Source organism: Anomaloglossus baeobatrachus, chromosome 12 (genome assembly GCF_048569485.1).
Source record: "Anomaloglossus baeobatrachus isolate aAnoBae1 chromosome 12, aAnoBae1.hap1, whole genome shotgun sequence".
In the NCBI taxonomy this organism is placed as follows: Eukaryota; Metazoa; Chordata; class Amphibia; order Anura; family Aromobatidae; genus Anomaloglossus; species Anomaloglossus baeobatrachus.
This window is the reverse complement of record NC_134364.1, coordinates 63,023,762-63,167,940: the sequence shown is the minus strand read 5'-3', so window position 1 is coordinate 63,167,940 and position 144,179 is coordinate 63,023,762. Positions and strand designations below refer to the sequence as shown.

The 144,179-nt window shown below is 50.6% G+C and overlaps 1 protein-coding gene and 1 non-coding gene across 2 annotated transcripts; both read left to right on the top strand.

Moving 5' to 3' along the window:
• The first annotated feature begins 43,442 nt into the window (after window positions 1–43,442).
• On the top strand, window positions 43,443–96,318 carry EIF5 (eukaryotic translation initiation factor 5). The gene is made up of 12 exons (XM_075329620.1): window positions 43,443–43,542; window positions 43,762–43,948; window positions 90,884–91,163; window positions 91,258–91,339; window positions 91,815–91,987; window positions 92,672–92,783; window positions 93,092–93,213; window positions 93,857–94,024; window positions 94,103–94,264; window positions 94,424–94,588; window positions 94,745–94,879; window positions 95,949–96,318. Exons 3-12 carry the CDS (start codon window positions 91,092–91,094, stop codon window positions 96,039–96,041), a joined length of 1,284 nt encoding a protein of 427 aa, XP_075185735.1. The 5' UTR covers window positions 43,443–43,542; window positions 43,762–43,948; window positions 90,884–91,091; the 3' UTR covers window positions 96,042–96,318.
• Window positions 92,881–93,006, top strand: LOC142258656 (small nucleolar RNA SNORA28). Its single transcript, XR_012727833.1, has one exon. It is a non-coding gene; the product is annotated as a small nucleolar RNA SNORA28 (small nucleolar RNA).
• Window positions 96,319–144,179: the final 47,861 nt, after the last annotated feature.

Here is a 144,179-nt window from a genome sequence, read left to right as displayed (position 1 = left end):
GGACTGGTCACCTGCGGCCGACGCCGCGTTTGGCTCTCTGAAGCGGGCATTTGCCTCCTCTCCTGTACTCCACCGTCCGGAGTTAAACCGACAGTTCACCTTGGAGGTGGATGCCTCCTCCTCGGGAGCCGGAGCAGTGCTCATGCAGAAGTCCTCCTCCGGGAAGATGGTGACTTGCGGGTTCTTCTCCAAGAGCTTCTCAGCGCCTGAACGCAACTACACCATCGGTGACCGAGAGCTATTGGCAGTCAAACTAGCTCTGGGGGAATGGCGCTACCTTCTGGAAGGAGCAGTGTACCCCGTTATCATTTACACGGACCACAAGAACCTGGAATACCTGCGGTCCGCTCAGCGACTGAACCCACGTCAAGCCAGGTGGTCCTTATTCTTTGCCAGGTTCGATTTCCAGCTCCATTTCCGACCCGCGGACAAGAATGTACGCGCTGATGCCTTGTCAGGGCATTCATGCCCATGGAGCAGGAGGAGGAGACATCCCAACCCATCATCTGTCCTAGTAAAATCATTCCGGTGGCCCCTGTCACCCTGGCCCAGATACCACCCGGGAAGACCTATGTCTCTGAGACCGACAGGGAAAAAGTGTTACACTGCGGTCATGCCTCGAAAACAGCCGGTCATGCTGGTCAGAAGAGAACATGGAGCACCATTGTACGTCACTACTGGTGGCCATCCCTTCGCACGGACGTCGCTGCTTTTGTCTCTGCCTGCTCCTCTTGTGCCAGGAACAAGACGCCCAAACACCTACCATATGGCCGTCTTCTGCCTCTGCCCATACCCTCAGTTCCGTGGCAACACATAGCGATGGACTTCCTTACGGACTTGCCATTGTCCTCCGGACACACTGTCATATGGGTCGTGGTGGATCGGTTCTCCAAAATGGCTCATTTCGTCCCTATGGCTGGACTGCCCTCTGCCCAGGAACTCGCGGACGCCTATATACATCACATCTTCCGCTTGCATGGCTTTCCATCACACATCGTGTCCGACAGAGGAACTCAGTTCACCTCCCGCTTCTGGAGGGCTCTCTGCAAACATCTGGGAGTGACTCTGGACTTTTCTTCTGCCTACCATCCTCAGTCTAATGGCCAAGTGGAAAGGGTTAATCAAATCTTGACCTCCTTCTTACGTCACTATGTCAACGCCCATCACGACGACTGGTCCACGCTTCTTCCTTGGGCTGAATTCTCCCATAATCACCACATCAGTGAGTCCTCCTCCAGCTCTCCCTTCCATGTCGTTTACGGACTTCAGCCCTCCGTCCCATTGCCTGTGTCCCCTTCTTCGGACGTCCCTGCTGCTGATGCTGTAGCCCGTGACTTTGCAACCATTTGGGACTCTGTCAAGGCGTCCCTTGGGCGTGCTTCCCTGCGGATGAAGAAACACGCAGACAAGAGACGACTGGACCCTCCATGTTTCTCTCCTGGAGATCTAGTCTGGCTTGCTTCCAAGTACGTCCGATTGAAGATACCATCCTACAAGCTGGGTCCTCGCTACATCGGGCCGTTTAAAGTCCTCAACAAGATCAATGAGGTCTCCTACAAGCTACAGCTCCCGGCCACGATGAGGATACCCAACTCATTCCATGTCTCCCTGCTCAAGCCGGTTGTCCTTGGTCCCTTCTCCGCTGCTGCCAGTTTGGCTCCTCCTCCTATTGCCGATGACGACGTCTATGCGGTAAGAGATATCGTGGCCATGAAAACCGTACGGGGTCGACAGTTCTTCCTGGTGGACTGGGCAGGGTATGGTCCTGAGGATAGGTCCTGGGAGCCCCGGGAGAATGTGGGTACTCCGCTGATCCGTGCCTTCCTGTCCCGGTTGCGGGGAGGGGGGCGTGGGGGGGGGTACTGTCACGCTCCCCGGGTCCCCTGCGCTGCTCCCCGGCTCACCTGTCACGCTCTCCGGCTCCCCTGCCTCGCATCCCGGTTCCTCGGTCCGGTCACCGCCGCTCCCCGCTCTCCAGCGTCCATTGCCGGCGCGTCCCCGGCGTCCTGGTCCCCGCTCCCGGCGCCCGTCGGCTTCTCAGCCCCAGGCCGGCTCTGCTGCTTCCTCCTCTCAGCTTCCTGCTCTGGCTTCTGGCACTCGGGCCGCGCGCATGCGCATTAGGGCGCGCGCGCGGTCATTGACCCTTTCTTAAAGGGCCAGCGTCCATTAACAGGAAATGATGCACACAGGTACAGGGTATAAAGGGGTTTAATGTCCAAGTGGGCGGGGCCTGATCTTCGTGTTTCTTAAGCTAGGAGTCAGGTCTCCTTGTGTCTCTGTGATATACTCACCTATCTCTCTTGTAGAGCCGAGCCTGCCTCGCCATCCGGTCCTGCCGAATCCCGAACCCCGAACGCTGCCTATCTGCCATCCTGACAGTCCGTACCATCTCGGATCCCTGCGGTGACCCGTCATCTCGCTCCAAAGGTTCTGGACCCCGCCTGACATCTTCTCGGCTTCCGAACCTGAGCTCCGTCACCCGGACTACCATCAGTGACTCCGTGGTCCCAGGGACTTCTCCGTTATACTCGTGTGCACGGACTGTTCTGCTGCCTATAGTGCTCCAGCTACCGGACCCCTTACCACCATCAAGGAGTTCGGCCCAGTGGATCCACCTCCTGGGTCTGCCCGTCCACCTGGCCCTGACAGTAGGCGGGAGAACACTGAAGCCCGAGCCTGAGAAAGTGGAGGCCATCGCATCCTGGCCCACCCCCAGGACCAAGAAGCAGGTGATGTCCTTCTTGGGGACCGCTGGGTACTATAGGTTTGTTCCATGCTATAGTAGCCTGGCAAAGCCCTTGACGGACCTCACCAAGAAGAAGCTGCCCTCTGCAGTCGATTGGACAATGGACTGCGAGACAGCCTTCCGGGCCCTAAAGGACGCCCTGTCCAGCCCGCCCGTGCTACAGGCAGCCGACTTCACGCGGCCGTTTGTAGTACAGACCGACGCCAGTGACTTTGGCCTCGGTGCGGTGCTCAGCCAGGTGGACTCTGCGAGCCAAGAGCACCCAGTCTTGTACCTGAGCAGGAAGCTGTTACCGAGGGAGGTGGCCTATTCCACGATGGAAAAGGAATGCCTGGCCATAGTGTGGGGCCTGCAGCGTCTGCAACCCTATCTATACGGGTGCCACTTCATCGTGGAGACGGACCACAATCCCCTCAGCTGGTTGCATACCGTCTCTGGGACGAATGGACGGTTGTTGCGATGGAGCCTTGCGCTCCAGCAATACAACTTCACCATTCGCCACAAAAGGGGCCGGGACCACGGTAACGCGGACAGGCTGTCCCGACAAGGAGAGGTCGCGGACGGGCGCACGGGGGAACACCGGAGTGTGCAGCCCCCTAGCGCCCTCAAAAGGGGGGAGGTGTGAGGAAAATCCTGGGATATGAAGAGGAATTATGATTTCCAGTCATAATCGCTCTCATCACTCCCTGGCAGTGCCCCTCCCTTCATGTTCTCAATGTCAAACATCTGGAAAGGTGTCACATCCTAGCAACACATCCCATGGCCATCTCCTGTGATATGGAGATTAGATGACCTGGGAACAGTGGAGACAGGATGCCTCCCTGCCGTGACCCTGTAACAAGAGTTTGTATCTCATTATAAGGCTATGGAAGTATCCAGACAGAACGACTCCAGTAAAAAATGGTTCATATCTCGCAAGCCATATTTCCGATAAAAATGGCAACCATAAAAATGGTGTTTCCGCATGCGGAGGATGCTGGCACACCTTTTTTATGGGAGTGGGAGCTTGGGAAGTACCCCAGGCGTGATATCAGCCAATGGGGAACTAGTAGACAAGTCATGAGTCCTCTCGTTCTGTAGCTAAATTCATAACTGTCACAATGAGAGCGTTGGCGTCCGCCTACGACGCTCCCAGGCAAAGTTATGGCCCATATTCCCTGTTGTGGATATTGTCCATAACTCCAGCCAGGGGTGGAGCAGTGCTCCCTCTGAGGTCAGTAAGGTAGGAGGGGACCCGGATTTGCCCAGGTTGATAACCCCAATTCGACCATTTTCCAGTGTTCTTTTGCTCGGGGGTCTGGTCAGGGAAGACCTGTGAGAGAGATCCTGGAAACCTGGTCCACGGCGCCCCCCTGTGGCCAGACGCACAAGGTAACTGCTGGAACTGTGTATGCCTGTTTGTAAACCATGCTTTAATTGTAACTGTACTCTGACCTATGTATATTCTGTAGATCTCCTATTGTATATATTGTAGTTTCTAGTGTGGCTTCGGCCGATTAAAATATATAATTAATCTTGGGTTGTTCTTTTATCTCGATCTTGAATCCCATGTCTGTGTGTTCAGCTAATAGTTACCGTGAAGCGGTTGGTGGCAGCGAGTTGTGCCAAGGATTATTGTGGGGAGGCCAGTGAGATTCGGGAAGATTTTATATATTCCGCCCGCGGAGGTCGGGGGAATATATACCCTACTCTCACCGGGAACCCTTCAATAATCGGCATAAGTAGTATAGCGGCCTCCTTGCTTATTGTCGGGCAATTCCATAATTGGCCTGACTATAAGAGGGGCGCTAGAGAGCGCGTCACGTGCTCTGTCTGTCGGTCGGGAGGTATAAAGGAGGGTTGACCCCACTTGTTACCCCCCGATTGTGATGTACTGGTAGCCAGTGCGGGGGATTTCTGAGTGACCCCCCCGGTGGTTCGTGACAACACCAATGAGCGATTTTGAATCGTTGCAAAAACGTTAAAATCGCTAATCGGTGACATCCCCCCCTAAGCTCAATTATTGTTGCTGCTGCAGGTACAATGTTGTTCGTCGTTCCTGCGGCACCACACATCGCTATGTGTGACACCGCAGGAACGAGAAACCTCTCCTTACCTGCGTCCATCCGCAATGAGGAAGGAAGGGGGTGAGCAGGATGTTCGTCCCACTCATCTCCACCCCCTCCGCGTTGATTGGGCGGCCGCTTAGTGACGTCACTGTGACGCCGAACGAACCGCCCCCTTAGAAAGGAGGCGGTTCGCCGGCCACAGCAACGTCGCAGGGAAGGTAAGTCCGTGTGACGGGTCCAAGCGATGTTGTGCGCCACGGGCAGCAATATGCCTGTGTCGCACAACCGATGGGGGCGGGTACGCACACTAGCGATATCGGTAACGATATCGCAGCGCGTAAAGCGGCCTTTACTCTACATCTGCAAGTAAATAGCAGTTTCTGAGGTAACAAGTTCTCTTTTGGCTCTGACAGCCCATCATGGCTGCAGCAGATAATAAATCCAAAACCGGAAATAGAGATCCATGTTATATCCATAAATGCAAAGCTACCAGACCAGACTTTTTAACCTACATTAAACTTGCATCTTAATACTTATTTATCAAGGAGACAAAAAAAGTTCAAAAATATACATTTTTATTAGCATAATACAAAACAATTTATTTAACACATGATTGAGATGGGAGTCAAAACACACAGTCTAAAAATTACCCCTTAAAAACACAGACGAAAAACCTGGAGCAGTGTCGTTGATAGAGTATTACATAGGAGTGGTCAAAAGAAAAGGTTTACAATCAATACATATATAGTACAAAATTCTCAAAAATGGTAAGCCAACTCACAGTCTCCAAAAAAGCCTATATAAAACCAATGGGGGTGTTTCAAATTTAAAGTGACAGTGCCATTAAAGTGCATATATTCCATAGGAGGCAACATTCAGTTGCTCAGATACTTTAGATATCATATGAAGGAGCATCACTGCAGCCTAATCTGTAGTCACACAGAGTAACACTAATCCATGGTACAGTATTATTCAAAATTCCCCATGTATTGCAGTACCCATGGTTAGAACAATTTAACCCCAGTCACCATTAGTGTTACCATACTGAGGGTGGGAGGGGAGAAAGGTCAGGGGACCTCCTGATGAAGCGAGTATGAAACGCGCGTTGAGGTGCTGGGCAGTGTGGTTCCACAGGTAGTGGTCATTATTTTTCTGTCTCCTGTCAGTCTGGCGCCCTTGGTCCCCCCCCCTTCCTCAGTATGGTAACACTAATGGTGACTGGGGTTAAATTGTTCTAACCATGGGTACTGCAATACATGGGGATTTCTGAATAATACTGTGCCATGTTTTAGTGTTATCTTGTGTGACTACATGTTAGGCTGCAGTGATGCTCCTTCATATGATATCTAAAGTGTCTGAACAACTCAATGTCGCCTCTTAGGCAGTATATGCACTTTAATGGCACTGTCACTTTAAATTTGAAAACCCCATTGGTCTTATACTGTATAGGCTTTTTTGGAGACTGTGAGTTTGCTTACCGTTTTTGAGAATATTGTACTATATATTTATTGATTGTAAACCTTTTCTTTTGACCACTATAATGTAATCCTCTATCAACCACACTGCTCCAGGTTTTGTAATTTTTAGACTGTGTGTTTTGACTCCCATCTCAATCATGTGTTAAATAAATTGGTGTTTTGTATTATGCTAATAAAAATGTATATTTTTGAACTTTTTTGTCTCTTTGATGGCTGCAGCAGTTACCTGATCCCTGTCTGGAAGCTAAGAGGTCAGTTGAGTATCTGTTTTCTTCTACTTTTTGACTATTCTGGGCCCTTTGATAAAATATTTTATAGCAAAGAATGACCCCTTTAAAGGGAATCTGTCATCACTTTGACCTTTTTAAACTGTTAATATGTGAATACGGGTAATAGGATGCTGAAACTATTCCTACCTGTATGCCTCATAGCAGATGCCTTGTTGTTGAAATACCATCTTTCATTGTTTTATGTTAATGAGTTCTTCCAGGCTATGGGGCGTATGCTGCCTAGAAGAAAGCCCTGCCTCCTTGCTTCATTAGCATCCTTTTTGACTCCTTATATCGTCACAGTCTGCCTGTGACATGTAGTTCCTGCTATGAAATCGTGCGTCTACGCACTAAAACTTTGCGACGTTAGCCTGTATTGTTCCGCCCTCCTACGGGCATTGACTTCATTCCCTGCTCTGCGCAGGCGCCGGAGAGTCCCTGTTACCTCCGCTCCTGTGATCCCCAGCACGCTGTGGAAAGGTGCTCCCTCTACTTCCTTTCTCCCTGCCTGTATAGCGATTTCATAGTTGAATAACATCCAGAAATCTTGCCACACAGCTAGCTTTAAAAATCGGAATGTAACCGGCTAATGTCGCAACTTTTAGTGTGCAGGCAAGGGATTTCAGAGCAGGAACTACAAGTCACAGGCAGACTTTGATGATAATCGGCAGCAAAAACAATGCTAATGAAGCAAAGAGGCAGGGCTATCTTCCAGGCAGCATACACCCCATAGCCTGGAAGAACTCGTTAACATAAAGCGATAAAAGATGGTATTTCAAGAACAAGGCATCTGCAGATGCCTTGTTGTTGAAATATCATCTTTTATCGCTTTATGTTAACAACTTCTTCCAGGCTATGGGGTGTATGCTGCCTGGAAGATAGCCCTGCCTCTTTGCTTCATTATGAGGCATACAGGTAAGACTACATTCAGCATCCTATTACCTGTATGCCCATATTAACAGTTTTAAAAAGACAAAAGTGGTGACAGATTCCCTTTAAGACCCACTTAGACGAGCTAATAATTGGCAAATAGGCATGTTCCCGATCACTGCACGAACAAGAGCCTAGCTTGTTTGCTGGGATGTTTATACATGTGCATAACCAGGAATGAGAGCTCTAAGGCTGCTTTCCCACATCCGGTTTTTCCTGTGCGGCACAATCCAGCGCTTTGCAGAAAAAACGCAACTGTTTTTTTTTGCCGCCGGTTGCGGGTTTTTTTTTGCATAGACTTACATTAGTGCCGTATTGTGCCGCATGGGATTGCGTTCCGTCCGGTTTTTGCCGCATGCGGCAGATTTAGCCAATGCGGCGGCCGGATGGAACGTTGCCTGGCACGTTTTTTTGTCCGGCAAAAAAAAAACACATGCCGGATGCGGCGCGATTTGCAATGCATGTCTATGGATTCCGCATGCGGCGTCCTGCGGCAAAAAACGCATCCGGCCGCCGCATGCGTTTTTTTCCATTGCGCATGCTCAGTAGCCTGCAGCAAGCGGCAAAAAACGGACGGGCCGCATGTAAAAAACTTATGCAAAGGATGCGGTTTTGTCGCCGCATCCGTTGCATAGGTTTTAGAGACGGATTGGCCGGCTCTGCTAAAACCAGAGGTGTGAAAGCAGCCTTATGAAGGTAATCACATCTTATATATGCAGGTATATAAATTCCGTTAATGGCAACGCATTGGCAACGTGTGAACATAAGTTGTGCTGCCAACAACATGTAAGAGGACAGAACGTTCATCTTAACTAATTGTTTTGTTCCGAACTGTTTTTATTAGCCCATATACACAAGTGAGCAAATGAGCACCCATCAGCCAATGTGAATGAGCCTTTACACTTCCTCAGGCAATATCAGCTGATCAGCAGAATTCCAGGAGCCAGACCAAAGCAATCACCGGGGTGCCAGTCATTGGAACTGCAAATATCTTCATCAATTATGTTACTAATCAATAATCGAGATAAATAGTTGGAATTGTATGCACATACAATTATCAATATCTATGGATAAGGACAAATATGTTGCTTTTCTATACAATAAGACTGTATTATTTTTTCCACCTAGGATTGATGGATAGTGCTCTTACAGTTCTGAAGCTAGTGATCAACGATGCAGTCTTTCTTTGTATTCACGTCTGGGTGTGTTTTTTTCAGTTGATCTCATTACACCTCCAGGTACAAAGAATATTTTCCCAGTGGACCAGACGAGAGATAATAGTCACAATTATACCACAGAAGGAGCCAGTTGTTGATTTTTCATAGATTGCTAACAATAATTATTTCAAAGAGTAGCGGTCAAATAAAAATGCACCTCAACTCCTATCTTTATAGTGTAGGAAATGCAGGTTTAAAAAGAATTTCCACCTTTAAGGACTTTATCACCAAATTATTAATGATGAACTGGACACAGGATGTAATAGTGGCTACAGAGCAGAAAAGACATCCCCCCCCCTCAATTTCACCTCTCAGTTGTAAAAATATTAGAAATAAAAGTATTTTGCCTTTAAGAAGTTAATTTTCATAAAGCTAAGTGGGTGTTATCAGTTTTCACTGGGGGCGTGTACTTCTTCTCCCTGTATAATGCTGGCCAATCATAAGCCAGCAGCAACACTTAGGGGAGAAAAGGACACGCCCCACAATAGCTTAGAGCAGGTTTTTGTGAGCAGTCGCCCCAGGCCGCTGAGCTGGAGGGGCTCACCTGGAGCTACTGCTACACCTAACTGTATCAGCAGCATGCCGATAAAATATAACTCTGCAGCAGAGCAGCCATGCTTCTGCTCTCCGTTCTGTAGGCCACAGGTCGCTTTAGGACTAGGCCTACAGAAAGGCAGGTCCAGGGCAGAGTGATTTGATGACGTCAGCTCACCACGAACAGGACGTCAGAGTCCTGGTGCAAGGATGCCACCACTTAGTACTATCTGTGACCTTTCACTGTCTGCTGGAATCAACGGCGTTAGGGGTGTATATGAAGTTTATTTTTTTATTTTAATATTTTGTGAGGGTCATTATGTGTGGGGGCTACTAAGTAGACCCTCAAACATAATGGGAGCTACTAAGAGGGCCATCATACATAGTGAGGGCTACTAAACGCACCCTCATACTAAGGGGGGCATTAGACAGTGTAGGGGCTTACTAATGGAGCCATAATATAGAGTGGGAGCTATTGAGGGGGCTATCAAAAATAGTGGGGTCTACTATGGGGGCCATCATACAAAGTGGACTATCATACATAGTGGGGGCTACTAAGGGCCACTCCTACAGAGTTAGGGCTACTAATAAGGCCCTCCAACAGAGTGGGCTCTACTAATGTGGCCATCATACAGAGTGAGGGATATAAAGGAGGCCATTATAAAGAGTGGAGTGTACTATTGAAGCTAATATACTGTGTGGACTTCTGTGGAGGCCATCATACAGTTTTGGGACTACTGTAGGGGCCATTATAAAAGTGCATGGGCCTATGTAAGGCCATCATACAGAGTGGGGCATGATACAATGTGGGGGCTAGTGTAGCGACCATTATACAGTGTTGTGGCTACAGTGGGGCTATTGTACAGTGTGGCGGCTACCAAGGGGTCATTATATAGTGTGGGGACTACTGTGGGGCCCAGCATACAGTGTGGTGACTAATGCTAGGCATCATACATTTTTGGGGGCATTATACTGTGTTTACTGGAGGTGTAGGGACATCATAACATATAGATAGGAGCTATTGGGACATCATATAGGTGTATAGGGGAGAGGTGGTGAAGTCACACTGTGTATAGAGAGCTGTGCAAGAGTTATACTTTGTATAGGGGAGCTATGTGGACAACATGCTTTGTAGACAACAGCTGTGGGGACATCATATTGTGCATAGGGGAGTTCTGGGACAATTATACTGTGTATAGAGGAGCTGTGTCGGCATTATACTGTGCAAAGGGGAGCTCTAGTGACATCATACAGTGCAGAGAAGCGCTGTGGGAACATCATAGAGTGTAGAGGGGAGCTTAGGGACATCATATTGTGTATAGGGGAGCTGTGCGAACATCAAACTGTGTAGAGGGGACCTGTGGAAACATTATAATGTTTAGAGGGGAGCAGTATAAGGAAAGTCTCAGAGGTTGTTATTATTAAATGTTAAATGGGCACTTAATTGTTGTAGGGCACTTAGGGTATTGTGACTGTGAAAGAGGTACACAGGGGGCATTATTACTTTCTAGGGGAAATAATATATTCTAGAGGTCTTTTTTACCACCTAGAGCACACAAATATAGTGGTAATATTGGTGATGATCTTTGTATAGAGAGTTACATTCAGCAACAGCACGGTCATTTGCTGACGTTCTTTTCTACCCACTATTAGGCTGCATCACCGTAGTTATAATCAGGGATACTTACCGTAATTAGGGGCCCATTCAGGAGTTTCAACAACCGCTGAGCTGAAGCCCTAGCTACTCCGCTGGATACAGCTCTGATCTCCTGATCTAAAATTACAATAAGAGAGACAGTTTGCATTCTGAAATGCTAAAACATGAAAACCATGAATGTATGAATATAGATATGCATTACTGTTAAGGAATATCTAAGAAAAATGAGATATTTAGCATACAAAAATGGCTATTTTTAGATATGCCCATTTGCCACGTCACGGCATGTTTCGTAACTAGGTATGCAGATTAGGTACCCAGTTACGAGATATGCAGTGAAGTGGCGACTGGGCAGATATAAAAATGGCCGTTTTTGTATGCTAAATATCTCATTTTTCTTAGATATTCCTTAGCACTAATGCATATCCGTATTCATACATTCATGGTTTTCATGCTTTAGCATTTCAGAGTGCAAACTGTCTCTTTTTTGTAATTTTATGTCCTGTTCAGTTAAGCACCTGTTCACATTGCAGTTTGGTGAATGCAGTCAGTCTTTTTGTCTGGTCTCCTGATCTAACCTCAGTGTGGAAGATGGGGGCAGTGCAGCTGAGTGTAGCTGTGTTGCATTACAAACCTTTTTGTCGACTCTGCTCCTTTTATAGCACTATCATCTTTGCTGTACTGCCCCTTCCCCTATGTGTGTAGAATGAGTTAACTGAGGATCAGTCAGTGAGCTCATTTTAACATTCCAACAATAGAGTTTTTAATTGTTTTATTCATCTTTCCTTTTAGCTCCTATTACCTAATTTATGACCAGACACCACATCAAAGTTGAATGTGCAGGATAATAAAGAACCTGTATTGCAAGGAGCCATTAATGGCCTTTAAACAGCAGGACTCCCAACTTTTCAGGGAAACTGAAGACATGATACCTGATTCCAACAAACATATAGAGGATTTTGAGGGTCTCAGCAGCAGTTATCTATGGGGTGGTCTTATCAGTAAATATGAAGCAAACTACAGCAATAAAACATGACGCAATATTGACATCTTTTGCTTTTTAGTCTTATCTGAAAACATATTTGCACTGCTGCGCTATTTTTATATAATTACCAATAGCTGCCACCTGGAGCAATTCTCAAGTTACGACTGCAATCTCATGTGGATTTGTCACCTGGCACTCTTACCATATTATAAACACAATCACGCCATATGTTTTCTCAGACAATGTGAAAATAGTAAATAAGTAAAACCGTAAAGGTAAATTCCGAGTAAAAGAAAAGTCATGTAAAAAAAAATAAATGACAATATAAAACTAAAATGTAAGTTTGAGCAGATCACACACATTAGATTCCCTTGTATTACTTCCTACCCATGTGTATAGGGAGAGATTTCTCACTGAAGAAAAGCGGGCAGGGAGAAGCCGCCGGTGACCGGACACTTGAACTAGTCACCAGAGCGACATGGTCCTTAATAATTTTTTTTAAAGGGGTTGTCCACTACGAGGACAACCCCTTCTCATTCCCCATGTTTACAAATCAGAGTGAAGAGGGGGTTAATGCCGCGCATCAGCCAAAATGAAGATGTAGCACGTTGATGTTATAAACGTATTCTTTTATTCCATCGGTCTACGCGTTTCGAGGATATACCTCTTCTTCAGGACCAGTGCATCAACATAGTAAACTATGTTGATGCACTGGTACTGAAGAAGAGGTATATCCTCGAAACGCGTAGACCAATGGAATAAAAGAATACGTTTATAACATCAACGTGCTACATCTTCATTTTGGCTGATGCGCGGCATTAACCCACTCTTCACTCTGATTTGTATGCACATCCACGTGGGGCTGCAGCAGACGCCTTCATCCTATGCTCTATCAGTGGTTGTGACTATCACAACCTTTTCAGGTGAGTGTATTTTTCCTGATCTACCTCACTGATCTGTTGGTATTACACTATCAGCGCTCCTTATTTTTCAGTTTATACATTCCCCATGTTTGGCTCCATTAAAATAAAAAACCCTATTCTCTCCTCCTGTGCCAGCACGGCTCTAGTGGTTTTGTTACCGAGGCTTGCATGCGGTGGTGACATGAGCACTGAAACCGTGCTGGCACGGGAGGTGAGAATAAGATTTTTTTATTTCAAAGGGGACAAACATGGGGAATGAGAAGGGGTTGTTCAAATAGTGGACAACCCCTTTAATGCATATAAAACATACCCATGAAATGATCAAGCCGGACTCTGAATCATGCTACCCGTGATTCAGTCAATCTCACTTTAAGGAATTGTCCTTGACGCTTTCTGCAGCAATTCTGCTACATGTGAACATATTCTATAATTTATGACCAAACTTTAGGATTAGCCACCAAAGTCGATGGCTGTCGTACTCCCGGCAGCTGCAGTAATCAGCTAACTGAAGGGTTCACAGAGTTTCAGTTTCATACCCTAAAGTTGAATAAACAATAGTAGGCTATGTGCAAATTGAGTTTTTTTTCATAGAGCTTCCTTGAATTGGGTTTCAAAAAACATCTGATAAAATTCCTTAAACACTTTAATACTCTTTCTATGTATTTCTAAAACCACTTTCAAACACTTCAAATTTTGAATAACACCTGGTAGGAAAAAAAGAAGGTACATTTCAGTTCATTGAATCGGTTCCTATTGGAAAATGCTCCAAACTAGGTAGTGTTTAATGAAAAGGCAGCAAAAAATGCACTTCAGGTAAAGAAAACTCTCCTAAAATGCTTCAAGAACTATTCAAAACTGCTTCAGAAAGCAAAATACTCCTCCAAAAACCTTCCAAATAAATAGCGTTTTGTAAAGCAGTTTCCATCTAAGCAAAAAAGAAATCTCTTTGTGCAAAAAGCATTAAGGCCCCATACGCATTAGGCCATGTGCTCACGTTGCGTTTTTACCTGCGTTTCCACAGCATTTTCAACTGCAGCGTTTTAATGCCAAAATGCATGCGTTTTGATTTCCAAGCAAAGTCTATGAGAAATGGGGATTTCTTGTGCACACCATGCTGTTCAAAAGGCTGCTTTTAATTTGCATATTTTTGGGCAAAAACTCAGCATTCAAAGAAGCAGCATGTCAATTGTTTTTGCCATTTGAGCTGCGTTTTGATAACATTAGAGTCAATGAGAAGATGCAAAACGCATTCTAAATCAAAATCCTAGCGTTTTACATGCTTTTTGGATGCAGAAAACAAGCGTTTTTGACAATTTAATTGCCTGCGTTTTTGACATTATATTAAAGGCATGATATGTCCCTTTACACACACACATAGTCCGACAATTAAAATTAAGAAAAACATTAATTTAATATTATTTTATATATAACTATTAACAAACATTTATCATTTTAATAAAATCAGCTATTTTGTTTATGATTATAATCTTATTTGTAATCATTGTTTTTCCATTTTTTCATAGTGTTTGAATGTTAAAACTTTATTTAGCAGTGTATTTGTCATCAAAACGCATCTGACTTTAAGCAATGAAAAAGCATGTAAATCGCGGTAAAAATGCGGCCAAAACGTGGTAAAAATGCAAGCGTATTTATAGCGTTTTTGTGGTCAAAATCAATTTTGGTAAATACCATTTCTGCCAAAGGGTGCGTTTAGAACTGCAACTACCATGACGCAACGTGGGCACATAGCCTTAAGGTCCTGTCACACACAGAGATACATTTTTGCCAGATCTGTGGTTGCAGTGAAATCATGGACATATTGTTCCATTTGTACACAGCCACAAACCTGGCACTGATTGTCCACAATCTTACTGCAACCACAGATCTGCCGCAGATTTATCTCTGTGTGTGACAGGGCCTTTAGACTTAAGCTGGGTTCACACTAAGCGACAGCGACAACGACGTCGCTGTTACGTCACCATTTTCTGTGACGTAACAGCGACCTTGTAAGTCGCTGTTATGATCGCTGCTTAGCTGTCAAACACAGCGACGCAGCAGCGATCATAACGTCGCTACATGTGCAGAGAGCAGGGAGCCGCGCTTAGCGCTGGCTCCTTGCTCTCCTAGGTACAGTACACATCGGGTTAATTAACCCGATGTGTACTGCAGCTACATGTCACAGTGCAGAGAGCAGGGAGCCACGCACACTGCTTAGCGCTGGCTCCTTGCTCTCCTAGGTACAGTACACATCGGGTTAATTAACCCGATGTGTACTGCAGCTACATGTCACAGTGCAGAGAGCAGGGAGCCGCGCACACTGCTTAGCGCTGGCTCCTTGCTCTCCTTGCTACAGTATACATCGGGTTAATTACCCGATGTGTACTGCAGCCACATGTGCACAGAGCAGGAGCCGGCACTGGCAGCAAGGGCGGAGGCTGGTAACGAAGGTAAATATCGGGTAACCAGGGAAAGGTCTTCCCTTGGTTACCCGATGTTTACCTTGGTTACAGCTTACCGCAGCTGCCAGACGCCGGCTCCTGCTCCCTGCTCGCTTCATTTGGTCGCTTTCTCGCTGTCACACACAGCGATGTGTGTGTCACAGCGGGAGAGTGACGACCAAAAAATGAAGCTGGACATTCAGCAACGACCGGCGACCTCACAGCAGGGGCCAGGTCGTTGCTGGATGTCACACACAGCGACAGCGACGGGACGTCGCTGCAACGTCACAGAAAATGGTGACGTAGCAGCGACGTCGTTGTCGCTGTGTGTGACACCAGCTTAACATGAACCAAACCTGCTGATATTGATGGGTTTGGAAAAAAGTCTAGTGTGCATGGGGTCCTCCGACAGGTGACGTCAGGGGAGATAAGGATCTGGCATGTCTGATTACAGACTGCTGCTCCTTTTGTTCTCTAAGGGTACGATTCCACTTGTGAATGACTCGTGCGAGTTTCACATGGCATCACCTGGCACGGCCGCATACTCTCCTGACAGGAGCGGGTTGACTGCATGTATTTCTACGCAGCTGCACGCTCATGTCCAGAGAGCGTCAGGCCGTGTTGGGTGATTCCGATGCGAGACACGCAGGAGTCTTACATAAGTGGAACTGCGGCCTAAAGGCCGCTTTATACACTGCGATATCGGTCCCGATATCGCTAGCATGGGTACCCGCCCCCATCTGTTGTGCGACACGGGCAAATCGCTGCCCGTGCCGCACAACATCGCCCAGACCCGTCACACATACTTACCTGCCCGGCGACGTCGCTGTGACCGGCGAACCGCCTCCTTTCTAAGGGGGCGGTTTGTTAAGCGTCACAGCGACGTCACAGTAGCGTCACTGAACCGCCGCCCAATAGAAGCGGAGGGGCGGAGATGAGCGGGACAAACATCCCGCCCACCTCCTTCCTTCGCATTGCGGCCGGGAGGCAGGTAAGGAGAGCTTCCTCGTTCCTGCGGCATCACACGGAGCGATGTGTGCTGCCGCAGGAACGAGGAACAACTTCGTTACTGCTGCAGTAACGATTTTTGAGAATGGACCCCCATGTCACCGATAAGCGATTTTGCACGTTTTTGCGACGATGCAAAATCGCTCATAGGTGTCACACGCAACGGCATCGCTAATGCGGCCGGATGTGCGTCACCAATTCTGTGACCCCAACAAGTTCGCATTAGCGATGTCGTAGCGTGTAAAGCCCCCTTTAGGCTGCTTTCACACTTGCATTTTTTTGAATCCGTCACAATCAGTTGTGTGACTGATGCAACGGATGCGTTGCAGATAGTGGCACAACTGATGTAACTGATGCTACAAAAAAAGTTCAGTTTTTTGTTTCTTTTTACTGTTTTACCGGCGGCCGGCTTTTCTGATCGATCAGGTGATCGCCCGGCGGACGCCTTTTGTGCCGTGCGATCAGCTAATCGCTCACAAAAGCCGGCTGCCGGCCGATCAGCTGATCGTTCCTGCTGCTGAAACTGAATTTACAGTCATGTTTTTTGACTGTGCGCATGCTCACAGTAAAAAAACGATCCGCCGCACACAAAAAACGTTACAGCGTGCGTTCCTACCGCCTGACTGTCAGTCAGTAAACGACTGATCCGTCATGCGGCAGATGCAACACAGGGCCATGAGTCACAATCCATCGCTAATAGAAGTCTATGGGGAAAAAACGGATCCTGCAAAATATATTGCAGGATACCGTAATTCCTCAAGGCGACGGATTGTGACTGATGCAAAATAACGCAAGTGTGAAAGCAGCCATACAGATAAGCCGTTGCCGGAGATGTATAGCAGCGGTTCTCTCATAGAGAACACATGAGCACTACTGTGATAACAGGACGATTCAGGAAAATAGCCGCCGGCTGAATGATCGGTTGGACCATCATTCGTCTGACAGCCATCTAATGTATATGGCGGGCTTTAGACTAGTAAAGCTGGTGTCACACTAAGCGACAGCGACAACGACGTCGCTGTTACGTCACCATTTTCGGTGACGTAACAGCGACCTTGTAAGTCGCTGTTATGATCGCTGCTTAGCTGTCAAACACAGCAGAAGCAGCGATCATAACGTCGCTGTGCTACATGTGCAGAGAGCAGGGAGCCGCGCTTAGCGCTGGCTCCTTGCTCTCCTAGGTACAGTACACATCGGGTTAATTAACCCGATGTGTGCTGCAGCTACATGTCACAGTGCAGAGAGCAAGGAGCCGCGCGCACTGCTTAGCGCTGGCTCCTTGCTCTCCTTGCTACAGTATACATCGGGTTAATTACCCGATGCATACTGCAGCCACATGTCACAGTGCAGGAGCCGGCACTGGCAGCAAGAGCGGAGGATGGTAACCAGCGTAAACATCGGGTAACCAGGGAAAGGTCTTCCCTTGGTTACCCGATGTTTACGCTGGTTACAGCTTACCGCAGCTTCCAGTGCCGGCTCCTGATCGCTTCATTTCGTCGCTCTCTCGCTGTCACACACAGCGATGTGTGTGTCACAGCGGGAGAGTGACGACCAAAAAATGAAGCTGGACATTCAGCAACGACCGGCGACCTCACAGCAGGGGCCAGGTCGTTGCTGGATGTCACACACAGCGACAGCGACGGGACGTCGCTGCAACGTCACAGAAAATGGTGACGTAGCAGCGACGTCGTTGTCGTCGTCGTTATGTGTGACACCAGCTTAAGTCTGTTGAATGCCATACAGCAAGAAGTAGTAATAGCAGACACTATATAAGCATTTAGAAAACATCTAGATGCTTTTCTCATAACAAAAAGCATTGCGGGTTATAAATAATGTAGCGATAGAGAATATATAATTGGTGGAGAAAAGCTGACCTTCTTGGACCTATGTCTTTTTAACAACATATGTAACCCTGTTACTATATAGTCCAATGCAGTCACAAAACTGAAACCTGGAGGGCTGTAGCTCTATGGAGGTGTTGTGTACCAGTTACATACTGTATGTACTGCCAGGCTATGAACAGGCTACATGCACTAATATGTAGCTATGATTGGACGAGCATTAATATAAATATTATCAGCTCCTTGATCCAGCTGCATACAGTATTAATTATGTTTCCTAATATATTTTGCAGAACTTCAATATCTCCAGAAAAAAGAAAGGATAAGCCAGGAGCGATTTGAATAGGAAGATCACGCAGAATGAACATATGTTTGAAATGTATCTAAGTCAATTGATGCGCAATCCTAATCTCAGCCCTGCACCCACATGTCATTTACTGTACCTGTAATTGTAATGCCCATTACAGTGAGTGAAAATGTAGAGTCTTCCACCTACGTACTTATACAACACTTCAGCCAGTGTTTGGGGAACAGACTCGTCCTGTATTTGCCACTCTGTGAATAAAAACATCATAGAGTCATAAAATGAGTATGTGTGCTGCCATTGAGATGCGGCTTTAATAAACTGTTTACTCAAGTCTCCTGATTTCTATAGTTTATTCATCACTTTAGACGCTGCTGACACAAAGCGACCGCAGAGAACATTAGTATAGGTGGACATTATACTTGTAATACTCGCATAATATCTCACCATATGACAGAACTGAACAGCAATGCATTTTGACAACCATGGGAATTTCTTCTTGATAAGAAAACCTTATTTTTCTTATATTTCAGTAGGGTGACGTTGTATTTTTCTTGATTGGTGTAGCTTTGTATTTGCATTTTATCTTCTGCTGTATTTTCTGTTCTCTAATATGGCTGATGTGTGCTTCCACGCTTAGGCTCCCGTCCGTCTGTCCACAATTCCAATAATGACTCTATACCAGTGACACTATAAAGACAGGTTCACATAAGTTTATTTCATGGATCAAATATGGTCCGCAAAAGCCAAAACTGACTGCTGCTCTCCAGACCCAATATTAGAAGCTGATAGACACATGAGGCTACAAGTTGAGGTCGATAGACCCACCACCTGGCCGGTTATCGCGCACCAAAAATGTGACAAAAATTTAGCTCAGTTTTGGTGCATTTTTCTCCCAGAAGTTGCAAATATGGTGCAGAAAATTTCTGCACCAAATACTGAAGGTTCACATATACCATTATACTTTCCAATATATTGTCAGTGCACCAACTATCTATAAACAATATAAGTGGATTTTGGGTGCCCCTGTAATTTCACATTCTAGTTGTGAACATGACTGCATTGTACCTTGGATCCTTGACCCCTGTCTGCAGAACCACAGGCCAAGGGTGATAAGGGCCACGTGATTATATCATGTGACCGCCCGTGCTAACAAGCTCATGATGACAAATCCTTTCTGTGATGTTTGCTGCTGATACAGGTTATGTAATGCTTAGTAATTAGCTGTAATCACCGGGGGGAGCTGTTTTTGGCCGTATATATAATTTCAGAGCAATTTACTGATAACAATGTTACAAATTTTTTTATATCAAGAGACTGTTTAACAAGATTTTCTTGTGATTTTCCATTAGTTGATATGAAAGTAGTTTTTGCATGTGACTTTCATGCTGCTTCCTGTAATGAAACTGCATTAAGTTTCATAATATGACTAGGACGAGTGCAACAGTTTTGTTCATGTCATGGTGGATATGTTGTAAAGCTTGAGCCAATAATGGAAGCAAATTGAGAACGTGACCGACCCCTGCTCATCCACAGAGACATGGCTCCGTGTGCTCATCCACAGGGTGGACAGGACTGGCACTCTATAGGGTACTTTACACGCTGCGATATCGCTAACACCCGTCACACGGACTACCTTCCCTGCGACGTCGCTCTGGCCGGCGATCCGCCTCCTTTCTAAGGGGGCGGTTCGTGCGGCATAACAGCGACGTCACACAGCAGCCGTCCAATAGCAGAGGAGGGGCGGAGATGAGCGGCCGGAACATGCCGCCCACGTCCTTCCTTACTCATTGCCGGTGGATGCAGGTAAGGAGATGTGCATCATTCCTGCGGTGTCACACATAGCGATGTGTGCTGCCACAGGAACGATGAACAACATCGTACCTGCAGCAGCAACGATATTAAGGAAATGAACGACGTGTCAACGAGCAACGATTTTTCACGTTTTTGCGCTCGTTGATCGTCGCTCATTGGTGTTACATGCTGCGATGTCGTTAACGGCGTCGGATGTGCGTCACAAACACCGTGACCCTGACGATATATCATTAGCGATGTCGCAGCGTGTAAAGCACCCTTATGTGCTCATCCAGAGGGTGGACAGGACTGGCACTCTATATGCTCATCCAGAGGGTAGACAGGACTGGCACTCTATATGCTCATCCAGAGGGTGGACAGGACTGGCACTCTATATGCTCATCCAGAGGGTAGACAGGACTGGCACTCTATATGCTCATCCAGAGGGTGGACAGGACTGGCACTCTATGTGCTCATCCAGAGGGTGGACAGGACTGGCACTCTATGTGCTCATCCAGAGGGTGGACAGGACCGGCACTCTATGTGCGCATCCACAGGGTGGACAGGACCGGCACTCTATGTGCGCATCCACTGGGTGGACAGGACTGGCACTCTTATGTGCTCATCCACAGGGTGGACAGGACCGGCACTTTATGTGCTCATCCACAGGGAGGACAGGACTGGCATTTAATGTGCTCATCCACAGGGTGGACAGGACCTGCACTCTATGTGCTTATCCACAAGGTGGACAGGACTGGCTACGTGTGCTCATCCAGAGGGTGGACAGGACTGGCACTCTATGTGCTCATCCAGAGGGTGGACAGGACTGGCACTCTATGTGCTCATCCACAGGGAGGACTAGACCGGCATTCAATGTGCTCATCCACAGGGTGGACAGGACCTGCACTCTATGTGCTTATAAACAAGGTGGACAGGACTGGCTCCGTGTGCTCATCCACAGGGTGGACAGGACTGACACTCTATGTGCTCATCCACAGGGTGGACAGGACTGGCTCTGTGTGCTCATCCACAGGGTGGACAGGACAGGCGCTCTATGTGCTTATCCACAGGGTGAGCAGGACTGGCTCCGTGTACTCATCCACAAGGTGGACAGGACCGGCGCTCCATGTTCTTATCAAAAGGGTGGACAGGACCTACTATGTGCACTCATCCACAAGATGGACAAGACCGGCTCAGTGTGCTTATCCACAGGGTGGACAGAACCGACAACGTGTGCTCATCCACAACGTGGACAGGACCAGCGCTCTGTGTGTTTAATCACAGGGTGGACAGGACCGGCTCCGTGTGCTTATTCACAGGATGGACAGGACCAGGTCCGTGTGCTTATTCACAGGGTGGACAGGACCAGCGCTCCGTGTCCTTATTCACAAGGTAGACAGGACCGGCTCTGTGTGCTCAACCATAGGGTGGACAGGATCAGCTTCGTATGCTCATCCACAGGATGGACAGAATCGGCGCTCCATGTGCTCATCCACAGAGTCACAGGGTGTACAGGACCGGCTCAGTGTTCTCATCCACAGGGTGTACAGGACCGGCTCAGTGTGCTCATACATAGGGTGGACAGGAACGGCTCTGTGTGACCAGCCACAGGGTGTCACTCTAGGTACGGGGGAGTACCAAGCCAGCGGCAAAAGATAAGGGATGTGGGAGACCCCTGCATCTAGGGAAGGGGGAGATGGTGACTCCTGACCAAGTCTACGCTGGTCCCTGGGGTTCCTCACCCCCCTAGATAGGTTCTGCACCTTTGCGCGGAGACGGATAACTGAAATAGGGAACGGTTGGGATGATGTCTTCATCAACCGTGCTAAACGCTAAAGGAAAACACAAGGAGGACATATAGGGGAAAATGCATGAACTACGTATCCACAGATGACTCAGGCATAACTTCAGCAAAGCTTCAGCAATGATACCACAGATAAGTACAAACCACCTACTTGCAACCAGCGCTAGAATGAACTGAAAAATATCACCAGCACAAGTCAAGGGAAGATGGGAGTATTTAAAGGGAACCTGTCAGCAGAAATTTTGCACTAAACCTAAAAGATTCCCCTTCTGCAGCTCGTGGGCTGCATTCTAGCAAGGTTCCTATTGTTATTGTGCCCCCTTTTAGTCCAAAATAAATACCTTATAAAGTGGTACCTTTTCGCATGCAAATCTTGTTAATCGTACACGAGGGCGGGCTGTCTAGTGTCCGTTATTCTGCCTCCTGCTGCTTTACGCCGTCCCCCATCGCTCAATTTCATCCCTCAGGACACCGCCCAGTGCGCCCGAGGTCTCGCGCATGCGCTGTGCCACTCTAGTGGGACTGTGCACAGTGTGACCGCTGGTGACGTGTTGCGCAGGAGTGAGATTATGGGCGGCGCTGTGATTTTCATCAGCAAGTACCCGCCCATAATCTCGTGCCCGCGCTTTCCCCTCTGCCTCCACCGTTCTGCGCAAGCGCTGGCCAGATTAACCCACGTCACCTCTTTCCCATCTTGGTGAAAATCACAGCGCCGCCCATAATCTCACGCCTGCGCAACACGTCACCAGCGGTCACACTGTGCACAGTCCCGCTAGAGTGGCACGGCACATGCGCGAGACCTCGGGCACACTGGGCGGTGTCCTGAGGTATGAAATTGAGCGATGGGGGACAGGACTGGCTCCGTGTGCTCATCCACAAGATAGACAGGACTGTTGAGGAGAGCCATAAAATGAAGTAATTAACCTCTGGACATAGAGCATTGTGAGAAGTGTGTTTGTGGAGGTGGCACTAAGCTATAGCTTGTTTGTTCAAACGTAATGAGAATATCTGTGTATATAAACAATCAAAATGTAGATGTAGATGCATAATTATCTGTCTGTCTATGTAGCCATCGCATGGACCCATAGTATAATTCTAAGCTGTATATTGAAAAAAGTTAGCCAAAGTATAAATGAACAAAGGAGATATTCATTAAGTTAATTGGGAGCCTTATTAGTAAAATTCACATGAGAAGGAATGTAGTATTCGTAGGATGAGGCGGGTGATCCCATACTCCCATGTATCATTTCTACAGAATCTCATTGTCGCTTACCGTCTTCAAAGTGTACTATTTGGGATGATGTATGATCTCATGCATTCTCCCAATGCTGCCCATACGCACTCCCCCCTAATTATTCTTTATCAAAATGTGTGAGCAAATGGAGACGTTTTTGTAAATATCTTTCAGGCTGAAGTGATGTGTTTAATGCTTGCACAATAGAATTCACGAGTCAGTTGATGACGGTGGCTGAAAGAAAGAGCACGTCTGTGTGTTCATTGTCTTATATACATTGATATATTGGCACTGATATACAGCTAATACGGCACCATCTCTGGATATCCCAAACGAAGACTCCGTTAGCAGTCTTCAACCAAATTCCTCCCTTGACATGTTCAATTAAATCAATTCTCTATACATAAGTAAGTCACTCTTCAGAGGAACCCAAAATGGCCCCCGATGACATCACAGACCCTACCATCAGCATGGATCCACCAGATGACATCCCTCCCATCACCATGGATCCATCCAATGATGTCATAGACCCACCTACAATACAATAAAGTATATCCGGCACACCACAATGTAATAAAAGAATCCTTGATTTGGCTTGAAAAAAATGTGTTTTATTGTGTATATACAAAAATTAGTCCGTCCAACGTTTCGATCCAACTGGATCTTTTACAGGGACACTAGGACTAGTGACAGAAGAAAGAGAAAAATATATATAGAAAGAAGGGAATTTTGTTTACTTACCGTAAATTCCTTTTCTTCTAGCTCCAATTGGGAGACCCAGACAATTGGGTGTATAGCTTCTGCCTCCGGAGGCCACACAAAGTATTACACTAAAAGTGTAAAGCCCCTCCCCTTCTGCCTATACACCCCCCGTGCATCACGGGCTCCTCAGTTTTGGTGCAAAAGCAAGAAGGAGGAAAAATTATAAATTGGTTTAAAGTAAATTCAATCCGAAGGAATTTCGGAGAACTGAAACCATTCAACATGAACAACATGTGTACACAAAGAACAACAGCCCGAAGGGAACAGGGGCGGGTGCTGGGTCTCCCAATTGGAGCTAGAAGAAAAGGAATTTACGGTAAGTAAACAAAATTCCCTTCTTCTTTGTCGCTCCATTGGGAGACCCAGACAATTGGGACGTCCAAAAGCAGTCCCTGGGTGGGTAAAATAATACCTCGTAATAGAGCCGTAAAACGGCCCTTTCCTACAGGTGGGCAACCGCCGCCTGAAGGACTCGCCTACCTAGGCTGGCATCCGCCGAAGCATAGGTATGCACCTGATAGTGTTTCGTGAAAGTGTGCAGGCTCGACCAGGTAGCAGCCTGACACACCTGCTGAGCCGTAGCCTGGTGCCGCAAAGCCCAGGACGCACCCACGGCTCTGGTAGAATGGGCTTTCAGCCCTGAGGGAACCGGAAGCCCAGAAGATCGGTAAGCTTCGAGAATTGGTTCCTTGATCCACCGAGCCAGGGTTGATTTGGAAGCTTGTGACCCTTTACGCTGGCCAGCGACAAGGACAAAGAGTGCATCCGAGCGGCGCAGGGGCGCCGTACGGGAAATGTAGAGTCTGAGTGCTCTCACTAGATCTAACAAGTGCAAATCCTTTTCACACTGGTGAACAGGATGAGGACAAAAAGAGGGTAAGGAGATATCCTGATTGAGATGAAAGGGGGATACCACCTTAGGGAGAAATTCCGGAACCGGACGCAGAACCACCTTGTCCTGGTGAAACACCAGGAAAGGGGCTTTGCATGACAGCGCTGCTAGCTCAGACACTCTCCGAAGTGATGTGACTGCTACTAGGAAGACCACTTTCTGTGAAAGGCGTGAGAGAGAAATATCCTTCATTGGCTCGAAAGGTGGTTTCTGAAGAGCCATCAGCACCCTGTTCAGATCCCAGGGTTCTAACGGCCGCTTGTAAGGAGGGACTATGTGACAAACCCCCTGCAGGAACGTGCGTACCTGTGGAAGTCTAGCCAGGCGCTTCTGAAAAAACACAGAGAGCGCTGAGACTTGTCCCTTAAGAGAGCCGAGCGACAACCCTTTTTCCAATCCGGATTGAAGGAAGGAAAGAAAAGTGGGCAAGGCAAATGGCCAGGGAGAAAACCCCTGATCAGAGCACCAAGATAGGAATATCCTCCACGTCCTGTGGTAGATCTTGGCGGACGTTGGTTTCCTAGCCTGTCTCATAGTGGCAATGACCTCTTGAGATAACCCTGAAGACGCTAGGATCCAGGACTCAATGGCCACACAGTCAGGTTGAGGGCCGCAGAATTCAGATGGAAAAACGGCCCTTGAGACAGCAAGTCTGGTCGGTCTGGTAGTGCCCACGGTTGACCCACCGTGAGATGCCACAGATCTGGGTACCACGACCTCCTTGGCCAGTCTGGAGCGACGAGGATGGCGCGGCGGCAGTCGGACCTGATCTTGCGTAACACTCTGGGCAACAGTGCCAGAGGAGGAAACACATAAGGGAGTTGAAACTGCGACCAATCCTGAACTAAGGCGTCTGCCGCCAGAGCTCTGTGATCTTGAGACCGTGCCATGAATGTCGGGACCTTGTTGTTGTGCCGTGACGCCATTAGGTCGACGTCCGGCATCCCCCAGCGGCAACAGATCTCCTGAAACACGTCCGGGTGAAGGGACCATTCCCCTGCGTCCATGCCCTGACGACTGAGAAAGTCTGCTTCCCAGTTTTCTACGCCCGGGATGTGAACTGCGGATATGGTGGAGGCCGTGGCTTCCACCCACATCAGAATCCGCCGGACTTCCTGGAAGGCTTGCCGACTGCGTGTTCCTCCCTGGTGGTTGATGTATGCAACCGCTGTGGAGTTGTCCGACTGAATTCGGATCTGCTTGCCTTCCAGCCACGGCTGGAACGCCTTTAGGGCAAGATACACTGCCCTTATCTCCAGAACATTGATCTGAAGGGAGGACTCTGTCGGAGTCCAGGTTCCCTGAGCCCTGTGGTGGAGAAAGACCGCTCCCCACCCTGACAGGCTCGCGTCCGTCGTGACCACAGCCCATGACGGGGGAAGGAAGGATTTCCCCTTCGACAGAGAAGTGGGGAGAAGCCACCACTGAAGGGAAGCCTTGGCTGCCCGTGAAAGGGAGACGTTCCTGTCGAGGGACGTCGACTTCCTGTCCCATTTGCGGAGAATGTCCCATTGAAGAGGACGCAGATGAAACTGCGCAAAAGGAACTGCCTTCATTGCTGCTACCATCTTCCCTAGGAAGTGCATGAGGCGCCTCAGGGGGTGTGACTGTCCTTGAAGGAGAGATTGCACCCCTGTCTGTAGTGAACGCTGTTTGTCCAGCGGAAGCTTCACTATCGCTGAGAGAGTATGAAACTCCATGCCAAGATATGTCAGTGATTGGGCCGGTGTCAGATTTGACTTTGGAAAATTGATGATCCACCCGAAACTCTGGAGAGTCTCCAGAGCAATGTTCAGGCTGTGTTGGCATGCCACTTGAGAGGGTGCCTTGACAAGCAGATCGTCTAAGTAAGGGATCACCGAGTGTCCCTGAGAGTGTAGGACTGCTACCACTGCTGCCATGACCTTGGTGAAGACCCGTGGGGCTGTCGCCAGGCCGAAAGGCAGTGCCACGAACTGAAGGTGTTCGTCCCCTATGGCGAAGCGCAGGAAGCGCTGATGCTCTGGTGCAATCGGTACGTGGAGATAAGCATCTTTGATGTCGATTGATGCCAGGAAGTCTCCTTGGGACATTGAGGCGATGACGGAGCGGAGCGATTCCATCCGGAACCGCCTGGTTTTTACGTGTTTGTTGAGCAGTTTTAGGTCCAGAACAGGACGGAAGGATCCGTCCTTTTTCGGCACCACAAACAGGTTGGAGTAAAAACCGTGACCCTGTTGCTGAAGAGGAACAGGGATCACCACTCCTTCCGCCTTCAGAGTGCACACCGCCTGAAGAAGAGCATCGGCTCTCTCGGGGGGCGGAGATGTTCTGAAAAATCGAGTCGGAGGACGAGAGCTGAACTCTATCCTGTAACCGTGGGATAGAATGTCTCTCACCCATCGGTCTTTTACCTGTGGCAGCCAGGCGTCGCAAAAGCGGGAAAGCCTGCCACCGACCGAGGATGCGGTGTGCGGAGGCCGAAAGTCATGAGGAGGCCGCTTTGGGAGCGGTTCCTCCGGCGGTCTTTTTAGGACGTGACTTAGACCGCCATGAATCGGAGTTCCTCTGATCCTTCTGAGGCCTTTTGGACGAGGAGAACTGAGACCTGCCCGCGGGCCGAAAGGACCGAAACCTCGATTGTACCTTCCGTGGTTGAGGTCTGTTAGGTTTGGACTGGGGTAAGGATGAGTCCTTTCCCTTGGATTGTTTAATGATTCATCCAATCGCTCACCAAACAGGCGGTCGCCAGAAAATGGCAAACCGGTTAAAAACTTTTTGGAAGCAGAGTCTGCCTTCCATTCACGTAGCCACATGGCCCTGCGGACTACCACCGAATTGGCGGATGCTACCGCCGTACGGCTCGCAGAGTCCAGGACAGCATTAATGGCGTAGGACGCAAACGCCGACGCCTGAGAGGTTAAGGACACCACTTGCGGAGCAGATGTACGTGTGACTGCATTAATCTGTGCATGACAAGCTGAGATAGCTTGGAGTGCCCATACGGCTGCGAATGCTGGAGCAAAAGACGCGCCGATAGCTTCATAGATGGATTTCAACCAGAGCTCCATCTGTCTGTCAGTGGCATCTTTGAGTGAAGCCCCATCTTCCACTGCAACTATGGATCTAGCCGCCAGTCTGGAGACAGGAGGATCCACCTTAGGACACTGAGCCCAGCCCTTGACAACGTCAGGGGGAAGGGATAACGTGTATCCTTAAGGCGCTTGGAAAAACGCTTATCTGGACAAGCTCGGTGTTTCTGGACTGCCTCTCTGAAGTCAGAGTGATCCAGAAACATACTCAATGCACGCTTGGGAGACCTGAAACGGAATTTCTCCTGCTGAGAAGCTGACTCCTCAATTGTAGGAGCTGGTGGAGAAATATCCAACACCTGATTGATGGTCGCTATAAGGTCATTCACTATGGCGTCACCATCAGGTGTATCTAGGTTGAGAGCGGCCTCAGGATCAGAATCCTGATCTGCTACCTCCGCTTCATCTTCCAGAGAGTCCTCCTGCTGAGACCCTGAACAGTGTGATGAAGTTGAGGGAATTTCCCAGCGAGCCCGCTTAGGCGGCCTGGGACTGCGGTCTGTGTCAGAGACCTCACCCTGGGACCTATGGGTCACTCCAGGAGCACTTTGCTGCTCCAATTTAGGGGGGCCTGGGGTCCATGATTGAACAGTGCCCGGGGCCTGAGTCACCGGTCTGGACTGTAAGGCTTCTAGTATCCTAGCAGACCATTTATCCATACTCTCAGACAGTTTGTCAGCAAATACTGCAAACTCCGTCCCTGTCACCTGGACAGTGGTAGCAGGTGGTTCCACCTGGGCCACCAGTAGCAGAGGCTCCGGCTGAGTAAGTGCCACAGGGGCCGAGCATTGCACACAATGAGGGTCAGTGGAACCTGCCGGTAGTATAGCCGCACATGAGGTACAGGTTGCAAAGTAAGCCTGTGCTTTGGCACCCTTGCTTTTTGCGGACGACATGCTGTTGTCTCCTCTGAGTACAATCCAGGAGGGTATATAGCCAAAAATCAACAGTGCGACCGTACAGTGTAAATGTATAGCATATAAGCATATATATATATATATGTACACTTCGGCACTCAGTGGGGCCAGCACCACAGGTGCTGCTTACCGACCGCTCAAAGCGGTTGTGTGATCACCAGATTCCCTGCCTGGGCCTCCCAGAGCCTGTTGTCTCTCCTCTCCAGCGTCAGAAGTGCTGACAGGAATGGCTGCCGGCGTTCTGTGGGGAGGAGGGGGCCGTGGGCGTGCCCTAGAAAGTGCGGGAATCTGGAGCCCCACTGTGCTGAATGAGGGGGGAGGAGGATACAAAGTATGCTCCAGCCCTCAGCGCTGACGTCCTGTGCAGCGTCCCGCCCTTCCCCTGACTGGCAGGCCCGGGGGCGGGAGTATGCGATACTAGGCCGCAGAAGCCGAGGACTAAAGTTATAAGCGCGGCCGGCATATAAGCGCGGCCGGCGCGGTAGTCCCCGGCGCACTAACACACCCAGCAGAGCTGCAGTGTATATGGCACAAGCGCTCCATGCGCGGTCCCCACGGGGACACAGAGTACCTCACAGTAGCAGGGCCTTGTCCCTGATGATACCCGGCTCCTGTCCAGCAGATTCCCCAGGGGTTGCGGAGGGAGCACGGTCCCAGTGCCTGGAGACCGATTAGGATTCCACTTCACCCAGAGCCCATTAAGGGATGGGGAAGGAAAACAGCATGTGGCTCCTGCCTATGTACCCGCAATGGGTACCTCAACCTTAACAGCACCGCCGACCAGAGTGGGGTGAGAAGGGAGCATGCTGGGGGCCCTGTTATGGGCCCTCTTTTCTTCCATCCGACCTAGTCAGCAGCTGCTGCTGACTAAGATGTGGAGCTATGCGTGGATGTCAGCCTCCTTCGCACAAAGCATGAAAACTGAGGAGCCCGTGATGCACGGGGGGTGTATAGGCAGAAGGGGAGGGGCTTTACACTTTTAGTGTAATACTTTGTGTGGCCTCCGGAGGCAGAAGCTATACACCCAATTGTCTGGGTCTCCCAATGGAGCGACAAAGAAATTAGAATACAAATGAAAAAACAGTAAAACACTGTTATGCTTTCAAATAATACAATACATAAAAATTTAGGGGAAATGGCGGAGACCGCAAGGACAAAAGAACATCATATACATAGATTTCATAGGCACCAATAGGAGGAACATAAAAAAATTCTCCATTAGGCTAAGTGACAATCTGTTGAGACATGAAGACAGTCATTAGAGAAGTGACAATACTTAATATTTGGACACGTACCTATATGTCAAGAGAGCTGTCAAATTACATCAGTGTGAATAGGAGACAGAACTGATCGTCAAAACAAATGGAAAGACTGCGCACGTGGTCTATGGTGGAAGGAGATAAGAAAGACAATTATCCATGGATTATATGAATAGAACAGAATTTAGTAAAAGGTCTGATTATCCAAGTCCAAGCAAGGGAGAAAGGAAAAAGAAGGGAGAAGGGGAGGCGTACCTTGCAGGTAAACCTGTGTATATAATGCTATGCGAAGTGCCCATCAATAACGTGCTGTGATTTGGTATGTGCCAGAGTAAGTATCCTACAGGAGTCAATGGTGAAAAACATGAGAAAGAGAATTATGATATAATCCGTGCTCATATAGGGAGCTGATGTATGTAGGTAATTAGATTAATAGATGTATTAGGTACCGGCCAAGCCCCCTATATATATGAACGTACCACAGCAGGAAAACTGATTAGTGATGGTAAGTCAAAATCGGATAGAGTGTCCGATCACGTGGAAGAAAGGTCACGTCACGAAGTAACTTCAGGTTATCTGTTGATGGCATATATGTCAATAAAAAAAAAAAAAGGAGGACAACTTATCATATGTACCTGGTCTATGCGTATTGCTGAATTTGACTAGGTCTGTATGTTAGAGTGTACCACTGTAAATAGATTGTGGTGCGGGGTGATAAACTTCACCTGATGTATCTTGTTAGGTCAGGGGAATTTAAAGCAGGGAAAAGCGAAAGTCCTGTGTGGATAGAACAGGTATATGTCAATCACAGCAACACGTAAGGTGGATGTGGGGGAATCCAGAAAAACGGCCGCACATAAAAAGAGCTCACAGCCACCTATGCACACCGCTGACGCCACTACAGGGGACCCACTTACCAACTAACGCAGGTATGACCTAAATGGCATTTTTACCTCTTCTCATCCAGGCCCAGCCACTTCTTAAATCCCTTGCATTTTAATTACAGGCTTCCTTGCATTATATCATTCGGCTGCTCTGCCATCTCCTCCTCACTGGAAGGTATATCTCTGTATTTCCTGGTCTGCTTATCTCCTCCTACATTTATCCTCATATACTGTTGTGATTGATGTATACCATTATACTAGGGAATCTCTTTATTCACACAGCATTCCTGCGTCAATTGGATTAACATACATTAAGCAGGATACCTCATCTGCAGACCCACCACGTACTCTTCTGATGCTCTCTGATACACTTCTATGTATAAATCAGCTCTTTCAGTGATTTCCCCTTCATTGGAAGGTATATTGGTATATTATATCCTTATAACTTGTATAGTTTTCTGGATTCCCCCACATCCACCTTACGTGTTGCTGTGATTGACATATACCTGTTCTATCCACACAGGACTTTCGCTTTTCCCTGCTTTAAATTCCCCTGACCTAACAAGATACATCAGGTGAAGTTTATCACCCCGCACCACAATCTATTTACAGTGGTACACTCTAACATACAGACCTAGTCAAATTCAGCAATACGCATAGACCAGGTACATATGATAAGTTGTCCTCCTTTTTTTTTTTTTTTTGACATATATGCCATCAACAGATAACCTGAAGTTACTTCGTGACGTGACCTTTCTTCCACGTGATCGGACACTCTATCCGATTTTGACTTACCATCACTAATCAGTTTTCCTGCTGTGGTACGTTCATATATATAGGGGGCTTGGCCGGTACCTAATACATCTATTAATCTAATCTAATTACCTACATACATCAGCTCCCTATATGAGCACGGATTATATCATAATTCTCTTTCTCATGTTTTTCACCATTGACTCCTGTAGGATACTTACTCTGGCACATACCAAATCACAGCACGTTATTGATGGGCACTTCGCATAGCATTATATACACAGGTTTACCTGCAAGGTACGCCTCCCCTTCTCCCTTCTTTTTCCTTTCTCCCTTGCTTGGACTTGGATAATCAGACCTTTTACTAAATTCTGTTCTATTCATATAATCCATGGATAATTGTCTTTCTTATCTCCTTCCACCATAGACCGCGTGCGCAGTCTTTCCATTTGTTTTGACGATCAGTTCTGTCTCCTATTCACACTGATGTAATTTGACAGCTCTCTTGACATATAGGTACGTGTCCAAATATTAAGTATTGTCACTTCTCTAATGACTGTCTTCATGTCTCAACAGATTGTCACTTAGCCTAATGGAGAATTTTTTTATGTTCCTCCTATTGGTGCCTATGAAATCTATGTATATGATGTTCTTTTGTCCTTGCGGTCTCCGCCATTTCCCCTAAATTTTTATGTATTGTATTATTTGAAAGCATAACAGTGTTTTATTGTTTTTTCATTTGTATTCTAATTTTCTATATATATTTTTCTCTTTCTTCTGTCACTAGTCCTAGTGTCCCTGTAAAAGATCCAGTTGGATCGAAACGTTGGACGGACTAATTTTTGTATATACACAATAAAACACATTATTTTCAAGCCAAATCAAGGATTCTTTTATTACATTGTGGTGTGCCGGATATACTTTATTGTATTGCTGGACTTATTATTCCAGAGCACCCCCCCCTCCGCAGTGAGCCAGGTCTATTCTATTGAATAGACCCACCTACAATGACGCCCACCAATCAGCTCATGGACTAACACATTGTTCGACCTACTGACCAATGAACACATCCGGACATGCCCCTTTGCAAGGTTATATCAGGGCAAGCTCAGTTGTAATAAGGGCAGAGCCCGGGCTGACTTTTGTCGAGGAAAGATGAATATCCGACTGTGTCTGATCTCATTTTTCAAGCATGCTCTCGATCCACACCAATTAGACCAGGCAGTAGGCAACTAGTGATCTCTGATTAAGAGTTCACCCTAACATTATTGGCGCCCAACGTGGGGCACATTATTTCTGTATGGAGGGCTATGTGGGACCCATTATTCTGAATGGAGGGCTATGTGGGGCCCATTATTCTGTATGGAGGGCTATGTGGGGCACATTATTCTGTATGGAGGGCTATGTGGGGCACATTATTCTGTATGGAGGGCTATGTGGGACCCATTATTCTGTATGGAGGGCTATGCGGGGACCATTATTCTGTGTGGAGGGCTATGTGGGGCCCATTATTCTGTATGGAGGGCTATGTGGGGCCCATTATTCTGTATGGAGGGCTATGTGGGGCCCATTATTCTGTATGGAGGGCTATGTGGGGCACATTATTCTGTATGGAGGACTATGTGGAGCACATTATTCTGTATGGAGGGCTATGTGGGGTCCATTATTCTGTATGGAGGACTATGTGGGGCACATTATTCTGTATGGAGGGCTATGTGGTGTCCATTATTCTGTATGGAGGACTATGTGGGCCCATTCTGTATGGAGGGCTATGTGGGCCCATTATTCTGTATGGAGGGCTATGTAGGGCCCATTATTCTGTATGGAGGGCTATGTAGGGCCCATTATTCTGTATGGAGGACTATGTGAGGCCCATTATTCTGTATGGAGGACTATCTAGGGTCCATTATTCTGTATGGAGGACTATGTGGGGCACATTATTCTGTATGGAGGGCTATGTGGGGTCCATTATTCTTTATGGAGGACTATGTGGGCTCATTCTGTATGGAAGGCTATGTGGGCCCATTATTCTGTATGGAGGGCTATGTAGGGCCCATTATTCTGTATGGAGGGCTATGTAGGGCCCATTATTCTGTATGGAGGACTATGTGAGGACCATTATTCTGTATGGAGGACTATGTAGGGTCCATTATTCTGTATGGAGGACTATGTAGGGTCCATTATTCTGTATTGAGGACTATGTAGGGTCCATTATTCTGTATGGAGGGCTATGTGGGGCCCATTATTCTGTATGGAGAGCTATGTAGGGCCCATTATTCTGTATGGAGGGCTATGTGGGGCCCATTATTCTGTATGGAGGGTTATGTGGGGCCCATTATTCTGTATAGAGGACTATGTGGGACCCATTATTCTGTATGGTGGACTATGTAGGGTCCATTATTCTGTATGGAGGATTATGTAGGGTCCATTATTCTGTATGGAGGACTATGTAGGGTCCATTATTCTGTATGGAGGGATATGTGGGGCACATTATTCTGTATGGAGAGCTATGTGGGGCCCATTATTCTGTATGGAGGGCTATGTGGGACCCATTATTCTGTATGGAGGGCTATGTGTGTTGTGATCCTCATTCTACTGGTACGATGGACTCTTTACAGCAGTTGTTGTCTCCAGATGGGTTTTCCCTCAAGCTTCATGGAAGTTGCTGTGGTTGGGGAAAGCTGGATCGGCCCATCTGATTCTGACTCATGGCTCTTTCTAACTTGTCTTTTTAGGATCACCCAGTCTCCTTGCTTGAGACCACGTGCTCCTGACACTGATTTAGGATCTGTAATTGGAAGATACACATGTTTAACACACTATACAGGCAGTTGTATAAGGCTCGTACATCACTGGTCAGGATATCACACTGCATCTGAAGTATCTGTGAGAAATATAATCACGTTCTAGGTGCTAAACCAAAAATATCTTATCTAAAAGATCTAATTATTAAGAAAAAGGAAAACGAACATTTGTTACATGATTTGCAGCGTCCACCATTATCTTGTGGCTTCTTACATTTTTATGTTATAATCATTAAAATTCCAAACAACATACACCCATGTGAGTAACTCTAGACACAATTAAATATTCCAATAAAGGAGGGGGCAGGGATTGGGGCAGTAGCCTTAAACTCTCCCTACCTCATAGCGGAGGTCGGCACCCTATAAGGTAAATTGGCGCCCCCGCTCACCCTCCCTATCCCTACACTGCTAAGCTAATATGTGCTGCTAATGTCAATGAGGCAATATAGAAACCGTGAGATACAGGGGATAAAGAGGCGTCAATATGCAATTATATATATCCAATTCCTTCCAAAAGATTAAATATTCAAACTCTGTATTTTACATAGCTGTTTGTTAGCTTAAATCAATATGATACCGCAAATTCAAAGACCAAACCCTAAAAGAAATTAAATATCACACATGTATAACATGTACCCACTGTATAAATATAATAATAAGGCCAGGTAAAGTCATGAGGAGATCTTGTCTAATCACAGACCCTCCACTGTCCAATTCACACTCAGGCTAATAAAATAAACGCATATTTGTCAGACACTTAGCTTGAAAAAAAAACAACGTGTTTCTCCCCTCTTCACAATGGCAGACAGGGGTTCATCAGGAGCATACCAAAATACTGATCTCTATAATGACCTCTGCTATAGAATATGTACTTTTACCACTTTTAGGAACTCCATTTTTACATACCACCAGCATCATGAGTTTTTCAGCAGTAACGTTTTCCATACTGGATATGTTTCAGAGCAGCCCTGAAAAGAAATTCACACAACACACACAAAACTCACATAAACCTACTCATGGTAGATGTATATGACTAATCTGCAATCACCGGAGCAGTAGAGCGGATGAGGGGGGTGTTTCTGTGAGGTCTTTACAGTTTTTCTAACTTAATAGGCACACGTCTTACATGACTGGACGTGTCTGGCCACTTGGGTACTGAAGCAGTGGTGGCGCCCATATCTTGTCCATCCCAACACCTTTGTCACATGTGTTACCTGGGCCATTATTGAGTAGAGCGCTCATGGCAGAGAAAGCTTACCGCCCTTTATCCACAGACCTTCCTCAGTCAGCTGGCTCCCTCGTCTCACACTCCGTTCCTTGCTAAATCACTTGTTTCTGAAGGGATTTAAAAACACAAGAAGTGACCAATGTCACGGACGTGACAGGAGCCACCGATGTACTGGTACTGGTCTGCATTGCTAAAGAACTCTCAACTCTAGGCCCATTCACTGCTTCTTTGTTGTCTGCACCTGTGCGAACAGCTCCATCAGTAACCGGCTCCATCAGTCACCGGCTCCTTTGATAACAGGAGCCTCCACCGGCGCTCACACCCACTCTACGGTCTTTATAGGTTTATCACGTCACAATCCACATTTGACTATCTTACCCCACTCCGCTCTACGAACCACAGTGATTGCAAATCTTCATCTCGTTCTCCTATTCCGATGGGAGAGGAGTTAGTGGTTCGATTTTTATTACCTCATGTTGCGTAACCTCAGCATATCCAGTTGTAGAATCAACCAGCATCTTGGTATGTGGATCCCTCTACGGAAAAACTCAAAATCTGCATTAGCAATGGGCTCATCTGAGACATGTTCAAAACCTGACAATTCTTGTTACATCAGATCAATCATGAGATATATGTAATCGGATCCATGCGTAAGGGAATTATTGTTAAAGGCCTCTTGGTGATAGATTATGTACCCGAGACAAGAAGAGATCCATTAGAGTTATAATACAATTAGGTGTATTCAGGTAGAAAAGTCTCGAAGACGCGGACAGCACTCAGATGTTGACTGAGAATCAGTCTTTCAGAAAAAGTAATGATAAAAGCTGCAGCATAACAGTAAGAAGCTTATTCTTACAATTGCCTTACTCCTTCTAATCAATTAATCTCAAAATCTGGGTGAGCTCTTTGGCATTAAATAGTCTGTTCTAAGGACTGGGACATTACCTGTGCATCTGTGCACTGTGTGCGCGGGATGTGATCAACTCTCTGATAAACAGTCTGTACTAGTGGGGGCAAAGGCTTAGCATTGCTTGTTTAGCGATTAGCAAAATGAAAAAAAAGTTGCAGTTAAAGCATTAGAGCTGATGTGTTAGACGGTAGGGTCAGAAGGTTAATAAAGTATTTAGGGGGGACTGTTGAGGAGAGCCATAAAATTAAATACTTAATTAACCTCTGGACATAGAGCATTGTGAGAAGTGTGTGCAATTAAATCAATTCTCTAGACATAAGTAAGTCACTCTTCAGAGGAACCCAAAATGGCCCCCGATGACATCACAGACCCTACCATCAGCATGGATCCACCAGATGACATCCCTCCCATCACCATCACCATGGATCCATCCAATGATGTCATAGACCCGCCTACAATGACACCCACCAATCAGCTCATGGACTAACACATTGTTCGACCCACTGACCAATGAACACATCCGGACATGCCCCTTTGCAAGGTTATATCAGGGCAAGCTCAGTTGTAATAAGGGCAGAGCCCGGGTTGACTTTTGTCAAGCAAAGATGAATATCCAACTGTGTCTGATCTCATTTTTCAAGCATGCACTCGATCCACACCAATTAGACCAGGCAGTAGGCAACTAGTGATCTCTGATTAAGAGTTCACCCTAACAAGGACTGGCTCTGTGTGCTCATCCATAGGGTGGTGAACAGGAGTGCTTCCATGTGCTCATCCACAGAATTGACAGGACTGGCTGTGTGCTCATCCTCTGCCTCTATGTTCAGCCTCTCCACTGGCTCTATGTTCTCATCGACAGAGTGGACAGTACCGACCCCCTGTGCTCATCCACAGGGTGGACAGGAATGGCTCCTTGTGCTCACCCACAGAGTGGACAGGACTAGCAACTTGTGCTCATCTACAGAATTGACAGAACTGGCTCTGTGTACTCATCCAAAGGGTGGACAAGTCCGCCCCCTGTGCTCATCCACAGGGTGGACAGAAGCGACTTTGTGTGCTCATCCACAGGGTGGACAGAACTGGCTTTCTGTGCTCATCCACAGAGTGCACAGGACTGGCTCTGTGTGTTCATCCACAGGGTGGATAGGACTGGCTCTATGTGCTCCTCTAAAGGGTGCACAGGACTGGCTCTGTGTGTTCATCCACAGGGTGGATAGGACTGGCTCCATGTGCTCCTCTAAAGGGTTGGCAGGACTGGCTCTGTGTGCTCACCCACAGAGTGGACAGGACTGGCTCCTTGTGCTCATCCACAGAATTGACAGGAGTGGTTCTGTGTGCTCATCCACGAGTGGACAGGACTGGCTGTACCGGCCCCACATCTCATCCACAGAATCGACAGGAGTGGTTCTGTGTGCTCATCCACAGGGTGAACAGGACCAGTTACGTGTGCTCATCCACAGGGTGGACAGGACTGGCTCAGTGTGCTCATCCACAGGGTGGATGGGACTGGCTCAGTGTGCTCATCCACAGGGAGGACAGGATTGGCTCTGTCTGCTTAGCCACAGGGTGGACATGACCGACGAGCCGTGTGTTCATCCACAGGGTGGACAGGACTAGATCTGTGTGCGCATCTACAGGTTGGACAGGACTGGCCCTGCGTGCTCAACCACAGAGTGGATAGGACTGGCCCCATGTGCTCATACACAGGATAGACAGGACTGTCTCTGTGTGATCATCCACAGGGTGGACAAGACAGTCTCTGTGTGCCTGCTATTTACATGGACTAGTTTACACTGTAAATAAGACCACATTAGCGCATGCTGAGATATTATTTCACATGGATCTTGGGTTCTTGTGTAAAATAGTCCATGGGCACTAGCACAGGGGTTTAACGTCCGTGGTTACAGAGGATGTGATTGCAACAGGAGGGGCTCGCAAACATCAGTGGCTATTTCAGCTGGATGTGCGTCCTTGGACATTTCAGCTGAAGTCAGCTTCCGGCTTTGGAAGAGAACACCGCATGTTGTGGGAGCTGAGGAAGGTGAGTAGAATTATTTTTTTAAAATTTTCTGGAGAAGAGCAGCAAAACAGGGATATTACTACTGGAAGGGGCCCAAGATGGGGTGGCATTATACCAGGATGAGGAACATAAAAGGGTGCTTTACACGCTGCGACATCGCTAGCGATTGCTAGCGATGTCGCGAGCGTTAGCACCCGCCCCCGTCGTTGGTGCGATATGTGGTGATCGCTGCCATAGCGAACATTATCGCTACTGCAGCGTCACTAGCACATACCTGCTGTGCAACGTCGCTGGAGACACCAAACAATCCCTCCTTCAAGGGGGAGGTGCGTTTGGCATCACAGCGGCGTCACTAAGCGGCCGGCCAATAGCAGAGGAGGGGCGGAGATGAGCGGCCGGAACATGCCGCCCACCTCCTTCCTTCCTAATTGCTGGTGGACGCAGGTAAGGAGATGTTTGTCGTTCCTGCAGTGTCACACACAGATGTGTGCTGCCGCAGGAACGATGAACAACATCGTACCTGCAGCAGCAGCGATATTAAGGAAAGGAGCGACGTGTCAACGAGCAACGATTTTTCACGTTTTTGCGCTCGTTGATCGTCGTTCATTGGTGTCACACGCTGCGATGTCACTAACGGCGCCAGATGTGCGTCATATATCGTTAGCGATGTCGCAGCATGTAAAGCAACCTATACAGATGTAGCCAGAACTTTACATACACTATCTAAAAAGACACATCTGCATGTTTTTCTCATTATCTGACATGAAGTCAAAATAAACCTTTCCCATTTTAGGTCAAATAGGATTACCAAAATAATTTACATTTGCCAAATGCCTGAATAATGAGAGTGAGAGATTGTTCAAGGCCAGTGTCACATTGTTCAACATACGTTCGGTGGTCCCGTCGGAGCTTCCGTCCGAACACCCCTGCAAAACGTGTTTTGGACGCATGTGCCGACGGGGCAGTTGACTGTAATGGAGCAGACTGAGTTAGCATGTGCTCTCTCTTGCACCATTTTCAGATGTATACGCTTTCTGGAAGCAGACACCAGACAGCGGACACTGGCATTTTAGAATAAGCATACTTTGAAGAGCTGGCCGTGGTCTATGGGTCTTGGATGATTAATCTGAGGTGGGTCCTTTGCCAGACCCACCTATGTCCCTTAGACATACATAGGGAAAGATCTGTCGATCAACAGGAGCAGGGTAGGAACATCCAGTCAGGAACGTGGGGTGGACTAGTCATCCAAGTATGTTTACTATCAAATGTCACAATGAAGTAAAATATACCTGGCCATAATCACAAAGCCAATGTCTGATTCATGCTGCTGGTGGTTTGGGCAGCATAAATCTGATAACTAGAGCTGGGCGGATTCGCAAAAAAACGGGACCGGCGGATCCCTGCTCTTTTTTTTTCTTTCAAATCCAGTTCCGGTCCAGAATCCGGTACCCATATAAGCCTATGGGAACCAGAATCCAGAGATTAAAAATGATGGTGGAAGGAATAGGGGGATAGGTGCGCACACGGTGTACTCACCGAACTTCCGTGTCATGGCGGCAAGCTGCTTTCAGGTCGCACATTCACTTCTGGAGCTGCGTGCGTCTAGATCGTGCACTAAAAGTAAAGGTAGATGCTAGAGTGTACGGGCTCCTTTCAGGTATGACGCAATTTGTCACGTGATGGGGGAGGTGTTTAAAATGCAGCTCGGTTTAGAATAAAAAAAAATTTCTAAGTCCATGTAAGCATGGAGTTGTTCATAATAGAAATGGAGGTCTGGGGGGGTAAGACCCCTAGATGGGTGGGGGGAAAGAGGGATGGGCAGATCTTTGCGCCCGCAATATGTCCTCCTCTATTCAGCCTGAGCAGACTGCTTTATTTCCTGGCCGCGATGTGTCCTCCTCTGCTCAGCCTGAGCGGCCTGCTTCATGAGCTGGCTGTGATGTGTCCTCCTCTGCTCAGCCTAAGCGGTCTGCTTCATGAAGCAGGCGGCTCAGGTTGAGCTGCGCCCGCGATGTGTCCTCTGCTCAGCCTGAACGGCCTGCTTCATGATTCAGACAGCGCCTGTGATTAGTTGCAGGGAGACGCTGTCACAGAGGCTGAGGGCACATATGACTGCAACCAATCACAGAGGCCAGGACGGCCGGTGAGCGGGGAAAGCAGTGCATATGTATGAGCAATAATGAGCGGAGGCCGCAGGAGCAGTGTACAGCTGTGACGGAGCCTTGGTAAGTATGAAGCACTCGCTACAGTCTTATTTTTCCTTTATTTTTTTAATTTCTCAAGTGTCGGATCCAGATCAAACACCTGGGATCCTGGGCCTGACAGCCGGGCAACTTGAAACTGTGTGGATCCGAACTTTTACAGTTCGGGACCTCCCATCACTACTGAAAACATGTTCCTCTTGAAGTTTTCTTTTGTTACATTCAGACTGGGTTTGCGGCCACAATCAACGCATATGCTCAGGCATTATATGCCCGACAGTGGCCAGAGTCTGGGTTGATGCATATACATCTATCCACCATATAGATTCATTGAAAACAACGTATACTGTGTAAGGTATCATGGGAAAGCACAGCTGCTGCAGCGCTTTCCAATACAGTGAAATAAACAAAACAGTATTGAGATGCAAACCTACCAGAGGCCAAAAGAACATGCTGTAGGCCGTTGTCTGGTAAATGACAATCTATGGGAACCTTTGGGTCCAGGAAAAGCTACTTACTGTGCACTTAGATGGGGAGAGAGCTGGAGAATGTGCACTCTTAAGAATGCCTATAGGTACCGTCACACTAGGCAACAGCGCTAGCAACATTGCTGCTGAGGCACAACTTGCTAGCGATGTTGCTGTGTGTGACATCCAACAACAACCTGGCCCCTGCTGTGAGGTCGTTGGTTGTTGCTTAATGTCCTGGACCATTTTTTAGTTGTTGCTCTCCCGCTGTGAAGCACACATCGCTGTGTGTGACAGCGACAGAGCAACAACTAAATGTGCAGTGAGCAGGGAGCCGGCTTCTGCAGACGCTGGTAACCACGGTAAACATCGGGTAACCAAGAAGCCCTTACCTTGGTTACCCGATATTTACCTTCGTTACCAGCGTCCGCCGCTCTCAGCTGTCAGTGCCGGCTGCTGCTCCCTGCACACGTAGCTGGAGTACACATTGGGTAATTAACCCGATGTGTACTGTGGCTAGGAGTGCAGGGAACAGGAGCCGGCACTGACAGCTGAGAGCGGCGGACGCTGATAACGAAGGTAAATATCGGGTAACCAAGGTAAGCGCTTCTTGGTTACCCGATGTTTACCGTGGTTACCAGCGTCCGCAGAAGCCGGCTCCCTGCTCACTGCACATTTAGTTGTTGCTCTGTCGCTGTCACACACAGCGATGTGTGCTTCACAGCGGGAGAGCAACAACTAAAAAATGGTCCAGGACATTCAGCAACAACCAACGACCTCACAGCAGGGGCGAGTGTTAGCGATCAAAAATACTCATCTAATCGCTGATTGTTGACACATCGTTCATTTTCAAAAAATCGTTGCTGGATGCAGGTTGTTCGTCGTTCCTGAGGCAGCACAGATCGCTACGTGTGACACCCCGGGAACGATGAACAACAGCGTATCTGTGTCCTCCGGCAACGAGGTGGGCGTGTTGTTAATGCGGCTGGTCTTCGCCCCTCCGCTTCTATTAGTGGGCCGCTGTGTGACGTCGCTGTGACAGCGCACAAACCTCCCCCTTAAAAAAGTGGTTGTTCGCCGCCCACAGCGATGTCGCTAGGAAGGTATGTGTTACGCGTCCTAGCGATATTGTGCGCCACGGGCAACGGTTTGCCCGTAACGCACAAACGACGGGGATGGTTGCTTTCACCAGCGACATCGCTAATGATGTCACTGCATGTAAAGCAGCCTTTACAGTCTGAGGAAATACGTGAGGCACAAAAAGGTGAAGAGGGGGGGGGGCTAGAAGCTTGTAATGTATGGTCCATTCTATGAAGCACCTTGGTTGTATCTATTTTTTAACAGCTTTTGAAAGTGAATACATTTGATTCATGTATTTGGACCTTGTATCACCTTTTTTCAATCATTATTGTGGTTTATTTCATGGGTTACAAAAGTGAATCAATTTGTGCGGTCTGTGACATGTTTGACCAATTTTTGGACTTGGTGTTGATGCTCTTTTATGCATTTTTCAGCTAAGTGCGTTTTCTGCCAGAGTGCGTTTTTCGCTGAAGAAGCAAAACTGCAGCGTGTGCACATACCCTACGGGAAGTTTTGTTTGTTTTTTTTTTAATGCGCAATTTAAATCAAATCTGCTCCAAAATCCAGATAAAACGAAAGTGCCTTAAATTCACACCCAGTTTTTGTAGGTTGTTTTTTTTTTTTTTTAAGGTATAGGCGTTTTCTCATTACCACGAAGCTTATTTTTCAAGTGTCAGTGTGAACTTTGTCTGAAATCACCTCACACTCGACACAGCCGCCATTGTGGGCCCTCCTGCGCCTCAGACCGCCATCACCCTGCCCTCTCCGCGTGACTCCCGCACATAGGAAGGTTAGTCCTGTCACATGCGGCTTGGCACTCGTCAACAACTTTCCCGCGCGGCTCTCGCGACACTTCTGCCCCCTCACAGAAGTGGAAACCGCGCTCATTGGGCCGCCAACGAATGAAACCTTTCCCGATTGGCTGGAGCAGTGGACCAATAGGGATGCAACAGAGAACCCCCTGCGTCGTCCAATGGCCGTTGAGAATTCGAGGAGGCGGTGCCCGCCCACAGGTAGGCTGGTCTCTGGCTGAGAGGCTTCGCTCACAAGCGCCTCCGTACTAGAGCACTAGACGCTTCGTGAGGTGAGTGTGCGGCGCGACGTGGGTGCGACCCTCGCGGCCAATTACCGCCTGTTATCCACTGATTAATCACCCCCTAATTAGCCGCCCGCTGTTTGTTTCCCCTCAACTGCCCGCCCACTTGTGTTATTAAACCGTCAAGTGTTTCTGAGTTTTTTTCATTTTTTTGTTTCTCGTCCCCACCCGCCATGGAAGTAATGATGTTCCCGGTTTGTGCCGCAGGTTCCCCGCTCGGAGGGTGTCTCCCGCTCGGTGTGTAATCTCCTCCGGCCTGTGTCCAGTGTCGTGGCCAGCGGTGCGCTGTGCCGTCCACTACTCCGCGGTTGTATCCGTTCCTTCTTGCCCTTCTCCGGTTCATCGCACCCAAGGGCGAGCAGCGTTGTGTTTATGTCTTTATTGGACGAAAACGGTGAGTGGTGAGCGAGCGCGGGATGGCGGGGACGGCGGAGGTAAAATGGCGGCCGCGCCTCATGACTGGAGGGAGGACGTGACGCAGGTTGCTCGGGAGCGGATACGGGGTTTCTCTGGCACTCTGGTAGGGGGGCAGCAGAGGTGACGAGGAGCGGTGAGGACCCCCAGTCTGGGAGGGGGGCCGGGGGGCCCGTGTGTGCAGGGGCTGAGAGGAGTGTGAGGGCTGCTGCGCATGCGCGACCTGACAGGGCTGACTCAGTGCTGCAGATGTGAGTCATCAGCGCGCAACTCCCGAGCGGCTGCCCTCGCCGGCCACCAGGGGGCGCTGCCGTGTAACGTGTGATACTGGGTTATATCCGGGGGGCGCTGCCGTGTAATATCGGGCTATAGCCGGGTGGGGCGCTGCTACGTATATAGTTAATACTGGGCTATATCCGGGGGAGGGGTGCTGCCTTATATATAGTTTAATACTAGGCTAAATCTGGGGGAGGGGGTGCTGCTGTGCAATACTGGGCTGTATTTGGGAGGGGGGGGGGTGCTGGTATGTATTTCTGATCTTGATATGGTGGTAAGAGGCTGCTGTAATACTGTACTGAGCTATGTATGGGATATGCTGCATTTGTGGTTGCCTCCAGTGCTGTATTCATGATTCATTTCAAAGGGACCTTGTCACCAGTTTTGCGGCCACCACCAGTGGGCTCTTATTCAGCATGTTAGAATGCCGTATATAAGAGCCCAGGCCGCTGTGTAGAACGTTAAGAATTTATAATACTTAACGGTCGTGCTGCGTTGGCTTCTAGTCAGATGGGCGTCTCCGGTGCCGGCGTCGCCTCTTTTGGTCATCTTCGTTGTCCTTCTGCAGCGTGTGTGCATGATGCATCCTACGTCATACACTCGCTGGTCCCGTGCAGGCACACTACAATACTTTGATCTGCCCTGCTTAGGGCAGATCAAAGTGCTCATGACCTTAATGTCGGCGTGTGTGGATGACGTACGCGCGTCATGCACCACGGTTTCAGAGGATGGAGGACAAAGATGGCTGAAAGAGGAGGCGCCGGAGAACTGAGACTCCCATCTGACGTGTGTGTGTGTGTGCTTTATTTTTTTTTTTTTCTCCTTTTACACAGCGGCCTGGGCTCTCATATACAGCATTCTTAGGCTACTTGCACACATCCGCCTGTAGCAGTGCAGCACAATCCGGCGCTCTGCTGAAAAAACGAAACAGTTTTTTTTTTTTTTTTTTTTTGTTGCCGCCGGTTTCGTTTTTTCCAGCATTGGCGTCGCATGGCCTTGCGTTCCGTCCGTTTTTTGCCGCATGCGGCAGATTTAGCCGATGCGGCGGCCGGATGAAACGTTCTCTGGCACGTTTTTTGCTCCGACAAAAAAACTGCATCGCGCCGCATCTAGCTGCTGCGGCGCATTTTTCATTGCTTGCCTATGGACGCCGGGTGTGATGCGGCAAAAAACGCATCCGGCCGCCGCATGCGTTTTCTTTCACTGCTCATGCTCAGTAGCGTGCCGCAACCGGAAAAAAAATGAACGTGCCACATGTAAAAACTTATGCGGTGTTTCTTCGGCGCTCCATTGGGAGACCCAGACGATTGGGGTGTATAGCTACTGCCTCCGGAGGCCACACAAAGCATTACACTAAAAAGTGTAAGGCCCCTCCCCTTCTGGCTATACACCCCCCGTGGGATCACGGGCTGCTCAGTTTTCAAGCTTTGTGCGAAGGAGGTCAGACATCCACGCATAGCTCCACTGTTTAGTCAGCAGTAGCTGCTGACTATATCGGATGGAAGAAAAGAGGGCCCATACTAAAGGGCCCCCAGCATGCTCCCTTCTCACCCCACTCTTGTCGGGTGTTTAAGGTTGAGGTACCCATTGCGGGTACGGAGGCTGGAGCCCACATGCTGTTTTCCTTCCCCATCCCCCTGAGGGCTCTGGTGAAGTGGGATCTTACCGGCCTCCAGGCCCTGAGGCCGGGCTCCATCCACAGACCCGGAGATCCTGCTGGATACGGAGCTGGGTACCATCAGGGACAAGGCCCTGCAACATTCAGGTACTCTGTGTCCCCGTACAGACAGGCACAGAACACTCCAGCGTTGCTGGGTGTTCTAGTGCGCCGGGGACAGTAGCGCTGCGCGCTGGGCCATATTCACTGCAGCTTAGCTGAGTGGGTTGATGTTTGGGGAACTGCCGCGCCGGCCGCCAATACCGGAGACTGCGGCGCGGCTGTGACTTGTGGTGCGCCGGGGACTTCGCGCTGACCGTGCTTTTACGACGGCAGCGCTTATAAATCTAGTCCCCGGCTTCTGCGGCCTAGTTACGGTTCATTCCCGCCCCCAGCCCTGTCAGTCAGGGAAGGGGAGAGACGCTGTACAATAGTCAGCGCCGAGGGCTGGAGTCTTATTTACATACTCCAGCCCTCTCACTGGGCACAGTGGGACGCCAGTTCCCGCTCTTTGTCTGCACACGCCCACGGCCCGCCCCTCTTCACAGGATGCTGGCAGCCATTCCTGCATGCAGTCTGAGCTGGAGAGCGGACATAGCCCTGGGAGACCCAGACAGGGGATTCTGGCGACCACACACCCGCTGCTAAGCGGGCGGTAAGCAGCACATAGGTGCTGACCCCACTAGTGCCACAGTGTTGTTTTGTGTACTTTGTTTGTACCTATATATATTGCACTGTACGGTCGCTTCTTGGCTTATACCCCTATATTGCTCTGAGGAGACAACAGCATGTCATCCGCAAAAAGCAAGGGTGCCAAGGCACAGGCTTTATATCATGCATGTACCGCATGTGGGGCTGATCTACCGGCAGGTTCCACTGACCCCCATTGTGTGCAATGTTCGGTCCCTGTGCCACTTCGTCAGCCGGAGTCTATGCTAGTAGTGGCCCAGGCAGAGACGCCTGTGAACCCTGCCCCGGTGACGGGGACAGACTTTGCAGTTTTTGCTGATAAGATGTCTGTGACTATGACAAAAATTCTAGAAACTTTGCAGTCCAGGCCGGTCACTCAGACCATGGGCACTGTTGATTCAATGTTTCCCGGTCCCCCTCAGTTGGAACTAATCCGTGCTCCAAGGGGGTCCCAGGCATCACAGGCTGAAGACTCGGACGACAGTCCCAGGCAGCCTAAGCGAGCTCGCTGGGAGAGACCCTCGGCGTCATCACGCTGCTCAGGGTCTCAGCGAGAGGATTCTCTGTATGATGAGACAGAGCTAGGAGATCAGGAGTCTAATCCTGAGACCGCTCTCAACCTGGATACCCCTGATGGTGACGCCATGGTGAATGATCTTATAGCGGCCATCAATAGACTGCTGGATATTTCTCCTCCAGCGGAGGAGGCAGCAGCACAGCAGGAGAAATTCCATTTCAGGTATCCCAAGCGTAAATTGAGTACTTTTCTGGACCACTCTGACTTCAGAGAAGCAGTCCAGAAACACCATGCTTATCCAGATAAGCGTTTCTCCAAACGTCTTAAGGATGCACGTTATCCCTTTCCCCCTGACGTGGTCAAACGCTGGACCCAGTGTCCAAAGGTGGACCCCCCAATCTCCAGGCTTGCGGCTAGATCCATAGTTGCAGTGGAAGATGGGGCTTCACTTAAAGATGCCAATGACAGACAGATGGACCTTTGGTTGAAATCTGTCTATGAAGCTATCGGCGCGTCGTTTGCTCCGGCATTCGCATTCGTGTGGGCACTCCAAGCTATTTCAGCTGGTCTGGCGCAGGTGGACTCTGTCATACGTCCATCAGTGCCGCACGTGGCGTCCTTGACCTCGCAAATGTTTGCGACTTACGCTATCAATGCGATCTTGGACTCTACTAGCCGTACGTCAATAGCGTCCGCCAACTCGGTGGTTTTACGCAGAGCCTTATGGTTAAGGGAATGGAAGGCAGATTCTGCTTCCAAAAAATGCTTAACCAGTTTGCCATTATCCCAAGACAGACTGTTTGGTGAGCAATTGGCTGAAATCATTAAGCAGTCCAAGGGTAAGGACTCTTCCTTACCCCAGCCCAGATCGAGCAAACCTCAACAGTGGAGGGGACAGTCGAGGTTTCGGTCCTTTCGAGGCTCGGGCAGGGCCCAATTCTCCTCGTCCAAAAGGACTCAGAAGGAGCAGAGGAGCTCAGATTCCTGGCGGGCTCACTCACGCCCAAAGAAGGCAGCCGGAGGAACCGCTTCCAAGCCGGCTGCCTCATGACTTTCGGCCTCCTCCCTCCGCATCCTCGGTCGGTGGCATTCTCTCCCGCTTTTGCGACATTTGGCTGCCACAGGTCAAAGACCGGTGGGTAGTAGACATTTTGTCTCACGGGTACCGGATAGAGTTCAGTTCTCGTCCTCCGCCTCAGTTCTTCAGAACTGCCCCACATCCCGACCGAGCCGATGCTCTTCTGCAGGCGGTGTGCTCTCTAAGGGCAGAAGGAGTGGTGATCCCTGTTCCTCTTCAGGACCGAGGTCAGGGTTTTTACTCCAATCTATTTGTGGTGCCAAAAAAGGACGGCTCTTTCCGTCCTGTTCTGGACCTAAAGCTGCTCAACAAGCACGTGAAAACCAGGCGGTTCCGGATGGAATCCCTCCGTTCCGTCATTGCCTCGATGTCTCAAGGAGATTTCCTAGCATCAATAGACATCAAAGATGCTTATCTCCACGTGCCGATTGCTCCAGAGCACCAGCGTTTTCTACGCTTCGCTATAGGAGACGAACACCTTCAGTTCGTAGCCCTGCCATTTGGTCTGGCGACAGCCCCACGGGTTTTCACCAAGGTCATGGCAGCAGTGGTAGCAGTTTTGCACTCTCAGGGACACTCGGTGATCCCTTACTTGGACGATCTACTTGTCAAGGCACCCTCTCAAGAGGCATGCCAACTCAGCCTGAACGTTGCGCTGGAGACTCTCCAGACTTTCGGGTGGATCATCAACTTTTCAAAGTCAAATCTGTCACCGACCCAATCACTGACATATCTTGGCATGGAGTTTCATACTCTCTCAGCGATAGTGAAGCTTCCGATGGACAAGCAGCGGTCACTACAGACAGGGGTGCACTCTCTCCTTCAAGGCCAGTCACACCCCTTAAGACGCCTCATGCACTTCCTGGGGAAGATGGTGGCAGCAATGGAGGCAGTCCCGTTTGCGCAGTTTCATCTGCGCCCTCTTCAATGGGACATTCTCCGCCAATGGGACGGGAAGTCGAAGTCCTTAGACAGGAAAGTCTCCCTTTCCCAGACGGCCAAGGACTCTCTTCAATGGTGGCTTCTTCCCACCTCATTGTCACAAGGGAGGTCCTTCCTACCCCCATCCTGGGCGGTGGTCACGACAGACGCGAGTCTGTCGGGGTGGGGAGCAGTGTTTCTCCACCACAGGGCTCAGGGTACGTGGACTCAGCAGGAGTCCACCCTTCAGATCAATGTTCTGGAAATCAGGGCAGTGTATCTGGCCCTACAAGCCTTCCAGCAGTGGCTGGCAGGAAAGCAGATCCGAATTCAGTCGGACAACTCCACTGCGGTGGCATACATCAACCACCAAGGCGGGACACGCAGTCGGCAAGCCTTCCAGGAAGTCCGGCGGATTCTGATGTGGGTAGAAGCCACGGCCTCCACCATATCCGCAGTTCACATCCCCGGCGTAGAAAACTGGGAAGCAGACTTCCTCAGTCGCCAGGGTATGGACGCAGGGGAATGGTCCTTTCACCCGGAAGTGTTTCAGGAAATCTGTCGCCGCTGGGGAAGGCCGGACGTCGACCTGATGGCGTCCCGGCACAACAACAAAGTTCCAACTTTCATGGCACGGTCTCGCGATCACAGAGCTCTGGCGGCAGACGCCTTAGTGCAAGATTGGTCGCAGTTTCACCTGCCCTATGTGTTTCCCCCTCTGGCACTCTTGCCCAGAGTGCTACGCAAGATCAGATCCGATTGCCGCCGCGTCTTGCTCGTCGCCCCAGACTGGCCGAGGAGGTCGTGGTATCCGGATCTGTGGCATCTCACGGTCGGCCAACCGTGGGCGCTACCAGACCGGCCAGACTTACTGTCCCAAGGGCCGTTTTTCCATCTGAATTCTACGGCCCTGAACCTGACTGTGTGGCCATTGAGTCCTGGATACTAGCATCTTCAGGATTATCTCAAAAGGTCGTGGCCACCATGAGACAGGCTAGGAAGCCCTCGTCCGCTAAGATCTACCACAGAACGTGGAAGATTTTCTTAGCCTGGTGCTCGGCACAGGGGGTGTCCCCCTGGCCATTTGCATTGCCCACTTTTCTTTCCTTCCTTCAATCTGGTTTGGAAAAGGGCTTATCGCTCGGCTCCCTTAAAGGGCAAGTCTCAGCGCTTTCGGTATTTTTTCAAAAGCGTTTAGCACGACTTCCTCAGGTACGCACGTTCCTGCAGGGGGTTTGTCACATCGTCCCTCCGTACAAACGGCCGTTAGATCCATGGGATCTGAACAGGGTACTAGTTGCTCTCCAGAAACCGCCCTTCGAGCCTCTGAAGGATGTTTCACTTTCTCGACTTTCACAGAAAGTGGCTTTTCTGGTAGCGGTCACGTCTCTTCGGAGGGTATCCGAGCTGGCAGCGCTGTCATCCAAAGCCCCCTTCCTGGTTTTTCACCAGGACAAGGTAGTGCTGCGCCCGGTTCAGGAGTTTCTCCCTAAGGTGGTATCCTCTTTTCATCTCAATCAGGATATCTCCTTACCGTCCTTTTATCCTCATTCAGTTCATCGGTACGAAAAGGATTTGCATTTGTTGGATCTGGTGAGAGCACTCAGAATCTACATTTCCCGCACGGCGCCCCTGCGCCGCTCGGATGCACTCTTTGTCCTTGTCGCTGGTAAGCGCAAAGGATCACAGGCTTCCAAATCCACTCTGGCTCGATGGATCAAGGAACCAATTCTTGAAGCCTACCGTTCTGCTGGGCTTCCGGTTCCATCAGGGCTGAAGGCCCATTCTACCAGAGCCGTGGGTGCGTCCTGGGCATTACGACACCAGGCTACGGCTCAACAGGTGTGCCAGGCGGCTACCTGGTCGAGTCTGCACACTTTCACCAAACATTATCAGGTGCATACCTACGCTTCGGCGGACGCCAGCCTAGGTAGAAGAGTCCTGCAGGCGGCGGTTGCCTCCTCGTAGGGAAGGGCTGTTTTGCAGCCCTAACTTGAGGTATTAATTTACCCACCCAGGGACTGCTTTTGGACGTCCCAATCGTCTGGGTCTCCCAATGGAGCGCCGAAGAAGGGAATTTTGTTACTTACCGTAAATTCCTTTTCTTCTAGCTCCAATTGGGAGACCCAGCACCCGCCCTGTTTCCTTCGGGATTTTTGGTTTTTTCGGGTACACATGTTGTTCATGTTGAACGGTTTCAGTTCTCCGATGTTCCTTCTGATTGAATTTGTTTAAACCAGTTATTGGCTTTCCTCCTTCTTGCTTTAGCACTAAAACTGAGCAGCCCGTGATCCCACGGGGGGTGTATAGCCAGAAGGGGAGGGGCCTTACACTTTTTAGTGTAATGCTTTGTGTGGCCTCCGGAGGCAGTAGCTATACACCCCAATCGTCTGGGTCTCCCAATTGGAGCTAGAAGAAAAGGAATTTACGGTAAGTAACAAAATTCCCTTCTTTCGCTGCATCCGTTGCATAGGTTTCACAGCCGGATTGAGCCGCAGTGCTCAAACCGGATGTGTGAAAGTAGCCTAACATGCTGAATAGAGCCCACTGGTGGTGGCTGCGGCTTATAGGCAGAAAAACTAGTGACAGGTTCCATTTAACCCACACACTTAATGACTTGGATTAAAAGGGTATATCCAGGACTCTTAACAAAGTACCTAAGCTATAACAGGCAGCTTCTCCCTGCCTGTTGTGCCTGGTGCTGTTCTTCCTGGCACAGCAGTCACAGACCACTTCTGTCAGCGATACAGTGGCTTCATCAAGAGGGGAGGCTTCTGTTCTGTGGATAGCTAGCTATCCACATCAGCTTTGTCAGCTGTTCTGCACAATCTACAAAGCAGAGTGGATGAGAAGCTGTCGCTCTGTTGATGAAGCCACTGTATCACTGGCAGGGGCGATCTTCTGTCGGTGAAGAACAACGCTGGGCTTTCTGTAAGCAGGTAAGTAGCAACTTGCGTAAATGTAACAAAAAAAAAGGTCCTGGATATACCTTTCAGTTGCAGAATTACTTTGTGTTTGAGCAGATGATGCTTTCCTTCATCATGGCTCTGGGGTTTGGGTATTTTTTTGATAGACCCATGCCTGTGCAGATTTATTATCCTTGAAGGGACCCTGCCACCAGGTTTTTCCCCTTATAAACTTCAGCCACCACCAGTGGGCTCTTGTATACAGAATTCTGTATATAAGAGCCCATGCTGCTTTGTAGAACATAAAAAAAACACCTTTATTATACTTGTGAAACAGTTGCGTCTGATGGGTGTGGCTGGTCTCGGTCCGGTGCCTCCTCTAACCTTGGGGAGGGAGTCTGAGAAGTCTGATCTTAAGATCTAAACTGGTGTATCCTAGCAACTTGGCATTTTTGTCTGAGGGAATGCCCCTTTAACAACCAGGATGTCCTTGGTCGCCTCCCTCTGGTTACCATGGACTGAAGCATTGCGCTGATTGGATTGTGTAGTCATAAAGTCCCCCTAGGGGGACAAGTAAAATCCAGAACAAGTGTAAAGAACAAAAAAATCCCGACACTCAAATCACTCCCCCCTTTTTGCCCCATTGAAAATAAAACAAAGTACACATTTGATATCACCGTGGTCAGAAGTGCCAGACCTATTAAAGTATAAAATTAATCTGATCGGTACACGATGTGGCGAGAAACATTTCAAATGCAAAAAATTAAAAAAAAAAAATTTTGGTCGCTGTAACATTGCATTAAAATGCAATAACAGGCAAACAAAATATCACATCTGCTCAAAAAATGGTGGAATTAAGAGCCAGCTCAAGACGCAAAAACTAAGCAGTGACCCCAGATCCCGAAAAATGAGACCGCTAAGGGTCTTGGAAAATAGCGACAAAAGGGCTTTTCATTTTTGGACAAAGTTCTGAATTTTTTTTTTTTTTTTTCACCCCTTTTGATAAAGTAATAGTATAAATGTTTGTTATCTACAAACTTGTATCGACATGAGGCATCACACAGATACATCAGTTTTACCATATAGTGAACAGGGTGAATAAAGAACCAAAACTATTGTGGAATTTCACTTTTTCCACATTTGAATTTATTTTTCTTTGTCGCTCCATTGGGAGACCCAGACAATTGGGTGTATAGCTTCTGCCTCCGGAGGCCACACAAAATATTACACTTAAAAGTGTAAACTCCTCCCCTCTGCCTATACACCCCCCCGTGCATCACGGGCTCCTCAGTTTTTATGCTTTGTGCGAAGGAGGCACACATGCACGCAAGCTCCACAATTTAGTCAGCAGCAGCTGCTGATTGTATCGGATGGAAGAAAAGAGGGCCCATAACAGGGCCCCCGGCATGCTCCCTTCTCACCCCACTCTGGTCGGCGGTGCTGTTAAGGTTGAGGTACCCATTGCGGGTACATAGGCAGGAGCCACATGCTGTTTTCCTTCCCCATCCCTTAGGGGCTCTGGGTGAAGTGGGATCCTAACCGGTCACCAGGCACTGGGACCGTGCTCCCTCCGCAGCCCCTGGGGGAATCTGCTGGACAGGAGACCGGGTATCGTCAGGGACAAGGCCCTGCTCCTCTGAGGTACTCTGTGTCCCCTTGGGGACGGCGCATAGAGCGCCTGTGTTATGGACGCTGCAGCAGCTGCTGGGTGTGTTGGTGCGCCGGGACTACCGCGCTGACCGCGCTTGTTTGCCGGCCGCGCTTATAACTTTACTCCCCGGCTTTTGCGGCCTAGTACCGCATACTCCCGCCCCCGGGCCTGCCAGTCAGGGGTAAGGGCGGGACGCTGCACTGGACGTCAGCGCTGAGGGCTGGAGCATACTTTGTATCCTCCTCCCCCCTCACTGAGCACCGTGGGGCACCAGATTCCCGCACTTTCTGAGGCACGCCCACGGCTCCCTCCTCCTCTCAGAACGCTGGCAGCCATTCCTATCAGCACTTCTGACGCTGGAGAACTTCAGAGGGGAGACAACACCGAGCTCCACAGCTCTGGGAGGCCCAGGCAGGGAATCTGGTGGTCACACAACCGCTGCAGGCGGTCGGTAAGCAGCACCTGTCACTAGGTGCTGGCCCCCCTGGGTGCCGAAGTGTATATTTATATGATTATATTGTATACATTTACTCTGTACGGCCGCACTATTGCTTTTGGCTATATACCCTCTCTGATTGCTCTAAGAGGAGACAACAGCATGTCGTCCGCAAAAATCAAGGGTGCCAAGGCACAGGCTTACTTTGCAACCTGTACCTCATGTGCGGCTATGCTACCTGCAGGTTCCACCTACCCTCATTGTGTGCAATGTTCGGCCCCTGTGACACTCACTCAGCCGGAGCCTCTGCCACTGGTGGGACCCCCGGCCCAGGTGGAACCACCTGCTGCCACTGTCCAGGTGACAGGGACAGAGTTTGCAGTATTCGCTGACAAACTGTCTGAGTCTATGGATAAATGGTCTGCTAAGATACTAGAAGCTTTGCAGTCCAGACCGGTAACACAGGCCCCGGGCACAGTTGAATCATTGACCCCAGGCCCCCCTCGGTTGGAGCAGCAAAGTGCTCCTGGGGCGACTCATAGGTCCCACGGTGAGGACTCCGACACGGACCGCAGTCCCAGACCGGCTAAGCGGGCTCGCTGGGAGCTTCCCTCGACTTCATCACACTGTTCAGGGTCTCAGCATGAGGACTCTCTGGATGATGAAGCGGATGGGGCAGATCAGGGCTCTGATCCTGACACCGCTCTCAACCTTGATACACCTGAAGGGGACGCCATAGTAAACGACCTTATAGCGTCCATCAATCAGGTGTTGGATCTTTCTCCTCCAGCTCCTCCGATTGAGAAGTCAGCTTCTCAGCAGGAGAAATTCCATTTTAGGTTTCCCAAACGTACACGGAGTGGGTTTCTTGATCACTCCGACTTCAGGGATACAGTCCAGAAACACCGAGCTTTTCCAGATAAGCGCTTTACTAAGCGCCTTAATGACACACGTTATCCCTTCCCCCCCTGACGTAGTCAAGGGTTGGGCTCAGTGTCCCAAGGTGGATCCTCCAGTCTCTAGACTGGCGGCTAGATCCATAGTTGCAGTGGCAGATGGTGCATCACTCAAGGATGCCACTGACAGGCAGATAGAGCTCCTGATGAAATCCATCTATGAAGCTATTGGCGCGTCCTTTGCTCCGGCATTCGCAGACGTATGGGCACTACAAGCTATCTCAGCTTGTCAGTCTGAGATTAATGCAGTCACACGTGCCTCTACTCCGCAGGTTGTTTCTTTAACCTCTCAGGCGTCGGCTTTTGCGTCCTACGCCATGAAAGCTGTTCTGGACTCTGCGAGCCGTACGGCGGTAGCCTCCGCCAATTCGGTGGCAGTCCGCAGGGCCATGTGGCTACGTGAATGGAAGGCAGACTCTGCTTCCAAAAAGTTCTTAACCGGGTTGCCATTTTCTGGCGACCGCCTGTTTGGCGAGCGATTGGATGAAATCATTAAACAATCCAAGGGAAAGGACTCGTCCTTACCCCAGTCCAAACCAAACAGACCTCCACAACGGAAGGTACAATCGAGGTTTCGGTCCTTTCGGCCCTCAGCCAGATCTCAATTCTCCTCGTCCAACAGGCCACAGAAGGGTCAGAGGAACTCCGATTCATGGCGGTCTAAGTCACGTCCTAAGAAGACCGCCGGAGGAACCGCTCCCAAAGCGGCCTCCTCATGACTCTCGGCCTCCCCAAACCGCATCCTCGGTCGGTGGCAGGCTCTCCCGCTTTTGCGACGCCTGGTTGCCACATGTCCAAGACCGATGGGTGAGAGACATTCTGTCTCACGGTTACAGGATAGAGTTCAGCTCTCGTCCTCCGACTCGTTTCTTCAGAACATCTCCACCCCCCCGAGCGAGCCGATGCTCTTCTTCAGGCGGTGAGCACTCTGAAGGCAGAAGGAGTGGTGATCCCTGTTCCCCTTCAGCAATGGGGCCACGGTTTTTACTCCAACTTGTTTGTAGTGCCAAAAAAGGACGGATCTTTCCGTCCCGTTCTGGACCTAAAACTGCTCAACACACGTGAAAACCAGGCGGTTCCGGATGGAATCTCTCCGCTCCGTCATCGCCTCAATGTCCCAAGGAGACTTCCTAGCATCAATCGACATCAGGGATGCTTATCTCCACGTGCCGATTTCACCAGAGCATCAGCGCTTCCTGCGTTTCGCCATCGGGAACGAACACCTTCAGTTCGTGGCACTGCCTTTCGGCCTGGCGACAGCCCCACGGGTCTTCACCAAGGTCATGGCAACAGTGGTAGCAGTCCTACACTCTCGGGGACACTCGGTGATCCCTTACTTAGAAGATCTGCTTGACAAGGCCCCCTCTCGGGTGGCATGCCAACACAGCCTGAACATTGCTCTGGAGACTCTCCAGAGATTCGGGTGGATCATCAATTTCCCAAAGTCAAAATTGACACCGGCCCAATCACTGACATATCTCGGCATGGAGTTTCATACTCTCTCAGCGATAGTGAAGCTTCCGCTGGACAAACAGCGTTCACTACAAACAGGGGTGCAATCTCTCCTTCGAGCCCAGTCGCATCCCTTGAGGCGCCTCATGCACTTCCTAGGGAAGATGGTGGCAGCAATGGAGGCAGTTCCTTTTGCGCAGTTTCATCTGCGTCCACTTCAATGGGACATTCTCCGCAAATGGGACAGGAAGTCGACGTCCCTCGACAGGAACGTCTCCCTTTCTCGGGCAGCCAAGGCCTCCCTTCAGTGGTGGCTTCTTCCCACTTCTCTGTCGAAGGGGAAATCCTTCCTGCCCCCATCCTGGGCTGTGGTCACGACGGACGCGAGTCTGTCAGGGTGGGGAGCGGTCTTTCTCCACCACAGGGCTCAGGGTACCTGGACTCAGCCAGAGTCCTCCCTTCAGATCAATGTTCTGGAGATAAGGGCAATGTATCTAGCCCTAAAGGCGTTCCAGCCGTGGCTGGAAGGCAGGCAGATCCGAATTCAGTCGGACAACGCCACGGCGGTGGCATACATCAACCACCAAGGCGGCACACGCAGTCGGCAAGCCTTCCAGGAAGTTCGGCGGATTCTGCTGTGGGTGGAAGCCACAGCCTCCACCATCTCCGCAGTTCACATCCCGGACGTAGAAAACTGGGAAGCAGACTTTCTCAGTCGCCAGGGCATGGACGCAGGGGAATGGTCTCTTCACCCGGACGTGTTTCAAGAGATCTGTTGCCGCTGGGGAACGCCGGACGTCGATCTCATGGCGTCTCGGCACAACAACAAAGTCCCGGCATTCATGGCACGGTCTCAAGATCACAGAGCTCTGGCGGCGGACGCATTAGTTCAGGATTGGTCGCAGTTTCGACTACCTTATGTGTTTCCTCCTCTGGCACTGTTGCCCAGAGTGTTACGCAAGATCAGGTCCGACTGCCGCCGCGCCATCCTCGTCGCTCCAGACTGGCCGAGGAGGTCGTGGTACCCGGATCTGTGGCATCTCACGGTGGGCCAACCGTGGGCACTACCAGACCGACCAGACTTGCTGTCTCAAGGGCCATTTTTCCATCTGAATTCTGCGGCCCTCAACCTGACTGTGTGGCCATTGAGTCCTGGATCCTAGCGTCTTCAGGGTTATCTCAAGCGGTCATTGCCACTATGAGACAGGCCAGGAAACCAACGTCCGCCAAGATCTACCACAGGGCGTGGAGGATCTTCTTATCCTGGTGCTCTGATCAGGGTTTTACTCCCTGGCAATTTGCCTTGCCCACTTTTCTGTCCTTCCTTCAATCCGGAATGGAAAAGGGTTTGTCTCTCGGCTCCCTTAAGGGACAAGTCTCGGTGCTCTGTGTTTTTTCAAAAGCGTCTAGCCAGGCTTCCACAGGTACGCACGTTCCTGCATGGGGTTTGCCACATAGTCCCTCCTTACAAGCGTCCGCTAGAACCCTGGGATCTGAACAGGGTGCTAACGGCTCTTCAGAAACCACCCTTCGAGCCAATGAGGGATATTTCTCTTTCACGCCTTTCGCAGAAGGTGGTCTTCCTAGTGGCAGTCACATCACTTCGGAGAGTGTCTGAGCTAGCAGCGCTGTCATGCAAAGCCCCCTTCCTGGTGTTTCACCAGGACAAGGTGGTTCTGCGTCCGGTTCCGGAATTTCTCCCGAAGGTGGTATCCCCTTTTCATCTCAATCAGGATATCTCCTTACCTTCTTTTTGTCCTCATCCAGTTCACCAACGTGAAAAGGATTTGCATTTGTTAGATCTTGAGAGCACTCAGACTCTACATTTCTCGTACGCCGCCCCTGCGCCGCTCGGATGCGCTCTTTGTCCTTGTCGCTGGCCAGCGTAAAGGGTCGCAGGCTTCTAAGTCAACCTTGGCTCGGTGGATCAAAGAACCAATTCTGGAAGCCTACCGCTCTTCTGGGCTTCCGGTTCCTTCAGGGCTGAAGGCCCATTCTACCAGAGCTGTGGGTGCGTCCTGGGCTTTGCGGCACCAGGCTACGGCTCAGCAGGTGTGTCAGGCGGCTACCTGGTCGAGTCTGCACACTTTCACAAAAAACTATCAAGTGCATACCTACGCTTCGGCAGATGCCAGCCTAGGTAGGCGAGTCCTTCAGGCGGCGGTTGCCCACCTGTAGGAAGGGGCCGTTTTACGGCTCTTTTACAGAGGTATTCTTTTACCCACCCAGGGACTGCTTTTGGACGTCCCAATTGTCTGGGTCTCCCAATGGAGCGACAAAGAAGGGAATTTCTTTGTCGCTCCATTGGGAGACCCAGACAATTGGGGTGTATAGGCTATGCCTCCGGAGGCCGCACAAAGTATTACACTAAAAGTGTAAAGCCCCTCCCCTTCTGCCTATACACCCCCCGTGCTCCCACGGGCTCCTCAGTTTTTATGCTTTGTGCGAAGGAGGCAGACATGCACGCACAGCTCCACAGATTGGTCAGCAGCAGCTGCTGACTATGTCGGATGGAAGAAAAGTGGGCCCATATAGGGCCCCCAGCATGCTCCCTTCTCACCCCACTCTTGTCGGCGGTGTTGTTAAGGTTGAGGTATCCATTGCGGGTACGGAGGCTGGAGCCTACATGCTGTTTTCCTTCCCCATCCCCCTTAGGGCTCTGGGTGAAGTGGGATCCTATCGGTCTCCAGGCACTGAGACCGTGCTTCATCCACAACTCCTGAGGAGCCTGCTGGATAGGAGCCGGGTATCGTTCAGGGACATGGCCCTGCTACTTGGAGGTACTCTGTGTCCCCGTGGGGACCGCGCACAGCAACACTCCAGCATTGCTGGGTGTGCTAGTGCACCGGGGACCGCGGCGCTGACCGGGTTAAATGTGCCATTACACACTGCAGCGTTGCTGAGTGTGCTTGTGTATGGGGACTACCGCGCTGACCGCCGCTGCCATGGTTAACACTGCGGCGCGGCTGGGACTTGTAGTGCGCCGGGGACTTCCGCGCCGGCCGCGCTTATACGGCGGCCGCGCTTATTACTCGAGTCCCCGGCTTTGGCGGCCTAGTCTTTTTTTTCCTCCCACCCCCAGCCCTGACAGGCAGGGGAAGGGCGGGACGCTGTACAGGACGAGCAGCAATGAGGGCTGGAGCATGCTTTGCATACTCCACCCCCCTCACTGTGCACAGTGGGGCACCAGTTCCCGCACTTTCTGGGTCACGCCCACGGCTCCCTCCTCTCCTCAGGACGCCGGCAGCCATTCCTGTCAGCTCCTCGGACGCTGCAGAGGGGGACAAAGTCTGGGAGACCCAGGCAGGGATTCTGGTGGCCTCACAACCGCTTTAAGCGGGTGGTAAGCAGCACCTGTGGTGCTAGCCCCATTGTGCAGAAGTGTAATTATAAATTATATGTTTATGGTATATACTTTACACTGTATGGTGCACAGTTGATTTCTGGCTATATACCTTATTGTGTTGCTCAGGGAAGACAATAGCATGGCGCCCACAAAAGGCAGGGGTGCCAAAACACAGGCTTACGATGCTGCCTGCGCCGCATGTACGACCCCGCTACCGGCAGGATCCACTGACCCTCATTGTGTACACTGCTCGGCCCCTGCGGCACTTACTCAGCCGGAGCCTCTGCTAAGGGGGGCCCAGGGGGAACCACCTGCTGACACTGTCCAGGTGACGGGGACGGAGTTTGCAGTCTTTACGGATAAACTCTGAGACTATGGCTAAGATACTAGAAGCCTTGCAGTCCAGACCGGTATCTCAGCACAGGGACACTGTTGAATCATTGTTCCCTGGCCCCCCTCAGTTGGACCAACAATGTCCCCCCGGGGTGTCTCATAGATCCCAGGCTGAGGGTTCTGACACAGACCCCAGCCCCAGACCGACTAAGCGAGCTCGCTGGGAAATTCCCTTGACATCATCATATTGTTCAGGGTCTCAGCGGGGGGAATCTCTGGTTGATGACGCGGAGACAGCTGATCAGGATTCTGATCCTGAGGCCGCTCTCAATCTTGATACTCCGGACGGGGACGCCATAGTGAATGATCTTATTGCATCCATCAATCAAATGTTGGATATTTCTCCCTCAGCTCCTCCGGTGGAGGAGTCAGCTTCTCAGCAGGAGAAATTCCGTTTCAGGTTTCCCAAGCGTACACCGAGTATGTTTCTGGACCACTCTGATTTCAGAGAGGCAGTCCAGAATCACCATGATTGTCCAGATAAGCGTTTTTCTAAGCGCCTTAAGGATACACGTTATCCCTTTCCTCCTGACGTGGTCAAAAGTTGGGCTCAGTGTCCCAAAGTGGATCCTCCAATCTCCAGACTGGCGACTAGATCCATACTTGCAGTGGAAGATGGGGCTTCACTCAAAGATGCCACTGACAGGCAGATGGAGCTCTGGTTGAAATCCATCTATGAAGCTATCGGCGCTTCTTTTGCCCCAGCATTCGCAGCCGTATGGGCGCTACAAGCTATCTCAGCAGGTCAAGCGCAAATTGACGCAGCCACACGCACGTCCGCGCCGCAGGTGGCGTCCATAACCTCTCAGACGTCGGCATTTGCGTCTTGCGCTATTAATGCTGTCCTGGACTCTGCGAGCCGTACGGCAGTTGCATCAGCCAATTCGGTGGTACTCCGCAGGGCCTTGTGGCTACGGGAATGGAAGGCAGATTCTGCTTCCAAAAAGCGCTTAACCAGTTTGCCAATTTCTGGCGACCGATTGTTTGGCGAGCGTTTGGATGAAATCATCAAACAATCCAAGGGAAAGGATACATCCTTACCCCAGCCCAAACCGAACATACCCCAACAGAGGAGGGGGCAGTCGAGGTTTCGGTCCTTTCGGGGCGCGGGCAGGTCCCAATTCTCCTCGTCCAAAAGGCCTCAGAAAGATCAAAGGAACTCTGACGCATGGCGGTCTAAGTCACGTCCTAAAAAGACCACCGGAGGTGCCGCTACCAAAGCGGCTTCCTCATGACTTTCGGCCTCCTCAATCCACATCCTCGGTCGGTGGCAGGCTCTCCCGCTTTTGCGACACCTGGCTGCCACGGGTAAAAGACCGTTGGGTGAGAGACATTCTGTCTCACGGTTACAAGATAGAGTTCACCTCTCGTCCCCCGACTCGATTCTTCAGGTCATCCCCGCCTCCCGAGCGATCCGAGGCTCTTAGGCAGGCGCTGGGCACTCTGAAGGCAGGAGGAGTGGTGGTCCCTGTGCCTCTTCAGCAACAGGGTCACGGTTTTTACTCCAACCTGTTTGTGGTCCCAAAGAAGGACGGGTCTTTCCGTCCTGTCCTGGACCTGAAACTGCTCAACAAACACGTAAAGACCAGGCGGTTCCGGATGGAATCCCTCCGCTCCGTCATCGCCTCAATGTCCCCAGGAGATTTCCTTGCATCGATCGATATCAAAGATGCTTATCTCCACGTACCGATTGCTCCAGAGCACCAGCGCTTCTTGCGCTTCGCCATAGAAAACGAACACCTGCAGTTCGTGGCACTGCCGTTCGGCCTGGCAACAGCCCCACGGGTTTTCACCAAGGTTATGGCTACTGTAGTAGCGGTCCTCCACTCTCAGGGTCACTCGGTGATCCCTTACTTGGACGATCTGCTGATCAAGGCACCCTCTCAAGAGGCATGCCAACACAGCCTCGACGCTACTCTGGAGACTCTCCAGAGTTTCGGGTGGATCATCAATTTTCCAAAGTCAAATCTGACACCGGCCCAATCGCTGACATATCTTGGCATGGAGTTTCATACCCTCTCAGCGATAGTGAAGCTTCCGCTGGTCAAGCAGCGTTCACTACAGAAAGGGGTGCAATCTCTCCTTCAAGGTCAGGCACACCCCTTGAGGCGCCTCATGCACTTCCTGGGGAAGATGGTGGCAGCAATGGAGGCAGTCCCTTTCGCGCAGTTTCACCTGCGTCCTCTTCAATGGGACATCCTACGCAAATGGGACAGGAAACCGACGTCCCTCGACAGGAACGTCTCCCTCTCTCAGGCGACCAAAGCTTCCCTTTGGTGGTGGCTTCTTCCCACTTCATTATCGAAGGGGAAATCCTTCCTACCCCCATCCTGGGCGGTGGTCACGACGGACGCGAGTCTGTCAGGGTGGGGAGCGGTTTTTCTCCACCACAGGGCTCAGGGTACGTGGACCCAGCAAGAGTCCTCGCTTCAGATCAATGTTCTGGAAATACGGGCAGTGTATCTTGCCCTGAAAGCATTCCAGCAGTGGCTGGAAGGCAAGCAGATCCGAATTCAGTCGGACAATTCCACAGCGGTGGCATACATCAACCACCAAGGCGGCACACGCAGTCGGCAAGCCTTCCAGGAAGTCCGGCGGATTTTGATGTGGGTGGAAGCCACAGCCTCCACAATCTCTGCAGTTCACATTCCAGGCGTGGAAAACTGGGAAGCAGATTTTCTCAGTCGCCAGGGCATGGACGCAGGGGAATGGTCCCTTCACCCGGACGTGTTTCAGGAGATCTGTTGCCGCTGGGGGGTGCCGAACGTCGACCTCATGGCGTCCCGGCACAACAACAAGGTACCGACGTTCATGGCACGGTCTCAAGATCCCAGAGCTATGGCGGCAGACGCCTTAGTTCAGGATTGGTCGCAGTTTCAGCTCCCTTATGTGTTTCCTCCGCTGGCACTGTTGCCCAGAGTGTTACGCAAGATCAGGGCCGACTGCCGCCGCGTCATACTCGTCGCTCCAGACTGGCCGAGGAGGTCGTGGTACCCGGATCTGTGGCATCTCACGGTCGGCCAACCGTGGGCACTACCAGACCGACCAGACTTGCTGTCTCAAGGGCCGTTTTTCCATCTGAATTCTGCGGCCCTGAACCTGACTGTGTGGCCATTGAGTCCTGGATCCTAGCGTCTTCAGGATTATCTCAAGAGGTCATTGCCACTATGAGACAGGCTAGGAAACCAACGTCCGCCAAGATCTACCACAGGACTTGGAAAATTTTCCTGTCGTGGTGCTCTGCTCAGGGTTTTTCTCCCTGGCCTTTTGCCTTGCCCACTTTTCTGTCCTTCTTTCAATCTGGACTGGAAAAGGGTTTGTCGCTCGGCTCCCTTAAGGGACAAGTCTCAGCGCTCTGTGTTTTTCCAGAAGCGCCTAGCCAGACTTCCACAGGTACGCACGTTCCTGCAGGGAGTTTGTCACATCGTTCCTCCTTACAAGCGGCCGTTAGAACCCTGGGATCTGAACAGGGTGCTGATGGTTCTTCAGAAACCACCATTCGAGCCAATGAGAGATATTTCTCTCTCACGCCTTTCGCAGAAAGTGGTTTTCCTAGTAGCAGTCACTTCTCTTCGGAGAGTGTCTGAGCTAGCAGCGTTGTCGTGCAAAGCCCCTTTCCTGGTGTTTCACCAGGACAAGGTGGTTCTGCGTCCGGTTCCGGAATTTCTCCCTAAGGTGGTATCCCCCTTTCATCTCAATCAGGATATTTCCTTACCTTTTTGTCCTCATCCAGTTCACCAATGTGAAAAGGATTTGCACTTGTTAGATCTGGTGAGAGCACTCAGACTCTACATTTCTCGTACGGCGCCGCTCGGATGCACTCTTTGTCCTTGTCGCTGGCCAGCGTAAAGGGTCACAGGCTTCCAAATCAACCCTGGCTCGGTGGATCAAGGAGCCAATTCTCGAAGCTTACCGTTCTGCTGGGCTTCCGGTTCCCTCAGGGCTGAAGGCCCATTCTACCAGAGCCGTGGGCGCGTCCTGGGCTTTGAGGCACCAGGCTACGGCTCAGCAGGTGTGTCAGGCGGCTACCTGGTCGAGCCTGCACACTTTCACAAAACACTATCAGGTGCATACCTATGCTTCGGCGGATGCCAGCCTAGGTAGACGAGTCCTTCAGGCGGCGGTTGCCCACCTGTAGGAAGGGGCCGTTTTACGGCTCTCTTACGAGGTATTATTTTACCCACCCAGGGACTGCTTTTGGACGTCCCAATTGTCTGGGTCTCCCAATGGAGCGACAAAGAAGGGAATTTTGTTTACTTACCGTAAATTCCTTTTCTTCTAGCTCCAATTGGGAGACCCAGCACCCGCCCCTGTTCCTTCGGGCTGTTGTTTTTTTGTGTACACATGTTGTTCATGTTGAATTGTTCTTTTGGTTCATGGTTTCAGTTCTCCGAACATCCTTCGGATTGAATTTACCTTAGACCAATTTATAAGTTTCCTCCTTCCTGCTTTTGCACCAAAACTGAGGAGCCCGTGATGCACGGGGGGTGTATAGGCAGAGGGGAGGGGTTTCACTTTTTAAAGTGTAATACTTTGTGTGGCCTCCAGAGGCAGAAGCTATACACCCAATTGTCTGGGTCTCCCAATTAAAGCTAGAAGAAAAGGAATTTACGGTAAGTAAACAAAATTCCCTTCTTTTCTGTTTTCTAGTACAGTGTATGGTAAAATAAAGGGTGTCCTATAAAAGTACAACTTGTCCCTTTTAAAAAAAAAATAAGCCCGGCTATACTGACTGGAAAACTAGTTATGCCTCTCGGAAGAGTGGAATAATCAGTGAAGATTTTATTTATATCTGCTCATTATTCATTGGCCTGGGGGGGGGGAGGGGGAGACACTGGTGCCTAGCAAAGTTGGTACATGGCAGACAAATACAACAGAATACGGGAAGCCTTATTCTTCCTGTTTTCTAATGATTTCTTCTCCAGAGAAGAGATCATGAAAAGATCTCCCATGATCAAAATTACTATTGTATTCCACACAGTGTATTTTTGTTGCATTGTACAGCACAAGCACAGTGGATGGGATTTATTGAAATTTGCCCCTCTTTTTGGTTCTATTAGACACTTAGTAAGAGGACATGGGGCACAGCTTTCAAAGTTGCAGCATGTCAATTTATGCTTGCGGAGGCGTGAGTGTTCTCAGCGGTTCAACACAGTGAAAATCCGCAGCGCCCTGACCCCTGATCATGGGCACGGATGCGGTGTTCTCTTGCGGCGATCCCTAGCATTTTCGGAAGGGAAATGAAACTACGACCAGAACAGGGTCTTCCTGATCGTTGACAATTCAGACTGTAGAAGTTGTGTGCTTTGTCTGCTGCTTTCATCTTGATATATAGGTGCAGAGATACAGTAAGGCCATGGTCACATTTGTGTTTTTGCTGCATTTTTTTCATAACCTTTATGTAAATCTTTTTACAATACTAGCAAAGGCTATAAAATTTCAGAAATCTCCAACACAAGATTTATTTTTTTATATCCTGACAAATGGGAAACTGCTGTCTCTTTAAAGAGGCAGCATTTGAACTTTCAGCGTCTTTGGTTTTTTTTTTTCCACCATTGAAAGCAATGTGTGCAAAAAAAGCAACTACTGCATTTTTTTTCCTGTTTTCTTTTTTTTTTTGACGAATTAAACTAACTTAATTAAGCATACTGTAGACAAATAACACAGGGAGATGTTTTAAGAGTAGGATGCACCAAATTCATTAAAGGGAACCTGTCAGGTCATTTATGTATTCTAACTGTGTGTGTGTCCCCTTCCTACCCATCCCTGTGTTGTAGTAATGTGTAAAGTGAATCTATAAAAATGTTTTATTACTTATGTGTACCCTATGTAAATGGGCAGGGGCTGTAGCCCCATGGGCATTACATCGCCCTGTGGGCATTTGCATGTTTTCCCTAGTATCGCGCCCCTGTGGGTGTGATTACCATGGATTTACATCAGCGACTTGACCATCGCTACTTCAGATCCCGCGCACTTACCACTGCCGCAGCCTTGCTTGCTTTTCATCTTCAGATTCGCTCTGCGCATGCTCAGAGGACTCCTGCGTTTCCGGGCACGTGCTGAGCGCGTTTGAAGAATAGAAGCAAGCACCGGATAAGAGGGCTGTGGGAATGGTAAGTGCGCACGCTTGGGATCTGAAGGGGCTGACTGTACGTCACTCATGTAAATCCATGGTATCATGCCCACAGGGGTGTGATACCATAGAAAACATGCGAACGCCCACAGAGCGTTCTGATGCCCATGGAGCTACAGACCCTGCTCATTTACATAGGGTACATGTAATAAAACACATTTTCTTTATCGTTCCTTTGGGAGACCCAGACCATGGGTGTTTAGCTTCTGCCTCCGGAGGACACACAAAGTACTACACTTAAAAGTGTAGCTCCTCCCTCTGAGCTACACCCTCTGGTGAGCAGACCCAGCCAGTTTATCGCTTTGTGTTCAGGAGGCATACATCCACACATGCATTCTCATCTGATTTGTTTGATTTTTGGAAAGAGTTTGAAGAAAAGCGGGTCCACGTCTGGACTCCCGGCATGTCCCTTCTCACCCCGCTGTGTCGGCGGTGTTGTTAAGGTTGATTTTCAAGGCTGGAGCCTTACATGCCGCGCTCCTTCACCATCCCTCCTGGGCTCTGGCTTGAAGTGGGAGCCAGCACGGTCTCCATGCTTGGCAGGAGGCCGGTCTCCATCCGCAGCCCTTCAGGACCCTGCTGGACCGGAGCACTCATCCCCAGGGGCCGGCCCTGCGTCTCGGCAGCTAAGTACCTGAGACATTTATTTATGGGGGTCCCTGTGCCTTATTGTTTGGGGAGAGTGTGTTTACTGACATTTCCGGCGGGTTCTCTAGCTGTCGCACGAGAACCGCGCCGATGGTGCCTGCTCGTCGGCCTGGACGCTCTAATTTAGGCCCCGGCTTCGCAGGAGGCCTAGTTTCTATTCACTGCCCTCGCATGTCATTCATGCAGAGGGACAGGCTTAGCCGCGCCTGGCGGCCGTTCTGCACAGGGGAGGGACACTCCCCACTGCAGTGTATCCCCTCCCCTGTAGGTTTCTATGGCCCTCCAGATCCCGCTCTTCAGAGCAAGTCCCGCCCAGTCGCCTCGCTCCAGCGGCCATTTCCTCAGATTCACTCAGCGCTGGTCTGCGCTCTGCATCCCTGCTGGGTGCTGTGTTTGGAGGTCTGGGCTTTGGGATCTGGAGGGCACACAACACCGCTCCAGCGGTCTGGTAAGCCACAACCTCTGGTTGTGGACCTCTGTATATACTCTGGGGGTCATTCTCTGACAGAGCCCCCACTCCAGCAGCATGTCTCACACGAGGAGCAAGGCTCCAAAGCTTTATTCAGTATGCACTGCATGTAAGCTCCTGCTGCCTGAACCGAGCACCTATCCACATTGTGATGCCTGCTCTAACTTGGCGGTGCCACAGCCTGGAGTCTCACCCTCAGTGGTCTCTCAGGCTGCTCCTGTGGCTGAACCCCCGGCTTAAGTAGAATCCTTTTCTAGGTCTCTCTCCCAGTCTTTTGCTGAGTCCATGGGACTTTTGTCCAGGACTTTGCTGACTATGCATCAGCCCCCTTCACAGGGTGTCTCTGCTGCTAGGGGTCTCTCAGGACCGGAGCTCTCAGAGAATTCATAATCTGGTCCCAGACCCCGTCCTCCTGAGAAGAGACGCAGGGTTCCCTCTCCCTCCTCCTCCCGTGGCTCTGATTCCAGAGCTGACTCGCAGGATGAGGAGGATGCCTTTACAGGGGGCTCAGAGGCTAACTCAATGTACCCCATTGATCTGTCTGAAACTGACTCAGATGTTAGTGACTTGATTGCTTCCATTAATTCTGTACTGGATCTCAATCCGCCAGTATCTGTGGAGCAACCCTCTCTGGCAGAAAAGCACCAGTTTACCTCGCCTAAGAGAGCAAAGAGTGTGTTCTTTAACCACTCCTGTTTTCAAGCTGCTGTGACCAAGCCCAGGGCCTGTCCTGACAAACGCTTCCCAGAGCGTTGTTCTGATGATCGTTTTCCCTTTCCACCTGAGGTGGTCAAGGTGTGGGCTCATTCCCCAAAGGTAGACCCTCCGGTGCTCTCAGCCCGGACCATTGTCGGTGGCTGATGGCACCTCCCTTAAGGATTCCACTGACCGCCAGATTGATCTTCTGGCCAAATCCGTATATGAAGCGGCGGGGGCCTCGTTTTCCCCGACTTTTGCAGCAGTGTGGGCTCTCAAGGCAATCTCTGCTTCTCTAGAGGAGTTGCATTCCCTCACCAGGGAATCCATGCCCGAAATGGTTCCCTTAACTTCCCAAGCTTCAGCTTTTTCATCCTATGCTATGTCTGCCATGCTGGAGGCTTTTCACCGCACTGCGGTGGCTTCGGCTAATTCCCTCGCTATCCGCAGGATATTGTGGCTTCGAGAGTGGAAGGCAGATGCTTCAAAGTACCTTGCTGGGCTCCCTTTTGCTGGGTCCCGGCTGTTCGGAGAACAGCTGGATGAAATTAAGGAAGCTGCTGGCGGGAAGAGTACTTCCATGCCACAAACCAAAACCAAGAAACCTGTCCAGGGCAGGAATCAGTCGAGCTTTCGTTCCTCCAACTGGTCGTCCTCTAAGCCCTAGCCTCGTCCACTAACTCAGCCAAGGACCAGAAATCCAACTGGCGCCCAAAAGCACGTCCACAAAAGACCGCAGGAGGTGCTGCCGCTAAGGCAGCCTCCTCGTGACTATCTGTCCGCGCCAGCAACGTCCTTAGTCGGTGGCAGGCTCTCCCACTTTGGCGACGCGCGGTTTCAACACGTCTCCGATCAGTGGGTGCGGGATATCATCTCCCACGGCTACAGGATAGAATTCTCTTCCAGCCCGCCAAACAGATTTTTTCTCTCAACTCCCCCCTGCTCCAAGGCTGCCGCCTTTTCACAGGCCGTGGCATCCTTGCACGCCAACGGAGTAATTGTACCGGTTCCCGCCCGGGAACGGTTCAGAGGTTTCTACTCAAATCTCTTCCTAGTCCCCAAAAAGGACGGTACCTTCCGGCCCATCCTGGATCTCAAGCTTCTCAACAAGCATGTTCAGGTGTGGCACTTTCGCACGGAGTCTCTGAGATCAGTCATTGCCTCAATGACCCAAGGAGATTTCCTGGCATCCATCGACATCAAAGATGCCTATCTGCATGTGCCAATTGCAGTTTCACACCAGCGTTGGCTACGTTTTGCAATCGGAGAAGATAATTTTCAATTTGTGGCTCTCCCCTTCGGGTTGGCCACAGCCCCTCGGGTATTCACCAAGGTCATGGCAGCAGTGATTGCGGTTCTGCACCTACAAGGGTTGGCAGTGATTCCTTACCTGGATGACCTTCTAGTCAAGGCTTCATCCAGCGCAGATTGTCAGCGGAGTGTCTCGCTCACTCTCGCCACTCTAGCCCAATTCGGGTGGCTGGTCAATCTGCCCAAATCCACTCTGACTCCAACCCAGAGTCTAACGTACCTAGGAATTCAGTTCGAGACTTTGCCGGCACTTGTGAAGTTGCCCTTAGTCAAACAGCAGTCCCTCCAACTGGCGGTGCGCTCTCTGCTGAGGCCCCGCCGTTATACCCTCAGGCGTCTGATGCAGGTGCTGGGTCAAATGGTGGCGTCAATGGAGGCTGTTCCCTTTGCCCAGTTCCATCTGCACCCCCTGCAGCTGGACATTCTCCGCTGTTGGGACAAGCGGCCTTCTTCCTTACACAGGTTAGTGGTTCTGTCGCCACAAACCAGGAGCTCTCTTCAGTGGTGGCTTCGGCCTCTCTCCCTGTCCCAGGGACGCTCCTTCCTGGCTCAGTCCTGGGTGATTCTCACCACGGATGCCAGTCTATCTGGCTGGGGAGCGGTATGTCTCCACCAGAGCGCAGGGCACTTGGACTCCGTCCGAGTCAGCCCTTCCAATCAATGTGCTGGAAACCAGAGCCGTGCTTCTAGCTCTCCTAGCTTTTCACCACCTGTTGGCGGGCAGGCACATTCGAGTCCAGTCAGACAACGCTACAGCGGTTGCCTACATCAATCACCAAGGCGGGACACGCAGCCGCCTAGCAATGTTGGAGGTACAACGCATCCTTCAATGGACGGAGGACTCCAAGTCCACCATATCCGCAGTCCACATCCCAGGCGTGGAAAACTGGGAGGCAGATTATCTCAGCCGTCAATCCGTGGACTGTGGCGAGTGGTCCCTGCACCCGGCAGTGTTTCAGTCAATCTGCCGCAAATGGGGCACTACGTACGTGGACCTAATGGCATCCCGTCACAACAAGGTTCCCGTTTACGTGGCTCGTTCCCACGACCCTCAGGCTTTCGCCGCGAACGCACTGGTTCAAGACTGGTCCCAGTTTCGTCTGTCCTACGTGTTTCCCCCTCTAGCTCTCTTGCCCAGAGTTCTGCGCAAGATCAGAATGGAGGGCTGTCAAGTCATCCTCATTGCACCGGACTGGCCCAGGCGAGCGTGGTATCCAGACCTGCTCCATCTGTCCGTAGAGATGCCATGGCATCTCCCGGACCGTCCAGACCTACTCTCACAAGGTCCGTTTTTCCGCCTGAGTTCTGCGGCTCTCAGATTGACGGCGTGGCTCTTGAGTCCTGGAACTTGACGGCTTCTGGTATTCCTCCTGAAGTCATCTCCACTATGACTCGGGCCCGTAAGTCTTCCTCCGCTAAGATCTATCACAGGACTTGGAAAATTTTCCTGTCATGGTGTCGCTCTACTGACCATCCTCCTTGGCCATTTTCCTTGCCGACCCTTCTGTCTTTTCTACAGTCCGGTCTGCTGCTAGGTCTGTCCCTCAACTCTCTCAAGGGACAAGTCTCAGCTCTGTCAGTACTGTTCCAGCGGCGTCTCGCTCGGCTGCCTCAGGTCCGCACCTTCATGCAAGGCGCGTCTCGCATCATTCCGCCTTACCGGCGGCCCTTGGATCCCTGGGACCTTAACTTGGTTCTCACGGTTTTGCAGAAACCCCCCTTTGAGCCTCTTAGGGGGGTTTATTTGTTTCGTCTTTCACAGAAAGTGGCCTTTCTAGTGGCCATAACTTCCCTCAGGAGAGTCTCTGATTTGGCTGCGCTCTCTTCGTTGTCACCTTTTGTTTTTCATCAAGACAAGGTGGTTCTCCGTCCGACTCCGGACTTTCTTCCTAAGGTGGTCTCTCCTTTCCACCTTAACCAGGACATTACCCTACCTTCCTTTTTGTCCGGCTCCTGTTCATCGCTTTGAAAAAGCGTTGCATACTCTGGATCTGGTGCGTGCTCTCCGGATCTGTGTCTCGCACCGCTGCTCTTAGGCGGTGCACTTCTCTTTTTGTGCTAACCACAGGCCGGCGCAAGGGCCTCTCTGCTTCTTAGCCGACCTTAGCCCGTTGGATTAGGTCGACCATTTCGGACGCCTACCAGTGTACTCAGGTGCCTGCCCCGCCGGGGATCAAGGCACAGAGCTCCCAAAGGAACGATAAAGAAAAAGAGAATTTTGTTTACTTACCGTAAATTCTTATATTTCCGTATTGGGAGACCCAGCTCCCTCCCTGTTGCCTGTTGGCAATTTCTTGTTCCGCGTGTTATCACCGGCTGTTGTCGTTGACAGTCTCCGGTTGTTCCGGCTTTTGCTCTGTTTTACTTGTGGGTGGCTATTCTCCTTCAGCTTTTGCACTAAACTGGCTGGGTCTGCTCACCAGGGGGTGTATAAGCTCAGAGGGAGGAGCTACACTTTTTAGTGTAGTACTTTGTGTGTCCTCCGGAGGCAGAAGCTATATACCCCATGGTCTGGGTCTCCCATTACGGAACTATAAGAAAAAGAATTTACGGTAAGTAACAAAATTCTTTTTTATACATTCACTTGACACATAACACAGGGATGTGTAGGGAGGGGTTACTAGGACACACGGCACACTGCTTGTAGGTTTCAACACATAAATGACCTGACAGGTTCCCTTTTAAGAAGCACATGTCACTAGATTAATTTGTGGAATCACAAATGCTACTCCAGTCACCGACTGGCAACAGGTCCTCAAATCTTTCACCTACGTGATTATAGGGGTGTAGAACAAGGAATGGAACACTAGGACTACCATGATTAATTTATCCAGCGTCCCTAAACCCCATAATGTACAATATGAAAAAACAAGAGAACTGGGGGTCCAATAGTGAGGCAAAAGTAACACAAAAATGAGTATACCTTTTTAAATAACAGCTTTTATCACAAAACTACATCCAAAAGAGGAATAGAACGTATATTTATATACCAAAAATACAATACAGGTTAAAACCGGTTTTCTTTGTCGCCCCATTGGGAGACCCAGGCAATTGGGTGTATAGCTTCTGCCTCCGGAGGCCACACAAAGTATTACACTTTAAAAAGTGTAACCCCTCCCCTCTGCCTATACACCCTTCCGTGGACCACGGGCTCCTCAGTTTTATGCTTTGTGTGGAAGGAGGCACACATCCACTCATGCATTCTCATAACTTAGTTGTCGGTTGGAAGAAAAGAGGACCCCCAGGGGGTCCCCGGCATGCTCCCTTCTCACCCCACTATGTCGGCGGTGTTAAGGTTGAGGTACCCATTGCGGGTACAACGGCTGGAGCCACATGCCGTCTCCTTAACCATCCCTTATGCGGCTCTGGGAGAAGTGGGATCCTGAGCGGTCATCCATTTACTGGGACCGTGCTCCATCCGCAGCCCCTGGTGGAACCTGCCGGACCGGAGCCTTTTCAACCCCAGGGACCGGGCCCTGCTACTTAAAGGTACTCTGTGTCCCCATTGGGGACTGTACAGGAAGCGCACCTTCTTCCCGGAAGCCGCGGTAGTCGTAAAGCTGGGGAGGCACGTGGACTTCCGCGCCGACCGGGTCTGCTTGTCGGGCGCGGTCTCAAATTTAGTCCCCGGCTTCACCGCGGCCTAGTCGCGAAAATCCCGCCCCTGGGCCTGCCTGTCAGGGGTAAGGACGGGATTACCGACATGAGGTCGGATGTGACGGCTGGAGCATCCTGCATGTCTTCCTCCCCCCTCACTGACCACTGTTCAGAACCCAGACTCCCGCTCTTTGCTGGTGCCGCCCTCGGCCCCACTCCTCCCCTGAGAACTCCGGCGGCCATTTTTCTGGCATTCTGCCGGTGGGTGCTTCTCAGGGGAGCTCAGGGTGAACACAGCACCCGGTACTGGTCCCCCTAGGGTGCCGGATACATTTGTATATATTATATATATTTCTGTTCAGACAGACTGTATCCCCTTTTCTTTTCACATTTACCTTCAGTGGTCACTCTCCTAGGAGACAACAGGCACAGGTTTTTCTCGCGGTCTGTACCTCTTGGGCTATGTTACCTGCGGGATCCACCTACCCTCACTGTGAGCAATGCCTCGCTTGCTCAGCCGGAGCCTCGGGCACTGGTGGGCCCCTCGGCTCATGTAGACCCCCCTGCTCCCCCTGAGCAGGCTGCAGGGACAGTCACAGGTGTTGGCCCTCAGTCTTTTTCATATGATCAAATGGTCTTCTTGGTTTCTTGAGGCATTGCAGTCCAGACCGGACCTTTCACAGGCCCTGACCCTGTAGCTTGTCTCATCCAGGCCTCGCTTGGTTAGCGCCGCAGCGCGCTCCCAGGTTGAGCCCTAGGTCTTAGGCGGAGGACTCCTGCCCGGACCGCAGTCCAAGACCGGCTAAGCGGTCTCGCTGGGACTCTTCCCCGACTTCCTCACGCTGCTAGGGATCCCAGCTTGAGGACTCTCAGGAAGACAAGGTGGACGGGGGATCTCAGGGCTCTGGCCCTGACTTCACCCTTATCCTTGATACTCCAAAGGGGGACGCCTTTAGTAAATGATCTTTTCTTCGGCGCTCCATTGGGAGACCCAGACGATTGGGTGTATAGCTACTGCCTCCGGAGGCCACACAAAGCATTACACTAAAAAGTGTAAGGCCCCTCCCCTTCTGGCTATACACCCCCCGTGGGATCACGGCTGCTCAGTTTTCAAGCTTTGTGCGAAGGAGGTCAGACATCCACGCATAGCTCCACTGTTTAGTCAGCAGTAGCTGCTGACTATATCGGATGGAAGAAAAGAGGGCCCATACTAAAGGGCCCCCAGCATGCTCCCTTCTCACCCCACTCTTGTTGGCGGTGTTTGTTAAGGTTGAGGTACCCATTGCGGGTACGGAGGCTGGAGCCCACATGCTGTTTTCCTTCTCCATCCCCCTGAGGGCTCTGGTGAAGTGGGATCTTACCGGCCTCCAGACTCTGAGGCCGGGCTCCGTCCACAGACCCGGAGATCCTGCTGGATACGGAGCTGGGTACCGTCAGGGACAAGGCCCTGCAACATTCAGGTACTCTGTGTCCCCGTACAGACACTCCAGCGTTGCTGGGTGTTCTAGTGCGCCGGGGACAGTAGCGCTGCGCGCCTGGGTTTTACTCACTGCAGCTTAGCTGAGTGAGTTTGTGTGGGGAACTACAGCGCCAGCCGCCCTGCGGCGCGGCTGAGACTTGTGGTGCGCCGGGGACTTCGCGCTGACCGTGCTTTTACGACGGCAGCGCTGATAAATCTAGTCCCCGGCTTCTGCGGCCTAGTTACGTTCGTTCCCGCCCCCAGCCCTGTCAGTCAGGGAAGGGGAGAGACGCTGTACAATAGTCAGCGCCGAGGGCTGGAGTCTTATTTACATACTCCAGCCCTCACTGGGCACAGTGGGACGCCAGTTTCCCGCTCGTTGTCTGCACACGCCCACGGCCCGCCCCTCTTCACAGGACGCCGGCAGCCATTCCTGCACGCAGTCTGAGCTGGAGAACGGACATAGCCCTGGGAGACCCAGACAGGGGATTCTGGCGACCACACACCCGCTATTAAGCGGGCGGTAAGCAGCACCTAAGTGCTGACCCCACTAGTGCCACAGTGTTGTTTTTTTGTGTACTTTTGTTTGTACATATATATATATTGCACTGTACGGTCGCTTCTTGGCTTATACCCCTATATTGCTCTGAGGAGACAACAGCATGTCATCCGCAAAAAGCAAGGGTGCCAAGGCACGGGCTTCATATGCTGCCTGTACCGCATGTGGGGCTGATCTACCGGCAGGTTCCACTGACCCCCATTGTGTGCAATGTTCGGTCCCGGTGCCACTTCGTCAGCCGGAGTCTATGCTAGTAGTGGCCCAGGCAGAGACGCCTGTGAACCCTGTCCCGGTGACGGGGACAGAGTTTGCAGTTTTTGCTGATAAGATGTCTGTGACTATGACAAAAATTCTAGAAACCTTGCAGTCCAGGCCGGTCACTCAGACCATGGGCACTGCTGATTCAATGTTCCCCGGTCCCCCTCAGTTGGAACTAATCCGTGCTCCAAGGGGGTCCCAGGCATCACAGGCTGAAGGCTCTGACTCGGACGACAGTCCCAGGCAGCCTAAGCGAGCTCGCTGGGAGAGACACTCGGCGTCATCACGCTGGTCAGGGTCTCAGCGAGAGGATTCTCTGTATGATGAGACAGAACTAGGTGATCAGGAGTCTAATCCTGAGACCGCTCTAAACCTGGATACCCCTGATGGTGACGCCATGGTTAATGATCTTATAGCGGCCATCAATAGACTGCTGGATATTTCTCCTCCAGCGGAGGAGGCAGCAGCACAGCAGGAGAAATTCCATTTTAGGTATCCCAAACGTAAATTGAGCTCTTTTCTGGACCACGCGGACTTCAGAGAAGCAGTCCAGAAACACCATGCTTATCCAGATAAGCGTTTCTCCAAACGTCTTAAGGATACACGTTATCCCTTTCCCCCTGACGTGGTCAAACGCTGGACCCAGTGTCCAAAGGTGGACCCCCCAATCTCCAGGCTTGCGGCTAGATCCATAGTTGCAGTGGAAGATGGGGCTTCACTTAAAGATGCCAATGACAGACAGATGGACCTTTGGTTGAAATCTGTATATGAAGCTATCGGCGCGTCGTTTGCTCCAGCATTCGCAGCCGTGTGGGCACTCCAAGCTATTTCAGCTGGTCTGGCGCAGGTGGACTCGATCATACGTCCATCAGTGCCGCAAGTGACGTCCTTGACCTCACAAATGTCTGCGTTTGCGACTTACGCTATCAATGCGGTCTTGGATTCTACCAGCCGTACGTCAATGGCGTCCGCCAACTCGGTGGTTTTACGCAGAGCCTTATGGTTAAAGGAATGGAAAGCAGATTCTGCTTCCAAAAAATGCTTAACCAGTTTGCCATTATCTCAAGACAGACTGTTTGGTGAGCAATTGGCGGAAATCATTACAGTCCAAGGGTAAGGACTCTTCCTTACCCCAGCCCAGATCAAGCAAACCTCAGCAGTGGAAGGGACAGTCGAGGTTTCGGTCCTTTCGAGGTTCGGGCAGGACCCAATTCTCCTCGTCCAAAAGGACTCAGAAGGAGCAGAGGAGCTCAGATTCCTGGCGGACTCACTCACGTCCAAAGAAAGCAGCCGGAGGAACCACTTCCAAGCTGGCTGCCTCATGACTTTCGGCCTCCTCTCTCCGCATCCTCGGTCGGTGGCAGGCTCTCCCGCTTTTGCGGCATTTGGCTGCCACAGGTCAAAGACCGGTGGGTAGCAGACATTTTGTCTCACGGGTACCGGATAGAGTTCAGTTCTCGTCCTCCGCCTCGGTTCTTCAGAACTTCCCCACATCCCGACCGAGCCCATGCTCTTCTGCAAGCGGTGTGCTCTCTAAAGGCAGAGGGAGTGGTGATCCCTGTTACTCTTCAGGAAAGAGGTCAGGGTTTTTACTCCAATCTATTTGTGGTGCCAAAAAAGGACGGCTCTTTCCGTCCTGTTCTGGACCTAAAACTGCTCAACAAGCACGTGAAAACCAGGCGGTTCCGGATGGAATCCCTCCGCTCCGTCATTGCCTCGATGTCTCAAGGAGATTTCCTAGCATCAATAGACATCAAAGATGCTTATCTCCACGTGCCGATTGCTCCAGAGCACCAGCGTTTTCTACGCTTCGTTATAGGAGACGAACACCTTCAGTTCGTAGCCCTGCCATTTGGTCTGGCGACAGCCCCACGGGTTTTCACCAAGGTCATGGCAGCAGTGGTAGCAGTCTTGCACTCTCAGGGACACTCGGTGATCCCTTACTTGGACGATCTACTTGTCAAGGCACCCTCTCAAGAGGCATGCCAACACAGCCTGAACGTTGCGCTGGAGACTCTCCAGACTTTCGGGTGGATCATCAACTTTTCAAAGTCAAATCTGTCACCGACCCAATCACTAACATATCTTGGCATGGAGTTTCATACTCTCTCAGCGACAGTGAAGCTTCCGATGGACAAGCAGCGTTCACTACAGACAGGGGTGCACTCTCTCCTTCAAGGCCAGTCGCACCCCTTAAGACGCCTCATGCACTTCCTGGGGAAGATGGTGGCAGCAATGGAGGCAGTCCCGTTTGCGCAGTTTCATCTGCGCCCACTTCAATGGGACATTCTCCGCCAATGGGACGGGAAGTCGACGTCCTTGGACAGGAAAGTCTCCCTTTCCCAGACGGCCAAGGACTCTCTTCAATGGTGGCTTCTTCCCACCTCATTATCACAAGGAAGGTCCTTCCTACCCCCATCCTGGGCGGTGGTCACGACAGACGCGAGTCTGTCAGGGTGGGGAGCAGTTTTTCTCCACCACAGGGCTCAGGGTACGTGGACTCAGCAGGAGTCCACCCTTCAGATCAATGTTCTGGAAATCAGGGCAGTGTATCTTGCCCTACAAGCCTTTCAGCAGTGGCTGGAAGGAAAGCAGATCCGAATTCAGTCGGACAACTCCAAAGCGGTGGCATACATCAACCACCAAGGCGGGACACGCAGTCGGCAAGCCTTCCAGGAAGTCCGGCCGATTCTGATGTGGGTGGAAGCCACGGCCTCCACCATATCCGCAGTTCACATCCCCGGCGTAGAAAACTGGGAAGCGGACTTCCTCAGTCGCCAGGGTATGGACGCAGGGGAATGGTCCCTTCACCCGGACGTGTTTCAGGAAATCTGTCGCCGCTGGGGAAGGCCGGACGTCGACCTAATGGCGTCCCGGCACAACCACAAGGTCCCAACTTTCATGGCACAGTCTCGCGATCACAGAGCTCTGGCGGCAGACGCCTTAGTACAAGATTGGTCGCAGTTCCAACTGCCCTATGTGTTTCCCCCTCTGGCACTCTTGCCCAGAGTGCTACGCAAGATCAGGTCCGATTGCCGCCGCGTCCTGCTCGTCGCCCCAGACTGGCCGAGAAGGTCGTGGTATCCGGATCTGTGGCATCTCACGGTCGGCCAACCGTGGGCGCTACCAGACCGGCCAGACTTACTGTCACAAGGGCCGTTTTTCCATCTGAATTCTGCGGCCCTGAACCTGACTGTGTGGCCATTGAGTCCTGGATACTAGCATCTTCAGGACTATCTCAAGGGGTCGTGGCCACCATGAGACAGGCTAGGAAGCCCACGTCTGCTAAGATCTACCACAGAACGTGGAAGATTTTCTTATCCTGGTGCTCGGCACAGGGAGTGTCCCCCCTGGCCATTTGCATTGCCTACTTTTCTTTCCTTCCTGCAATCTGGTTTGGAAAAAGGCTTATCGCTCGGCTCCCTTAAAGGGCAAGTCTCAGCGCTATCGGTATTTTTTCAAAAGCGTCTAGCACGACTTCCTCAGGTACGCACGTTCCTGCAGGGGGTTTGTCACATCGTCCCTCCGTACAAACGGCCGTTAGATCCATGGGATCTGAACAGGGTACTAGTTACTCTCCAGAAGCCGCCCTTCGAGCCTCTGAAGGATGTTTCACTTTCTCGGCTCTCACAGAAAGTGGCCTTTCTGGTAGCGGTCACGTCTCTTCGGAGGGTATCCGAGCTGGCAGCGCTGTCATCCAAAGCTCCCTTCCTGGTTTTTCACCAGGACAAGGTAGTGCTGCGCCCGATTCAGGAGTTTCTCCCTAAAGTGGTATCCTCTTTTCATCTCAATCAGGATATCTCCTTACCTTCCTTTTGTCCTCATCCAGTTCATCGGTATGAAAAGGATTTGCATTTGTTGGATCTCGTGAGAGCACTCAGAATCTACATTTCCCGCACGGCGCCCCTGCGCCGCTCGGATGCACTCTTTGTCCTTGTCGCTGGTAAGCGTAAAGGATCGCAGGCTTCCAAATCCACCCTGGCTCGATGGATCACGGAACCGATTCTTGAAGCCTACCGTTCTGCTGGGCTTCCGGTTCCATCAGGGCTGAAGGCCCATTCTACCAGAGCCGTGGGTGCGTCCTGGGCATTACGACACCAGGCTACGGCTCAACAGGTGTGCCAGGCAGCTACCTGGTCGAGTCTGCACACTTTCACCAAACATTATCAGGTGCATACCTACGCTTCGGCGGACGCCAGCCTAGGTAGAAGAGTCCTGCAGGCGGCGGTTGCCTCCTCGTAGGAGAGAGCTGTTTTGCAGCTCTAACTTGAGGTATTACTTTACCCACCCAGGGACAGCTTTTGGACGTCCCAATCGTCTGGGTCTCCCAATGGAGCGCCGAAGAAGGGAATTTTGTTACTTACCGTAAATTCCTTTTCTTCTAGCTCCAATTGGGAGACCCAGCACCCGCCCTGTTTCCTTCGGGATTTTTGTTTTTTTCGGGTACACATGTTGTTAATGTTGAACGGTTTTCAGTTCTCCGATGTTACTTCGGATTGAATTTGTTTAAACCAGTTATTGGCTTTCCTCCTTCTTGCTTTAGCACTAAAACTGAGCAGCCGTGATCCCACGGGGGGTGTATAGCCAGAAGGGGAGGGGCCTTACACTTTTTAGTGTAATGCTTTGTGTGGCCTCCGGAGGCAGTAGCTATACACCCCAATCGTCTGGGTCTCCCAATTGGAGCTAGAAGAAAAGGAATTTACGGTAAGTAACAAAATTCCCTTCATCTCGTCAATCAACCAGGTGCTGGTTTGCTCTCCTCCGCCTCCTCCTGTAGAGGAGTCAGCTTCTCAGCAGGAGAAACACCAGTTTCGGTTCCCCAAACGTACGCGCAATAAGTTTTTTGATCACTCTAACTTCAGGGATGCTGTCCAAAAACCCAGAGCGGTCCCGGACAAGCGCTGGGTTAAACGTCACACTGACACGTGTTACCCCTTTCCATCTGAAGTCGTTAAGAGTTGGGCTCATTATCCCAAGATGGATCCTCCAGTCTCCAAATTGGCTACTAGGTCTGTTGTGTTTGTTGCAAATGGCTCATCACTGAAGGATGCCACTGACAGACAGAGCTCTTGGTGAAGTCCATCTATGAGGCCACGGGCACGTCTTTCGCCCCGGCCTTTGCAGCCGTGTGGGCTCTCCAAGCAATCTAGGCTTGTCTGAAGGAGTTTAATGCTGTCACATGGAATTTAGCTCCGCATGTTCAGTCTTTGACTCTCGGGCATCAGCCTTTTCGTCCTGCGCCATGAACGCCGTCCTGGACTCCACTAGCCGCACGGCTGTAGCATATGCTAACTCCGTGGCAGTTCGCAGGGCCATGTGGCTGCACGAATGGGAACCAGACTCGGCTTCAAAAAGGTTCTTAACTGGTTTGCCTTTTTCTGGCGACCGTTTATTTGGCGAACGATTGGTTGATATTATTAGGAATCCAAGGGAAAGGTCTCCTCCTTACCCCAGTCCAAACCTAAGACCTCAGCAAAATCCAATCGAGGTTTCGGTCCTTTCGTCCCTCCGCCAAGCCACATTCTTCTTCGTCCAACAGGCCGGAGAAAGGCCAGAGGAACTCTTATGCATGGCGGCCCACGTCACGACCCCAAAAGGCCGCAGGGGGCACTGCCTCCAAAACGGCCTCCTCATGACTCTCGGCCTCCCCTAGCCGCATCCCCGGTCGGTGGCAGGCTCTTCCGCTTTGGCGGCGCCTGGTGTCCACAAGTTCAAGACCGATGGGTGAGAGACATTCTGTCTCATGGTTACAGGATAGAGTTCAGTTCTCGTCCTGTGGCTCGTTTCTTCAGAACCTCTGGGCCCCTTCTCAGGCGGCGTGTCAACAAAGCCTTGCCGTCGCTCTGGCGACTCTCCAGGGACAAACAGCTTTCTCTGCAGGCGGGTGTGCAATCACTTCTTCAGAGTCAGTCACACCCCTTAAGGCGCCTCAGGCACTTCCTGGGGAAGATGGTTGCAGCTATGGAGGCAGTGCCGTTCGCGAACCAAGGCGGCACGTGCAGTCGTCAAGCCTTCCAGGAAGTCCGGCGGATTCTGCAGTGGGTGGAAACCACAGGCTCCACCATCTCCGCAGTTCACATCCCGGGCGTAGAAAACTGGGAAGCAGATTTTTTTTTTTTTTTTTTTTTCCTTTGTCGCTCCATTGGGAGACCCAGACAATTGGGTGTATAGGCTATGCCTCCGGAGGCCACACAAAGTATTACACTTAAAAGTGTTAAGCCCCTCCCCTTCTGCCTATACACCCCCCGTGCTCCCACGGGCTCCTCAGTTTTTTGCTTTGTGCGAAGGAGGTCAGACACGCACGCACAGCTCCACAGATTGGTCAGCAGCAGCTGCTGACCATGTCGGATGGAAGAAAAGTGGGCCCATATAGAGCCCCCAGCATGCTCCCTTCTCACCCCACTCTTGTCGGTGGTGTTGTAAGGTTGAGGTATCCATTGCGGGTACGGAGGCTGGAGCCCACATGCTGTTTTTCCTTCCCCATCCCCCTTAGGGCTCTGGTGGAAGTGGGATCCTATCGGTCTCCAGGCACTGAGACCGCGCTTCATCCACAACTCCTGTGGAGCCTGCTGGATAGGAGCCGGGTATCGTTCAGGGACATGGCCCTGCTACTTGGAGGTACTCTGTATCCCTGTGGGGACAGCGCACAGCAACACTCCAGCTTTGCTGGGTGTGCTAGTGCACCGGGGACCACGGCGCTGACCGGGTTAATATGTGCCATTACACACTCAGCGTTGCTGACTGTGTTTATGTATAGGGACTGCCGCACTGACCGCCGCGGCCATGGAAACACTGCGGCGCGACTGGGACTTGTAGTGCGCCAGGGACTTTCACACCGGCCGCGCTTTTACGGCGGCCGCGTTTATTACTAGAGTCCCCGGCTTTTTGCGGCCTAGTTTCCTTTCCTCCCGCCCACAGCCCTGACAGGCAGGGGAAGGGCGGGAAGCTGCACAGAACGAGCAGCACTGAGGGCTGGAGCATGCTTTGCATACTCCACCCCCCTCACTGTGCACAGTGCGGGCACCAGTTCCCGCACTTTCTGGGTCACGCCCACGGCTCCCTCTCCTCAGGACGCCGGCAGCCATTCCTGTCAGCTCCTCGGACGCAGCAGAGGGGGACAAAGTCTGGGAGACCCAGGCAGGGACTCTGGTGGCCTCACAACCGCTTTAGGCGGGTGGTAAGCAGCACCTGTGGTGCTAGCCCCATTGTGCAGTAGTGTAACATTATATGTTTATGGTATATATGTTTTACACTGTATGGTGCACAGTTGATTTCTGGCTATATACCCTATTGTGTTACTCAGGGAAGATAATAGCATGGCACCCACGAAAGGCAGGGGTGCCAAAGCACAGGCTTATTATGTTGCCTGCGCCGCATGTACGACCCCGCTACCGGCAGGTTCCACTGACCATTGTGTGCACTATTCGGCCCCTGTGGCACTTACTCAGCCGGAGCCTCTGCTAAGAGGGGCCCAGGGGGAGCCACCTGCTAACACTGTTCAGGTGACGGGGACGGAGTTTGCAAAACTCTCTGAGACTATGGCTAAGATACTAGAAGCCTTGCAGTCCAGGCCGGTATCTCAGCACAGGGACTCTGTTGAATCTTTGTTCCCTGGCCCACCTCAGCTGGACCAACAATGTCCTCCCGGGGTATCTCATGGATCCCAGGCTGAGGGTTCTGACACAGCCCCCAGCCCCAGACCGACTAAGCGAGCTCGCTTAGATTTTCCCTCGACATCATATTGTGCAGGGTCTCAGAGGGGGGAATCTCTGGTTGATGATGCGGAGACAGCTGATCAGGATTCTGATCCTGAGGCCGCTCTTAATCTTGATACTCCGGACGGGGACGCCATAGTGAACGACCTTATTGCGTCCATCAATCGTATGTTGGATATTTCTCCCTTAGCTCCTCCGGTGGAGGAGTCAGCTTCTCAGCAGGAGAAATTCCGTTTCAGGTTTCCCAAGCGTACACCGAGTATGTTTCTGGACCACTCTGATTTCAGAGAGGCAGTCCAGAATCACCATGCTTGTCCAGATAAGCGTTTTTCTAAGCGCCTTAAGGATACACGTTATCCTTTTCCCCCTGACGTGGTCAAAAGTTGGGCTCAGTGTCCCAAAGTGGATCCTCCAATCTCCAGACTGGCAGCTAGATCCATACTTGCAGTGGAAGATGGGGCTTCACTCAAAGATGCCACTGACAGGCAGATGGAGCTCTGGTTGAAATCCATCTATGAAGCTATCGGCGCTTCTTTTGCCCCAGCGTTCGCAGCCGTATGGGCGCTACAAGCTATCTCAGCAGGTCAAGCGCAAATTGACGCAGCCACACGCACGTCCGCGCTACAGGTGGCGTCCATAACCACGCAGACGTCGGCATTTGCGTCTTACGCTATTAATGCTGTCCTGGACTCTGCGAGCCGTACGGCGGTTGCAGCCGCCAATTCGGTGGTACTCCGCAGGGCCTTGTGGCTACGGGAATGGAAGGCAGATTCTGTTTCCAAAAAGCGCTTAATCAGTTTGCCAATTTCTGGCGACCGATTGTTTGGCGAGCGTTTAAATGAAATCATCAAACAATCCAAGGGAAAGGATACATCCTTACCCCAGCCCAAACCGAACATACCCCAACAGAGGAAGGGGCAGTCGAGGTTTCGGTCCTTTCGGGGCGCGGGCAGGTCCCAATTCTCCTCGTCCAAAAGGCCTCAGAAAGATCAAAGGAACTCTGACGCATGGCGGTCTAAGTCACGTCCTAAAAAGGCCACCGGAGGTGCCGCTACCAAAGCGGCTTCCTCATGACTTTCGGCCTCCTCACTCCGCATCTTCGGTCGGTGGCAGGCTCTCCCGCTTTTGCGACGCCTGGCTGCCACGGGTAAAAGACCATTGGGTGAGAGACATTCTGTCTCACGGTTACAAGATAGAGTTCACCTCTCGTCCCCCGACTCGATTCTTCAGGTCATCCCCGCCTCCCGAGCGAGCCGAGGCTCTTCTGCAGGCGCTGGGCACTCTGAAGGCAGAAGGAGTGGTGGTCCCTGTTCCTCTTCAGCAACAGGGCCACGGTTTTTACTCCAACTTGTTTGTGGTCCCAAAGAAGGACGGGTCTTTCCTCCTGTCCTGGACCTGAAACTTCTCAACAAACACGTAAAGACCAGGCGGTTCCGGATGGAATCCCTCCGCTCCGTCATCGCCTCAATGTCCCAAGGAGATTTCCTTGCATCGATCGATATCAAGGATGCATATCTCCACGTACCGATTGCTCCAGAGCACCAGCGCTTCTTGCGCTTCGCCATAGAAATGAACACCTGCAGTTCGTGGCACTGCCGTTCGGCCTGGCAACAGCCCCACGGGTTTTCACCAAGGTTATGGCTACTGTAGTAGCGGTCCTCCACTCTCAGGGTCACTCGGTGATCCCTTACTTGGACGATCTGCTGATCAAGGCACCCTCTCAAGAGGCATGCCAACACAGCCTCGACGCTACTCTGGAGACTCTCCAGAGTTTCGGGTGGATCATCAATTTTCCAAAGTCAAATCTGACACCGGCCCAATCGCTGACATATCTTGGCATGGAGTTTCATACCCTCTCAGCGATGGTGAAGCTTCCGCTGATCAAGCAGCGGTCACTACAGACAGGGGTACAATCTCTCCTTCAAGGCCAGTCACACCCCTTGAGGCGCCTCATGCACTTCCTGGGGAAGATGGTGGCAGCAATGGAGGCAGTTCCTTTCGCGCAGTTTCACCTGCGTCCTCTTCAATGGGACATCCTACGCAAATGGGACAGGAAGCCGACGTCCCTCGACAGGAACGTCTCCCTCTCTCAGGCGACCAAAGCTTCCCTTCGGTGGTGGCTTCTTCCCACTTCATTATCGAAGGGGAAATCCTTCCTACCCCCATCCTGGGAGGTGGTCACAACGGACGCGAGTCTGTCAGGGTGGGGAGCGGTTTTTTTCCACCACAGGGCTCAGGGTACGTGGACCCAGCAAGAGTCCTTGCTTCAGATCAATGTTCTGGAAATACGGGCAGTGTATCTTGCCCTGAAAGCATTCCAGCAGTGGCTGGAAGGCAAGCAGATCAGAATTCAGTCGGACAATTCCACAGCGGTGGCATACATCAACCACCAAGGCGGCACACGCAGTAGGCAAGCCTTCCAGGAAGTCCGGCGGATTTTGATGTGGGTGGAAGCCACGGCCTCCACCATCTCTGCAGTTCACATTCCAGGCGTGGAAAACTGGGAAGCAGATTATCTCAGTCGCCAGGGCATGGACGCAGGGGAATGGTCCCTTCACCCGGACGTGTTTCAGGAGATCTGTTGCTGCTGGGGGGTGCCGGGCGTCGACCTCATGGCGTCCCGGCACAACAACAAGGTACCGACGTTCATGGCACGGTTTCAAGATCCCAGAGCTCTGGCGGCAGACGCCTTAGTTCAGGATTGGTCGCAGTTTCAGCTCCCTTATGTGTTTCCTCCGCTGGCACTGTTGCCCAGAGTGTTACGCAAGATCAGGGCCGACTGCCGCCGCGTCATCCTCGTCGCTCCAGACTGGCCGAGGCGGTCGTGGTACCCGGATCTGTGGCATCTCACGGTCGGCCAACCGTGGGCACTACCAGACCGACCAGACTTGCTATCTCAAGGGCCGTTTTTCCATCTGAATTCTGCGGCCCTCAACCTGACTGTGTGGCCATTGAGTCCTGGATCCTAGCGTCTTCAGGATTATCTCAAGACGTCATTGCCACTATGAGACAGGCTAGGAAACCAACGTCCGCCAAGATCTACCACAGGACGTGGAAAATTTTCCTGTCGTGGTGCTCTGCTCAGGGTTTTTCTCCCTGGCCTTTTGCCTTGCCCACTTTTCTGTCCTTCCTTCAATCTGGACTGGAAAAGGGTTTGTCGCTCGGCTCCCTTAAGGGACAAGTCTCAGTGCTCTCTGTGTTGTTTCCAGAAGCGCCTAGCCAGACTTCCACAGGTACGCACGTTCCTGCAGGGGGTTTGTCACATCGTTCCTCCTTACAAGCGGCCGTTAGAACCCTGGGATCTGAACAGGGTGCTGATGGTTCTTCAGAAACCACCATTCGAGCCAATGAGAGATATTTCTCTCTCACGCCTTTCGCAGAAAGTGGTTTTTCTAGTAGCAGTCACTTCACTTCGGAGAGTGTCTGAGGTAGCAGCGCTGTCATGCAAAGCCCCTTTCCTGGTTTTTCACCAGGACAAGATGGTTCTGCGTCCGGTTCCGGAATTTCTCCCTAAGGTGGTATCCCCCTTTCATCTCAATCAGGATATCTCCTTACCTTCTTTTTGTCCTCATCCAGTTCACCAATGTGAAAAGGATTTGCACTTGTTAGATCTGGTGAGAGCACTCAGACTCTACATTTCTCGTACGGCGCCCCTGCGCCGCTCGGATGCACTCTTTGTCCTTGTCGCTGGCCAGCGTAAAGGGTCACAGGCTTCCAAATCAACCTTGGCTCGGTGGATCAAGGAGCCAATTCTCGAAGCCTACCGTTCGGCTGGGCTTCCGGTTCCCTCAGGGCTGAAGGCCCATTCTACCAGAGCCGTGGGCGCGTCCTGGGCTTTGAGGCACCAGGCTACGGCTCAGCAGGTGTGTCAGGCGGCTACCTGGTCGAGCCTGCACACTTTCACGAAACACTATCAGGTGCATACCTATGCTTCGGCGGATGCCAGCCTAGGTAGACGAGTCCTTCAGGCGGCGGTTGCCCACCTGTAGGAAGAGGCCGTTTTACGGCTCTTACGAGGTATTCTTTTACCCACCCAGGGACTGCTTTTGGACGTCCCAATTGTCTGGGTCTCCCAATGGAGCGACAAAGAAGGGAATTTTGTTTACTTACCGTAAATTCCTTTTCTTCTAGCTCCAATTGGGAGACCCAGCGCCCGCCCCTGTTTTTTTGTGTACACATGTTGTTCATGTTGAATGGTTTCAGTTCTCCGACATTCCTTCGGATTGAAGTTACTTTAAACCAGTTTATAATTCTTTTTCCTCCTTCTTGCTTTTGCACCAAAACTGAGGAGCCCGTGGGAGCACGGGGGGTGTATAGGCAGAAGGGGAGGGGCTTTACACTTTTAGTGTAATACTTTGTGCGGCCTCCGGAGGCATAGCCTATACACCCAATTGTCTGGGTCTCCCAATTGGAGCTAGAAGAAAAGGAATTTACGGTAAGTAAACAAAATTCCCTTCTTTTCAGTCAGGGCCGCTGAGGAACGCAGGACGTCGATCTCTCAAGGTCCCGGCCTTCATGGCACGGTCTCAGGATCACAGACCTCTGGCAGCGGACGCTTTAGTCCAGGATTGGTCGCAGTTTTGACTGCCTTATGTGTTTCCCCCTCTGGCGATTCTGCCCAGGGTACTACGCAGGATCAGGTCCGACTGCCATCGTACCATTCTCGTCGCTCCAGACTGGCCGAGACGGTCGTGGTATCCGGATCTGTGGCATCTCACGGTGGGTCAACTGTGGGCACTTCCAGACCGCCCAGACTTGCTGTCACAAGGCCCGTTTTTCCATCTGAGTTCTGTGGCCCTCAACTTGACTAGGTGGCCATTGGCCCCTGACTCCTAGAGTCTTCAGGGTTATCTCAGGATGTCATTGCCACCACGAGACAAGCCAGGAAGCCAACGTCAGCCAAGATCTATTACAGGTCTTGGCAAGTCTTTCTATCCTGGTGCGCTGATAACGGCTTTCCTCCATGGCCGTTTGCCTTTCCCACTTTCCTTTCATTCCTACAATTTGGAATGGACAAGGGTTTGTCCCTCGGCTCTCTCTAGGGCCAAGTCTCCACGCTCTCCGTGTTTTTCTTTCAAAAGCGTCTAGCCAGGCTTCCGCAGGTCCGCACGTTCCTGCAGGGGGTCTGCCACATGGTTCCACCTTACAAACGTCCGTTGGAACCCTAGGATCTTGGCAGAGTCCTGAGGACTCTTCAAAAGCCGCCTTTTGAGCTGCTGCGGGAGGTCTCTCTCTCCCGTCTTTCGCAGAAGGTGGCCTTCCTGGTGACAGTCACTTCTCTTCAGAGAGTGTTTGAGTTTGCGGCGCTGTCATGCAAGGCTCCCTTCCGGGTTTTCCACCAGGATAAGCTGGTTCTTCGTCCTATTCCGGAATTTCTCTCTAAGATGGTAACCTGATTTAGATTAAAAGGAGATATCTCCTTGCCTTCCTGTTGCCCTAATCCAATTCACCAGGGTGTAAAGGTTGTGCACTCTTTCGATCTAGTGAGAGCACTCCGGTTCTACGAGTCTCGCACGGCGCCCCTACGCCGTTCAGATGCGCTTTTTGTCCTTGTCGCTGGCCAGCGTATGGACACTCAGGCCTCCAAGTCGACCTTGGCTCGGTGGATCAAGGAACCGATTATCGAGGCCTACCGTTCTTCGGAGCTTCCGCTCCCTTCAGGGCTGAAAGGCCATTCTACCAGAGCCGTGGGTGCGTCCTGGGCATTGCGGCACCGGGAGACGGCTCAGCAGGTGTCAGGCAGCTACGTGGTCTAGTCTGCACACTTTCACAAAGCACTATCAGGTGCATACCTATGCTTCGGCAGACTCCAGTCTAGGTAGGCGAGTCCTTTAGACGGCGGTTGTCCACCTGTAACAGGGGGCTGTTTTCGACTCTTCTTATTGAGGTATTCTTTTACCCACCCAGGGACTGCTTTTGGACGTCCCAATTGTCTGTGTCTGCCAATGGAGCGACAAAGAAGGGAATTTTGTTTACTTACCGTAAATTCCTTTTCTTCTAGCTCCTATTGGGAGACCCAGCACCCACCCCTGTGCCCTTTTGGGCTGGCTGTTCTTTTGGGTTATGGTCTTCAGTTCTCCGAACATCCTTCGGATTGAATTTACCCTAGACCAATTTAAAGTTTCCTCCTTCCTGCTTTTGCACCAAAACTGAGGAGCCTATGGTCCACGGGAGGGTGTATAGGCAGAGGGGAGGGGTTACACTTTTTAAAGTGTAATACTTTGTGTGGCCACAGGAGGCAGAAGCTATACACCCAATTGTCTGGGTCTCCCAATAGGAGCTAGAAGAAAAGGAATTTACGGTAAGTAAACAAAATTCCCTTCTCCGGGTTTTAACCTGTCTATTGTCTTTTTGGTATATAAGTAGATGATATATTCCTCTTTTGGATGTCATTTTGTGATAATAAAAGCTCTTAGTTAAAGAGGTTTACTCATTTTTATTTGTTGTTTTTTTTTTTTTTTTTTTGTTACTTCTGCCTTACTATTGGACCCCCAGTTCTCGGTTTTTTTTTCTTGGTTATAGGGGTGATTGCATGCAGCGGTGGGGCCTGAGCTCTCCGTACACAGCAGGATGTCTGTTCAAAGACCTTGTAAAAAAAAACACAAAAAAAAATCTGAATTAAGTCAGTGCAACTTTGACCACTGCTGGAAGAACTGCATGTGACGTATCCACTGACAGCTGGCTCTTCCAGCCAGCTGTATATGCTAATCACTGGACAGCAGTCTAAAATATAGTATTCTGTGGTTTTAACATTGACAATGTAATGGGGAAACAATCCTCTGCCCGTGTGACTGTATACACTTACCATATTTTTTGGACTATAAGACGCACTCCCTGTTGGGAGGAAGTGGGGGTGCGTCTTATAGTCTAAATGTAGGGCGTGAGGGTGGAGCGGGTCACTGTCGGCACGAGCAGGCTGTAGCAGCCTGCCGTGACCACGTGGGCCTGCTCATTTCATATGAATGTATCCTCCCGTCCATAATCTCAGCGCCAAAGCCGGCGCTGGGGGGTGCGCGCATAGTAAAGAGACTGCCCACGTGATCACCCCTGGCAACTACAGCCTGGAGTGATCATGTGTGGCTATATTCACTGCCTTGCGCATCTGCGCAGGGGGGGCAGTGAATAAGTACGGTACACTCACCCGTCACCGTTCCCCTGCAGCATCGTGATGTCCTGCTGTCTGCCGGCCTGCTGATCTGTCAAGGCAGTGAGCACAGAGATGACGTCGTCCCTGTGCGCATCGCTCTCTACACACAGCAGCGGCCGCAGACAGGAAGACATCGCGATGCTGCACGGGAACAGCTCCACACAGGTCAGTGTGGCAGTGGCGCTACTGCTGCTGACAGAGGAAGACGAGCGAGGAAAGGTGAGTATGAACTTTTTTTTTTTTTTTTCCCTTCCTTTCTGTGCCATAGGTTACAGGCCATAGAGCGGCATGGGTGTATATGATCGGGATGGGGGACATGTATACACGGCAGGAGGATCATTACCTGGATGGGGTACCTTTAGTAGAGAATTTGGGGACATTACCCCCATAAGTGTCAGCAGCAGATCCTTGCCCCAAAACTGTCATGACCACATTTTTTGCTTAAAATTTTTATTTTCCTCTAAAACCAGGGTGCATCTTATAGTCCGAAAAATACGGTATTATTCACTCCACTTTATGAAGTTGTGACAAATATCTATTGTGTATTTTCATGTAACTTAGTTTTAGTAAGCATTTAGTGTTCAGTGACTGCAATAGAAAGCTAAGCTACCCCCCCATCCCCCAAACCCTTTTCTTTTTTCCAGAGCTGTTGCGCAGCCATTGGTACCTGTATTGGGGAAACATAGCATACAAACAAGAAGCTCACAGCCTCGGTGGCGAGATTATTTTCATGTCAGAGACCGAGAACTCTTGCAGTCGTTTATGTCATCCAGTCTTCTCCAGACAGAAGATACCAAAAAGTTGCAATCAAAGAGCTTTTCCTCTTATTGAAAGAGATCATAATAAGCCAAAATGTCTGTCAACGTCAACCGCAGTGTTTCCGATCAGTTCTATCGGTACAAAATGCCCCGTTTGATTGCCAAGGTAATGTATCCGCGCTGTTCACTGCAGACTGCTCCATCCTGATTAACTTGTATGTTGTTAATTTTGGCATTTTGTTTTCTTTTTCTGACTGCAGGTAGAGGGCAAAGGAAATGGAATAAAGACAGTAATAGTCAACATGGTTGACGTTGCAAAGGCGCTTAATCGGCCTCCAACGTGTAAGTGCCTTTTTTGGTTTCTTTGGGTTTTTTTCAAGCAGAAAATAAATCTGTATTTGGATGCAAATCAATTTATAGAGTAAAAGGTGCAGTAAAAAGCAAAGTAATGGAAACAAAGGGAACTAGGTTTCAAGAAACACTCAAGACTTCCTCCTCAAAAGGGTGAAGCCCTTATACATTGGTGTATTTAACCTCTTAATTGATCTGCTAAAATTCATGTTTAAGAATATGCTGGGGCAGCACAATTAAATAATTCAACTTATTGATTTGATACCTTAAAGCAGATAAGAGGCTTTTTTAGCCTCTTATCTGCTTTAAGGTTAAGAATATGCTGAAATAAGCCTATATTGTATTTGTAGGAATCATTCAGGCTTGGTACGGAGTGATTAGGGAGGAAGCTCATGGTATATAAACAGGCAGGTGATTTGTGATGACTTCATGCAGCTTTTCAATAGATATGCTTCCCTCCCAACAGATCCCACCAAATATTTTGGTTGTGAGCTGGGAGCACAGACCCAGTTTGATGTTAAGAATGACCGTTACATTGTCAATGGATCTCATGAGGCAAATAAGCTGCAAGACATGTTGGATGGATTCATTAAAAAGTTTGTTCTATGTCCTGAGTGCGAGAACCCTGAAACTGATCTGGTAAGTGGTGTGCATTCCCTGTTCACTGATTGTATAACTTCAGACTATGTGCCCACGCTTCGGAAAATGCGCAGATTTTGCCGCGGATTTCACGGAAAAGCCGCAGATTTTCTGAAAATCTGCAGCACAGGTACTTCCCAGCCATTTCTATGGCATTTGGGAAATGCTGTGCCCACGCTGCGGATTTTTCCGCAGCGGATTTCGGTCCGGGAGAAATCTGCAACGTGTCAATTACTGCGGATTTTCATCCGGGTTTTGGCTTTAAAATTGGGAAAGAAAAATCCGCACCTCTGAAAAGGTGCGGATTTTGATGCAGAAAAATCCGCAGCTACATTCTCCTGTTGACACATAGCCTAAAGAATATTCTGTCCTGTCTTTTCCAATGCACCAAATCTTGGGCTTTCATTGCAGAATGTTCCTCCTTTTTCTGCCTTCTTTCTTCTTTAGAATTGCTAAGACTTGTAATGTTGCTGTGCATAGTGTAAGGTCTGGTTTTGGCTGGACAATAACCGTAATTTTAAGCGTTAAATATTTGGTGTTTGGTTTGCCCCTATGGCAGCTGTCACTGAGGCAGAGAAAATATTAACTGTGCATTTACCCCTCCCTATGGCACTGCCCATTGTGTAATTATATCTGTTAAATGCGATTTTGTTTTTTTTTTTTGTTTTTTTTTTTTTGTTACAGCATGTCAATCCCAAGAAACAAACAATAGGAAATTCTTGTAAAGCCTGTGGTTATCGGGGCATGCTGGACACAAACCATAAGCTCTGTACTTTCATTCTCAAAAATCCACCGGGTAAGTTCCACTCCTGTATAAGGTATCATTACGGTTTGTCTAGTGGCTGTTTTTTTTTTTTTTTGTTTTTTTCCCCCACTCCTCCTTCCTGCAGTGCAAGCAACACTCTGTGGCAGATGCAAACCCATCTGTCCCAATTTTTGCTTTGCTAAAGTATCCTGAGTCTGTCCTATCTCAGTTTTCTCTGGCTTGTGAGCCTTACTGCTGCATGGACTCCAACACTATGTAGATTTTACTTGCCTGAATCTTGGGTGGCTAAGGGGGTGGGAATAGCCTTCAGGAATATTCACATGAGACTTCCTCTGCAGAGAACACAGACAGCGGTTCAGGCAAAAAGAAGGAAGACAAGAAAAACAAGAGGAAAGAAAATGGGGCTGTCGAGAAAAACAATGAGACGGCAGTTTTAACAGAATTAAATCCTCCACGTGTTGTAAGTACAATTATCGATATGTGGTTTCTCTAGGCTGTCAAAATATGAGCGATATCTAGGGCTTCCTTGGTTCACCATTAAGGCATTGGATTTTTTTTTTATTTTTTTTTTCCATTTATCAACAGCAAAGCCAAAACTAAAATGCTTCTATTGCTGTATTAATAAAAAATAAGCTACAAATTAAAAATGGGTCTGATTAATCAAAACCAGCATTACTCATGAGATGCTGGAGTTAAATGCTCCTGATTCGTAAAGAGGTGTATGCCAGACAAGTGGCGTATGATTCTGGAATCTCCTCCATAAATCCTACTCCATTCTTTGCTGGAGTAAGGTTTGTGGCGCAGTGAATACTGCCAGTCATATCCCAGCTCTGTGCACTTTATTGGAGCTAAGTGAAAATATGTGACACTTGACGCAGCCTCGAGCAGCACTAAAATTGTGGATTTGTATTGCCAGAATACTGGTGTTAAAGCTTTGAATTGGGTCCACGGCTGTACTTGTTTGTGGGTTCCTCTCCTCATATATTAAAAATGGTGCCACTGTAAACAAACCTGGCCTGGAAAAAAAGCAGACGTTGTACACCTGTCATGTAACTGCTCTTTTGTATGTTGAGTTTTTTTTGTTTTCTTTCCCCTCTGTAAAGGTTGGAAAGGAGGATGACGACGATGAAGATTGGGGTGAAGACACATCTGATGAGGCTCAGAGACGCAGAATGGAGGAGATAAGCGATCATGCAAAAAATCTCACGCTCAGTGAGGATCTAGAGCGACCCGTGGAGGACAGAGTAAACCTGCTGTTTGACTTTGTGAAGGTAAGATCAGGGTCCCCTATACCTACTGTAATGCTGACATTAGGGGCTCGGGAGTTCACATGGTGGATTATCTTACAGAAAAAGAAGGAAGAAGGAGTCATTGATTCTTCTGACAAAGATATTCTAGCTGAAGCTGAAAGACTGGACGTAAAGATTTTGGGACCTTTAGTGTTAACTGAAGTTCTCTTTGATGACAAGATAAGAGATCAGATAAAGAAATACAGACGGCACTTCCTACGTGTAAGTATAGGCCCCGGTCTCTGCTGACCATGGCATCTGTTACTAAACACAAACAGGGTCACAGGTTTTTCAGCCCCGGTAGTTTGCTTGTGCTGCATTGCTTGGCTGCTCTTTTGAAGAAATCAACTTTTTTTTTTTTTTTTTTTTCCCAACCTTTAGTTTTGCCACAACAATAAAAAAGCACAGAGGTACCTACTCCATGGCTTTGAGTGCGTTGTGCGGATGCACCAGGCACAACTTCTCTCCAAAATACCACATATCTTAAAGGAAATGTATGATGCAGATCTTCTGGAAGAAGAGGTGATCTTCGGCTGGGCTGAGAAGGTACGTCTGGTCTGATGTTCTTAAGCCTTTTGTTATCTGGGTTAATTTCATCTACATTAATATTGTGCTATTGATGGATATATTGTGGTTTAAAGTTTTGTACAGAATTAAATGTTTCTTAGTGCATTATTTCTAATTTTTTTTTCCTTTTGGTAGCCGTCCAAAAAATACGTCTCTAAAGAACTTGCCAAAGACATAAGGGCGAAGGCAGACCCCTTTATTAAATGGCTGAAGGAAGCCGAAGAGGAGTCTTCTGGAGAGGATGAGGAGGAGGAAGATGAAAATATAGAGGTAATACTTCGTGCCATGGTTCATGAAAGCTATTTTGACTTACAAATCAGTTAGAAAAATCATAAAGTACCTGTCATTCTCCCCTCCTCCTCCAATGTTTTTTTTTTTTTGTTTGTTTTTTATCTCCTGTAGTCTTAAAGGCGTCTTATTCTGAGGCAACCTTTTTTATTTTCTTTTTGGCCCCCAGAGACGTATTTTGTACTTTACAGGTCAATGACAGCCGAGCTTGCTCTGCCAGTAGCAGATGAACAGTGTTCCTGCCACTTTAACATTTTGGTTGTTGTGATTTGAGTGATTCTTGCGGGTACTTTACACTTAAACCATTTTTGCTGTCCTGTTTGTGGACCGTTTAAATCTTCTTGGACATGTGAGGCTATTCTATTGCGTTTGGGCCAGGAGACCTGCAAGCAGATCATGGCTCTTTAAAGACTAAGGCTATGTGCCCACGGGCGCTCCCACCTGCGAATATATCCGCAGGTATGTCGGCAGGTTTCCCGCAGCGGATCCCCGGAATCTGCAGCTATCCATTGCTGCAGGATTTCAGCGAAAGAGCTGCGGAAAACCTTCGGCCATTCATGCGACTTGCCTGCAGAAGTCCCGGCCTCTATCTCCATAGTGGAGGGTCGGGATTTCTGCAGGAATAATTGACATGCAGTTATGTGCGGCTGCGGGACATCCGCAGCATATTCCACAGCCACACATACCACAGCATGGACAGACACTCCCAATGTCCCATAGGATAACATGGGGAGTGTCTGTACTTGCTGAAACCTGTGGATTTATCTAGAAAATCCAGATAAATCCACAGGTTTTCTGCAGCAAAATCCCCACAGGTGTGAGCTCCCATGCGCACATGGCCTTAAACACTTTTTATATAGATTACTTAACATAAGAATTGGTAACCCCAAAAGCAAAGACTTTAAAACCACAGTAAGGGGGAAGAAAATAAGTGGTTTGGAATGCAGAATCAAATGTAGTGGTTTCTAATGAGTACATTACAGACCCCCAGTGTAGAACATTTTGGTCAGATATGGCCGCTTTGATTTTCATCATTTTCTTCCCTCCACAGGTTGTGTACTCTAAAACAGTGAGCGTTCCCAAGGTGGAGACTGTGAAGTCACCTGTCGAGAAGGAAGATGACATTGACATCGATGCCATTTAAAGTTCACATGAAGCCGTTCACCAGTTGCTTTTTATGCCTGAAGTGCGACATGTACGTGAATGAGCCGCGCTAGCTGGACATTGTGCTGCACTTTTGTACGCTTAGTTTCTTTCTACTGTGATCTGATCTTTTAATAACTAAGCTTCACTAATGAAAAACAACAAAGAAAAGGAGACTTGGTTTTTTTTGGTCTGTAGCATGTCATTCCTTTTTAAATTCCAGTGTTTGGTGCACATTTATACAGTTGTGAATAAAGGTTTGGTTTTTGATCACTGCAGTATTGACTTATTATTTTTTTTTTCCTTTTTATAACATCTAAGATTAACACACAAGTGTTGTGTCCCTGACATTTATGTTGGCTCAGGAGTTGAGCCTGCATTTTTCTTGGCAGATAGTGGCTAATAACAGCCATGGGTGGTGGTCAGCTCTGCTTTGCTGCTGGAAAATGACTGACAGCATGTACAGCATATGGCCTGGGAAGAGGGTGCCGGTCCATGCATTCATTTGCTGCAATAAGTTACTTGGGGTGCTGATGGCCTTCCCTGTGGATCATCTCAACACCCTTGTGCCTGTCAACACGTTGCTCCATATGAAATCCTGCTGATAGGGGACGAATGTCTACTATATAGAGCTGACTGGTAGATTTGTATTTCCATAATTGTACAGACCAGGAGAACTGGATTGCCAGTGGTGGTTTTGTTTTCTTCATCGTTCCTTATGGGAGACCCAGACCATGGGTGTATAGCTACTGCCTCCGGAGGACACACAAAGTACTACACTCAAAACGTGTAGCTCCTCCCTCCGGGCTATATACACCCCCTGGATGACAATCTAACCAGTTCAATGCTTTGTGTTCAGGAGGTCACACACATGCATTCTCTGATTTTTAATTTTTTAAGATTTTTGATTTCAAAGATTTGGAAGAAAAGCGGGTCCAGTCTGGACCCCCGGCATGTCCCTTCTCACCCCACTGTGTCGGCGGTGCTGTTAAGGTTGAGTTTACAAGGCTGGAGCCTTCACATGCCGTGCTCCTTCACCATCCTCTGAGGCTCTGGCTTGAAGTGGGAGCCATCACGGTCCTCTCTGCTTTGCAGGAGACCGGTCTCCATCCGCAGCCCTGTCAGGATCCTGCCGGACGGAGCGTTTAACCCCCCCCCACCCCCAGGGACTTGGCCCTGCGTCTCAAAAGCTAAGTATTGAGACGTTTTTCAGGGGTCCCGGGTACATTTATTAAGGGGAGAGTGTGTCTTTTGACTTTGCTGTAAATTCCGGCCGGTTCTCTGGGTTTTTCCTGAGAACCGCGCCGAGGGTGCCTGCTCGTCGGCTGCATGTAAAAATCTAGGCCCCGGCTTCAGTTGCGGCCTAGTTTCGGTTTCAGTCCCTCTGCATGTCAGTTTTGCAGGGGAACAGTGCGGCACCGGCCGTTCAGCAGAGGGGAGGACACTCCTCTCTGAGGAGAGGTTTCCCTCCCCTGTATCTCTCCTTGGCCCTCCGGATTCCCGCTCTTGGGCTAATCCCCGCCCCCCCCTCCTCACTCCAGCGCCATTTTATCAGCGTTCTCACACTGATCGGCGCTGGCTGCTGCTGCATCCACTGGGGGTCCGAGCTGTGGAATCCGGAGGGCACACAAAAAGCGGTCTGGTAAGCCACAACCTCTGGTTGTGGGCTTTATTATACACTCTCAGGGGGTCATTCTAAAGGAGTGTATTCTTTACTGCAGAGCCTCCACCTCAGCAGCATGTCTGTCACTAGGAGCAAGGCTGCTAAGCTGTACTCTATATGCACTGCATGTAAGCTCATTCTGTCTGAACCGAGCACATATCCACATTTTGATGCCTGCTCTAACATGGTGGTGCCTCAGCCTGGAGCCTCTTCAGGGGTCCCCCGGCTGCTCCGGCCCCGGTGGCTGAACCCCCGGCTTGGGTAGCATCTTTTTCCAGAGCCATTTCCCAGTCTTTTGCCGACTCCATGGGACAGCTGTCCCGGTCTCTGCTGACCATGCATCAGCCCCCTTTCAGGGCGCCTCTGCTGCTCCGAGCTCTGCAGAGCTCTCAGAACATGTTTTAGGACCCCGTCCCCCTAAACGGAGACGCAGGGACCCTTCTCCTTCCTCGTCCCACGGCTCTGATTCACGAGCTGAGGTGCAGGGCGAGGAGGATACTTTTACTGTGGGCTCAGACGCTACCTCTATGTACCCCATTGACTTATCTGAGGGTGATGCGGATGTTAGTGACTTGATTGCATCCATTAACTCCGTACTGAACCTCAATCCACCAGTGTCAGAGGAACAAGCCTCTCTGGTAGAAATTCACCAGTTTACCTCTCCTAAGAGAGCTAGGAGTACGTTTGTTTTTTTTTAACCACTCCAGTTTTCAGGACACTGTTACCAAGCCCAGGGCCTGTCCTGACAAACGCTTTCCAAAGCGTAGTTCTGATGACAGTTTTCCCTTTCCACCTGAGGTGGTTAAGGAGTGCGCTCAGTCCCCAAAGGTGGACCCTCCGGTGTCTAGAATCTCAGCCCGGACAGTCATATCTGTGGCCGATGGGACCTCTCTTAAGGATCCCACTGACCGCCAGGTTGACCTTCTGGCCAAATCTGTATATGAGGCGGCAGGAGCCTCGTTCTCCCCGTCTTTTGCAGCAGTGTGGGCTTTAAGGCAGTCTCTGCCTCTCTGGCGGAGATACATTCCCTCGCCAGGGACACTATACCTGAGATGGTTGCCTTAACTTCCCAGGCTTCGGCCTTTTCATCCTACGCCATGTCTGCCATTCTGGAGGCTTCTCACCACACTGCGGTGGCTTCCGCTAATTCTCTCGCGATCCGCAGGATCTTGTGGCTTCGAGAGTGGAAAGCAGACGCTTCTTCTAAGAAGTACCTTGCTGGGCTCCCCATTGCTGGGTCCCGGCTGTTCGGTGAACAACTGGATGAAATTATTAAGGAAGCTACTGGCGGGAAGAGTACTTCCTTGCCACAAACTAAAACCAGGAAACCTGTCCAAGGCAGGAACCAGTCGAGGTTTCGTTCCTTTCGTTCCTCTAACTGGTCAGCCTCTAAGCCCTCAGCTTCGTCCACTACCTCAGCCAAAGATCGTAAACCGAACTGGCGCGCGAAGCCGCGTCCTCAGAAGAACGGAGGAGCCGCTGCCACTAAGGCAGCCTCCTCTTGACTATCTGGCTGCGCCAGCAACGTCCTTGGTCGGTGGCAGGCTCTCCCACTTTGGCGACGTGTGGTTTCAACACATCTCCGATCAGTGTGTGCGGGATATCATCTCCCACGGCTACAGGATAGAATTTTCTTCCAGCCCGCCAAACAGATTTTTTTCTGTCCACTCCCCCCTGCTCAAAAGCCGCCGCCTTCTCACAGGCCGTGGCATCATTGCAGGCCAACAGTGTAATTGTTCCGGTTCCCGCACGGGAACGGTTCAGAGTTTTCTACTCAAACCTCTTCCTAGTCCCCAAGAAGGACGGTTCCTTCTGGCCCATCCTGGATCTCAAGCTTCTCAACAAGCATGTTCAGGTGCGGCGCTTTCGCATGGAATCTCGGAGATCGGTCATTGCCTCAATGACCCAAGGAGATTTTCTAGCATCCATCGACATCAGAGATGCCCATCTGCATGTGCCTATTGCGGTTTCACACCAGCGTTGGCTACGCTTTGCAATCGGAGAGGAACATTTCCAATTCGTGGCTCTCCCCTTCGGGTTAGCCACGGCCCCTCGTGTTTTCACCAAGGTCATGGCAGCAGTGGTTGCGGTCCTGCATCTCCAGGGGTTGGCAGTAATCCCCTACCTGGACGACCTTCTAGTCAAGGCCTCATCCAGTGCAGACTGCCAGCGGAGTGTCTCGCTCACTCTCGCCACGCTTGTTCAATTCGGGTGGCTTGTCAATCTGCCCAAGTCCACTCTGACCCCGACCCAGGAACTTACGTACCTAGGGATGCAATTCGAGACTCTGCCGGCACTTGTGAAGCTGCCCTTAGTCAAACAGCAGTCCCTTCATCTGGCGGTGCGCTCTCTGTTGCAGCCCCACCGTCATTCCATCAGGCACCTCATGCAGGTGCTGGGTCAGATGGTGGCGTCAATGGAAGCGGTTCCCTTTGCCCAGTTCCATCTGCGTCCCCTGCAGCTGGACATTCTCCGCTGTTGGGACAAGCGGACCTCTTCCTTGCACAGGCTAGTGGCTCTGTCGCCGCAGACCAGGAGCTCTTCAGTGGTGGCTTCGGCCCCTCTCTCTGTCACAGGGACGCTCCTTCCTGACTCCGTCCTGGGTGATTCTCACCACGGATGCCAGCCTCTCCGGCTGGGGAGCAGTATTTCTCCACCACCGAGCACAGGGCACTTGGACTCCGTCCGAATCAGCCCTCTCGGTCAATGTGCTGGAAATCAGGGCTGTGCTTCTAGCTCTCGTAGCCTTTCACCACCTGTTGGCGGGCAAGCACATTCGAGTCCAGTCGGACAACGCAACAGCGGTTGCCTACATCAATCACCAGGGCGGGACTCGCAGCCGCCTGGCGATGTTGGAGGTTCAACGCATCCTTCAGTGGACGGAGGACTCCAAGTCCACCATATCCGCAGTCCACATCCCAGGCGTAGAAAACTGGGAGGCCGATTATCTGAGCCGTCAAACCGTGGACAGCGGCGAGTGGGCCCTGCATCCGGCAGTGTTCAGGTCAATCTGCCGCAAGTGGGGCACTCCGGAAGTGGATCTAATGGCATCCCGGCACAACAACAAGGTCCCGGTTTACGTGGCTCGCTCCCACGATCCTCAGGCCTTCGCAGCGGACGCGCTGGTTCAAGATTGGTCTCAGTTCCGTCTGGCCTATGTGTTTCCCCCTCTAGCTCTCTTGCCCAGGGTTCTGCGCAAGATCAGAATGGAGGGCCGTCGGGTCATAATCATTGCTCCGGACTGGCCCAGGCGAGCTTGGTACCCAGATCTGCTCCGTCTGTCCGTCGAAATGCCGTGGCATCTCCCGGACCGCCCAGACCTTCTCTCTCAAGGTCCGTTTTTCCGCCAGAATTCTGCGGCTCTCAAATTGACGGCGTGGATCTTGAGTCCTGGATCCTGACTGCTTCAGGCATTCCTTCTGAGGTCATCTCCACTATGACTCAGGCTCGGAAGTCTTCCTCGGCCAAGATTTACCACAGGACTTGGAAGATTTTCCTGTCCTGGTGTCACTCTTCCGGCCATGCTCCTTGGCCGTTCTCTTTGCCGACCATCCTGTCTTTTCTACAGTCCGGTCTGCAGCTAGGACTGTCCCTCAATTCCCTCAAGGGACAGGTCTCGGCTCTGTCGGTATTATTCCAGCGGCGTATCGCCCGACTGGCTCAGGTGCGCACCTTCATGCAGGGCGCATCTCACATCATTCCTCCTTACCGGTGGCCTTTGGATCCCTGGGATCTTAATCTGGTCCTCACGGCCTTACAGAAACCCCCCTTTGAGCCTCTTAGGGAGGTTCCCTTGTTTAGACTTTCACAGAAAGTGGTTTTTCTAGTAGCCATAACTTCTCTCAGGAGAGTCTCTGATTTGGCTGCGCTCTCTTCAGTCACCTTTTTTAGTGTTTCACCAAGACAAGGTGGTTCTCCGTCCGACTCCGGATTTTCTCCCTAAGGTGGTGTCTTCTTTCCACCTTAACCAGGACATTTCATTGCCTTCCCTTTGTCCGGCCCCTGTGCATCGCTTTGAGAAGGCGTTGCATACCTTGGATTTGGTGCGGGCGCTCCGAATCTGTCACGCACCGCCGCTTTTAGGCGGTGCACCTCACTTTTTGTGCTAACCACGGGTCAGCGCAAGGGTCTCTTGGCTTCTAAACCGACCCTAGCTCGTTGGATTAGGTCGGCCATCTCTGATGCCTACCAGTGTTCTCAGGTGCCCCCACCGCCAGGGATTAAGGCGCACTCGACCAGAGCTGTCGGTGCCTCCTGGGCTTTCAGGCACCAGGCTACGGGTCAGCAGGTTTGTCAGGCTGCCACTTGGTCTAGTCTGCACACCTTTTCTTCAGCGCTCTATTGGGAGACCCAGACGATTGGGGTATAGCTACTGCCCTCCGGAGGCCACACAAAGCACTACACTAAAAAGTGCAAGGCCCCTCCCCTTCTGGCTATACCCCCCCGTGATATCACGGGTTCTCCAGTTTTAGCTTTGTGTGCGAAGGAGGTCAGACATCCATGCATAGCTCCACAGATTTTAGTCAGCAGTAGCTGCTGACTATGTCGGATGGAAGAAAAGAGGGCCCATATAGGGCCCCCAGCATGCTCCCTTCTCACCCGTGGATGGTGTTGTAAGGTTGAGGTACTTATTGCTAGTACAGAGGCCGGAGCCCACATGCTGTTTTCCTTCCCCATCCCCATGAGGGGCTCTGGGTGAAGTGGGATCTTACCGGTCTCCAGGCACAGAGACCGAGCTCCATCCACAGACCCAAAAGAACCTGCTGGATATGGAGCTGAGTATCGTCAGGGACAGGGCCCTGCTACATCAAGGTACTCTGTGTTCCCATGCACATCGCGCCCACACACACCAGCATTGCTGGGAGTGTTAGTGCGCCGGGGACAACAGCGCGGAGCGCTGGTGCTATTATTCACTGCAGCTTTGCTGAGTGAATTTATGTATTGAAAACGATTGGGACTTGTGGTGCGCCGGGGGACTTCGGCGTCGGCCGTGCACATAGGACGGCCGCGCTTATTACTAGAGTCCCCGGCTTTGCGGCCTAGTTTTCGTTTCGTTCCCGCCCCAGCCCTGCCAGTCAGAGGAGGGGCGGGACGCTGTACAGTAGCTCAGCGCAGGGAGCTGGAGTCTGCTTTGCATTCTCCAGCCCCCTCTCACTGAACACAGTGAGACGCCGGGTTCCCGCTCTTGGCTGGGGCTCGCCCACGGCCCGCCCCTCTGCACAGGACGGGGAAGAGAAGCCGGCAGCCATTATGGTTTCCACTCTGGGAGAACGGAACCAGTCACAGGTTTTTGGGCGACCTCGCACCCGCTCTTGTGCGGGCGGTAAGCAACTGACACCACTAATGCTGAAGTGGGCTTTTGGGCTGTGTGCTGATATGCTATGCACTGTACTGTACTGTCGCTATTCTGGGCAACAGCAGCAAATAAGCAATGCTGCTGAGGCACAAGCTTTCAATGCTTCGTCGTTTGCATGTGCTGCAGTGTTTACTGTCAGATTGGGCAACAGCAGCAGTAGAGCAATTTGTGCTAAGGCACAAGCTTTCAATGCTGCTTCGCTTACATGTGCTGCACGGTTTATTGTTATGCTATACATTCACTGTATGTCGCTATTCTTGGCTAATGCGCCCAGATAAACAGACAAAAGCAGCAGTAGAGCAATGGTGCTACGGCACAAGTTTTCAATGCTGCTTGACTTGCATGGGCTGCAGTGTTTACTGTCATGCTTGTATGCTATACATTCACTGTATGTCGCTATCCTTGGCTAATGTTCCTGGATAAATAGACAACAGCAGCAGAAAGGCTAGGGTGCTAACGCGCAAGCTTTCAATGCTGCTTGGATTGCATGGGCTGCAGTGTTTACTGTCAGGCTTGTATGCTATACATTCACTGTATGTCGCTATCCTTGTCTCATGCTCCTAGATAAATAGACAACAGCAGCAGAAGAGCAAATGTGCCAAGCCACAAGTTTTCAATGCTGCGTGTACTACATGTGCTGAAGTGTTTATTTGTACTTCATGCTTGTATGACTATTCACTGTACGGTCGCTATCCTCGGCTAGGCTCTTAGATAGCTAGACAACAACAGCAGAAAAAGACAAGTTGCCAATGCACGGGCTTTCTATGCTGCTTGTACTGCATGTCAACGGTTTCAGGACCCCCAGTGCGTGCAATTGCTCAACCGGGGTCTCTGCTATATGTGGCCAAGGGAACCACCTGTGATCTCTGTCCAGAGACAGGGACGAAGTTGCAGTTTTTCCGCTGATATATTGTCTGTGACTATGACTGACATCTTACAGACTTTGCACCCCAAGCAGACCGTGGGCAATATGGTTGCAATGACCCTGGCCGCCCTGATCTGGAGCATCTCAAGGCGCCAGAGTGATTCCAGGCATCCCAGAGAGCAGGCATCCGACACGGTCGACAGTCCCAGATGGCCTAAGCGGGCTCGCTGGCATTAGCCCTCGACTACATCACTGGGCAAGGTCCCAGCGGGAGTACTCTCTGTACGATGAGGCAGACGTAGCTGTTCAGGACTCTGTTCCTGAGACCGCTCTCAATCCGGATACACCGGATGGTGACGCTATAGTGAATAATCTTATTGCGTCCATCAACGAAAGGTTGGGTATTTCTCCCTCAACTCCTCCAGTGGAGGGGTCAGCTTCACAGCAAGAGAAATCTCTATATATTGAGTACTTGTTTAGCACTCTGACTCCAGAGACGCAGTCCAGAAACGACACGCTTATCACGATAAGCGTTTCTCCGACCGTATTAATGAGACACGTGTCGCTCCCCCTGACGTGGTCAAGCGCTAGACCCAGTATCCAAATGTGGATCCCCCAATCTCCATGCTTGCAGCTAGATCTATAGTTGTAGTGGTGGATAGGACTTCACTTCAAAATGCCATTGACAGGCAGATTGGCCTCTGGTTGCAATCTGTCTATGAAGCTATCGGCAGGTCGGCTGCTCCGGCAGTCGCAGCTGTGAAGGCACTCCAAGCTATTTCAGCTAGTATTGCGCAGAGGGTCGCTGTCACAGGTACTCTCGGTCCCAGCAGCGTCTTTAACTCGCAATGTCGGCATGGCGAATCATGCTGTTATTGCTGTCCGAGACTCTACGAGCCGGACGTCAGTGGCATCCGCCAACTCCGTGTTTTTACGCAGAGGCTAGTAGTTGAGAGATTGGAACAGAGGCTGCTTCCAACGAAGTGCTTAACCAGGTTGCCTTTATCTAGTGATAGTCTGTTGGTAAGGGTTGAATGAAATCATTCAACTATCCAAGACGACTCAAAAAGCCCAGAAGGGCATAGATTCCTAGCGGGCTCAATTCACGCCCGGGGAAGGCAGCCGGAGGATCCGCTACCAAAGCGTTTTCCTCATAATTTTCAGCCCTCTCACTCCGCAACCGCGGGGGGGCAGACTCCCCCGCTTTAGCGGCATTTACCTACCGCAGGTTGAGGGCCTGTGAGTGAGAGTCAGTTTGTTTTCAAACTACCGCACCGACCGAGCCGAGGCTCTTCTGCAGGCGGAAAGAGCGGTAATCCCTGTTCCTCTTCAGGAACCAGATACGCATTTTGCCCCGACCTGGTCGTGGTGCCAAAATAGGACGGCTCCTTCCGTCCCGTTCTGGACTTTATACTGCTTAACGAGCACGTGAAAACCAGGCGGTTCCGGATGGCATCACTCCGCTCCGTCATTGCCTCTCTGTCTCAAGGAGTTTTCCTAGCTTCAATAGACATCAGGATGCTTATCTACACGTGCCGATTGCTCCGAGGCACCGGCGTTGGCTACGATTCGTTATTAAAGACGAGAATATTTCGTTTCGTAGCCATACCCTTTGGCTGGCGACAGCCCCACGGGTGTTCACCAAGTTCGTGGCAGCAGAGGGAGCAGTCCCGCGCTCTCACGGTCACTCTGTGATCCTTTACTTGGGCAATCTACTGGTCAAGGCACTCTCCTTTACAAGCATGCCAACACAACCTGAACATGGCGCTGGACCCTTCCCAGAGTTTCGGGTGGGTCTTCAACTTTTCAAGGTTGAACCCAATCGCTGGCATCTCCTGGAGAGTTTTCACACTCTCTCAGCGATAGTGAAGCTTCCGCTGGACAAACAGCGTTCACTACAGACGAGGGGACAGTCTCTCCTTCAAGGAGGCGCCTCATCCAGAGGCGAGTTTTAGCTTTTCCAGAAGGTCAAAGACCATCTTCAGAGGAGTCCACTCTTCAACTCAGTGGTCTGGAGCTCTGGGCAGTGTATCTTGCACTGCAAGCCTTCCTGCAGTGGCTGGAATGCAAATAGATCCGAATTCAGTCGGACTATCCACAGCGGTGGCATACACCAACCACCAAGGCGGACTACGCAGTCGACAAGACTCCCAAGAGGTCCGGCGGATTCGGCTATGGGTAGAAGACAGAGCATACACCATATCAGCTGTTCACATCCCGGGCGTACGACACTAGGAAGCAGACTTCCTCAGTCGCCAGGGCGTGGACGCAGGGGAATGGGCTCTGCACCCGTTTGTTTGCAAGAATTCTGTAGACGCAGGATGAAGACGGACGTCGACGTCATGGCTTCTCGGCAACAACAAGGTCCCGATTTTCATGACGCGGTCTTGCGATCAAAGAGCTCTGGCGACAGGCGCCTTGGCTCAGGATTGGTCACAGTTCCAGCTACCGATTGCTGCCACACCATCCTCGTCGCCCCAGACTGGCCGGGGAGGTCGTGGTACCGTGATCTGTGGCATCTCACCGTCGGTCGACCGTGAGCACGACGTCATTGCCACCATGAGACGGGCTAGCCAGCCGCGGTCTGCCAAGATCTACCACAACTCGTGGAAGATATTCTTATCTTAGTGTTCTGCTCAGGGAGGGTCTCCCTGGCCATCGGCATTGCCTACTTTGCCTTCCCTCCTGCAATCTGGTTGGGAAAGAGGTTGGTCGCTCGGCTCCCTTTAAGGGCAAGTCTCGGCACTATCCGTGTTCTTTTCAGAAGCGTCTAGCACGTCTTCCTAAGGTGCGCACGTTACTACAGGGGGTTTGTCATATTGTGCCCCCGTACAAGCGGCCGTTAGATCCATGGGATCTGAACAGGGTACTAGTTGCTCTCCAGAAGCCGCATTTCGAGCCTCTGAGGGAAGTTTCCCTTTCGCGCCTGTCACAGAAAGTGGCCTTTCTGGTTGCGATCACGTCGCTTCGGCGAGTGTCTAAGCTGGCGGCTCTGTCATTCAAGGCTCCCTTCCTAGTGTTCCACCAGGACAAGGTAGTGCTGCGCCCTATTCAGGAGTTTCTCCCTAAGGTTGTATCCGCGTTTCTTCTTAATCGGGATATACCCTTTCCTTCCTTTTGTTCTCATCCGGTTCTCCGGTATGAAAAGGATTTACAGTTGTTAGTTCTGGTGAGAGCACTCAGAATCTACATTTCCCGCACGGCGCCCATGCGCCGCTCTGATGCATTTTTTGTCCTTGTCGCTGGTACGCGCAAGGGGTTGCAGGTTTCTAAAGCCACCATGGCTCGATGGATCAAAGAACCAATTCTTGAAGACTACCGTTCTGCGGGGCTTCCGGTTCCTTCAGGGCTGAAGGTCCATTCTACCAGAGCCGTAGGTGCGTTTTGGGCATTACGACACCAGGCTACGGCTCAACAGGTGTGCCAGGCAGCTACCTGGTCGAGCCTGCACATTTTTCACCAACCATTATCAGGTGCATACCTATGCTTCGGCGGACGCCAGCCTAGGTAGAAGAGCCCTGCAGGTGGCAGTGGCTTCCCCATAGGGGAGGGCTGTCTTGCAGCTCTAACATGAGGTATTTCTTTACCCACCCAGGGACAGCTTTTGGACGTCCCAATCGTCTGGGTCTCCCAATAGAGCGCTGAAGAAGGGAATTTTGTTACTTACCGTAAATTCCTTTTCTTCTAGCTCTTATTGGGAGACCCAGCACCCGCCCTGTTGTCCTTCGGGATTTTTTTGTTGTTTGCGGGTACACATGTTGTTCATGTTGAACGGTTTTTCAGTTCTCCGATGTTACTCGGAGTTAATTTGTTTAAACCAGTTATTGGCTTTCCTCCTTCTTGCTTTGGCACTAAAACTGGAGAACCCGTGATATCACGGGGGGGTATAGCCAGAAGGGGAGGGGCCTTGCACTTTTTAGTGTAGTGCTTTGTGTGGCCTCCGGAGGGCAGTAGCTATACCCCAATCGTCTGGGTCTCCCAATAAGAGCTAGAAGAAAAGGAATTTACGGTAAGTAACAAAATTCCCTTCTTCGAAGCACTACCAAGTGCATGCTCATGCTTCGGCAGATGCGAGCTTGGGCAGACGCATCCTTCAGGCGGCTGTCGCCCATTTGTGAAGTTAGGTTTTGCCTACTTCTCAGTTTGGTTTATTTCCCACCCATGGACTGCTTTGAGACGTCCCATGGTCTGGGTCTCCCATAAGGAACGATGAAGAAAAAGAGAATTTTGTTTACTTACCGTAAATTCTTTTTCTTATAGTTCCGACATGGGAGACCCAGCACCCTCCCTGTTGCCTGTTGGCAGTTCTTGTTCCGTGTTGTTGTAGACAGAGGTTCCGGTTTTTCCGAGTTTTACTCTATCTCTACTTATGGGTGGATGTCCTCCTTCAGCTTTTGCACTGAACTGGTTAGATTGTCATCCAGGGGGTGTATATAGCCCGGAGGGAGGAGCTACACGTTTTGAGTGTAGTACTTTGTGTGTCCTCCGGAGGCAGTAGCTATACACCCATGGTCTGGGTCTCCCATGTCGGAACTAAAAGAAAAAATTTACGGTAAGTAAACAAAATTCTCTTTTTTCTTAACACCCCCACCCCCCAGTATGTTGAATAGTGTCCATCAAAAGAAAAATAGTACAAAAAAAAATGCAAATGTGTACAGATGTCAACAAGAAAAAAAAAAAATCTAAACATGTCTGGCCTGTTAGGTTCTGGTAAATATTTCTAAATACTCTTTGCAGTAGCAAAATTGTGGAAGATTTTCAGAGTCTGTAATTTGGCAAACACCCCATCCCTTTTGAAAAGCTTTTCCTTTCTGTTATGCCCCTTTCACAAGTTTTTCTTTGTCGCTCCTAATTGGGAGACCCAGACAATTGGGTGTATAGCTACTGCCTCCGGAGGCCGCACAAAGTACTACACTTAAAAGTGTAAGGCCCCTCCCCTTCTGGCTATACACCCCCCCGTGGGATCACGGGTTCCTCAGTTTTTTGCTTTGTGCGAAGGAGGTCAGACACGCACGCATAGCTCCACTGTTAAGTCAGCAGCAGCTGCTGACTATGTCGGATGGAAGAAAAGAGGGCCCATACAGGGCCCCCAGCATGCTCCCTTCTCACCCCACTTTCTGTCGGCGGTGTTTGTTAAGGTTGAGGTACCCATTGCGGGTACGGAGGCTGGAGCCCACATGCTGATTCCTTCCCCATCCCCATTAGGGTTCCGGGTGAAGTGGGACTTTACCGATCTCCAGGCACTGAGACCGTGCTCCATCCGCAGCCCCTGGAGAAGCCGCTGGATATGGAGCTGAGTATCGTCAGGGACAGACCCTGCTCCGTCAAGGTACTCTGTGTCCCCGTGCATACCGCGCGCACACCGCAGCATGGCTGGGTGTGTTAGTGCGCCGGGGACATCAGCGCTGCTGCGCTTGTGCCATTTCCTCACTACAGCTTGGCTGAGTGGGTAGACTTAGGGCGAACGGTCGCGCCGGCCGCTGGGGTCAGTCACACTGCGACGCGGCTGGGACTTGTGGTGCGCCGGGGACTTCCGCGCTGGCCGTGCATATATCACGGCCGCGCTTATTACTACAGTCCCCGGCTTTTGCGGCCTAGTTCGTCTTGTTCCCGCCTCCGCACCTGCCAGTCAGGAGGAGGGCGGGACGCCGTACAGAGCATCAGCGCTGAGGGCTGGAGTCTGTTTTACAAACTCCAGCCCTCACACCAGGCACAGTAGGACGCAGTTTCCCGCACTTTGTTTGTGGCATGCCCACGGTCCGCCCCTCTTCACAGGACGCCGGCAGCCATTCCTGTCTGCACGCTGAGCTGGAGAGGGGAGCCTGGGAGACCCAGACACGGGATTCTACGACCTCATACCCGCTTTTCAGCGGGCGGTAAGCAGCCCTCAAGGGCTCACCCCCACTTGTGCCGTTGTGTACTTGGTATTTTGTGTTTGCAAATACTTTTCACTGTACGGTCGCTGGTGATTCTCGGCTATATACCCTCCTAGATTGCAAGGAGGCAACAGCATGTCGTCCGTTAAACGCAAGGGTGCCAAGGCACAGACTTTATATGCTGCCTGTACCGCATGTGGGGCTACTCTACCGGCAGGTTCCACTGACCCCCATTGTGTGCAGTGCTCGGCCCCTGCAGCACTTGCTCAGCCGGGGCCTCTGCTAGACGTGACCCAGGGTGTACCACCTGTGAATGCTGTCCAGGTGACAGGAACGGAGTTTGCAGCTTTTGCTGATAGATTGTCTATGACAATGTCTAAGATTCTTGAAACATTGCAGTCTAGACCAGTAACTCAGACCACGGACACTGTTGAATCATTGCTCCCTGGTCCCCCTCAACTGGAACACTTCCGGGCTCCGGGGGTGTCACATGCACCCCAGGGTGACGGCTCTGACTCGGACGACAGTCCCAGACAGCCTAAGCGGGCTCGCTATGAGGGGCCCTCAACTTCGTCTCACTGGTCAGGATCCCAGCGGGATGAATCTATGGGTGATGAGGCGGATGTAACTGATCAGGATTCTGATCCTGGGACCGCTCTCAATCTGGATACACCGGATGGTGACGCCATAGTGAATGATCTTATAGCGTCCATCAATAAGATGTTAGATATTTCTCCGCCAGCTCCTCCTGAGGAGGAGTCAGCTTCACAGCATGAGAAATTCCATTTCAGATATCCCAAGCGTAAATTAAGCTCTTTTCTGGACCACTCTGACTTTAGAGACGCAATCCAGAAACACCACGCTTATCCCGATAAGCGGTTTTCCAAACGGCTTAAAGATACACGCTATCCTTTTCCCCCTGACGTGGTCAAGGGCTGGACCCAGTGTCCCAAGGTGGACCCTCCAATCTCCAGGCTTGCAGCTAGATCCTTAGTTGCAGTGGAAGATGGAGCGGCACTTAAAGATGCCACTGACAGACAGATGGAGCTCTGGTTGAAATCCATCTATGAAGCTATTGGAGCGTCGTTGGCGCCAGCATTCGCAGCCGTATGGGCACTCCAAGCTATTTCAGCTGGGCTTACACAAGTCGACACTGTCACACGTACATCTGCTCCGCAGGTGGCACCATTGACCTCTCAGATGTCTGCATTCGCGTCTTACGCGATTAATGCTGTCCTAGACTCTACGAGCCGTACGGCGGTGGCGTCAGCCAACTCCGTAGTTTTACGCAGAGCCTTGTGGTTGAGGGAATGGAAGGCAGATTCTGCGTCCAAGAAGTGCTTAACCAGTTTGCCTTTTTCTCGTGACCGATTGTTTGGTGAGCGTTTGGATGAAATCATTAAACACTCCAAGGGTAAGGATTCATCCTTACCTCAACACAGACAAAACAAACCCCAACAAAGGAGGGGTCAGTCTGGTTTTCGGTCCTTTCGAGGCTCAGGCAGGTCCCAATTCTCCTCGTCTAAGAGGACTCAAAAGGATCAGAGAGGCTCAGATTCTTGGCGGACTCAATCACGCCCAAAAAAGACAGCAGGAAGAACCGTCACCAAGACGGCTTCCTCATGACTCTCAGTCTCCTCTTTCCGCATCCTCGGTGGCAGGCTCTCCCGCTTTGGCGACATTTGGCTGTCACAGGTCAAAGACCGTTGGGTGAGAGACATTCTGTCTCACGGGTACAGGATAGAGTTCAGCTCTCGTCCTCCAACTCGTTTCTTCAGAACTTCTCCACCGCCCGACCGGGCCGATGCTCTGCTGCAGGCGGTGGCCGCTCTAAAGGCGGAAGGAGTGGTGACTTCCGTTCCTCTTCAGGAACAAGGTCACGGTTTTTACTCCAATTTGTTTGTGGTGCCAAAGAAGGACGGGTCGTTTCGTCCCGTCCTGGATCTAAAGTTGCTCAACAAACACGTAAAAACCAGGAGGTTCCGGATGGAATCTCTCCGCTCCGTCATCGCCTCAATGTCTCAAGGAGATTTCCTAGCATCAATAGACATCAAGGATGCTTATCTCCACGTGCCGATTGCGCCAGAGCATCAGCGTTTTCTACGCTTCGTTATAGGAAGCGAACACCTGCAGTTCGTAGCGCTACCCTTCGGGCTGGCGACAGCCCCTCGGGTCTTCACCAAGGTCATGGCTGCAGTAGTAGCAGTCCTGCACTCGCAGGGTCACTCTGTGATTCCGTATTTGGACGATCTACTTATCAAGGCACCCTCTCAAGAGGCATGCCAACACAGTTTGAACGTGGCACTGAAGACTCTCCAGAGTTTCGGGTGGATTGTCAACTTTGCAAAGTCAAATCTAACCCCGACCCAATCACTAACATATCTTGGCATGGAGTTTCATACTCTCTCAGCGATAGTGAAACTTCCACTGGACAAGCAGTGCTCGCTGCAGACAGGGGTGCAATCTCTCCTTCAGGGCCAGTCGCACACCTTGAGGCGCCTCATGCATTTCCTAGGGAAAATGGTGGCAGCAATGGAAGCAGTCCCTTTCGCGCAGTTTCATCTGCGCCCTCTACAATGGGACATTCTCCGCCAATGGGACGGGAAGTCGACGTCCCTCGACAGGGATGTTTCCCTCTCTCAGACAGCCAAGGATTCTCTCCGGTGGTGGCTTCTTCCCACCTCTTTGTCAAAAGGAAGGTCGTTCCTACCCCCATCCTGGGCGGTAGTCACGACAGATGCGAGCCTATCAGGGTGGGGAGCAGTGTTTCTTCACCACAGGGCTCAGGGTACGTGGACTCGGAAAGAGTCCACCCTTCAGATCAATGTTCTGGAAATCAGAGCAGTCTATCTTGCCCTGCAAGCCTTCCAACAGTGGCTGGAAGGCAAGCAGATCCGAATTCAGTCGGACAATTCCACGGCGGTGGCGTACATCAACCACCAAGGGGGAACACGCAGTCGGCAAGCCTTCCAGGAAGTAAGGCGGATTCTGTCGTGGGTGGAAGACACAGCATCCACCATATCCGCAGTTCACATCCCAGGCGTGGAAAACTGGGAAGCAGATTTTCTCAGTCGCCAGGGCATGGACGCAGGGGAATGGTCCCCTCACCCGGACGTGTTTCAGGAGATCTGTCGCCGCTGGGGGATGCCGGACGTCGACCTGATGGCGTCACAACACAACAACAAGGTCCCGGTTTTCATGGCACGATCTCACGATCACCGAGCTTGGGCGGCAGACGCCTTAGTTCAAGATTGGTCACAGTTCCGGCTACCTTACCTCTGTTGCCCAGAGTGCTCCGAAAGATCAGGTCCGACTGCCGCCGCGCCATTCTCGTCGCTCCAGACTGGCCAAGGAGGTCGTGGTACCCGGATCTGTGGCACCTCACGGTAGGCCAACCGTGGGCGCTACCAGACCGTCCAGACTTGCTGTCTCAAGGGCCGTTTTTCCATCTGAATTCTGCGGCCCTGAACCTGACTGTGTGGCCATTGAGTCCTGGATCCTAGGGGCCTCAGGTTTATCTCATGAGGTGGTTGCCACCATGAGACAGGCTAGGAAACCATCCTCCGCCAAGATTTACCACAGGACGTGGAAGATATTCCTATCTTGGTGCTCTGCCCAGGGAGTTTCTCCCTGGCCATTTGCATTGCCTATTTTTCTTTCCTTCCTGCAGTCTGGGTTGGAAAAAGGTTTGTCGCTTAGCTCCCTTAAAGGTCAAGTCTCCGCGCTATCCGTATTTTTTCAGAAACGCCTAGCGCGACTTCCTAAGGTACGCACGTTCCTGCAAGGAGTCTGTCATATCGTCCCTCCTTACAAGCGGCCGTTGGAGCCCTGGGATCTGAACAAGGTTCTAATTGCTCTCCAGAAGCCGCCTTTCGAGCCTATGAAGGAGATTTCCTTTTCTCGGCTTTCACAGAAAGTGGCTTTTCTAGTGGCGGTCACGTCTCTTCGGAGAGTGTCCGAGCTGGCGGCGTTATCTTGCAAATCTCCCTTCCTGGTGTTTCACCAGGACAAGGTAGTTCTGCGTCCAATTCCAGAGTTTCTTCCCAAGGTGGTATCTTCCTTTCATCTCAATCAGGATATCACTTTACCGTCTTTGTGTCCGCATCCAGTTCACCAATTCGAAAAGGGTTTGCATTTGTTGGACCTGGTGAGAGCACTCAGGATCTACATTTCCCGCACGGCGCCCCTGCGCCGCTCGGATGCACTCTTTATCCTGGTCGCTGGTCAGCGTAAAGGGTCGCAAGCTTCCAAATCCACCCTTGCGCGGTGGATCAAGGAACCAATTCTTCACACCTACCGTTCTGCTGGGCTTCCGATTCCATCTGGACTGAAGGCCCATTCTACCAGAGCCGTGGGTGCGTCCTGGGCATTACGGCATCAGGCTACGGCTCAGCAGGTGTGCCAGGCGGCTACCTGGTCGAGTCTGCACACTTTTACCAAACATTATCAGGTGCATACCTTCGCTTCGGCGGATGCCGGCCTAGGTAGACAAGTCCTTCAGGCGGCGGTGGCCCACCTGTAGGAAAGGTCTGCTTGACAGCCCTATCACGAGGTATTCTTTTACCCACCCAGGGACTGCTTTTGGACGTCCCAATTGTCTGGGTCTCCCAATTAGGAGCGACAAAGAAGGGAATTTTGTTTACTTACCGTAAATTCCTTTTCTTCTAGCTCCAATTGGGAGACCCAGCACCCGCCCTGTTTTTTCTTAGGGATTTTGTTTTTCGGGTGCACATGTTGTTCATGTTAATAAGTTCAGTTCTCCGATGTTGTTTATCGGATTGAATTTGTTTTTGAAACAGTTATTGGCTTTCCTCCTTCTTGCTTTTGCACTAAAACTGAGGAACCCGTGATCCCACGGGGGGGTGTATAGCCAGAAGGGGAGGGGCCTTACACTTTTAAGTGTAGTACTTTGTGCGGCCTCCGGAGGCAGTAGCTATACACCCAATTGTCTGGGTCTCCCAATTGGAGCTAGAAGAAAAGGAATTTACGGTAACTAAACAAAATTCCCTTCTTTGCTGTCATTTACAATCCGTTGGCTCGCCGGATCCATCGCAGATTGTTGAAAAACCGATGTGAATGATCCCACAAACCGGATCCGTTGCATCAGTATTTTTCTTTTAATACGCTCTTTCAACAGATCCGTTTTTAAAAACTCCCAATGGGAAGCTCCCAAACGTTGGCTACTGAACCTATGTATAGTGTTTTTACACCCCATCTTTGGGTTGTAGTGCAAGGGGCAAAAAAAATGAAAGGTCAAACACCTATTACACGTAAACCAAAATAACCACCACAGGTGCTTTACTGTGAGACAGAACCCAAAAATTTAGTTACCTTGGTGAAATGATACTACGGATGCCAAGGTTTTGGAACGATTATTTTTTTTTTTTCTTAAAATTTTAAAGAGCTACATAGCTCTTTACTGAAATAGAAGGTCAATGTTAGAAAAAAAATTCCTTGGCTGCACTCCTGGCTGGCTTTCTGGGACATTGAGTGAAGCCCTACCTGGCAGGTTTATTACCTTTCCTAATTGGGGCTGGCTGGCTGATTTGATACTAAAGGGCTGCTTCTCACTTGTGAGTTTCTCGCAGTAGAGCAATGCGAGAAAATCTCGCATTGGAATCGGACACATGTTAGTCAATGATTCAGCTCTCATCTGCGATTTTTCTTTTCTTTGTCGCTCCATTGGGAGACCCAGACAATTGGGTGTATAGCTTCTGCCTCTGGAGGCCACACAAAGTATTACACTTTAAAAAGTGTAACCCCTCCCCTCTGCCTATACACCCTCCCGTGCATCACGGGCTCCTCAGTTTTATGCTTTGTGTGGAAGGAGGCACACATCCACTCATGCATTCTCAGATTAGTTATATTGGTTGGAAGAAAAGAGGACCCCCACGGGGTCCCCAGCATGTTCCCTTCTCACCCCACTAAAGTCGGCGGTGCTGTTAAGGTTGAGGTACCCATTGCGGGTACAAAGGCCGGAGCCTCATGCCGTTTTCCTTCACAATCCCTTAGTGGCTCTGGGAGAAGTGGGATCCTGACCGGTCATCCATTCACTGGGACCGGGCTCCCTCCGCCGCCCCTGTGGGAATCTGCTGGACAGGAGTCTATTCTTCCTCAGGGATCGGGCCCTGCAACTATAAGGTACTCTGTGTCCCCATGGGGACTGTGCATGGAGCGCCTTATTCCCGGACGCTGCAGCAGCTGCTGATTTCTGAAGACCGGCGGACTTCCGCGCCGACCGAGCCTGCTTGTCGGCCGCGGTCTTAAATTTAGTCCCCGGCTTCATCGCGGCCTAGTAGTAAAAATCCCGCCCCCGGGCCTGCCTGTCAGGGGTAAGGGCGGGCCGGCCTGACGTCGGCTGTGAGGGCCGGAGCATCCTGTATGTTTCCTCCCCCCTCACTGATCACTGTGGGGACCCCAGATTCCCGCACTTTTCTAGCACCGCCCACGGCTCCACTCCTCCCCTGAGAGCTCCGGCAGCCATGTTTTTGGCATTCTGCCGGTGGAGGATTATCAGAGAAGAGCTCTGGGAGACCTAAGGCAGGGAATCTGGAGGTCACACACTCGCTTTTTAGCGGTCGGTAAGCCACACCGGTCACCCGGTGCTGGTCCCCCCCCAGGGTGCCGGAATAGATACGTATTTATATACATATTTCTGTTCGGTCGGGCTGTATACCCCTTCCCATATACCCTCAGTGATCACTCTCCTAGGAGACAACAGCATGTCGTCCACAAGGAGCAAAGGTGCTAAGGCACAGGGTTTTTTTTGCGACCTGTACCTCTTGTGCGGCTATGTTGCCTGCGGGTTCCACCTACCCTCACTGTGAGCAATGCTCAACCCCTGTTTCGCTTGCTCAGCCGGAGCCTCGGTCACTAGTGGGCCCCTCGGCTCATGTAGACCCCCCTGCTCCCCCTGTCCAGGCGGCAGGGACAGAGTTTGCTGCGTTTGCTGAGAAAATCTGAGTCACTTTCGCAATCCATGGCTCAGTCTATGGACAAATGGTCTGCCAAGCTGCTAGAAGCTTTGCAGTACAGACCGGTCCTTACACAGGCCCCGGTCCCCGTTAGCTCGTCGCCTCCAGGCCCCTCTCGGTCCGCGCCGCAGCGCGCTCCCAGGTTGGGCCCTAGGTCCCACGCGGAGGATTCCTGCCCGGATCTCAGTCCCAGACCGACTAAGCGGGCTCGCTGGGAATCTTCCCCGACTTCTTCACGCTGTTCGGGTTCCCAGCCCGAGGACTCTCTGGAGGACGAGGCGGACGTCGCAGCTCAGGGCTCTGAACCTGACGTTGCTCTCAATCTTGATACACCTGAAGGGGACGCCTTAGTTAATGATCTTATCTCGTCCATTAACCAGGTGTTAGATCTGTCTCCCCCGCCTCCACCTGTAGAGGAGTCGGCTTCTCAGCAGGAGAAACACCAGTTTCGGTTCCCCAAACGTACACGGAGTGCTTTTTTCGATCACTCTAACTTCAGAGATGCTGTCCAGAAGCCCAGAGCGGTTCCGGACAAGCGCTTTACTAAGCGCCTTACTGACACACGTTACCCCTTCCCCTCTGACGTAGTTAAGGGTTGGGCTCAGTGTCCCAAGGTGGATCCTCCAGTCTCTAGATTGGCGGCTAGATCTGTAGTATCGGTGGCAGATGGCTCATCGCTGAAGGATGCCACTGACAGGCAGAGCTCCTGGTGAAATCCATTTTTGAAGCCACGGGCGCGTCTTTTGCCCCGGCCTTTGCAGCCGTGTGGGCACTACAAGCTATCTCAGCTTGTCTGGCTGAGATTAATGCAGTCACACGTAATTCTGCTCCGCAGGTTGCGTCTCTGACTTCTCAAGCGACAGCTTTTTCTTCCTACGCCATGAACGCAGTCCTAGACTCTGCTAGCCGTACAGCGGTGGCATCCGCTAATTCTGTGGCAGTCCGCAGGGCCATGTGGCTGCGCGAATGGAAGGCAGACTCTGCCTCCAAGAGGTTCTTAACCGGTTTGCCGTTTTCTGGCGACCGATTGTTTGGCGAACGATTGGATGAGATTATTAAGGAATCCAAGGGAAAGGACTCCTCCTTACCCCAGTCCAAACCTAAGATACCTCAGCAACGGAAAATTCAATCGAGGTTTCGGTCCTTTCGTCCCTCCGCCAAACCCCAGTCCTCTTCGTCCAACAGGCCGGAGAAAGGCCAGAGGAACTCCTATGCGTGGCGGTCTAAGTCACACCCCCAAAAGGCCGCCGGAGGCACTGCCTCCAAGGCGGCCTCCTCATGACTCTCGGCCTCCCCGAACCGCATCCTCGGTCGGTGGCAGGCTCTCACGCTTTTGCGACGCCTGGTGGCCACAAGTTCAAGACCGATGGGTGAGAGACATTCTGTCTCACGGTTACAGGATAGAGTTCAGCTCTCGTCCTCAGACTCGTTTCTTCAGAACCTCTCCGCCCCCCGCTCGGGCCGACGCACTTTTTCAGGCAGTGGCCACTCTGAAAACAGAGGGAGTTGTGATCCCAGGTTCCCCCCTCAGGAACATGGTCGCGGCTTTTACTCCAACTTGTTCGTGGTGCCAAAGAAGGACGGATCATTCCGCCCCATTCTGGACCTCAAATTGCTCAACAGACTTGTGAGCACCAGACGGTTTCGGATGGAATCTCTCCGCTCGGTCATCGCCTCGATGTCACAAGGAGACTTCCTAGCATCGATCGACATCAAGGATGCTTATCTCCATGTGCCGATCGCACCCGAACATCAACGCTTCTTGCGTTTCGCCATCGGGAACGAGCACCTTCAGTTCGTGGCATTGCCTTTCGGCCTGGCGACAGCCCCACGGGTGTTCACCAAAGTCATGGCATCCGTAGTGGCGGTCCTACACTCAGGGCCACTCGGTGATTCCCTACTTAGACGATCTCCTAGTCAGGGCACCTTCTCGGGCGGCGTGTCAACACAGCCTTACAGTCGCTCTGGCGACTCTCCAGCAGTTCGGTGGATAATCAACTTCCCAAAATCCCAGTTGACACCGACCCAATCACTGACTTACCTCGGGATGGAGTTTCATACACAGTCAGCGGTAGTCAAGCTACCGCTGGACAAACAGCTGTCCCTGCAGGCAGGGGTACAATCTCTTCTTTGGGGTCAGTCATACCCCTTGAGGCGCCTCATGCACTTCCTGGGGAAGATGGAGGCAGTGCCGTTCGCGCAATTCCATCTGCGGCCACTCCAATGGGACATTCTCTGCAAATGGGACAGGAGGTCGACTTCCCTCGACAGGAACGTCTCTCTGTCCCTTGCAACCAAGAAGTCTCTTCAGTGGTGGCTCCGTCCCAATTCTCTATCGCAAGGAAGATCCTTCCTACCCCCAACCTGGGCTGTGGTCACCACGGACGCGAGCCTGTCAGGGTGGGGAGCGGTTTTCCGCCACCACAGGGCTCAGGGAACCTGGACTCCGGTAGAGTCCTCCCTTCAGATCAATGTTCTGGAGATAAGGGCAGTGTATCTAGCCTTATTGGCCTTCCATCGGTGGCTGGAGGGCAGACAGATCTGTATACAGTCGGACAACGCCACGGCCGTCGCATACATCAACCATCAGGGAGGCACGCGCAGTCGTCAGGCCTTCCAGGAAGTCAGGCGGATTCTGCAGGGGGTGGAAGCCACAGCCTCCACGATCTCCACAGTGTACATCCCGGGCGTAGAAAACTGGGAAGCAGATTTTCTCAGTCGTCAGGGCATGGACGCGGGGGAATGGTCTCTTCACCCAGACGTGTTTCGAGAGATCTGTCGCCGCTGGGGAACGCCGGACGTCGATCTTATGGCGTCACGACACAACAACAAAGTCCCGGCCTTCATGGCACGGTCTCAGGATCACAGAGCTCTGGCGGCGGACGCATTAGTTCAGGATTGGTCGCAGTTTCGACTGCCTTATGTGTTTCCTCCTCTGGCGATGCTGCCCAGAGTGTTACGCAAGATCAGGTCCGACTGTCGTCGCGCCATTCTCGTCGCTCCAGATTGGCCGAGGCGATCGTGGTACCCGGATCTGTGGCATCTCACGGTGGGTCAACCGTGGGCGCTTCCAGACCGCCCAGACTTGCTGTCACAAGGGCCGTTTTTCCATCTGAATTCTGTGGCCCTCAACCTGACTGTGTGGCCATTGAGTCCTGGCTCCTAGCGTCTTCAGGATTATCTCAGGATGTCATTGCCACTATGAGACAGGCCAGGAAACCAACGTCCGCCAAGATCTATTACAGATCTTGGCGGATCTTCTTATCCTGGTGCTCTGATAATGGTTTTTCTCCCTGGCCGTTTGCCTTACCCACTTTTCTTTCAATCCGGAATGGACAAGGGTTTGTCACTCGGCTCTCTCAAGGGACAAGTATCGGCGCTCTCCGTATTTTTTCAAAAGCGCCTGGCCAGGCTTCCGCAGGTCCGCACGTTTCTGCAGGGAGTTTGCCACATAGTCCCACCATACAAGCGTCCGCTGGAACCCTGGGACCTTAACAGGGTGCTAACGGCTCTTCAGAAACCACCTTTCGAGCCGCTGCGGGATGTTTCTTTATCACGTCTTTCGCAGAAGGTGGCATTTCTAGTGGCAGTTACATCACTCCGAAGAGTGTCGGAGCTTGCAGCGCTGTCATGCAAAGCCCCCTTCCTGGTTTTTCACCAGGATAAGGTGGTTCTGCGTCCTGTCCCGGAATTTCTCCCTAAGGTGGTATCCCCTTTTCATCTCAATCAGGATATCTCCTTACCTTCATTTTGCCCTAATCCAATTCACAAATATGAAAAGGATTTGCACTCATTAGATCTAGTGAGGGCACTCCGGTTCTACGTGTCTCGCACGGCACCCCTGCGCCGTTCAGATGCGCTCTTTGTCCTTGTCGCTGGCCAGCGTAAGGGTTCGCAGGCTTCCAAGTCAACCTTGGCTCGGTGGATCAAGGAACCGATTCTTGAAGCCTACCGTTCTTCTGGGCTTCCGATTCCTTCAGGGCTGAAAGCCCATTCTACCAGAGCCGTGGGTGCGTCCTGGGCATTGCGGCACCGGGCTACGGCTCAGCAGGTGTGTCAGGCAGCTACCTGGTCTAGTCTGCACACTTTCACGAAACACTATCAGGTGCATACCTATGCTTCGGCAGACGCCAGTCTAGGTAGGCGAGTCCTTCAGGCGGCGGTTGCCCACCTGTAAGAGGGGGCCGTTTTCGGCTCTTTTTATCGAGGTATTCTTTTACCCACCCAGGGACTGCTTTTGGACGTCCCTATTGTCTGGGTCTCCCAATGGAGCGACAAAGAAGAAGGGAATTTTGTTTACTTACCGTAAATTCCTTTTCTTCTAGCTCCTATTGGGAGACCCAGCACCCGCCCCTGTTCCCTTCGGGCTGGTTGTTCTTTTGTGTACACATGTTGTTCATGTTGAATTGTTCTTTTGGTTCATGGTTTTCAGTTCTCCGAACATCCTTCGGATTGAATTTACCTTAGACGAATTTATAAGTTTCCTCCTTCCTGCTTTTGCACCAAAACTGAGGAGCCCGTGATGCACGGGAGGGTGTATAGGCAGAGGGGAGGGGTTACACTTTTTAAAGTGTAATACTTTGTGTGGCCTCCGGAGGCAGAAGCTATACAACCAATTGTCTGGGTCTCCCAATAGGAGCTAGAAGAAAAGGAATTTACGGTAAGTAAACAAAATTCCCTTCTTCTCAGTCCAAATCGGACAGAGAAAAATCGCAGCATGCTGCTTTTTTGCGAGTTTCTACTGTGAGTCTCTCCAATGCAAGTCTATGGGAGCGTGTAATTAATCGGATGTCACGGGACTGCACTCACACCATCCTAGTGACATGCGATTTTCTAAATAAATTTCTCGCATGTTTCCTAAAACACTGGAAACGAGCGATGTGTCACAATGTCTGTCAATCACTATTGTCAGTCGGTCTCTCGGTCTCTATTCTGTCGGTCTGTCACTATCTCTGTCCCTCTCTGTCGGTCATTTTCCCCTCCTCTCTTATACTCACCGTTCCCCAGCGCGGCGCTGCACGGCGTTCACACTGCTCCGGCGGCTTTTACTATTTTGAAAAAGCCGGCCGCTCATTAAACAATCTCATATTCCCTGCTTTCCCCGCCCACAGGCGCCTGTGATTGGCTGCAGTGAGACACGCCCCCACGCTGAGTGACAGGTGTCTCACTGCACCCAATAAAGCATTGTTGACCTTAGGGAGATCAACATATCCACTGCGGAGACACCATCACGTGTTTCTCAACGCAGTGATTCTAGAGCAAAGCCCCCTGGGAAGTATGCAAATGAGAAAGCCGCGGAGACACAATCACATGTTTCTCAACGCTGGCAGGAAACTAGCCAGGTCTTTCACCGGGAAGGAACAACCACGGGAAGGGCAGTCTCCAGTCAAGGAGACCACCTATACCAAACATGGTATCCATCCACAGACAGCCGTTTCGGGGTATTTGCCCCTCATCAGTGTGGAGTAGGAATCTGGCTAGTGGGGGCAATGCCTAGTAAAAGACTACTTAAGCAAGCATTGTTGACCTTAGGGAGATCAACATATCCACTGCGGAGACACCATCACGTGTTTCTCAACGCAGTGATTCTAGAGCAAAGCCCCCTGGGAAGTATGCAAATGAGGTGGTTGTTCCTTCCCGGTGAAAGACCTGGCTAGTTTCCTGCCAGCGTTGAGAAACATGTGATGGTGTCTCCGCGGCTTTCTCATTTGCATACTTCCCAGAGGGCTTTGCTCTAGAATCACTGCGTTGAGAAACACGTGATGGTGTCTCCGCAGTGGATATGTTGATCTCCCTAAGGTCAACAATGCTTGCTTAAGTAGTCTTTTACTAGGCCTTGCCCCCACTAGCCAGATTCCTACTCCACACTGATGAGGGGCAAATACCCCGAAACGGCTGTCTGTGGATGGATACCATGTTTGGTATAGGTGGTCTCCTTGACTGGAGACTGCCCTTCCCGTGGTTGTTCCTTCCCGGTGAAAGACCTGGCTAGTTTCCTGCCAGCGTTGAGAAACATGTGATGGTGTCTCCGCGGCTTTCTCACTGCACCCAATCACAGCAGCCGGTGGGCGTGTCTATACTGTGCAGTGAAATAAATTAAAAAAAGGTGTGCGGTCCCCCCAATTTTAATATCAGCCAGATAAAGCCATACGGCTGAAGGCTGGTATTCTCAGGATGGGGAGCCCCACGTTATGGGGAGCCCCCCAGCCTAACAATATCTGTCAGCAGCTGCCCAGAATTGCCGCATACATTAGATGCGACAGTTCTGGGACTGTACCCGGCTCTTCCCGATTTGCCCTGGTGCGTTGGCAAATCGGTGTAATGAGTTATTGGCAGCCCATAGCTGCCACTAAATCCTAGATTAATCATGTCAGGTGTCTCCAAGAGATACCGTCCATGATTAATCTGTAAATTACAGTAAATAAACACACCGAAAAATCATTTATTAGAAATAAAAAACTAACAAATTCCCTGGTTCACCATTTTAATAAGCCCCAAAAAGCCTCCCATGTCCGGCGTAATCCACGGACCTCTAGCGTCTCATCCAGCTCTGCTGCATGAAGGTGACCGGAGCTGCAGAAGACACCGCCGCTCCTGTCACCTCCACGCAGCAACTGAGGAGTAGCGCGATCAGCTGAGCTGTCACTGAGGTTACCCGGTGGCCGCCACTGGATCCAGCAGTGGCCGCGATTAACCTCAGTGACGGCTCAGCTGATCGCGCTACTCACCTCATTTGCTGCGTGGAGCTGACAGGAGCGGCGGTGTCTTCTGCTGCAGCTCCTGTCACCTTCGTTCAGCAGAGCTGGAAGCGACGCTTGACCATCCTGGATTCTGTCGGACATGGAGGGCTTTTTGGGGCTTATTAAATTGGTGAACCAGGGAATTTGTTAGTGTTTTTTTTTATTTCTAAGTGTGTGTGTCTGTGTGTCTTACAGATTAATCATGGAAGGTATCTCGGGGAGACGCCTGCCATGATAAATCTAGGATTTGGTGTCAGCTATGGGCTGCCATTAACTCCCTTTATTACCCCGATTTGCCAACGCACCAGGGCAAATCGGGAAGAGCCGGGTACAGTCCCAGAACTGTCGCATCTAATGTATGCGGCAATTCTGGGCGGCTGCTGACTGATATTGTTAGGCTGGGGGGCTCTCCATAATGTGGAGCTCCCCATCCTGAGAATACCAGCCTTCAGCCGTATGGCTTTATCTGGCTGGTATTAAAATTGGGGGGACCGCACGCCGTTTTTTTTTTTTTAATTATTTATTTCACTGCTCAGTATAGACCCGCCCACCGGCTGCTGTGACTGGGTGCAGTGAGACACTTGTTACTCAGCGTGGGGGCGTGTCTCACTGCAACCAATCATAGGCGCCGGTGGGCGGGGAAAGCAGGGAATAGGAGATTGTTTAATGAGCGGCCGGCTTTTTCAAAATAGTAAAAGCCGCCGGAGCAGTGTGAACGCCGTGCAGCGCCGCATCGGGGATCGGTGAGTATGAGAGAGGGCTGCTAACTTCAGTCACTCGGGATTAGCGGTCACCGGTGAGTCCTTCACTGGTGACCGCTAATCAGGACGCGGCACAGACAGAGCCGCAGCATGACAATGAAGTCGGGTGAAGTTAACCCGAGTTCATTCTGACAGTGCGGCTCTGTCTGTGTCTGCTGTCAGCGGCCATGTAGCAGAGCTGAATGGCAGATGACATAGTAAAAAATACGCTTTACACACGCTAGTAAAATCATTAATTTATTCAGAAAAAGCATCGCACTTGCGTTGCACTCGGAACGAACGTGAACTAAAATCAGCCGAGTTTTTTTTCAGCCAACTCGGACCGATTTTACTCGCATAGATGTTTTTCCAGCCAAATAATAATTAAAGCATGTGAAGTTAAAAAAAACCCCAACAAAACAGACTCTGGATTCTGTTATTTGATGGTTTACGATGGATCCTGCACCCATAGGCTTCCATACTACCACCAGAGCGACTGATCCGTTGCTGTCCTATTTTATTTTTTTTTTTTTCCTTCCAAACATCTACATTGTGACTGCCAAAAAACCTGTGAAAGAGGCGTTTGAGATGGGAGAGATGGTGTCTGCAGTGCCTCATGGCGCCCTCTCCTGGAACAAGTGTGCATAGCAGATGTTTGTCAGGTAATTGCAAACACCAGGGATCTTTCCTGCAAACTGCAGGACTGATGAATTAGTGATTGAAGTATTTCTGCTCATCTTAGGCTTTTCCACGATCTAGTCACCTAAGGGATTGAAAATGTCATATCTTAGCGGTCTTATGCTTTCTCCCTCCCATGCCATAGATTGCAACCCTAAATGCCGCTATTAGAGTAATCAATAGGTTTATGAAATATTTTGCTTTTGCCTTCAATGCCAGAATTCATGTACATGAATTACTGAAGCAACTCAAAGTTTAGGTTTCTTTGTCGCTCCATTGGGAGACCCAGACAATTGGGTGTATAGCTATGCCTCCGGAGGCCACACAAAATATTACACTAAAAGTGTAAAGCCCCTCCCCTTCTGCCTATACACCCCCCGTGCTCACGGGCTCCTCAGTTTTTATGCTTTGTGCGAAGGAGGCAGACATCCACGCATAGCTCCACAGCTTGGTCAGCAGCAGCTGCTGACTAGGTCGGATGGAAGAAAAGAGGGCCCATAATAGGGCCCCCAGCATGCTCCCTTCTCACCCCACTTTGTCGGCGGTGTTGTTAAGGTTGAGGTGCCCATTGCGGGTACACAGGCAGGAGCCACATGCTGTTTTCCTTCCCCATCCCTTAATGGGCTCTGGGTGAAGTGGGATCTGGATCGGTCTCCAGGCACTGGGACCGTGCTCCCTCCGCAGCCCCTGGGAATCTGCAGGATAGGAGCTGGATATCGTCAGGGACAAAGCCCTGCTACTATGAGGTACTCTGTGTCTCCGTGGGGACCGCGCATGGAGCGCTGGTCCCATACACATTACAGCACTGCTGGGTGTGTTAGTGCGCCGGGCATGGAGCGCTTGTGCCAGACACTTTCCAGCTCTGCTGGGTGTGTTAGTGCGCCGGACATGGAGCGTTTGTGCCAGACACTTTCCAGCTCTGCTGGGTGTGTTAGTGCGCCGGACATGGAGTGCTTGTGCCAGACACTTTCCAGCTCTGCTGGGTGTGTTAGTGCGCCGGACATGGAGCGTTAGTGCCAGACACTTTCCAGCACTGCTGGAGATGTTAGTGCGCCGGGGAACTACCGCGCGGCCGCGCTTATTGCCGGCCGCGCTTATAACTTTAGTCCCCGGCTTCTGCGGCCTAGTGTCGTTCTTTCCCGCCCACAGGCCTGCCAGTCAGGGGAGGGGCGGGACGCTGCACGGATCGTCAGCGGAGGGCTGGAGCATACATTAGTATCCTCCTCACTCAGTACAGTGGGGCACTGGATTCCCGCACTTTTCTTGGGCACGCCCACGGTCTCCTCCTCCCCACAGAACGCCGGCAGCCATTCCTGTCAGCGATTCAGACACTGGAGAGGAGAGGCAACACAGGGAGACCCAGGCAGGGATTCTGGTGACCACACAACCGCTCTGAGCGGTCGGTAAGCAGCACCTGTGGTGCTGGCCCCACTGAGTACCGAAGTGTATATATATATATATATATATATATATATATATATATATAGGCTTATAGGCTATACATTGCACTGTACGGTCGCTCTGTTGATTTTTGGCTATATACCCTCCTGGTTGTTCTCAGAGGAGACAACATGTCATCTGCAAAAAGCAAGGGTGCCAAAGCACAGGCGTACTTTGCAACCTGTACCTCATGTACAGCTGTACTACCGGCAGGGTCCACTGACCCTCATTGTGTGCAATGCTCGGCCCCTGTGGCACTTACTCAGCCGGAGCCTCTGCTACAGGTGGCCCAGGTGGATCCACCTGCTACCACTGTCCAGGTGACAGGGACGGAGTTTGCAGCCTTTGCTGACAAACTGTCTGAGACTATGGATAAATGGTCTGCTAAAATACTGGAAGCTTTGCAGTCCAGACCGGTGATTCAGGCCCCGGGCTCTATCCAATCCTTGACCCCTGGTCCCCCTCAATTGGAACAGCAATGTGCCCCGGGGGTAACCCACAGGTCCCAGGGTGAGGTCTCTGACACGGACCGCAGTCCCAGGCCGCCCAAGCGGGGTCGCTGGGAAATTCCCTCCACTTCATCACACTGTTCAGGGTCCCAGCAGGGGGACTCTCTGGAGGATGAAGCGGAGGTATCAGATCAGGATTCTGATACTGAAGCCGCTCTCAACCTAGATACACCTGAAGGTGACGCAGTAGTGAATGACCTTATAGCGACCATCAATCAGGTGTTGGATATTTCTCCTCCAGCTCCTCCAATTGAGGAGTCTGCTTCTCAGGAGAAATTCCGTTTCAGGTTTCCAAAGCGTACATTAAATATGTTTCTGGATCACTCTGACTTCAGAGAGGCAATCCAGAAAAACCGAGACTGTCCAGACAAGCGTTTTTCCAAGCGCCTTAAGGACACACGTTATCCCTTCCCCCCCGAGGTTGTCAAGGGCTGGACTCAGTGTCCTAAGGTGGATCCTCCAATCTCCAGACTGGCGGCTAGATCCATAGTTGCAGTGGAAGACGGGGCTTCACTCAAAGATGCCACTGACAGACAGATGGAACTATGGTTAAAATCCATCTATGAAGCTATAGGCGCGTCTTTTGCTCCAGCATTCGCTGCCGTATGGGCACTCCAAGCTATCTCAGCTTGTCAGGCGCAGATTCATGCGGTAACACGTACATCTGCCCCACAAGTGGTGTCCTTAACCAATCAGGCGTCGGCGTTTGCGTCCTACGCCATTAATGCTATCCTGGACTCTGCGAGCCGTACGGCGGTGGCATCCGCCAACTCGGTGGTACTCCGCAGGGCCATGTGGCTACGTGAATGGAAGGCAGACTCTGCTTCCAAAAAGTTCTTAACCGGTTTGCCATTGGCTGGCGACCGCTTGTTTGGTGAGCGATTGGATGAAATCATTAAACAATCCAAGGGAAAGGATTCATCCTTACCCCAGTCCAAACCAAACAGACCTCAACCACGGAAGGTACAATCGAGGTTTCGGTCCTTTCGGACCGCGGGCAGATCTCAATTTTCCTCGTCCAAAAGGCCTCAGAAAGATCAGAGGAACTCAGATGCATGGCGGTCTAAGTCACGTCCTAAAAAGACCGCCGGAGGCACCGCTCCCAAAGCGGCCTCCTCATGACTTTCGGCCTCTTCAAACCGCATCCTCGGTCGGTGGCAGGCTCTCCCACTTTTGCGACACCTGGCTGCCACAAGTAAAAGACCGATGGGTGAGAGACATTCTATCTCACGGTTACAGGATAGAGTTCAACTCTCGTCCTCTGACTCGTTTCTTCAGAACATCTCCACCCCCCGACAGAGCCGAGGCTCTTATGCAGGCGGTGGGCACCCTGAAGGCGGAAGGAGTGGTGAGCCCGGTTCCTCTTCAGCAACGGGGTCACGGTTTTTACTCCAACTTGTTCGTGGTGCCAAAAAAGGACGGATCCTTCCGTCCCGTTCTGGACCTAAAGCTGCTCAACAAGCATGTGAAAACCAGGCGGTTCCGGATGGAATCGCTTCGCTCCGTCATCGCCTCCATGTCCCAAGGAGATTTCCTGGCATCAATAGACATCAAAGATGCTTATCTCCACGTACCGATTGCGCCAGAGCATCAGCGCTTCCTGCGCTTCGCCATAGGGGACGAACACCTTCAGTTCGTGGCACTACCTTTTGGCCTGGCAACAGCCCCACGGGTCTTCACCAAGGTCATGGCAACAGTGGTGGCAATCCTACACTCTCAGGGACACTCGGTGATCCCTTACTTAGACGATCTACTTGTCAAGGCACCCTCTCAAGGGGCATGCCAACACAGCCTGAACATTGCTCTGGAAACTCTCCAGAGTTTCGGGTGGATCATCAATTTTCCAAAGTCAAATCTGACACCGGCCCAATCACTGACATATCTTGGCATGGAGTTTCATACTCTCTCAGCGATAGTGAAGCTTCCGCTGAACAAACAGCGTTCACTACAGACAGGGGTGCAATCTCTCCTTCATGGTCAGTCACACCCCCTGAGGCGCCTCATGCACTTCCTAGGGAAGATGGTGGCAGCAATGGAGGCAGTTCCTTTTGCGCAGTTTCATCTGCGCCCACTTCAATGGGACATTCTCCGCAAATGGGACAGGAAGTCGACGTCCCTCGACAGGAACGTCTCCCTTTCACGGGCAGCCAAAGCTTCCCTTCAGTGGTGGCTTCTTCCCACTTCTCTGTCGAAGGGGAAATCCTTCCTGCCCCCATCCTGGGCTGTGGTCACGACGGACGCGAGCCTGTCAGGGTGGGGAGCGGTCTTTCTCCACCACAGGGCTCAGGGGACTTGGACTCAGACAGAGTCCTCCCTTCAGATCAATGTTCTGGAGATAAGGGCAGTGTATCTTGCCCTAAAGGCGTTCCAGCCGTGGCTGGAAGGCAAACAGATCCGAATTCAGTTGGACAACTCCACAGCGGTGGCATACATCAACCACCAAGGCGGGACACGCAGTCGGCAAGCCTTCCAAGAGGTCCGGCGGATTCTGCTATGGGTGGAAGCCACAGCCTCCACCATATCCGCAGTTCACATCCCGGGCGTAGAAAACTGGGAAGCAGATTTTCTCAGTCGCCAGGGCATGGACGCAGGGGAATGGTCCCTTCACCCGGACGTGTTTCAGGAGATCTGTTGCCGCTGGGGCATGCCGGACGTCGACCTAATGGCGTCCCGGCACAACAACAAGGTCCCGACGTTCATGGCACGGTCTCAAGATCACAGAGCTCTGGCGGCAGACGCCTTAGTTCAGGATTGACTAGAAAAATATGGTGTGCACTCAGTTATTGGTAAATTGATGGAGGTGCTAGTGAGTGGACCGAGGTCCAGACTATCAAGTACAATGTAGACACTGCACTCTCCTATTCAAAGAACGAGGTATATAAAGACCAACAAAATTGTTTTAGTTCAAAAAAGGTTATTTTTTGTTTTTTTATTTTTGTATTTTCAAAGCTATAGGGCAATAAAGTGACAATAATACATATGGTGGGACGTTTCGGCCACAACACTGGCCTTCTTCACGCCGTATTTACACTCCAAAGAAGTGAAGGAAACTAATCTCCAATAGATGTAAGGAGTGTGTATAGAGAAATGTAGAGTAGGGGAACACCCTAGGTATTATTTTTCTATTTGTCACGGAAGGCAATTCCTGGTGGATAGGAGGTCTCAGGGTACGGTTATTCTGGAAAGCTCTAGTGAGTATATCAGAGGAGCATTTTAACTTATGGTTTCTTATGGTAATGCACCACCTTAAATCAGTATATTATCCACCACTTGCAGAGAAGGGGAGTGTGTAGAAAACAACTTGCTATTGCCTGTATAGTCCTTATATGGGCGACATGTGAAGGGCGATTTGAGGTGTCCCTCTTGGAAGGCCGTCTTCCCAGACTGTGGCTTCACATGTCGCCCATATAAGGACTATACAGGCAATAGCAAGTTGTTTTCTACACACTCCCCTTCTCTGCAAGTGGTGGATAATATACTGGACGGCTCAAAGGAATTACGCATTATAAGGACCCTTTCAGTGCATGCTTATATCTATATTCTACATGTGGAGTCCATTAAGGACAAAAAACGTGATCCCATATCTGAAAATACTAAGTCCAAACTAGGTCTCTACACTACTTCAATAATTACTGATTTAAGGTGGTGCATTACCATAAGAAACCATAAGTTAAAATGCTCCTCTGATATGATGATTTATTGCCCTATAGCTTTGAAAATACAAAAATAAAAAAACAAAAAATAACCTTAGTTCAGGATTGGTCGCAGTTTCAACTCCCTTATGTGTTTCCTCCTCTGGCACTGTTGCCCAGAGTGTTACGCAAGATCAGGGCCGACTGCCGTCGCGCCATCCTCGTCGCTCCAGACTGGCCGAGGAGGTCGTGGTACCCGGATCTGTGGCATCTCACGGTCGGCCAACCGTGGGCACTACCAGACCGACCAGACTTGCTGTCTCAAGGGCCGTTTTTCTATCTGAATTCTGCGGCGTTGAACCTGACGGTGTGGCCATTGAGTCCTGGATCCTAGCGTCTTGAGGATTATCTCAAGAGGTCATTGCCACCATGAGACAGGCTAGGAAACCAACGTCCGCCAAGATCTACCACAGGACGTGGAAAATTTTCCTGTCGTGGTGCTCTGCTCAGGGCGTTTCTCCCTGGCCGTTTACCTTGCCCACTTTTCTGTCCTTTCTTCAATCCGGATTAGAAAAGGGTTTGTCACTAGGCTCCCTTAAGGGACAAGTCTCTGCGCTCTCTGTCTTTTTTCAGAAGCGCCTAGCCAGACTTCCACAGGTACGCACGTTCCTGCAGGGGGTTTGTCACATCGTACCTCCTTACAGGCGTCCGTTAGAACCCTGGGATCTGAACAGGGTGCTGATGGTTCTTCAGAAACCACCGTTCGAGCCAATGAGGGATATCTCTCTCTCGCGCCTTTCACAGAAGGTGGTCTTCCTAGTGGCAGTCACATCACTTCGGAGAGTGTCTGAGCTAGCAGCGCTGTCATGCAAAGCCCCCTTCCTGGTGTTTCACCAGGACAAGGTGGTTCTGCGTCCGGTTCCGGAATTTCTCCCTAAGGTGGTATCCCCCTTTCATCTCAATCAGGATATCTCCTTACCCTCTTTTTGTCCTCATCCAGTTCACCAATGTGAAAAGGATTTGCACTTGTTAGATCTGGTGAGAGCACTCAGATTCTACATTTCTCGTACGGCGCCCCTGCGCCGCTCGGATGCACTCTTTGTCCTTGTCGCTGGCCAGCGTAAAGGGACACAAGCTTCCAAATCAACCCTGGCTCGGTGGATCAAGGAACCAATTCTCGAGGCTTATCGTTCCTCTGGGCTTCCGGTTCCCTCAGGGCTGAAGGCCCATTCTACCAGGGCCGTGGGAGCGTCCTGGGCTTTGCGGCACCAGGCTACGGCTCAGCAGGTGTGTCAGGCAGCTACCTGGTCGAGCCTGCACACTTTCACGAAACACTATCAAGTGCATACCTATGCTTCGGCAGATGCCAGCCTAGGTAGGCGAGTCCTTCAGGCGGCGGTTGCCCACCTGTAGGACGGAGCCGGTTGCGGCTCTATTATGAAGTATTATTTACCCACCCAGGGACTGCTTTTGGACGTCCCAATTGTCTGGGTCTCCCAATGGAGCGACAAAGAAGAAGGGAATTTTGTTTACTTACCGTAAATTCCTTTTCTTCTAGCTCCAATTGGGAGACCCAGCACCCGCCCCTGTTTTTTGTGTACACATGTTGTTCATGTTGAATGGTTTCAGTTCTCCGATATTCCTTCGGATTGAATTTACTTTAAACCAATTATAATTTTTTCCTCCTTCTTGCTTTTGCACCAAAACTGAGGAGCCCGTGAGCACGTGGGGTGTATAGGCAGAAGGGGAGGGGCTTTACACTTTTAGTGTAATACTTTGTGTGGCCTCCGGAGGCATAGCCTATACACCCAATTGTCTGGGTCTCCCAATTGGAGCTAGAAGAAAAGGAATTTACGGTAAGTAAACAAAATTCCCTTCTTTTTTGACCCAAAAGATCATCCATATTAAAAGATTAACCATTTGACTGCCTTACACCATGTATGTATCGGACTCGCTCCATGCATCATGCGTAATGACTGTTACTTAGAAAGCTCATGTTTGGGACGTTTATAGGTTTGACACAAATCATTTTATCAGAAGGGAAAATCCAATTCTGGTTACGTATATTTAAAACATTTTTTCTTTGTCGCTCCATTGGGAGACCCAGACAATTGGGTGTATAGGCTATGCCTCCGGAGGCCGCACAAAGTATTACACTTAAAAGTGTTAAGCCCCTCCCCTTCTGCCTATACACCCCCCGTGCTCCCACGGGCTCCTCAGTTTTTTGCTTTGTGCGAAGGAGGTCAGACACGCACTCACAGCTCCACAGATTGGTCAGCAGCAGCTGCTGACCATGTCGGATGGAAGAAAAGTGGGCCCATATAGAGCCCCCAGCATGCTCCCTTCTCACCCCACTCTTGTCGGTGGTGTTGTAAGGTTGAGGTATCCATTGCGGGTACGGAGGCTGGAGCCCACATGCTGTTTTTCCTTCCCCATCCCCCTTAGGGCTCTGGTGGAAGTGGGATCCTATCGGTCTCCAGGCACTGAGACCGCGCTTCATCCACAACTCCTGTGGAGCCTGCTGGATAGGAGCCGGGTATCGTTCAGGGACATGGCCCTGCTACTTGGAGGTACTCTGTATCCCGGTGGGGACCGCGCACAGCAACACTCCAGCTTTGCTGGGTGTGCTAGTGCACCGGGGACCACGGCGCTGACCGGGTTAATATGTGCCATTACACACTCAGCGTTGCTGAGTGTGTTTATGTATAGGGACTGCCGCACTGACCGCCGCGGCCATGGAAACACTGCGGCGCGGCTGGGACTTGTAGTGCGCCGGGGACTTTCACGCCGGCCGCGCTTTTACGGCGGCCGCGTTTATTACTAGAGTCCCCGGCTTTTTGCGGCCTAGTTTCCTTTCCTCCCGCCCACAGCCCTGACAGGCAGGGGAAGGGCGGGACGCTGCACAGAACGAGCAGCACTGAGGGCTGGAGCATGCTTTGCATACTCCACCCCCCTCACTGTGCACAGTGCGGGCACCAGTTCCCGCACTTTCTGGGTCACGCCCACGGCTCCCTCCTCTCCTCAGGACGCCGGCAGCCATTCCTGTCAGCTCCTCGGACGCAGCAGAGGGGGACAATGTCTGGGAGACCCAGGCAGGGACTCTGGTGGCCTCACAACCGCTTTAGGCGGGTGGTAAGCAGCACCTGTGGTGCTAGCCCCATTGTGCAGTAGTGTAACATTATATGTTTATGGTATATATGTTTTACACTGTATGGTGCACAGTTGATTTCTGGCTATATACCCTATTGTGTTACTCAGGGAAGATAATAGCATGGCACCCACGAAAGGCAGGGGTGCCAAAACACAGGCTTATTATGTTGCCTGTGCCGCATGTACGACCCCGCTACCGGCAGGTTCCACTGACCCTCATTGTGTGCACTGTTCGGCCCCTGTGGCACTTACTCAGCCGGAGCCTCTGCTAAGAGGGGCCCAGGGGGAGCCACCTGCTAACACTGTTCAGGTGACGGGGACGGAGTTTGCAAAACTCTCTGAGACTATGGCTAAGATACTAGAAGCCTTGCAGTCCAGGCCGGTATCTCAGCACAGGGACTCTGTTGATTCTTTGTTCCCTGGCCCACCTCAGCTGGACCAACAATGTCCTCCTGGGGTATCTCATACATCCCAGGCTGAGGGTTCTGACACAGACCCCAGCCCCAGACCGACTAAGCGAGCTCGCTTAGATTTTCCCTCGACATCATCATATTGTGCAGGGTCTCAGAGGGGGGAATCTCTGGTTGATGATGCGGAGACAGCTGATCAGGATTCTGATCCTGAGGCCGCTCTCAATCTTGATACTCCGGACGGGGACGCCATAGTGGACGACCTTATTGCGTCCATCAATCGTATGTTGGATATTTCTCCCTCAGCTCCTCCGGTGGAGGAGTCAGCTTCTCAGCAGGAGAAATTCCGTTTCAGGTTTCCCAAGCGTACACCGAGTATGTTTCTGGACCACTCTGATTTCAGAGAGGCAGTCCAGAATCACCATGCTTGTCCAGATAAGCGTTTTTCTAAGCGCCTTAAGGATACACGTTATCCTTTTCCCCCTGACGTGGTCAAAAGTTGGGCTCAGTGTCCCAAAGTGGATCCTCCAATCTCCAGACTGGCAGCTAGATCCATACTTGCAGTGGAAGATGGGGCTTTACTCAAAGATGCCACTGACAGGCAGATGGAGCTCTGGTTGAAATCCATCTATGAAGCTATCGGCGCTTCTTTTGCCCCAGCGTTCGCAGCCGTATGGGCGCTACAAGCTATCTCAGCAGGTCAAGCGCAAATTGACGCAGCCACACGCACGTCCGCGCCACAGGTGGCGTCCATAACCACTCAGACGTCGGCATTTGCGTCTTACGCTATTAATGCTGTCCTGGACTCTGCGAGCCGTACGGCGGTTGCAGCCGCCAATTCGGTGGTACTCCGCAGGGCCTTGTGGCTACGGGAATGGAAGGCAGATTCTGTTTCCAAAAAGCGCTTAACCAGTTTGCCAATTTCTGGCGACCGATTGTTTGGCGAGCGTTTGGATGAAATCATCAAACAATCCAAGGGAAAGGATACATCCTTACCCCAGCCCAAACCGAACATACCCCAACAGAGGAAGGGGCAGTCGAGGTTTCGGTCCTTTCGGGGCGCGGGCAGGTCCCAATTCTCGTCCAAAAGGCCTCAGAAAGATCAAAGGAACTCTGACGCATGGCGGTCTAAGTCACGTCCTAAAAAGGCCACCGGAGGTGCCGCTACCAAAGCGGCTTCCTCATGACTTTCGGCCTCCTCACTCCGCATCTTCGGTCGGTGGCAGGCTCTCCCGCTTTTGCGACGCCTGGCTGCCACGGGTAAAAGACCGTTGGGTGAGAGACATTCTGTCTCACGGTTACAAGATAGAGTTCACCTCTCGTCCCCCGACTCGATTCTTCAGGTCATCCCCGCCTCCTGAGCGAGCCGAGGCTCTTCTGCAGGCGCTGGGCACTCTGAAGGCAGAAGGAGTGGTGGTCCCTGTTCCTCTTCAGCAACAGGGCCACGGTTTTTACTCCAACTTGTTTGTGGTTCCAAAGAAGGACGGGTCTTTCCGTCCTGTCCTGGACCTGAAACTTCTCAACAAACACGTAAAGACCAGGCGGTTCCGGATGGAATCCCTCCGCTCCGTCATCGCCTCAATGTCCCAAGGAGATTTCCTTGCATCGATCGATATCAAAGATGCTTATCTCCACGTACCGATTGCTCCAGAGCACCAGCGCTTCTTGCGCTTCGCCATAGAAAACGAACACCTGCAGTTCGTGGCACTGCCGTTCGGCCTGGCAACAGCCCCACGGGTTTTCACCAAGGTTATGGCTACTGTAGTAGCGGTCCTCCACTCTCAGGGTCACTCGGTGATCCCTTACTTGGACGATCTCCTGATCAAGGCACCCTCTCAAGAGGCATGCCAACACAGCCTCGACGCTACCCTGGAGACTCTCCAGAGTTTCGGGTGGATCATCAATTTTCCAAAGTCAAATCTGACACCGGCCCAATCGCTCACATTCCTTGGCATGGAGTTTCATACCCTCTCAGCGATAGTGAAGCTTCCGCTGATCAAGCAGCGGTCACTACAGACAGGGGTACAATCTCTCCTTCAAGGCCAGTCACACCCCTTGAGGCGCCTCATGCACTTCCTGGGGAAGATGGTGGCAGCAATGGAGGCAGTTCCTTTCGCGCAGTTTCACCTGCGTCCTCTTCAATGGGACATCCTACGCAAATGGGACAGGAAGCCGACGTCCCTCGACAGGAACGTCTCCCTCTCTCAGGCGACCAAAGCTTCCCTTCGGTGGTGGCTTCTTCCCACTTCATTATCGAAGGGGAAATCCTTCCTACCCCCATCCTGGGAGGTGGTCACGACGGACGCGAGTCTGTCAGGGTGGGGAGCGGTTTTTCTCCACCACAGGGCTCAGGGTACGTGGACCCAGCAAGAGTCCTCGCTTCAGATCAATGTTCTGGAAATACGGGCAGTGTATCTTGCCCTGAAAGCGTTCCAGCAGTGGCTGGAAGGCAAGAAGATCAGAATTCAGTCGGACAATTCCACAGCGGTGGCATACATCAACCACCAAGGCGGCACACGCAGTCGGCAAGCCTTCCAGGAAGTCCGGCGGATTTTGATGTGGGTGGAAGCCACGGCCTCCACCATCTCTGCAGTTCACATTCCAGGCGTGGAAAACTGGGAAGCAGATTATCTCAGTCGCCAGGGCATGGACGCAGGGGAATGGTCCCTTCACCCGGACGTGTTTCAGGAGATCTGTTGCCGCTGGGGGGTGCCGGACGTCGACCTCATGGCGTCCCGGCACAACAACAAGGTACCGACGTTCATGGCACGGTCTCAAGATCCCAGAGCTCTGGCGGCAGACGCCTTAGTTCAGGATTGGTCGCAGTTTCAGCTCCCTTATGTGTTTCCTCCGCTAGCACTGTTGCCCAGAGTGTTACGCAAGATCAGGGCCGACTGCCGCCGCGTCATCCTCGTCGCTCCAGACTGGCCGAGGCGGTCGTGGTACCCGGATCTGTGGCATCTCACGGTCGGCCAACCGTGGGCACTACCAGACCGACCAGACTTGCTATCTCAAGGGCCGTTTTTCCATCTGAATTCTGCGGCCCTCAACCTGACTGTGTGGCTATTGAGTCCTGGACCCTAGCGTCTTCAGGGTTATCTCAAGACGTCATTGCCACTATGAGACAGGCTAGGAAACCAACGTCCGCCAAGATCTACCACAGGACGTGGAAAATTTTCCTGTCGTGGTGCTCTGCTCAGGGATTTTCTCCCTGGCTTTTTGCCTTGCCCACTTTTCTGTCCTTCCTTCAATCTGGACTGGAAAAGGGTTTGTCGCTCGGCTCCCTTAAGGGACAAGTCTCAGCGCTCTCTGTGTTTTTCCAGAAGCGCCTAGCCAGACTTCCACAGGTACGCACGTTCCTGCAGGGGGTTTGTCACATCGTTCCTCCTTACAAGCGGCCGTTAGAACCCTGGGATCTGAACAGGGTGCTGATGGTTCTTCAGAAACCACCATTCGAGTCAATGAGAGATATTTCTCTCTCACGCCTTTCGCAGAAAGTGGTTTTTCTAGTAGCAGTCACTTCACTTCGGAGAGTGTCTGAGCTAGCAGCGCTGTCATGCAAAGCCCCTTTCCTGGTTTTTCACCAGGACAAGGTGGTTCTGCGTCCGGTTCCGGAATTTCTCCCTAAGGTGGTATCCCCCTTTCATCTCAATCAGGATATCTCCTTACCTTCTTTTTGTCCTCATCCAGTTCACCAATGTGAAAAGGATTTGCACTTGTTAGATCTGGTGAGAGCACTCAGACTCTACATTTCTCGTACGGCGCCCCTGCGCCGCTCGGATGCACTCTTTGTCCTTGTCGCTGGCCAGCGTAAAGGGTCACAGGCTTCCAAATCAACCTTGGCTCGGTGGATCAAGGAGCCAATTCTCGAAGCCTACCGTTCGGCTGGGCTTCCGGTTCCCTCAGGGCTGAAGGCCCATTCTACCAGAGCCGTGGGCGCGTCCTGGGCTTTGAGGCACCAGGCTACGGCTCAGCAGGTGTGTCAGGCGGCTACCTGGTCGAGCCTGCACACTTTCACGAAACACTATCAGGTGCATACCTATGCTTCGGCGGATGCCAGCCTAGGTAGACGAGTCCTTCAGGCGGCGGTTGCCCACCTGTAGGAAGAGGCCGTTTTACGGCTCTCTTACGAGGTATTATTTTACCCACCCAGGGACTGCTTTTGGACGTCCCAATTGTCTGGGTCTCCCAATGGAGCGACAAAGAAGAAGGGAATTTTGTTTACTTACCGTAAATTCCTTTTCTTCTAGCTCCAATTGGGAGACCCAGCGCCCGCCCCTGTTTTTTTGTGTACACATGTTGTTCATGTTGAATGGTTTCAGTTCTCCGATATTCCTTCGGATTGAAGTTACTTTAAACCAGTTTATAATTCTTTTTCCTCCTTCTTGCTTTTGCACCAAAACTGAGCAGCCCGTGGGAGCACGGGGGGTGTATAGGCAGAAGGGGAGGGGCTTAACACTTTTAAGTGTAATACTTTGTGCGGCCTCCGGAGGCATAGCCTATACACCCAATTGTCTGGGTCTCCCAATTGGAGCTAGAAGAAAAGGAATTTACGGTAAGTAAACAAAATTCCCTTCTTTTTTTTTTTTTTTTTTATTCCTCCGTCAGTTTGGGTGCTGTTCATATGCTAACCACACAGTTGAGTATTTGCTATGCTGCTCAGCTTAGTGAGATCCACTTGCAGTCTCTGGCTCTCATCTGGGGTAAAAAAAAAACAACAACCTTTGCTTTCCCTCACCCAGAAGTGCTCTGTTTATAGCTGGCTGTATGTGGGTGGAGAGAATAGTCTAATCATGGACTTCCATTATACTTGTAAGGCTATGTGTCCACGGGAGAATGTAGCTGCGGATTTTTCTGCATCAAAATCTGCAGCTTTCCCGCAAAATCCGTACCTTTTTAAAGGTGCGGATTTACCGCGGAATTGGTGCGGATTTTTTTTTTCCCCAATTTTTAAGCTAAAATCCGGATGAAAATCCGCAACAATAATTGACATGTTGCAGATTTTTCCGGATCAAAATCCGCACGAAATCCGCTGCGGAAAAATTTGCAGCATGGGCACAGCATTTCCAAAATGCCATAGAAATGGCTGGGAAGTGCCTGAGCTGCAGATTTTCGGGAAATCCGCGGCTTTTCCGCGAGAAATCCGCGGCAAGATCCGCGCATTTTCCGCAGCGTGGGCACATAGCCTAACAAGTCGCGCCAGAGGTTCATGTTCCCAATGAGTTATACGGGGTCTGGGAACAAGGTCAAGTCCGGGTCCCGAAACTTACTTAAGTCTGGGAGAACCCGAACATCCACAGATCCACTCAACGCTAGTGGAGATGTGATGCATTCCCCCTTGGTTTTTTAAAAAAAATGTTCACTTTATGGTGAAACGGACCTGGCAATATGGTTCTCCAGGTCAGTACAATTGTGCAGATACCAAATGTATGATGTGAAATTATATATATATTTTTTTTTTTTTAACCACCATTTTCTAAGACTCTTTAATGTTTTGTGATTTGGGGCAAAGTGGCTTAAATTTTTCTGCCCTGAAATGATCTTTATTGATGCCATTTTGAGATAGATACGATGTTTGGACTGCATTCCCCCCACCCCCCCCCCCTTTGTTACGCTATTTATCAATCACTTTATTCTTATATTGATAGACCAGTCTTTTAAACTATGAAAAAAAAAATCAGTTTTGTATTGCTGCATTTATAAACCTCTATTTGTTTCATTAGGGGAATTGAACCTGCGATTGTTTGATCGCTTGTGTCATACACAGCAGTGCATCAGCATTGCTATGTATAGTCAAAATCAGTCTTTGAATGCCACATATGCCATAATTTCAGAAAATCATAGGTTGGCTGCTGTCACGCCCAGAGGCTGCCATTAAGATTTACAAATTAAAAAGTTGACTTTTTTTTTTTTTTTTTGCCCGCCTCCCTCCCAGCCGGCTACACTCACTACTGGCACCAAGCTATTCATTGAGAACGCAGTAGAAGAGAAAAATACAATGGAAAGAAACCACCAAAGGAAAGGGTGGGTACTGTGTCCAAAAATGCTCTTGTGAGCTTCAATAGGGCACACTGCAAACCATGGGAGGCTGAGGAGGAGCTGACTCTTTTCCTTTAAGTTGTAATACTTGCTGGCAGCCTCCTGGTGGCAGCAGTGTACACTCTTTATTTCCTATGTCCCTGAATGAAGACTATGAGAAAAGGATTTTATAGTAAGTCCCGAAAAGCTGCTTTTGGGCCCTAACGAATCATTCCCTTCTGGCTGGAACTGTTGTCACGTGTAATCCTGCTCAACAGCCTGTCAAACGCTATGCAGACGTAATAGATTAGTGTGTTCAGCGCAGGCAAGCCTTTTGAGAGTGAAATAAATTAAATTCCAACACCTAAAGTGCTGGCAGAATGCTAATGAAGGGTGGATGGTAAGTTACAGTGCATGAGATTTGTTACACCTCCTGGTCACAGTCAACTGATATATACATTAAGGCTATGTGCCCACGCTGCGGATTTACCGCGGATTTGCCGAAAATCTGCAGCAGCGGCACTTCCAAGCTATTTCAATGGCATTTTGGAAATGCTGTGTCCATGCTGCGGATTTTTCCGCTGCGGATTTGCCGCGGATTTTGATCCGGAAAAATCTGCAGCATGTCAATTGTTTGGTGCAGATTTGGTGCGGATTTTTGGTTTTGAATGGGGAAAAAAAAAAATCCGCATCAAAATTCGCGGCAAATCTGCGGGTGCGGATTTGCCGCGAAAGTCGCGGATTTTCAGGCAGAAAAATCCGCAGGTACATTCTACCGTGGACACATAGCCTAAAAGCTGTTTTAATTCTTTGTGGATCACTGGAATTAAATACATATAATTGACTAATTAGGAGTTTAATTAAAAAAGAAACATGTTTGCCAAAAGCAGAAAACACAAGTTGTCAAATGCCGTTCTCATCATTTGAGTAGATTATTTTAGGGATAGAAAGGCACAGAAAAATATTAGAAAAAAAGTATATAAAGAAATAATAACCATAATTCACTTAATGAGGAACAGAGTGGAAAATCATAAGAATGCAATGTTCCTAAATTTAGCTTACTGCCCCCATACAATGGGCGTGAACACAAGTTTAGAGTATATAAAACATATTTCCTACAAATCTTGTTTTGTCAAATCTTCAGAGACCCCACAATATGACGCACTGCTGATAAGTCTTTGGCTTTGTAATCTTTTTTTTTTTTTGTTTCTATAAGAAATGTTACGTCACATGAAAGCCTTATGTGTCTAATATAGGTTTTTGCAAATTTTGTTTGTTGCTTATGGCAACAGTGTTCTACACATGCGGGAAAACAAAATAGCGGAGTCTAATGCGATATTCACAGCATCTGAGAGCAGAGGAGTGATAAAATTCTTGTTTCTGCAAGGGAAGTCCGCGAAGGATATTCATGCTGACATGTCGCAGACATTGGAGGATCAATGCCCTTCATATACCACAGTTAAGAACTGGGTTGCCAAATTTAAAACTGGCCACTTCAGCACCAATGATGAGGAACGTCCTGGATGACCGAGAGTGGTTGTTGTTCTGGAAATGGTCGATGCTGTGCACAACATCATACTGGAGAATCCATGAATTTCATCTAAAGCAATAGCAGACATCTGTGAACGTGTGTGTCATTATCCATGAACATTTGGACATGAGGAAGCGATCTGCAAAGTGGGGCCCCAAATGTTTGACAACAAATCAGAGTAGCAGTAGCAGCGAGTGACAACTTCCCGGTACATTTGTCAGAGTTTCCGGACTGATAAGAACTTTCTTGATCGACTTGTCACTATGGATGAGACCTGGATTTATTTGTGTGACCCTAAAAACAAGGAGCAGTCAAAAGAGTGGAGGCACAGAGGTTCTCCTCGTCCAAAGAAGTTCAGGGTGCAAAGATCAGCCAAAAAGGTGATACGTCTGTGTTCTGGGATAAGAAGGGCGTGCTGCTAGTGGACTACCTTCAAAAGGGTTCTGCCATTCCCCTGTACAATGACTGATATCACCTCTATATACTGTAGATAACAGGATCCACCATTCACAATAGGTGATATCAAAGCTCACCTCCCCCTATACAATGGCTGATAATAGGCTTCACCATTTACAGTAGGTCATGTCACAGCTCACCTCCTGTACAGTGTCCGATAACACATATATATATATATATATATATACATATATACATACATATATAAAAATACAGGATCTACCATTTATAGTAGGTGATGTCACAGCTCACCTCCATCCTGGACAATGACTGATAACACCTCTATATACAATAGATTACACAAGATCCTCCTTTCACAATAGGTGATGTTACAGTTCACCACCTCCTGACAACACCTCACTATACAGTAGGTAACTCAGTATCCACCATTCATACTAGGTGATGTCACAGCTCACCTCCTCCTCCTGTACAATGACTGATAACCCCTCTATATACAATAGATAACACAGGAGCCACCATTCACAATGGGTGATATCCTCCTACTATACAATGACTGATAACAGGCTTCACAATTTACAATAGGTGATGTCACAGCTCACCTTCTGTACAGTGACTGATAACACCTCTCTATATAGTAGATAACATAGGATACAGCATTCATAACAATTGATATCAAAGCTTCAGCTCCTCATGTATAATAACTGATAACCCCTCTATACAGCCCATAACAGAGGATCCACCTTTCATAATACTTGATGTCACAGTTCACCTCTTCCTTCTGTATGACTGATAGCACAGGATCTACCATTTACAATAGGTGATGTCAAAGCTCACCTCCTCCTCATGTCTACCATTCACAATAAGTGATGTTACAGCTCACCGCCTTCATGCTGTACAATGACTGATAACATCTCAGTATACAGTAGATAACTGTAGAAATACCAAGGGACATCATAATAAGGATCAATTTCTTCCATGTTAAGGAGCAGATAATGGAATATCTTAGGAGGAACCGGAAACTCCCGAAGCCTTATGAGAACATTCAGGTATTTTTGGACTTTTCCAAGGAGTCCGACTCAAAGAAGAATTCTTCGAAACATAACCGAGATACTGCGACAGAAAACAATTCTTTATAGGTGGGGTTTCCCCACCAAGATTATCCTCACTCATCAAGTGAAAGCGGTCACCATCACAAATCCGGAACAAGGCACCAAAACTCTAAAGGCCCCGTCACACGCAGCGATGTATCTAACGATATATCGCCAGGGTCACGGATTCCGTGACGCACATCCAGCATCGTTAGCGATGTCGTTGCGTGTGACAGCAACGAGCGAGTGTTAACGATGGAAAATACCTTATCGTCCATCGTTGACACTTCGTTCATTTTCAAAATATCATTGATAGTAGAGGTCTCCAGTTGTTCGTCGTTCCCGAGGCAGCACACATCGCTACGTGTGACACCTCGGGAGCGACGAAGTACAGCTTACCTGCGGCCACCGAGAATGCGGAAGGAAGGAGGTGGACGAGATATTACGTCTCGCTCATCTCCGCCCCTCCGCTTCTATTGGGTGGCTGCTGTGTGATGCCGCATGAACCGCCCACTTAGAAAGGAGGCGGTTCGCCGGACACAGCGACGTCGATAGGCGGGTAAGTCCCGTGTGACGGCTCCTAACGATGTGCGCCACGGGCAGCGATTTGCCCGTGACGCACAACCGTCGGGGGCAGGTGCTTACACCAGCAATATCGCTAGCGATATCGCTGCATGTAACACCCCCTTTAGAGAACTAAAAATACTCACTTCATAATGTAGATTACAATTTAATACCCATACTGGATTTTCCTTTTGGATTACAGTACGCCACTACAATGATTCAACTTTACCACTTGGATCACAAACACACTAACCATACTGGACTCTCCTTATGGATCTATAATACTCCGCTACAAGAGTTCTACCTGTATCACTTGTGAACTGATGATTCATGGAAGGTATAGACTTTGCCACAGAAGGAGTCTCAAAATGGTGTACTGGATGTACCATGTTTTTTCCTTTGTGTGCCTTCTTGTTGAACTTTTTCGGTTTGAAGCTCTCCCAGGCTTGGTTTTGGGGCAGTCATCCTTTTTTCAGAAACATGAAGCC

Coding starts and splice junctions, on each gene's coding strand:
- EIF5 (XM_075329620.1), top strand. CDS start 91,092: ATGTCTGTCAACGTCAACCGCAGTGTTTCCGATCAGTTCTATCGGTAC. Junction 91,164..91,257: donor TGCCCCGTTTGATTGCCAAG/GTAATGTATCCG, acceptor TTCTGACTGCAG/GTAGAGGGCAAAGGAAATGG. Junction 94,025..94,102: donor TGCTGTTTGACTTTGTGAAG/GTAAGATCAGGG, acceptor ATTATCTTACAG/AAAAAGAAGGAAGAAGGAGT.